This window comes from Scyliorhinus canicula, chromosome 19 (assembly GCF_902713615.1).
Source record: "Scyliorhinus canicula chromosome 19, sScyCan1.1, whole genome shotgun sequence".
Taxonomy (NCBI): Eukaryota; Metazoa; Chordata; class Chondrichthyes; order Carcharhiniformes; family Scyliorhinidae; genus Scyliorhinus; species Scyliorhinus canicula.
This window is the reverse complement of record NC_052164.1, coordinates 24,876,436-24,992,283: the sequence shown is the minus strand read 5'-3', so window position 1 is coordinate 24,992,283 and position 115,848 is coordinate 24,876,436. Positions and strand designations below refer to the sequence as shown.

The 115,848-nt window shown below is 44.7% G+C and overlaps 1 protein-coding gene across 1 annotated transcript; it reads left to right on the top strand.

Annotated features, from left to right (window-relative positions):
* Positions 1–26,964: 26,964 nt before the first annotated feature.
* Positions 26,965–92,110, top strand: LOC119953922 (protein LSM12 homolog). Its single transcript, XM_038778593.1, has 5 exons — positions 26,965–27,160; positions 37,363–37,496; positions 67,778–67,887; positions 70,368–70,494; positions 91,034–92,110. Exons 1-5 carry the CDS (start codon positions 27,040–27,042, stop codon positions 91,127–91,129), a joined length of 588 nt encoding a protein of 195 aa, XP_038634521.1. The 5' UTR covers positions 26,965–27,039; the 3' UTR covers positions 91,130–92,110.
* The last annotated feature ends 23,738 nt before the right edge of the window (positions 92,111–115,848 follow it).

Sequence of the window (115,848 nt, the reverse complement as noted above, 5' to 3'; positions counted from 1 at the left end):
ATAGCATGGCGAGAAACCAAAAAACATGAAACTGGTGGAAGGGCTTCTGTGGGGAGCCGAGGAAGGGAGTAGCCATCTTTGCTCACAGGCAAGGAGCCCAGGGGCGGTAGGCTTGCCACCCCATTGCCCAGTGGGGGGGGGGGGGGGGGGGGGTAAGGGACCCTCCGCAGGGGTGGGTCATCATGGGAGGGCGGGGTCGCGTTGGGGGGAGCAACTCATCCCAAGTGGATCCCTATTGGCGAGCGGGCCATGTAGCATGTGGGAGTCATTATCTAGCATCCCAATCACACTGTGATGCCTGGACACTGCGTTTGAACACTGCAGGACGCAAGGCCACAGACGCAGCAGCCAACATCCGAACACCTAGGGGATGGGACACAGCTCTGGTGACATGTCCATGGGCGGAGGGGTGGTGAATGCCTGCCTGGTGAGATGGGGAAAGGGTTCGGAGGTCAGCCACGTTGTGGATGAAAATAACAGAGGCATCATACTGGTTGTGCACAAAGATGTTTAATGTGTTTTACAATTCCCTATTCCCGATGGTGCGAGCCCTCAAATCCCCACCAGCCCTCCCTGCCCCCTACCTACCCTCCCAACCAACTCCCCCTCCCCCTCAGTGATCCTCAACATGCTTTGCCTTCCTAGCTGTAACGCTACGTCTAGGTGTGTCCCCAGGATGCACATCAGAGGTGGAGGCAGCCAGCTGCTTACCTTGTCCCTTGGCCTTCGATGCCTCTGGCAGGCGTCCTTTGGGAGCTCTGAGGCCGGAGGGCCCTGGTTCACTTGTCGGCGGCACATGTGGAGCCGTGCCGCCCTGTCCCATGTGCTGACCCCGAGATGCAGCCTCATCCGAAAGGTGGAACTCAGGGGAGCTGGTGGCCACCTTCGCCACACCATGGTTCGGGTCCGGGTTGGCACTCAGTGCCCCCCTCCTCCAGCTCGGTCCCCATAGGGCCATGGGGTTCACCTTGGGCTGGAGTGGCAGCTGGTTTGAGCCCTGGCTGCCCCTACACCATCTGGCTCATCTATCCATGGCAGTTCCCCATGGTCTGCACCATCGTGTCGATGCCCTCGGCGATGCTCCTCGGTGGTTGAGACATGCTCCTCAGCACCTCGGCAATGCCCACCTGCAACTGGGATAAGCTCTGCAGCGCCTCGGCCAGTCTCATCTGAGAGCAGGACATGTCCCGTAGAACCTCATCAAGGTTGGTCTGGTACTGGGCGACACTCCCCAGTGAGTCAGACATTCTGCCAAGACCTTCAGCCATGGCCGTCACCGACTGCGTGACGCCTTGGAAACCTTCACTCGTGGTGCTGATGTCATGAATCAGGCTGTCCATTGCGGTCGCCACCCTAGTGGTGTTGGTCTCGGTGGCACGCTTTGCCACTATATGTCTCCATCAGCTCTGGGTACCTCTGTACTACAGGCTCAGCATCAGGCTGGGACCCAGCAGCCCTCCGACTGCGGTCTCACCTGGGGTTTCCTGCCTCCGCCTGATGTGCATCACCAGCTGTTTGGTGCTCACCAGATTGTGGCCAGTAAGCCTGTCCACTAACATGTCCTACCGAGCTGTGTGTATCTGCGCTGGTGGAGAGTGGGGATGACGACTGTGCCACAACTATAACACTTGCACTCCTCCGAGGTGTTCTCCTCAGAGTCAGGAGAGGGTGCTGCCTGAGATGGGCCAGCAGCTGGAGGAACTGTGGGAGAATGGACATGAGGTCAGTGGGAGGGATGGGTTAGTCAGTAAGACAACAAGAACTCAGGTTTGACAGGTCCTCCAGTGGGGCCTGGTGATCCCCCACCTCTGCAGTGCCCGATCTGTCCTTGGCCACCCCAGTCACCTCCAGGGCCCGCCCCTTGAAGGAGGTTAGGATTCTTGGCTGGGATTCTCCAAAAACGTGGCTAAGTGTTGATGCTGGAGTCAACGGTCCTCTTGGCCCAGCGATTCCGTGGCCCACAGGGGGCCAACACGGCGCCGGAGTGCTCTGCGCTGCTCCAGCTGCCGTACGCGGCCCTGCACTGCTGGCTGTGGGTCCGCGCATGCACGCAGCGGCTGCTTCACACCGGCGGTGCACAACATGGCGGAGTCACACAGCGGGCCAGTGCGGAAGAAGGAAAGCCCCCCCCCCCCCAGATCACGCGCGCCTGCTGATTGGTTGCCCCCGATCACGGGCCTGGCCGTCTTGGAGGCCCCCCCCCCAACCAGGACGGCCACCACAGCCGCAACGCCGAATTCCCGCTGGGTGGAACCATATGTAAACCACGCCGGCGGGTACTTGGCTGGTCGACCGCGGAGAATCGCCGCTGGGTCCTCTTTCAATGGCCCCAACCGGCACCACATCGACCGCGCGCGCCCGACTGGCGGCAATTCTCCGGTCGCCAGGGTATCCCATCCCGGCGTCGGACCCAATTTGCGGGTCTGAGGTCCCATTCTCCGCCCACGCGTCGAGCACCATTTTGGTGCGGAAGCTCCATAAATCCAGGCCCTTAATTCCGTCACCCCTCCACCAGTCTGGGCCCTCCTGACGATTATAGGAGAGCTTTTTCTGAGGAGACACAGAGGGGGCGTCGTTAGCCACTTGTATGGTTCACAGTGGTTGGGGTGGGGTGAAGGGAGCGTGGGGTGTTGAAGGGGGAGGGGTTGGAGGATGGGTTGGGGGTCATATGGGAAGTTGGGGGGGTGGATGCTCCCTTGGGGAGGAGGGGGGCATTGGTGTCTACTCACTCATACTGCCCGGTCTAGGTCTTCTTAATGCACTGAAGGCCAGTCCCCCTGGTCACACTTCCCAAGCTCACAGCTGCAGTCACCTCATCCTAGGCAGCACTGCCTTGCATTGTGGCTGACTCTCCGGCACCCTCGCTGGGTTGAGCGCCGGGAAGCTCGTGGCAATTCCTGCTCGCTACCACACTTCGAAATTCTTCCGGAGAATCGCGCCCTGAGTATTGATGCTGCCGCAGAATTCATGGACTTTCATGTCAGCAAAACAGCCGCCGAACCTGGAGCGATTCAGCATCTGTGGAGGGGCTAGCACCAGCACCACAGGGAACACAATCGATTCCAATGAAAAATGGTGCAGGATTCGCCAGGTTTGTGATTGACACTCGGGAGGCTGACAAGCTGTAGCCTCATATCCACATTACAATCCCCAGATGCACTCATCCTTGTCAACAAGATGGCATTTTTTTTGCTGGAGCGCACCCATACAGCTGATGGGTCGGCTGGGGGCAGCGGGCACCTAGGGGATGGCCTAGGGGGACAATTATACGCCCTAAGTTCACAGTGGGCTGTCAGCGGCATGCGCAGCTGCATGTCTGCCTTGTTGGCGATGGTGCTCCATGCCTGTCCACCCCAACCCCACAGCCCACTTCCTGGCCAACCCCTGCTACTCCCTCGGCCCTGGCAGAAGCCCTCGCCCAGTGGCACAACTGTCAGCAAACTATGGGGATGTTGGACGCTTTCCGTACACCCTCGCTCCCTCAGCAGACACGACGCCGGGTTAACGATTTTAAAAGCGCAAGTGAACCGCGTCGTCAGGAACTCAGTCCATTGGAGGTGGAGCATCGCGGAGGCCCCGGAGAATACCGGGCCGCGCCCACTAATGACATGCAAACGGTGTTTACTGTACGTGCATTCTGGACCGCATTGACGCCGCAGTCGAGGTGACGGAGAATTACGATTTGGTGTCAAATCGACCCGCTACGTTTTTAGCGTCGGAACCTATTCTCCGCCCAATCACGTTTCTCCTGTTCTTCTATATAAAGTTTAAAGTTGGAAAAAAAAACAATTGGAGGTGAACAGGAAAGATATTAAGGACATATTTTAAAACATGATGACCATACTGGCTCACGGTGTGAATAATAAAACCAATTTAACAGATAAATAACAATAATGACACATCTAAGGGAAGAGTTAATCAAAGAGGTAATGCCCATTGCTGATGTAATTTGGGAGGATTAAGAAGAACAAAGAAAACCACAGCACAAGGTAAGGCCCTTCGGCCCTCCAAGCCTCCATGCTGCCCGTCTAACCTAAAACTTTCCATACACTTCCAAAGTCCGTATACCTTTATTCGTATCCTATTCATGTATCTGTCAAGACACTCCTTAAATGTCACTATTGTACCGGCTTCCACTACCTCCTCTGGCAGATAGTTCCAGGCACCCACTACCCTCTGTGTAAGCCATGGGGCTCAAGGAATACGAGCACCACTGCTGATGGGCAGAGGCCTATAAGCTGGGGCTCATGGAATCAACCCTGAAAAACCGGCCTAGATTGGGACCGGCATTAGTCCCATTGGAACCTATATGCTGTATGCTGCGTTGTGGCCTTTTCCTTTTGGTTGGAAACAACCCTCCATTTTGAATCACCTCAGATCGCCTGAGCTTTTATAGGTAGTCTGTACTTGGGCTAGAGTTATAATCCACTTCACATCACTCTGATGAATGTTAAATGTTTAGGGAGATATTGAAAAGCAGGCTGTAAACTCTGTCTCTTCACAGATGGCCAAGAATAGGGAGCATGGTGATGGGGTGGGCAAAAAGTTAAGGGCGCCCCCAAGGTTTCACAGTGATTCCCCATGAGCCCTCCTCCAGGCTGTAAGTGACAGGCAGAGGTCTTCATATGTGCTCTTCAGATGAGGGGTCCTCCGAGCCTGACGAAAGCAGCCTTGGCTGCAGCAGAGATGGGTCATCCAGTGAACCTGGCTTCTGTGCTGCAAATGCCTCAATGACCTTCTGAAATCCACAAGGGTGAATGTGTCACTATTCTGGAGATGTACGGAACTGGAAGGTTACATGAAGGCTCTGTTGGGGATTTTCTTGTGCGTTGGCCAAATGTGTAAGGCATCATGATGCACACATGGCACCAGGGGCCATGAAGAGGTTAGGCATGAGGGGTGGGGAAGTTGTAAGTGGCACACTGGTTAGGTGAGCCAAATAATTATGAAAATTGCGCTGGGATAGAGCTTATGTTGGCCATACATGTGAAGGAATCATTGCGTAGTAAAAATCAAAATTATCATAATGTTGCACTTTAATTGCAGGAAGAGGGCGCACAATGTCAGGGAGGGGCAGAGCACCAAACCTGGCCATTCTAATTCCCGTTGAGGAGGAGGTGCTGCAATTGGCTGGCAATGAATGGAGCTGGGCCATCGATCGAAGTGAGCTAGGAGGAAGACCCTGGGCTGGTGAGATTGCAAGGGAACATCATCACAACTGAAACAGACATGTGTTAAGAGGGTTGGGGAGGCGAAGAGGATATAATGGTTGGTATGATCTCAGGAATGAGGCATTGATGGCTTGTGAATTTGAAAGCTCTCATACGTTAGGTGACTATGTTGAAAATTGCAAATTGCAAACATTGAGTGATATCTCGCAATGGTACCACTGCTAGCAACAAGGAAGCTTGTCTCAGCACCCTCACCTCGAAGGTAGAACATTACCCTATTCATCTCTATTTTTCTTTCCTACAGAGGTGCAATATTGGCTGCTGTAGTGCTGCCGTAGTGCTACCGGAGACTGAGATGGCAATTGGAGGAGTGCTGGAGGTGACCAACGTTCTGAGCCCCAGCCTAATGTGGAGCCACTGCAGTCGTCCATAAGGTGGCAGATGCTGAGCGTCCAAATGAGGAAATGTGGCAGAGATACCAAAGGGGTTGCACGTCCTGGCATGGACTTTGGAGGAGTCCATCCAGGCCATCAGTGCTGCGATGACCTACTCAACAGAACATACGGCTTTCTCCATTGATAGACCGACAACTGTTATGAAGGACCAAAGCCAGCAGATAACTAACGTCATTGTGAGTTTGCATTCGGACCTGTACTCCAGCAGAGTGAGCGGGATTCTCGCAGCCCGGGTCCGGGCCGGACAATTGCGGCGCGAATCGTGCCACGCTGCTCCGACGCCGTGACGCGATTCTCCACAGAGCGGAGAATCGGCACCATTGGCGCCGGAGTAGTCGGCGCGGCGCCGGTCAGGGGCCGTTCTACGTGCCCCCCCCCCCCCGCCGATTCTCGGCTTGGGATGGGCTGAGCGGCCGTGACAAAAAGCCCCAGTCCCACCGGCACCGTTCTAATCTGCTCTCAGCCGGCGAGACCTCGGCGTGGAAGGCTCCGGGGGCGGTCTGTGTGGGGATGGGGGGGTGGGAGTGGGGGGCGACCCTGGGGGGGGGGGGGGGGGGGGGGTTGTGGCCTGGCTCGCCTTCGGGACCCACTAATCGGCGGGCTGGCCTCTCGGGCTGGGGGCCTCCTTTCTTCTGCGCCGGCCCCTTTAGCCCTACGCCATGTTGGGTCGAGGACGGTGCGGAGAAGGGAGCCACTGTGCATGCGCGCGTTGGCGCCGTTTCCACTGCGCATGCGCGGACCCCACGGTGCCCCGTTGATGCCAGGATCAGCAGCTGGAGCCCCGTGGGTCGCTCCAGTGCCGTGCAGGCCCCCTGTAGGGGGCAGAATTGCTGTTCCTGAGGCCGTGTTGACGCCGTCGAGAAACGCGACGGCTTTTCAACAGCGTCATCTCTTAGCCTCAGGATAAGAGAATCCCGCCCCTTGTCTCTGAGCTCAGAGGCCCAGAGCTAGAGTGAGCGAGCGATGAGGAGGCCGGAGTAACCTACAGCTGCTGGTGCCTCTCAGGAAAGTAGGGAGGGCCGCGTGGAACTCATGGCAGAGGGTGAGCAGCAGAAGGTGCGTTTGGGGTTGGGGGGAGGGCATTTCTCAGGCTGCACAGATAGAGTCAGCTTCTCCTCTGCCCTCTGTAATTGGCACAGATACCTTTTGACTGGCACGCCGGCAGACAGGCCTCCTGCCACCATGCAGGAAGCTCCCAACATGCCAGGGCCCTCCGGCTTTAGACGACCAGAGGATGGTGGCCAAAATAGTTACAGACTTGGTGGTATAAGACTCAACATCTTGTCTCCATGGCAGCTGGCAGCTGGAGCAACACACTGCGGTATCCGGAAGAAAACCCCACAGTCATCACACCTGGGTGCGCAGTGGTATATTTCTAATGTATATTATTTGCATATGTCGCAGTGTATATAAATAATTTATTTTTTCAACATCTTGCGAAATATCACCAGTTTATTCACTATGTGTGTGTGTGTGTGCGCAAGAGGGTTTGAGTGATGGTCTTATGTGATTATCTGCATCAAAATGATTGATATGTTTTCAATGTCTGAAATTATCCCAAGATAACAAACTGCTTTTCATGTAAAGTAAGAAAACAAAGAGAGGGGGAGACTGAGATAGTGGTGGCGCTGGACGCGGAGAAGGCCTTCGATAAAGTGGAGTGGGGGCACTTATGGGAGATGTTGGGGAGATTTGGATTTGGTGAAGGGTTTATTAGATGGGTGAGGCTGCTATATGAGGCCCCGATGGCGTGTGTGGCCACGAATGGGAGGAGGTCGGAGTACTTCCGGCTTTACCGAGGGACCAGGCAGGGTTGCCCCCTGTCCCCCTTGTTTGCATTGGCAATCGAGCCGTTGCCGATGGCGTTGAGGGATTCAGGGAGGTGGAGGGGTTTGGTGCGAGGTGGGGAGGAACATAGGGTGTCGTTGTATGCCGATGACCTACTACTGTATGTGGCGGACCCGGTGGGAGGGATGCTGGGGATGATGGAGCTGCTAGCTGAGTTTGGGACCTTTTCAGGCTATAAACTAAATCTAGGCAAGAGTGAGGTGTTTGTGGTGCACCCTGGGGACCAGGAGGAAGGAATTGGTAGGCTCCTGCTTAGGAGGGCAGGGGAGAGTTTTAGGTACCTGGGGGTGCAGGTGGCCAGGGACTGGGGGACTCTTCACACGCATAATTTCACCAGGCTTGTGGATCAGATGGAGGAGGAGTTCAAGAGGTGGGACATGCTGCCATTGTCGTTGGCGGGGAGGGTGCAGTCCGTCAAAACGACGGTGCTTCCGAGGTTCTTGTTCCTCTTTCAGTGCCTGCCCATCTTCATCCCCAGGGCCTTAGGAGGGTGACTAGCAGTATTTTGAGCTTTGTGTGGGCGCATGGGACTCCGAGAGTGAAGAGGGTTTTTCTGGAGCGAGGGAGGGATAGAGGCGGGCTGGCGCTACCCAACCTTTTGGGGTACTATTGGGCGGCCAATATGTCAATGGTGCGTAAATGGGTGATGGGGGGGGGGGGGGGGGGGGGGGGCGCGGCGTGGAAAAGAATGGAGATGGCATTTTGCAGAGTACGAGCCCGGGTGCCTTGGTAACGGCGCCGTTGCCGCTCTCTCCTAAGAGGTATACCACGAGCCCAGTGGTGGCGGCGACCCTAAGAATCTGGGGACAGTGAAGACGGCATCGGGGGGAAACAGGGGGCTTGATGGAGGCTCCATTAGGTGGAAATCATCGGTCCATCCTGGGGAACACTGATGGGGGATTTAGGGGGTGGCATAGGGTAGGCATCAGTAAACTGAGGGATCTGTTTATTGGCGGGAGGTTTGCGGGCCTGGGGAAACTGGAAGATAAATTTGGGCTCCCCCAAGGGAACATGTTCAGTTACTTGCAGGTAAAGGCGTTTGCTAGGCAACAGGTGGAGGAATTTCCTTTGCTGCCCTCGCGGGGGACGATGGACAGAGTGCTTTCGGGGGTGTGGGTCGGAGAGGGGAAGGTGTCTGACATTTATAAGGTAATGCAGGAGGTGGAGGGGTCGTCAGTGGAGGAGCTGAAGGCTAAATGGGAGGGGGAACCTGGGGAGCAGATAGAGGACGGGACTTGGGCGGATGCCTTGGAGAGAGTTCATGTGCGAGGCTTAGTCTCATCCAATTCAAGGTGCTGCACCGGGCCCACATGTTCGGGACTAGGATGAGTAGGTTCTTTGGGGGTGAGGGCAGGTGCACCAGGTGTTCGGGGAGTCCGGCGAATCAAGCCCATATGTTCTGGGCATGCCCGGCACTGGAAGAATTCTGGAAGGGGGTGGCAGGGACGGTGTCGAGGGTGGTTGGATCCAGGGTCAAACCAGGGTGGGGACTCGCGATTTTTGGAGTTGCGGTGGAGCCGGGAGTGCAGGAGGCGAAAGAGGCCGGTGTCCTGGCCTTCGCGTCCCTAGTAGCCCGACGAAGGATCTTGCTGCAGTGGAAAGATGCGAAGGGGGGGGGGGGGGGGGGGGGGGGGGTGGAGAGGGTGGAGGGGGGGTGGAAAGGGGGGGGGGTGTTCCTTATTATTGTTTCTATTTTTTCTATGGTTATGTAACTTAACATTGTGTTAATTTAAGTTGTTGTAAATATATTTTGTCGTTCATTGAGGATGGGCGAATGTTTATGATTGCTATCATTATTGTTATTGTTGGTATTTTATTACGGTTCGTTGTTATATAAATACAAAATTTTTCAATAAAAAATTAAAAAAAAAAAAAAACAAGAAAACAAAGAAGAAAATATTGGCCGTGAAGCTGATACATTTGGGGATACTGATTTATTGGAATCTTCTCAGTATTCTTAAGCATTCCTGTGTTTTCAAGCCTTCAAGGCAATTCCGAGGAGGTCATAAGACATAGGAGCAGAAGTTGACCGTTTGGCCTACTGACTCTCCATAGAATCTCTACAGTACCGAAGAAGGCCATTCGGTCCTTCGGGTCTGCTCTGGCCCTTGGGAAGAGCACCTTACCTCAGCCCATGCCCCCACCCTATCCCAGTAACTCCACCTAACCTATTGGACACTAAGGGGCAATTATAGCATGGCCAATCCACCTAACCTGCATATCTTCGGACTATAGAAAGAAACCAGAGTACCTGGAGGAAACCCACGCAGATACAGGGGGAAAGTGCAAACTCCACACAGTCACCTAAGGCTGGAATTGAACTTGGTCCCTGGTGCTGTGAGGCAGCAGTGTCATCGTGCCACCTGCCCCTCTGCTCTGCCATTCAATAAGATCATGTCTGATCTGATGTGATAATCCGCAACTCCACTTTCCTGCCGTACCCCCATAACCCTTCATTCCCTTATTGATTAAAAATATGTCTATCTCAGCCTTGAAGCTACTTAATGTCCCAGCCTCTATAGCCCTCGGAGGTAAAGAATTCCACAGATTCACTACCCTCCGAGAAAAGAAATTCGTCCTCATCCCGGTCTTAAATGGGTGACCCCTTACTCTGAGATTATGAGCTCTGGTTCCAGACTCTCCCACAAGGGGAAACATCCTGTCAGCATCTAGCCTGTCAAGCCCCTGAAATTCCTATGGGCGGGATTCTCCGTCCCGCAGCACCAGTTTTCTGGTGCAGCAAGCCCCCAGCGGCAACAGGATTCTCCGTCCCACCAGCCAGCCAATGGGATTTCCTATTATGGGCAGCCCACGCCAACGGGAAATCCCCGGGCGTGGCTGTGCTGCAGGCGCAACGGAGAAACCTGACAGTGGAGAATCCAGCCCTATGTGTCTTACTAAGTAAGGTTGCCTCTCATTCTTCTAAACTCCAGGACCAAGTGACTCATCCTCTCCTCACACGACAAACGCTCCATGCCCGGGATCAATCGAATGAAACTTCTCTGGACTGCCTCCAATACCAGTATATCTTTCCTTTCACATCTGACTGCTGCAGATTATCCGTCGCAGAGGAATATTTTGTCCTCCATGAATACTCCTTCAAAAGGACACTCTCCATCTGCAGCGCCGGGTTGTGCAGAGCACAGCAGACCATAACCATCAGAGACATCGTTGATGGTGGATTCAGCAGATAGAGTGGTACCCTATTCGGTTTATAAATGCCTCCAGCTACCCTGTTGGTGCCCTGATGGTGACATGGGTGCAGTCAATGATCTTTTGCACCCTTGGGAAACCAGCGCTGGCCCCAACGCCTCTGGCTCTTTCCCGTTGACTACCATCGTCTGTTGTGAGGTTAATGAATTAATTGGCGTGGCAAAACATGGTACCTGTGAAAATCGTTATGCAGTTATGCTCTGCAGGCTGGATGACCAAGCTCCGCCCTCTATAGGTGGCCTGAAATGATCCACCGGCATAATGATGCCAAATTCACGACCCGAGGTCACACTCCGGATATTACGCTTCCCTGGGACTATAGGAATTCCTTGAGTGTAATCCAGGAATTCCATTTTTTCCCCATAAATTTAGAGTGACCAATTCATTTTTTCCGATGAAGGGGCAATTTAGCGTGGCCAATCCACCTAGCCTGCACATCTTTGGGTTGTGGGGGCGAAACCCACGCAAACATGGGGAGATTGTGCAAACTCCACACAGACAGTGACCCAGAGCCGGGATCGAACCTGGGACCTCGGTGCCGTGAGGCAGCAGTCTAAACACTGCGCCGCCGTGCTGCCCTAGGAATTCCATTTTAAGAGCATATAATTCAGCCCATCATTTTGTGTCAGAAGATGCTTGCGTAGTTTGTCGGTACACCAGCTACCTGTGTTCACATTGCGATATTCATCACTCTTAAATCCATAATCACAGACTTGTGTAAAGGTTTCACTTGCTAACGACAACCTCGTTTATTGCTTCACAAACCTTCTCAACTTCAAATTGTCATTATGCAGTGCGGCAGCCTGTCCAACCATAAGTTACGAATGAGCTTCTCCTAACAAGTCTGAAGCCTTCCTGTGCCACTTCCATTATACATTCTAAGATTAATTCCATCCCCCTTCCTAACGTGGCTGGTCAGCATGCAACTTGGTGTGCTTTTGATTCTGAACTGAAATTTGAATCTTATTCAATAGCAAGACGACTATTTTCACCACTGTGATATTACACCTTCAGAAAACAATTTTGTAAGAGAGATATGGAATGGAGCAATAAAATCAAATAGACTAATTATAAGCGGGGTGGGGGAGAACTAAAGTGAAGTTGGGGGTAGCTCAGTCACAAATATCATGGGAAAGGGATTTGCATTTTATTTTCAAGTTAAAATGCTTGTAGTGCAATGTATGGAATGTGGAAATACACTGGGGAACTGGAAGTATCAATTTCATTGGAACATCTAGTCAGAGTTCCATGAACAGAGACCTGTTTTCAACTTCATAGGAAAATAAACATATTGCAATACATTTAAGGGAGATGGAGAAGATGGAGATATGATAATATTGGCAAAAGAAGGAATATATTCTATAGAGGGGTGGGAGGAGTTTAGCCAGAGCCCCATATTTGGACTTTAAAGCTTAAAGGGACTTGTTCCATTAATAAGGACGTATTACAAAACTCAAAACTGGAGAGGTAGGAATAGAAGTTGAAGCCTGAAGTCCAATTAGAAAGATGAATAAAATAACAAGATTTTTCTGGATGAATCAATGATCAAGATACAGAATACACCGTCCTCAATTAAATAAAGAAAATGACTATTAGTTTCAGGATGTTATGCATCCTGTAAAATCAGTAAAAAGAGAATCCTATCAAAAAAGAAGAATTTGCGAAAACAAGGTGGGACTCCTGGAGAAACGTATTGTCAAGTTGTAATTGATAATGAAGAGGGGTGTCGGTTATCTCAGTTAGCTGGATGGCTGTTTCGTGATGCAGAGCAACGCTAACAGCGTGGATTCATTTCCTGTAACGGCTAAGGTTTTTAATTAAGGCCCCGCCTTCTCAACCTTGACCCAAGCCTGAGGTGTGGAAACAAATCACCACCAGTCAGCTCTCAAAGGGGAGAGCAGCTTCTGGGGCTGTGACAACATTTTACGATAATGAAGATATGGCAGAGGGAAATACTTCATATTGGTCTTATTGAAAGGCAACCCTGAAAGTTCAGAGAGCAAGGTTGATGATGAATAAAAGAAAATTGAGATTTTAGGGACCCTAATAGAAGACAAGGTGTCAAGGCCCAGTGAGATGCATCCCAATAGGTAAGGCCTTAGAAATGTTATTTCAGGGCTATACTGAATGTGGATCAATACAGCTAAAATGTGGCAGATGGAATTGTCATGATAGAGAGATATTAGGAACTTGGGTCAAGAAATTGGGTCCAAGATGTAGCAGCAATATAGGGGTTAAAAGGACTACTAGCAGCAGAGTTAGAGGGATATGCCTACAGACTGAGTTATCTTGTCCCATTCAAACATAACCTGGTTATTTGGAATACACAGAATGCGTTCAGCCAGGATTAATTATCATTTGGGACAACCTTCTTCGACCAGCCATCAGCCCATCACAGAGTCTGATGACCTGTTTGTCCATCAATGGAGGGTTAGTTGCATATAAATGGCATGGCTCTGTACTTTTGTATAAATGGGAGTGGGCAATCAACCAGAATAACGAGGATAGATTCAAGTCGAACCACCTCAGGGAAGAATCTTTGTTTGAGGAGCTGGGCAAAACTTAGAGAGAGAGAGAGAAGAAATGCTGTTTTGGACAGTCACAAGCAGAAGACTGTGGAGGTCACCCAGAGAGGTCATGAAAGAAGCTGCTCTCAATACAGACTTTTGAAAAGGGTTCTAAAGGAACTTGACTTACAGCAGCGAATTGCTTCATAAATACAAGTATCATCTTTGCTTGTCTATATAAATGGAGTGAGAGCTGTATGTTTATTGGACATGTTGTCTTATGGCAACTTGTGTGTTAAGGTTAAGAAACTGCATGTAAAGGGCAGCATAGTGGTGCAGTGGGTAGCACTCCTGCTTCATGGCGCCGAGATCCCACATTCGATCCTGGCTCTGGGTCACTGTCTGTGTGGAGTTTGCGCATTCTCCCCGTGTTTGTGTGGGTTTCGCCCCTACAACCCAAAAAGGGTAGGTGGATTGGCCATGCTAAATTACCCCTTAATTGGAAAAATGAATTGGGTACTCTAAATTTATTTTAAAAAAGAAACTGCATGTAATCTGTTAGTGTTAGAATTGAAGTAAAAGTTTAAATATTGTTTACTTTTCTTTTGTTTTAATATAATTTGTTTATAAAATAACCAAGCCCTATTTTTTATTTTATCACTCCCAGAACGATTTGATCTTTATGCACAGTCTTAAAACTTAAAAACGTTATGCATCTCGTTCAGTATCTTCGCCTTTGTTGATAGCTAACCAGGCGTCCATCGCTATTTGGGGGCTTGTGGTCGGGATTCTTACATGTAATTCCTTGTTTGGCTTGGGGTTATTGAACTAAAAGACAGTGAGTGTGTATGGATCGACTGCATTATTTCCAGGTTTGAAATATTGAATAGGAAATGGGCCTTACAGTTGAATAAGATGTCCTGGGAGTGGAGGAAATCACTCGGGAGGATTTACAAAGGGAATCAAAAGCAAAGCTGTTGCATTTGGCAGAGAAACTGCAGTTTGCCCTGCCAAAAGGGTCAAAGAAGGCAGAGATAATACAGACCATAGCTCAATATTTAAATTTACCAGTAACACAGTACAAACCATGAGAATTATCTCAAATTCAATAAAAAAATAAAATAATTAGAAATGCAGCAAACTTTTGTGAGAAATGGAGATGGAGAAAGAAGCCAAAGAAAAATAAAGGGTTTTTCGAAGGGAAATGTAAGGGGAAAAATTAGGAGGAGGAGAGAAAGAGAGATTAGCATTGGCAGAAGCGAGGGAAAGAGAATGAGAATTTGAATTTCGGAAACGGGCCCTGCAAGGAGAGCAACAACTTAAAATGTTGGGAGGCAAAGACAGGAGCTGAGGAAGTTTCAGGGGAAGAAGAAATATCCCCATGTCAAAGGTTTAGTAGCACATATTTAAATATATGCAAGCCTTGCCAAATATTGATGAGAGCGGTGTCAAAGTGTACTTCATATCCTTTGAGAATGTCACAAAACAATTGAATTGGCCAAAGGCCATGTGGGTGGTGTTGGTTCAAACAATATTGGTCGGTAGAGCGAGTGTTGTGTTTGCCTCACTATCAGAGGAGGTATCTGGGGATTATGATGTGCTGAAGAAAGTGATATTAAGTGTCTATGAATTAGTGTCAGACGCTTACAGACAGAAGTTTAGAAATCTATGAAAAGAACCAGGTCACACCTGTGCAGAATTCAAAAGAATGAAACAAGCTAACTTTAATAGGTGGACTAGGGCACTAAAAATAAACCAAATGTATGAACGCGTCTGGTTCAGTATCTTAGCCATTGTTGAGGGCTGACCAGGCATCTGTAACAGAATTCAATGCCAAAATGCGTGAGGCAACAATGCATGTTATAAGGTGATATGCAATTGTGAAATGATGGGACGGGGGAATAGAAGAAATCTAATGAGTGGTCTAAAATGAAGAGCCATACATGCAAGATCAAATGTAAGAAATTCAGGACAGATGTTAAGGGAAACCTCTTTTTACAGAGAGTTGAGGCTGCAGAATTTAAACAGGTGGATGATGTAGGGATATGGAAATAAGATCATTAAATGTGATTTGGACTGTTTGTGTGCATGGAGGGTAAATTCTACAATGGACTGGTTGGCTTATTAGCCTGTTTTTATGTTTATAAATGTACTTTGCTGTATCATTTGTCCCCATTCCATACCTTACCCATGCCATCACTGATATTCTCAGTCATTTATGCTTTTCTGTTAGGCTCAACTTCTGCAAGTTTCCTTGCCAACATTCTTTGCCCCGTCTTGCATAAAATCCATCTCATTTAAACCTTTTCCACCTACATTCTATTCCATAATAAGTCCTGTTTGTAAATCTTGGTGTCATTGAGCCTCCACTTCTTTCCTCCAATGTAGTGTTTTTAAATAACTTTATCATTTATAATTCCCTCCATGTCCTTGACCGACGCTACCTATGCTGCATATGGACTGAGGCCATATCAGTCAGATCCTCAGCCCCTGCACTCTACTATTCTCTCTCCATCATCGAAACCTGTCTTTTTAACTATAGCTTTGGCCACGTCTTCCAATTCTTCTCCTAACTCCTACTTGATGTTCATTCCCACTTTTTCACCCCAGCACAGATCAAAATTTCCACCATAAGGTGTGCTTAGTAGAATCTGTGAGTTTTTGCTATTTGGGTTATTTTATTATGACACATTTCTGCCAAATGGCTTTAGCAATATTTTAAAGTTCACTTTTCATGTAAATACTTCCCTTGATTTTGAAATTATTCATTTTCTTTCAACTGTCATAGGAGAGGAGGAGGCTTGTGCAGAGTTAAGTAATGCTTCGACCAGTTGGGTTGAATGGCTTGTATTCATGCTGTACTTTTTTTTGTAATTCCCCCATACCACATAACTGCTCAGCAACTACCTTCCAAGCTTTAGTTGTGGTACGCTCAAGGAATTCCTACAAAAAGTCTCAAACCAGAGGTAGTACCTCCCGCTGGTAACTGTGCTGGGGCTGTAATGTGTCAGATGTATTAAGATTTGTTTTTACCTGGAATACCTTTTCCGCAAAAGTGCTGTTCCTCCAACTGTGGCTCAATGTGTGGACTCTAGCTTTCCTGTCTCGCTTGTGGCTAATGTGAGGTCCATGGAAAGTGAGAGCTGCACATCTCTGCTCTTTCCTGGGAGTGCGGTCTCTTCCACCTACTTCAGGCCATCTTCAAGTCACTCACAGTCACCTGGTTCTACTTAGCCAGATACCAGAACAAGCACACCCCATCAGGTGAGCAGGCAGCCAAATGCCAGATGAATACTCAAGTGCCAGAATCCAGTTTCAGAGAATGGGAGACTGCGAGGATCCGCCCCCTATTCCAAGAGATCCGAGAGACTGATAAGTTAGTGGAATGTGACTTAATGGCTGCATGCCTGACAAGATGCCTCTTGGTGGAGCATCAGATGGATGAGGTATCATGAGATTCTTGAAAATAATTGCTCAAATTTCTTTTTTTTAAAAATAATTTTGATTGAAATTTTTACAAAATATAAACAGCTCAACTCTATTAACAAAACAACCGCGGTAACACCCCAAGAACAATTCCCACCCAACTTCAAAAGCAACTACAAACAAGAGAAAAAAAAACCCAAAAGAACACCCAATGACAAAAGGGAAAGAGATAACACCCGCCACATCCCACAGACCCATGGACACAGTTCTCCCTCCCCCCGATCCAAACCCCCCCTCCCCTCTCTCACCCACCCCCCTCTCACCCACCCCCCCTCTCACCCACCCCCCCTCTCACCCACCCCCCCTCTCTCACCCCCCTCTCACCCACCCCCCCCTCACCCACCCACCCCTCTCTCACCCCCCTCTCTCACCCCCCCTCCTCACCCACCCCCCCCTCACCCACCCCCCCTCTCTCACCCACCCCCCCTCACCCACCCCCCCTCTCTCACCCACCCCCCCCCTCACACCCACCCCCCCTCTCTCACACCCCCCTCCACCCACCCTCCCCTCTCTCACCCACCCCCCCCTCTCTCACCCACCCCCCCTCTCTCACCCACCCCCCTCTCTCACCCACCCCCCTCTCTCACCCACCCCCCCCTCTCTCACCCACCCCCCTCTCTCACCCACCCCCCCTCTCTCACCCACCCCCCCTCTCTCACCCACCCCCCCCTTCCCTCTCTCACCCACCCCCCCTTCCCTCTCTCACCCACCCCCCCTCTCACCCACCCCCCCCCCCTCACCCCCCCTCCCCCCCCCCCTCCCCCCTCCTCCCCCCCCCCCCCCCGGCCTATTTCCCTACCGTTCTGCCAGGAAGTCCAGGAAAGGCTGCCACCGCCTAAAGAACCCTTGTACTGATCCCCTCAGGGCAAATTTCACCTTCTCCAATTTAATGAACCCCGCCATATCATTGATCCAGGCCTCCACGCTTGGGGGCCTCGCATCCTTCCACTGAAGAAGAATCCTCCGCCGGGCTACTAGGGACGCAAAGGCCAGAACATGGGCCTCTTTCGCCTCCTGCATTCCCGGCTCCACTGCAACCCCAAAAATTGCGAGTCCCCAGCCTGGCTTGACCCTGGATCCCACCACCCTCGACACCGTCCTTGCTACCCCCTTCCAAAACTCCCCCAGCGCTGGGCACGTCCAAAACATATGGGCGTGGTTCGCTGGGCTCCCCGAGCATCTAGCACACCTGTCCTCGCCCCCGAAAAACCTACTCATCCTCGTCCCAGTCATGTGGGCCCTATGCAGCACCTTGAACTGTATGAGGCTGAACCTCGCACAGGAAGTGGAGGAATTCACTCTCTCCAGGCCATCTCCTCACCCAGCTCCTCTTCCCATTTACCCTTCAGTTCCTCTACCGAGGCCTCGTCTACCTCCTGCATCACCCGGAATATGTCCGAAATCCTCCCTCCTCCAACCCACACCCCCGAGAGCAACCAATCCTGCACCCCACATGGGGAACCACTCCACCTGCTGCCTGGCAAACGCCCTCACCTGCATGTACCTAAATATGTTCCCCGGGGGGAGCCCAAACTTCCCCTCTAACTCCCCCAAGCTCGCGAACCTCCCCTCCACAAACAGGTCCCTCAGCCTCCTAACCCCTGCCCTGTGCCAGCCCAGGAATCCGCCATCAATGCTCCCTGGGACAAACCGATGGTTCCCCCGTATCGGGACCTCCATCGAGCCCCCCACTTCTCCCCTATGCCGTCTCCATTGCCCCCAAATTTCGAGGGTAGCCGCCACCACCGGGCTCGTGGTATACCTCGTTGGAGGGAGCGGCAACGGCACCGTTACAAGCGCCTCCAGGCTAATTGCTCAAATTTCTAATCGGAGTTTAACATTGCAATAAACTCTTGTAATTGAAATGTTTCTCCCATTAAGCAAAACTAAGTGTAGTTTAATATTTTCAATCAACATTTGTATTTATTTGTCACAACTTGCACTTGAAAGTTTTGAAAAATGTTTGCAATAAAACACTCTTTGATAGTAAGGGAGCTGTGTCGGAGTCTGTTGGTTGTGATATCCATGTGGCACTCGTTGGATGAAAGCCGCGCCCTGGAAACAGCAGCTCTCTTGTTTCCCACTCCGACAGGGTCTGCTTCCATTATCTTCTTTACTAGTCTGTTAAGATTCAGAGATTCTGTCATGGATTATGTTTGCAGGACACACCAGTCAATGACAAATCTCAAAATCCACTAAGGAGAATGTTGGAGGATATTCCCAGACTGGTCTAACTAAGCATCTTAAGTGGCTTCTCAGCATCTCAACAGCATTCTGTCAATTGCACCCAGCAGTCCAGGGAAAGCAGCCATTCTAGAGACACTTGGTGCCCCTCTGCCTTTGCTCGAATGAGAACATTACAAATTTATTGAAACTAGGATCCATGCCCTATGGAACAGGATGTCGGTTACTTGCTAAATGTAAGCGCTTTGTGCCTGTTGACTAATCCTGTGAGGATCTCTCAGGGAATCTTTGAAAGATCCTAACTCCAAATCCTTGAGGGCTGTACTTATGTTTATTTCCACAGTTAGGGCTCTGCTGCATATGGACTGGGGCCATATTAGTCAGTTCCTCAGACATCTCCTGAAACATCAGTCCAAGGCCATATACTTACACATTGGATACTGCCTCTGCTTCTGTTGCTTCAAGTCATCAGGTTTCTTGTTTCTGGTTTTTTCTTTCTGTTCCTCCTCCTCCATTATAGTAAGGTAGGATGAGGCTCATGGGCAAAGTCCATATAAGATAGGAAAGTGCCAGCAAAGAGCCATTTTTATTTCTAGATTTCAAATATAGAATGGCTTTCTGGAGATTAAAAATATATTCAAATACTTTCAATGTTTCTTGGATCAGCTGATTTGAATCATAGAATCCCTACAGTGCAGAAGGAGGCCATTCAGCCCATCAGGTTAGCACCACCCCTCCGAAAGAGCATTAAACCTAGGTCCATTGCCCTGCCCTATCCCCGTAACCCCACATAACCTTTGGATATTAAGGGGCAATTTAGCATGGCCAATCCACCTAACCTGCACATTTCCCAGGGTGGAAGATTCAGTTACTAGGGGACATACGTTGAAGGTGTGAGGGGCAAAGTCCGATGAGTGAGGGAGGTTTTTTTTTACACAGAGAGTAGTGGGTGCGTGGAACTCGCTGCCGGAGGAGGTATTGGAAGCAGGTACAATAGTGATGTTGAAGGGGCGTCTTGACAAATATGTGAATAGGACGGGAATAGAGGGATACGGACCCAGGAAGTTAGAAGGCTTTAGGTTAGATGGGCAGCATGGTCAGCACAGACTTGGAGGGCTGAAGGGACTGTTCCTGTGCTGTACTTTTCTTTGTTCTTTGTTTTGTTCTTTTTGGACTGTAGAAGGAAACCGGAGCAAACCCATGAGGACACGGGGAGAATGTGCAAACTCCACACAGTCACCCAAGGTCAGAATCGAACCCGGGTCCCAAGCGCTGTGAGGCAACAATGCTAACTGTGCCAATGTGCTACCCATTCTGCAAGTTTTTTTTCTGTTTTTGAAATTTGGTTAGAATTTTTTGTTTTCTGAATGTATGTATTTTACATTGTTCATGAAAAATATTTACTCTGTCATTGAATTATGTTTTAAATGAATATTGCAAATTAATAGATCTCCCATGGGGAGTCAGAACCATATAACATTTGGGTCAAACATAGGATCAGGCACTGGGGCAAGATTAAAGTGATGGGTGCTCGTCAATAGACAAAGTAAGAGATGGAAGTCATTTGTGCATATTGTATTAACACACATAACTTAGTTAAGATCACGATTCCACAATTGTTAAGGCTGCATATTTGATTTGCACCCTGATTGTGCATATCTTTGCATGCGTATGGAGGAAATTGTCTCAACACCTTTACAATAATGCACATAGGAAATCTTTCGGAGTATGCATACTTTTTCATTCCATTTCTTTACTATGTGTAGTAATGTGTTTTAATAATATATGTTAGACCCACAAAGAGAATTGGTCAGCTAAAAAAACATGTTAGAGATGGATTAACATGATTTCTCTGAGTCAGTAACTGAAAGAATTTAACATCCCATGATATAAACAAGATTAACAGGCATTTCTTTGGCTTAATTTTCTCGGAAATAGAAGACCTTTTGTTCTTGTTACTGAATAAAAATGTATACTGGTGTGGTGAACCTCCAGCTAAAGTAACTGTTTTTGCAATAAATGTAAAGGAGTCTGCCTGGTTCAGTCACAAGGGGATGTTACAGTGTCTGTTAATTCATGTGCTGACATAAGGAAAAATTCTTTTAAAAAAACCTACATTTTCTCCTCCCTCCAGCTTTCATTTCGTTCATACTTAGACCAAGCTCTTGTTCATATTACCTGAACTATACAGTGTACAACTTAAACTGAACTTTTTAAAATCATATTTGTTGGTTGGATTTCCCACTGTTCACAAAACCTATTCATCCAGAGTTGCTCTAGAATGCATAAGATTAATTATGGTGCCTCAGATTGTTAGTCAAACATAATATATGTGCACTATGTATCGCATAATTGTTAAGGTTTGCAAACAACAGGATATTAATTTTGTTAATTTAAAGTACCCAATTCTTTTTTTTCAATTAAGGGGCAATTTAGCATGGCCCTGCACATCTTTGGCTTGTGGGTTTGAGACACACGCAAACATGGGGAGAATGTGCAAACTCTACAGAGCAGTGACCTGGGGCCGGGATCGAAACTGGGTCCCCAGAGCTGCTCTAAACAACAGATATTCAACCGAGAAATTACAATATATGATAAATAAATAGTTCTGTTTTTGTTGTACAATATTTAGGTACCATAAAAGTGTTTGGATTAAATAACAGCACAATGAAAACTGGAGGGAGGGATCAGCCATGGCTCACTTGGTAACACTCACCTGTGTCTCAAGAGTTCTTCAAATCCATTTGAGATTTGAGCACATATTTTAACTGACACTACAATGCAACACTGTGTACTGCTCTGTCAGCTTGCTGTCTTTAGGAAGCTGTTAAACCAAAGCCCTGTCAGTTGGTAGTTGACGATCCTTTGGCACTATTTTGAAGAAGGGCAGCATGATAGCACAGTGGTCAGCACAGTTGCTTCACAGCTCCAGGGTCCCAGGTTCGATTCCGTGCTTGGGTCACTGTCTGCAGAGTCTGCACGTTCTCCCCATGTCTGCGTGGCTTTCCTCCCATAGTCCAAAGATTTGCAGGGTAGGTGGATTGACCAGCTAAATTGCCCTTAGTGTCCAAAAAGGTTAGGTGGGGTTACGTGGATAAGGTGGAGGTGTGGGGATAAGATGGAGGTATGTGCTTAGGGAGGGTGCTCTTTCCAAGGGCCGGTGCAGGCTCAATGGACCGAATGGCCTCCTTCTGCACTGTAGATTCTGTGAATGGAGTTCTGCCGGGCGTCCTGGCCAAAATTTATCTTACAACCAACATGACTAAAAATAGATAGAACATAGAACACTAGAACATAGAACACTACAGCGCAGTACAGGCCCTTCGGCCCTCGATGTTGCGCCGACCTGTGAAACCATCTGAAGCCTATCTGACCTACACTATTCCATTTTCATCCATATGTCTATCCAGTGACCACTTAAATGTCCTTAAAGTTGGCGAGTCTACTACTGTTGCAGGCAGGGCGTTCCACACCCCTACTACACTCAGAGTAAAGAAACTGCCTCTGACATCTGTCCTATATCTATCACCCCTCAATTTAAAGCTATGTCCCCTCGTGTTGGTCATCGCCATCCGAGGAAAGAGACTCTCACTGTCCACCCTATCTAACCCTCTGACTATCTTATATGTCTCTATTAAGTCACCTCTCAGCCTTCTCCTCTCTAACGAAAACAACCTCAATTCCCTGAGCCTTTCCTCGTAAGACCTTCCCTCCATACCAGGCAACATCCTAGTAAATCTCCTCTGAACCCTTTCCAAAGCTTCCACATCCTTCCTATAATGTGGTGACCAGAACTGCACGCAGTACTCCAGGTGCGGCCGCACCAGAGTTATGTACAGCTGCAGCATGACCTTGTGGTTCCGAAACTCAATCCCCCTGCTTATAAAGGCTAGCACACCATATGCCTTCTTAACAGCCCTATTAACCTGGGTGGCAACTTTCAGGGATTTATGTACCTGGGTGCCGAGATCTCTCTGTTCATCTACACTACCAAGAATCTTGCCATTAGCCCAGTACTCTGCATTCCTGTTACTCCTTCCAAAGTGAACCACCTCACACTTTTCCGCATTAAACTCCATCTGCCACCTCTCAGCCCAGCTCTGCAGCTTATCTATGTCCCTCTGTATCCTATAACATCCTTCAGCACTATCCACAACTCCACCGACCTTCGTGTCATCTGTAAATTTACTAACCCATCCTTCTACACCCTCTTCCAGGTCATTTATAAAAATGACAAACAGCAGTGGCCCCAAAACAGATTCTTGCGGTACACCACTAGTAACTAAACTCCAGGATGAACATTTGCCATCAACCACCACCCTCTGTCTTCTTTCAGCTAGCCAATTACTGATCCAAACCGCTAAATCACCTTCAATTCCATACTTCCTTGTTTTCTGCAATAGCCTACCGTGGGGAACCTTATCAAACGCCTTACTGAAATCCATATACACCACATCAACAGCTTTACCCTGATTCACCTGTTTGGTCACCTTCTCAAAAAACTCAATCAGGTTTGTGAGGCATGACCTACCCTTCACAAAACGGTGTTGACTATCGCTAATCAACTTGTTCTTTTCAAGATGATTATAAACCCTATCTCTTATAACCTTTTCCAACATTTTACCCACAACCGAAGTAAGGCTCACAGGTCTATAATTACCAGGGTTGTCTCTACTCCCCTTCTTGAACAAGGGGACAACATTTGCTATCCTCCAGTCTTCCGGCACTATTCCTGTCGACAAAGACGACATAAAGATCAAGGACAAAGGCTCTGCAATCTCCTCCCTGGCTTCCCAGAGAATCCTAGGATAAATCCCATCTGGCCCAGGGGACTTATCTATTTTGACATTTTCCAAAATTGCTAACACCTCCTCCTTTTGAACCTCAATTCCATCTAGCCTGGTCGACTGAACCTGAGTGTTCTCCTCGACAACATTGTCTTTCTCCAGTGTAAACACTGATGAAAAATATCCATTTAACGCTTCCCCTATCTCCTCTGATTCCACACACAACTTTCCACTACTATCCTTGATTGGCCCTAATCTTACTCTAGTCATTCTTTTGTTCCTGATATACCTATAGAAAGCCTTAGGGTTTTCCTTGATCCTATCCGCCAACGACTTTTCGTGTCCTCTCCTCGCTCTTCTTAACTCTCCCTTTAGGTCCTTCCTGGCTAACTTGTAACTCTCAAGTGCCCTAACTGAGCCTTCATGTCTCATCCTAACATAAGCCTTCTTCTTCCTCTTGACAAGTGCTTCAACTTCCTTAGTAAACTACGGTTCCCTTGCTCGACAACTTCCTCCCTGCCTGACAGGTACATACTTATCAAGGACACGCAGTAGCTGTTCCTTGAAAAAGCTCCACATTTAGATTGTACCCATCCCCTGCAGTTTCCTTCCCCATCCTATACATCCTAAATCTTGCCGAAAAGCATCATAATTGCCTTTCCCCCAGCTATAATTCTTGCCTTGCGGTATATACCTATCCCTGCCCATTGCTAAAGTAAACATAACCAAGTTGTGATCACTATCACCAAAGTGCTCATCTACATCTAAATCTAACACCTGGCCGGGTTCATTACCCAGTACCAAATCCAATGTGGCCTCGCCCCTTGTTGGCCTGTCTACATACTGTGTCAGAAAACCCTCCTGCACACACTGCACAAAAACTGACCCATCTATAGTACTCGAACTATAGTATTTCCAGTCAATATTTGGAAAGTTAAAGTCCCCCATAACAACTACCCTGTTACTCTCGCTCCTGTCGAGAATCATCTTTGCAATCCTTTCCTCTACATCTCTGGAACTATTCGGAGGTCTGTAGACAACTCCCAACAGGGTGACCTCTCCTCTACTGTTCCTAACCTCGGCCCATACTACCTCAGTAGACGAGTCCTCAAGCGTCCTTTCTACCGCCGTAATACTTTCCTTGATTAACAATGCCACACCCCCCCCCTCTTTTACCATCTTCTCTGTTCTTACAGAAACATCTAAATCCTGGAACCTGCAACAACCATTCCTGACCCTGCTCTACCCATGTCTCCGAAATCGCCACAACATCGAGATCCCAGGTACCAACCCATGCTGCAAGCTCACCCACCTTATTCCGGATGCTCCTGGCGTTGAAGTAGACACACTTCAAACCAGCGTCCTGCTTGCCGGTGCCCTCTTTCGAACTTTTAACCCTATCCCTGACCTCACTACTCTCAACATCCTGTACACTGGGACTACAATTTAGGTTCCCATCCCCCTGCTGAATTAGTTTAAACCCCCCCGAAGAGCACTAGCAAATCTCCCCCCCCAGGATATTGGTACCCCTCTGGTTCAGGTGAAGACCATCCTGTTTGTAGAGGTCCCACCTACCCCAGAATGAGCCCCAATTATCCAGGAAACCAAAACCCTCCCTCCTGCACCATCCCTGTAGCCACGTGTTCAACTCCTCTCTCTCCTTATTTCTCACTTCGCTAGCACGTGGCATGGGTAACAACCCAGAGATAACAACTCTGTTTGTTCTAGCTCTCAGCTTCCACCCTAGCTCCCTGAATTTCTGTCTCAAATCCCCAACTCTCTTCCTACCTATGTCGTTGGTACCTATGTGGACCACGACTTGGGACTGCTCCCCCTTCCCCTTAAGGATCCCAAAAACACGATCAGAGACATCACGAACCCTGGCACCTGGGAGGCAACACACCAACCGTGAGTCTCTTTCGTTCCCACAGAACCTCCTGTCTGTTCCTCTAACTATGGAGTCCCCAATGACAAGTGCTCTGTTCCTCTTCTCCCTTCCCTTCTGAGCAACAGGGACAGACTCTGTGCCAGAGACCTGTGCCCTATTGCTTACCCCTGGTAAGTCGTCCCCCGCAACAGTATCCAAAACGGTATACTTGTTATCGAGGGGAACGACCACAGGGGATCCCTGCACTGCCTGCCGGTTCCCTCTCCCTCCCCTGACGGTAACCCATCTACCTTCTTCTTTTACCTGAGGTGTGACTACCTCCCTATAACTCCTCTCAATAACCTCCTCCGCCTCCCGAATGATCCGAAGTTCATCCAGCTCCAGGTCCCTAACGTGGCTCTCGAGGAGCTGGAGTTGGGTGCACTTCCCGCAGATGTAGTCAGAAGGGACACTAGAGGTGACCCTTTCCTCCCACATTCTGCAGGAGGAACATTCAACTGCCCTAGCCTCCATTCCCACTGAACTAACTTCCCAACTACTGAAAAATAAAAATTAAAAAACTTGTTAGTTTAGCAATCCAACGGACAGAACTTTTTGTTGGTTAGAGGAGGAGGATGGGTGGGAGACACTATGTAAGTAGTGTTTCGGGTAAAGCTGTCACTCGAGAACAGCCCCTTCACAAACCACCTTCAACTTACGCTGACCGCACTGCACGTATGCAAATCTCCCCGGAACAGCCAATCAGAAGCTCTGCTCTGCTGGATGCTTGCCTTCCGTCGAACTCCTCGGGTCACTGATGCAGGTGCACCTTCAACTTACGCTGACCGCACTGCACGTATACAAATCTCCCCGGAACAGCCAATCAGAAGCTCTGCTCTGCTGGATGCTTGCCTTCCGTCAAACTCCTCGGGTCACTGATGCAGGTGCACCTTCAACTTACGCTGACCGCACTGCACGTATGCAAATCTCCCCGGAACAGCCAATCAGAAGCTCTGCTCTGCTGCCCTCTGCTGGATGGTCTGGCCCTTTGTACAGTGCTGAGTGGGAGCTTGCTGTGTGCAAATACAAACAGAAATGCGCAGAAGCAGGCTGGCCTGAAAGAGAGCGATCCAACTAAATTGCAACAGTGCCGACGTGCAGAAGCACTTCGATACCTGTGGGACATGCTGACGAAAAGTGCTACATGAATGCTTGCAAGCCTTTCACTCCAGCAATGCAGTTGCCATTGTGGAGTTTCAGGCTTAATTCAACTTCGGGTGTTAGAGGAGTGCGCGTGTGGAAGACATTCCCACTGTGTGCGCCTGGCCAAGCATGCTTTCCGACACAGAAATTGCTCTGGGACTTATTCTCGCGGTGTTTTTTCTTTCTCTCTCCCTTTCCCTTGCAACCCTTCAGCTCCTGGCTGGCCACGCCCCCTTTTGATTGACAGCTGTGGCCCGCGCATGCCCAGCTCCGCTCCGAGGCTGCTGGGTAAAGTGCTGCTGGCCCGGCAGTAACAAGATGGCTGCTCCGGGAGAATACTTCACTGTCGGCAGCCAGATATCCTGCCTGACGTGCCTGGGCCAGCGGCTGCACGGAGAGGTGGTCGCCTTCGATTACCAATCCAAGATGTTAACTTTAAGTATCCTTTGCGGGGCGGGCGCTGCGCTGGTGGCGACGCGCGCCGGCGGGTGTGTGAAGAAGTCGGTCAAGGCCTAGCTGGGGTCGGGATCAGACAGCCTTTCGCCGGTGTCCTGCCAGATAGTGGATGCGCGCACACCGCGCCGGTGCCCCTTTTTGTCAAAAAGTGGCTAAGTGTAGAAACTGGGAATAAATTGCTCGGCAGCGCGTCCGTGCAATTCATCCGGTCAACATAAACTTGCAGTTGCGGGTTACGGTTGATCAGCAGCCGAATCCGGATGCCGGCTTTTATTTTCCAGTCCTTAGTTATATCATTTGGCACAAGGTGAGGCTGAATGAACACTATTTGGCAGTCCGCTGGTTGCATCATGGCCTTGCTGGATGCTCATTGTATGGAGAAAAAAAAATCCTTTATGTGAAACTGAATTCTAACAACCGATTCTTAACGACCGGGCTGCGTCAATGGTAACCCTCAAGTTATTAAATATTCCGGTAATTGAGGCGCCTTTAGACAGTGAGGCTGCATCTGAACAAGTGTGGCTCCTAGCTGCTTATGCAGTTACCATGGGTAGGGCGAAAGCTTGAGTCTTCCGTTTGGGCTTCAGTTGGCTATTAAGTTCTGCCAACTGGGGAACACACCCTATTGGAGATGCAGCAGCATAAACCTTGCTCCCCTGAAGAAAATTGAAACTTGTTGAAGATGGACTGACTTACACTTAATTTGCTTTTTTGGTTGGGCGGTGGAGATTTTTCAGCACAATTTACTTTGAAAGTTTTGCTTTCAGCAAAACTGATTTCTGTTAATGTGTGCTTCAATTTACTGTCATTGAAAAGGCAGATTTGAAAAATATTAAGATTTAATTAAATTAGATACTTTGCTCCACTGAGTTTGTCTTTATATGTATTACTATGCTTGGAATGTAGATATTGAAGTAAGGGGTTTTAAATAGGCCTTTTTGATTTCTCTAACATTACTGGTATTAACATTTTCAAAATATTTGTATTAATAGAGCATCTTTAACATCGCAAAATGTCCCAAGGAACTTGTGCTGACCAAAAAATACATCGCGCTCAAGGTGGAGATATTAAGAATGAATGACTAAAATCTTAGTCAAAAAGGTAGATTTTTAAAGAGTACCTTAAAAGTGGAGAGAGAGACAGAGAAGTTATGGAGGGAATTCCAGAGTTTGGCTCCTAGATGGTTGAAAGTATCAAGTGCTGTTGTTGGGATGAAGGAAATGAGGAGCGCACGAGTGGTCAGAGTTTTCGGAGTACACATTTCTCAGATGGCTGAAGGGCCGTAGATGGACAAGGCAATGGAGGTATTTGAGATGCGGATGAGAATTTTAAATCTGATGAGTTGCCAGACCCAGTGCAGGTCAGCAAGCACTGGGGTGATGGGTGTTGGTTTTGATATAAGGTTTTAGATGTATAAGTTTATGGAAGGCAAGGCAAGGAGAATTTCAGAATGATCAAGTCTAGAGGTATCAAATGAGTGGGTGAGTACTTCTGCACACAATAGACTGAAGTGAGGTTGTGTACAGGAAATCTTTAGCAGGTGGATGTGATATAGATGAATGGGGGGGGGGGGGTTGGAAGTGTAGCTCAGGGTCTCATAGGATGTTGAGGTTGTGAATGGTCTGGTTCAGCTTGAGACAGTGACTGGGCAGCGGCTAGAATCAGTAATTAGGAAATGCAGTTTGTGACCGATCTTGTCAGATTGGAGGAAGTGACTGTATTCACTTATTCAACTTGCCAGTTAAGTTTTAATACTTTGATTGCCATTAAAGGTGAAGCTGATTGCAGCTATCCAAAGGACTATCCTTGGGCTTGCATTTTCAACTGGGACTTTGAGCCATTACAACTGACCCCACCTTGAATGCTGCATCCAATCTTGAGCACCTTAGGAAGGATATATTGGCCAATGAAAAGATGCAGCACAGATTCATCAGAATGATACCAGGGCTTAATGGATTATCTGCATTTGAGCAAGGAAGCACTTTTTGGGAAGTTTTGATGTAAAAAGGGCTATGTAAATCCTTATTTCTTTATAAATATAATTGTGCTCGCTGGATTTTAAGAACTTGTGGGGTTATCTCATTGTGGTTTTTAAAGCGATAATAGGATTCAATAAGATATTTTCAGAGAATCTATTTCATGTGGTGGGAACACCAGAATAGGGTGCATGTGTTTAAAATTGGAGCTAAACGCTTCAGGCATTAAATCAGAAAGTTTTTCTTATGGATGCATAGTGGAAGCCTGGAACTCTTCCCCTAAACCAATTGCATGTGAGGTCAATTCAAATTTTAATAACTAAGGATGTCAGGTATATGGAGAAAAGGCTGCAAAATAGAATTGAGGTACAGATCAACCGTAGGCGAAGAATAGGGGTCGAATGACCAACTACTGTTCTTATGGCTTGGTTAGCTTTTTCAAAAATTGTATTCCCTTAAACATCTGTGGAAAAAGTTATTTTCCTGTTTATATATACTTAGGCATTGATTGGGCTGTGAGCATATGTTATAGTATGGTCAATCAGATTGTAATAGCATTTAATTTTGTTCAAAGAAACGTAAATACATGTTGGAGTAATTATTGCTATAAAGAAATTATTATCTTAGTGATATGAATAACCTTTCAGTCCTAAGTAAGATAATTTGGAAATTACATATGGTTGCCTTTGGTAAATTGAGTGATTGTATTCTATACAATATTAGTCCAGTATCAACTCCCAACGTGTGTGCTGTAATTAAATATAGTTGTATGAAGTGTTGGTACTGCAATAGGAGCTTTTTTTAATTTGAGGGATGGCAGAAATGCTTTTTGAATTACTTGGTCAGGCTAAGTCCACAAATTAGAATTCACCTCTATTCATTCACAGTGCTGTATGACTTGCAAGGTTAGATTTAATTTTTAAAGTAGTTTGCCTTTTTGTATACTAATTTTCAGGTTAAAGAACCAGTTAGTTGCAAAGAGAAATAGGGGGCTGGCTACATTGCTGAAGTCCTGTACGCTTGACCAGAGAATTGGGTTTGAATGCCACTTCTGATTAACTGTGAGCTTCTCGTCCAGGTTGTGCTTTAACTGCCCTTGAGTGACTAGGTGCTGGGAATGCTAGCTATATCTACTTCAAGACTGGCTGATATAACAACATAGTTTACCAACTTGTAGGCTGAACACATGCAACTGTGCATTCCATAGGCTTTTCCAGGGCATGCAATGGGTGTTTAAAGGGTTTCTTGGAGCCTCAGGTTTTTTTTAAACAAATAATGTTGGGAACATATGGAAAATGTTGTCTGGACTAATTTTTAGTTGTCGATTTGGAATTTAACTATCAGAATTGTGATAATGCCTTTAATATAAGATATCTGCTGCTGGTTTAGCACAGTGGGCTAAACAGTGGCTTGTAATGCAGAACAAGGCCAGCAGCGCGGGTTCAATTCCTGTACTGGCCTCCCCGAACAGGTGCCGGAATGTGGCGACTAGGGGCTATTCGCAGTAACTTCGGTAAAGCCTACTTGTGACAAGAAGCGATTATTATATCCCAAGGTGTTTCAAAGGGACATTGTGAAGCAAATTTGACATTGAGCTGCATAAGGAGATATTTGGGTAAATGACCGGAAGCTTGACCAAAGTGAAGGATTAAAGAAGTGACTTCGAGGGGTAGTGAGACAAGGCGATTTAGGGATGGTATTCCAGAGTTTGATACCTTGGTAGATGATGCCTGGCACCACCAATAGTGGAGCAATTAATATCCGGTATGCAAAAGAGGTAAGAATTAGACAGATGCAGATACCTTGTGTGTACGTGTCACACTATTGTCCATCTTTTTATGGATCAGTGGACTCCATGCAACTTCAATTATTTACAACTTAAGCAACCTAAGAGGCTATAGCTTTAGCAAACTTAAAAAATGAATATCTACTCCCTAGTTTTCTGGTTTTGTGCTTGGTTAATAGTCTGATGTTCTTGGTGTATTTATCGTTTGGTCTGTAAAATATTTTATGGCATACTTTCATGTGCCGCAGCATAGTGTCACAGTGCCAAGCCTCCAGCTGGATGGAAACAGCCCATTTATCGAGGTGATGGGAGGTTGAGTATGTACAAGAGAAATTGCCCTCTCTCTACCATATCCAGTGAATCAAAATGATTTTGCCTTGAAAAAGAGGTAGGAAATGTCAAGAGTTGGGACAGAGTGAGCTAGTTGTAGTGTACAAAACTGTGCTTGTAAGAGTAATACTGGTGTTGGTGCTCTCATGCCTTTAGCATTTTACCATCTAGACATTGGCTAGGATATGAATTTGGGCATCCACCTGTGTGTAGACAAATATAAAGGATTTGCAATTTGAGCAGCTTTTGTAGCTAAGCTTGTGGCCAAGCTGATCAGTTGAATCCTGCAGTGTTATGCCAAGAAATACATTGCCCTGAATGCTCACATTTAAAGACACTGGCTAGGAATTCTCTTCACTCTTGCACTCCTCCGTTGTAACTGTGTTGAAAGATCTATTTGCATGTGGCTGGGCAATATAATTTCAGAAATTGCAATTTTAAATATTTACAGTGCTTGGATAATTTACATTTCATATATTAAGTATAAAAGATTACAGGATGTTCTGCGCCCCACCACATCATTTACCTTGGTCATAGGAAGGCATTAAGTAGATTCCAGGAACTTCTTGGCAACAATAGCATCATAAAGTACAGATTGGTCTAGTCGAGCTGTGCTGTCAGAGTCAAATAGATATTGACTTCTGCATTCCGTGGGTGACTCACTGAAAATTCTGGTGAGTAAGGTGAGGAACCTTTTAGCCAGTAAGCAGAAAATCCAACAAGTGGTGGGGCGGTTAGGGACTTCATTTTAGGGAATGAGGCTACAAGTGGAAGGTAATAAAATTTTGGTGATAGTGATCATAATTAGTTAGATTTAGCATAGCTGGGGAAAGGACAAAGATAGATCAAGAGCAAAAATTTTAAATTGGGGAATGGCCAGCTCCACTAAGTTGGGACTTGATTTAGCAAAAATGGACTGGAAACAGGTCCATGAAGCTAAACCAACATCAGAGCAGTGGGAGGCATTTAAGGAGGCGCTAGAAAGGATTCCGAATAAATATTTCCAACTAAACAAAGGCGTGAAAGTCCCAATCTGGACCCCCTCCACCCAACCCCCAGCCTCTGGATATTAAAGAAGTTACAGGATAGGTTAAAGCAGAAGGAGCAGTTTACGTCCAATAGTGGAGAAAGCCCAGAGAACTTTGAAGTGCAGGGGTGAAATTAAAAACCAAATTTGAAAAGCAAAGTGTAAGCATGAAGAAATATTGGCAACAGGGCAGCATGGTGGTACAGTGGTTAGCACTGCCGCCTCACGCCACCGAGGTCCCAGGTTCGGTTCTGGCTCTGGGTCACTGTCCATGTGGAGTTTGCACATTTTCCCTGTGTTTGCATGAGTTTCGCCCCCACAACCCAAAGATGTGCAGGGTAGGTGGATTGGCCACACTAAATTGCCCCTTAATTGGGAAAAATGAATTGGGTACTCTAAATTTATTTTTATAGAAAAGAAAAAATATTGGCAAGTAAAATCAAGGAAATCCAGAAATGTTTTATGAAGAGCAAGTGATAACTAATGAAAGTAGGGCCTACTAGAAAGGAAAATAGGAACTTGTGTTTGGAAGTGAGTTGAGCATGTGCTGATTGAATGCCTTGCACCTGTCTCCTCAAAAGACAAAATGATGCACTCATTGTAGTTGATCAGGAATATGCAACAGTGGATGGAATAAGCATGGTGAGTGAGGAAATATTAAGGGGTTTGTTTAGCCTCTTTAAAGTAGGTAAATCATCATGTACAGATACAATATATCCCAGATAGCTAAGAGATGTAAGGAAGAAATCAGCAGAGGTTCTGACCATCATTTTCCAATTAAAGCTGACTGCCGGTTACTGGAGGACTGTGTGCCGTTGTTTAAAAAGAGATAGACAAGTCAGCCAGACAGGCCAGTCAGCCTAACCTTGGTGCTGGGACAAATAATTGGGAAAAATATCTAAGGGACGGTATTAATCGCCATTTAGAAGGGCACCGATTAATCAAAGGCAGTCAACGTGGATTTAAGGGAATTGTCTGACAAATTTGTTTTTAACTTTTTGAGCTAACAAGGATAGTCGATGAGGGTAGCATGTTTGATCTAGTAGTCTACGTTGAATTTAGTGAGGTTCTTGATAAGGTATCACATGGCAGATTGGTCTGAAAAGTAAGAGCCTTTTCGGATCCAAGGGAAAGTGGCAAGTTGGATCCAATAATGGTTAAGTGGCAGAAAGCAATGAGTACTTTGATTTGTATGCCATTTCAGTGAGGTAATCAGTGCCAGCTCTCTTGCTTTTCCAGTATGTATTAATGTTTTATTTAGAAAATATTTATTGAGGTATTTATTATTTTTATTGACGTCGATGCAGCATCACCCTTACCGTTAAAACTTCTGACATGACGTCAGCAAACCCCTGCCAGAAACCCCTCTGCCTTGGACATGCCCAAAACATATGGACATGGTTAGCAGGACCCCCGCACAGCGCCCATACCTATCCTCCACCCTCTCGAAGAACCTGCTCATCCGGGCCACAGTCATGTGTGCCCTGTGGACCACCTTAAATTGTATCAGGCTGAACCTGGCACACGTCAAGGATACATTGACTCGCCTCAGCCTCCAGCTCCCCACCCTGCTCTTCTTCCCACTTTCTCTTCATCTCTCCTATCGGGTCACCCTCCTACTCCCATGAGTTCCCTGTAGATCTCTGAAACCTTCCCCTCTTGTACTCCTGTTCACGACACCATCTTATCCTGTAGCCCCTGGTGCGGCAGGTACGCGAAGGTCGAAACCTGTCTCCGCACAAAATTTCTCGCTTGCAGATACTGGAACCCATTCCCACCAGGCAACTCGAGCTCCTCCTCCAACTCCTCCTAGCTCTGGAAATTCTCATCAATTAAACCTCTCCGAATCTCTTGATCCCTGCCCGCTGCCACCTCCGAAACCCCCCCCAATCCAGCCCCTGACGAGCGAACTGGTGGTTATTACATAAATCAGTGCCCACACCGATACCTCCTCCAACCCCATATGCTGCCTCCACTGTCCTCACACCCTCAGGCCCCCCACTACTACTGGGCTTGTGGAGTACCTGGCCGTCGAGAATGGCAGAGGTGCCATTAACAGTGCCCCCAAACTCGTGTCCTTACACCTGGCCGCCGCCAGCCGCTCCCACACCGACCCCTCTCCCACTACCCACTTTCTGATCACCACAATATTTGCCGCCCAATAATAATTGATAAAATTTGGAAGAGCCAGTCTGCCTCCCCCGCTCTAGCAGCTCCTTCTTCACCCACGGGGTTTTACCCGGCCAGACAAATTCCGTGATCACCACTTTAAAGAACGCCTTGTGGATATAAATTGGAAGGCTCTGAACAACAAACAAAAACCTTGGGAGGACCGTCATTTTCACTGTCTGTACCCGCCCTGCCAATGACAACGGGAGCACATCCCACCTCCGAAAGACCCCCTCATCTGTTCTATCAGCTGACCCAGCTTCAGCTTATGCAGCTGCACCCACTCCCGCGCCACCTGGATACCCAAATACCAAAAGCTCCCTCCCACCAGCTTGAGCGGCCTCTCACCCAATCTCGTCTCCTGCCCCCTCACTTGAATCACAAAGACCTCACTGTTACCCATATTGAGTTTATACCCTGGAAACGCACCAAATTCCTCTAATATCCCCATAATCCCTACAATCCCCCCCCCCCCCCCCCCCCCCGCAAGCGGGTCTGAAATGTATAACAGTAAATTGTCCGCGTAAAGCGAGACCCTGTGCTCCTGTACTATCCCCTCCCAGACCTTCGACATTCTCAGTGTTATTGCCAACGCCTCTATCGCCGGTGCAAATAGCAGTGGGGACAGTGGGCACCCCTGCCTTGTCCCCTATTGTAACCTAAAATAATTTGATCTTATCCGGTTCGTCCGCACACTCGCCACCGGTGCAGATATAACAACTGGAACCAGTCCACAAAACCTTCCCAACCCGCCCCACGACATCCCATAAGTATTCCCACTCTCCACTCGATCAAATCCTTCTCTGCGGTGGTCCATGGCCACCATCACCTCTACTTGGACGCCACCACCCCCCACCCCCCCTTTGTTCTCTCGTAGATCCAACCAGTGCGGGGCATGGTCTGACACCACTATTGGCGAATACTCAATATCCACCACCCCTGCCAACAACGTCTTGTCAAACACAAAAATCTATTCGGGAGTACACCTTCATATGGGAGCAAAATGAAAAGTCTTTAGTCCTCAACCTCCAAAATCTCCACGGATCCACCCTGTATCAATGGTTTTGACACAAATGTAGGGTGCACATTTAAGTTTGCAGGTGATACAAAAATTGGGCTTATGGTTGATGGTGAGGAAGAAATCTTCCTGCAACCTACAGCAATAAATGGGACTGCTTAAATGGACAGAAGAGTGCCAAATAATAATCTACAAGTAGGGTTACATTAACACTGCAATTAAGTTACTGTGAAAATCCCGAAGGCACCAAATGGAATCAATTCCAGTGAAGAGTGAGGCAATGCATTTGGAGAAGCCAAACAGGGCAAGGCATAGACTAAATACTAGTGTGTTGAGAAGTATAGAGAAGCAGGAACCTTGAAATACATGTCCACTGATCCTTGAAGGTGGCAGGCCAAAGTTGATAAGGTGGCATACGGGATACTTTATCAGCTGAAGTGTTGAATTAAAAAAATACTGCTGACTCGGAACTTTGAGTGACCATCTCCTAGTGCTTTTCTCAATTTTTGGGAGTGTCTTAAATGCACCACCAGCAACACAGTCTCTTTGCCAAAGCCTCTTCCTGTGTCCTTTCTCCTCCCTGGCTGTGCCAAGACGAATCTGGAATTGTTAGAAGGCTGCATGTTATGTCTCTTTGTCTAACAACCATCTTCCTGTGTTTGTTTGTGATGGCTCGCAAAGCCAAGCAACCTTTTGGCTGATCAAACAAACCGTTGTGGGTTTGCGATTTATAGGGAAGCCTGTAACCTGATCGCAAAAATAACTGCTCTCTTTTCAGTGGCAACCTGGAACACATCAACCCCATTCATCCAGGTTGCTGACTAGGTATTCTTAACTCCGACTCATTTTTAATCTTAGAAGTAACAGCTGAATTGTTTCTGACCATATACCTGCAAAACCGTTGAAACTTTGTGAGCCTTATAGTCTACATTATAAACTCAGCAACTACTACCATTGTCTCCAAAAGTCCCCCCCCCCCCCCGCATCTCAGTAAAATAATCTAAACCTTCTTTTCATCTCTAACAATCAAATTCAGGCTTACTGTCAAGCTGACTGCAGAACAGGTCACATGATCCTTCAGTTACCCTAAGTTTAAAACTACAATCCCAAAGCATAATCTTTTAAAACTCACAATTCTAACAGCATTTAAGAAAATACTTAGATGTGTACGTGAAGTGCTGTAACATGCAGGTCTATGGACCAAGAACTGGAATGTGAGATTCAGCTGGATAGTTCTTTCATGCCAGCGCAGCTGCGATTGGACAGATTTTCTATCCATGAACCTTTGACTCCTGACATCAATTTATATACCTAACATGTTTGTATCTTATTGAGAGATATTCCAGTGCCACTAATCTACTAAAAATGCATTAAATATTTAAATTTATTCAGAAATGTTAAGTAATACTACTTTAAAATTGTGTTTATTTGAAGATTTAGCAGTTATGAATGATGTATCTGTACATAATGGGTGCATCTCATACCATAGATTTGGTGATTAATGCTTAAGGGATGATGCTACAAAAGCAAATCATGAAAATCTTGAATGCAAAGTTGATCACTGGTGTTTGCAATATGAAATTAACTTGTCTAACTGGCAAATCATAAAAATATGTATTGATTTTTTTTTGTACTGTAACCATGCTTTAAGTAGTAGTGAGGCACTAGGTGTGAATTGCAGTTGAAAGATTAATGAATGGGTTTGAAGAATATATGTCTTGTATTACAATGTTGACTATTGCCTCATTGAACTAATAAATTTGAATTAGTGCCTCTTTTTAAAGGCGTTTCAATATTGAAATCTGGCAAGGGAAATGCAATTCATATAATCAGAGGATTTACCTTTCATTCGGTATGTTCCTTAATCATTTTCTTAAAGAATGTCCCTCATCCAGTGGGAAGCCCAGCCACAATGATGTTCTACTGATTAATTTAGCTTATGTTTCGGATGTTAAAACAATTAACGATCGGACAGAAACTCCACCACCCTTAGCTTCACTGAATGTTAACAAGGTAAGAATCTTAACCTGAGAGAAAATATTTGAATAAATGTCATTTTTCTTTTGAGGGGAAAAATGGGTGGCAGGGGAGAAGTTGCTAAATGGAAGAATTAAGACTTTGTTCATGCTGCACATTTAAAAACAAAATGTAATTCAAACCCATGACCGTGTTTTTTTCATATTATATCCTGTCTCTATGTGGATGGGCTTCAAATTTGACTGAGCAATTCTCTTTAAAGTTGATTGTGTAATTTACATTGCTTTTATTACCTGCAATTACAGAACATTATAAGCTGACATTTTTTCGATTATACCCTTTAATTTATCTGCATTTCAGTCTTGCTTAGAACTTTATTATCACTTATTTGATAGATTTTCTTAGAAACTATCTGTATGACAACTAAATTTTTATCTGTGTTCCATTTGTAAAGATGATTCAAATATTTGCAGTACTTTTTAGGAGTAAATGTGTACCTGCAGCAGTGATATTTGCTAAATGGTGATCAGGATAGGGACCCTAGCTAGCTGATTTTCATAATTTCAATGTAGAGCCCCAACTCACATTTTGCTGAATTAGCAGTTTTCTATCTCCGATCCTGAACTGAACTGGAGCCATCCTGGTTTAACTACTTGCTGGATATTAAGATAATTTTCAAAAATTGTACTTCTGTAGCTTTGGCCGCAATTTATGCTGATGGAAATTTAAGTAAATCAGGCCTTCATGCTGAAAAATATTTTGGAATATAATTTAATGTGCATGAAAGCTGTCGTAGAATGTCACATTGAGGGGAAAAAATCTGCCTGCTGGATGATTATTAAAAATGAGCATCTGTTTCGCAATATTATTTTAGTTTAAATGATTGCCTTATGGCATGGGTGACATCATGGTTTACACCCCAAATAGTGGTACTGATGTTGACATTCAGCTGCGTTTTGTTCTGTGATGTATGCTATTCATTTTCTATCAAGCAAGGAAGATGGCGGTTTTACTGGATGCTAGCAGAGCAAATACATTTAGTATATTTCCTGTGAATTTCTATCATTATCGATTGCAAGGACAATACAATTCTTAAATTTCAGTAATGCAGCCTGGCTTTCTGTGTTGAATCCAATTATTTTGCTTGAATTTGATGATACCATCCTTCTGTAGATTACTCTTGCCAAATTTATTATGTACTACGGCCCTGAGAGTACAGATCAGGAAGATTTTGTAGAAAATTGAGCATTGACGTTCATTTAGCCCATTCTGCCAGCTCCAGGTCCTGCTCTCGAGGGGTGGGATAGGGTAGGGTAGAGAACCCCAAAGCTTTACGTGAAACAATTTCTCTTTGCCTCAGTCGTGACTAGCTAATCCCTTATTCTGAGCCTGCGAACCCAATTCTACACTCCCCAGTTGGGAGAAATGGCATCAATCCATCAAGCCCCCTAAAAACTTTGTCGGGGAAAGTGGTGCTGTGCGGATTCACATGGATTACTTGGGGGCAGAAGCGGCCTATGCTCATTCCTCATTGATGCCATTGAAGAGCACCAGTTGGCTATTAGCAGTGTGTTGCAAGCAATTTTCGCAATCGATATGTTTCAATGAGATCACCTCATTCTTATAAATCCGAGGAAGTGTAGACCTTCTTTACTTTATCTCTCCTCGACAGTCCCATCGTCCAAGATATCAGTCTAGTGAGCTGTCGCTGCACTCTCTCCAAGACAATAATTTTTTTCTTTGGGGAAGGAACCTATAACAGAACACCGTTCTCCAGGTGTGATCTTAACAAAGCTCTGTACAATTGCACTAAGACCTCTTCACTCTTCTGCTCAAATCCCTTTGTAATAAATGCAAATGTGCCATTCATTTTCTTAATTGCTTGCTGTACCTGTATGTTAACATGCTGACAATGACATCAAGGTCCTTCTGAATACAAACATTTCCCAGTCTCTCATTTTTAAAAAATTGTCTTTTCTATTTTCCCTTCCAAGTTGGATAACGTATTTATTTCTATATTATATTTCACCTGCCGTGTTCCTGGCCACTCACCTAAAGTGTCCATATCTCTTTGCTGCCTTTTTGTGTCCTTCTTGCAACTTGCCTAACTTTATATCATCAGCAAACTTGGAAACATTATACTTGGTCCCCTCACCTAAGTCATTGATATCAACTTTAACTAGCTGAGGCCCAAGCTCTGATCCATGTGGTACCCTGTTACCCTGAACATGGCCTGTTTATTCCTACTTTTTATTTCTGTCTGTTAACCAATCCTGAAACCGTGCTAATATATATGCCGTCTCTACTTGACCTCTCCTCATAGGCCAGTCCCATCATCTCGTATAAAAAAAAATCAACTTGGGAAACAAAGTGAAAGAAGTCAGTGGAAATACAATGCCAGTTATGTATTGAAGAGGGGAGAACATTGGACAAAGGGGCCAATCTTCAAATTCTTGCCACTCTGTATGGCAGATGAGCCATTCATTCGATTTGTGACATTTTAATTAAAAACTGAAAGGGAACCAAATTGTTTTTATTTCATATATATTTTCTCCTCTGCCTTCAAGTGTATAAATGTTAGATACATGACTAGTGTTTAAGGTGATATTCCAACAACATTGAATTAACATTAAAAATATTTTTGATAACAGTAAGCATAAGAATTCCTGAGATTGTTTCATTTGTATAGTGGTGTAACAAACCATTAACTGATTTAAGCTTGCGGTGGTTCTATAAACACTTTTCGTTTGTAATTTTTAAAATAAGCTGTATTGTTTCCTGTGAATCAATGTTTTTGTGGTGGAATGGCCCTTGCTGTGGTTTGAATGTACCTACCATTTTAGGTGTAAAAGAGTATGTTGTCATAGGCATTTCTCATTGTTTCATCCTCCAGTTCTTGAGTAGGAAGTGCAAGAAGTCTGGTTGGATTCCCCTAAGTTAGCTATTCTATTTCTCTGCAAATGTCCTAGTAAATGACAAGTCCTAGTAACAGATTCAATGTTTCTAAATACAGACATTGTTTTTTAAAATAAATTTGGAGTATCCAATTTTTTTTTTCCCAATTAAGGGGCAATTTAGTGTGACCAATCTACTTAACCTGCACATCTTTGGGTTGTGGGGGTGAAACCCACGCAGACATGGGGAGAATGTGCAAACTCCAAAATAGAGACTTTGTTTGGTTGAAGTTGTATAATTGGTTTGCCAGCATAATGTACATGATTTGAGGCTTGTATACTTGAGTGGTGGCTATAATAACACATTTGTGTTCAGAGTTATATTCATTTTTTTGTACTGCAGGAATATTGGTAGCATGTAAAAAGGCTGGTTAACAAATTTGAAACTCCTGGAATATATGGGTCAGTATGAACTTGGATAAAACTTGGCTTAAGTGCAAAAAGTGAATTGTGGTATAGGTAATCCTCGGCTTTATGGTGCCCCAGTTACGATGAACTGGTCTTGTGACGTTTGTAAATTGACACCCCATTTTTGACTTTAAAACGTCAGTGATGCCATACCAGCATGTTCATACGCGCACATTGACGTTCTGCGCCGCCTGTCTGGATAACTGAACAGGCTGAACTGTTTTTATTAAGTTGGAAACCCGTGTTAAATGTTTTTGGCTCAAACATCACAATTTTAACGCAAATATACACTTATGTTCTATTTAATGTTTCTAGAATCTTGGAATTTAAGGTGAAACAGGCAGCTGACAGTGATTGATGGCTTCCTTCTGTCCCCCACATTATTGAGGAACTTGTGCTAAGGCGTGCATGTATCAAAAATCTCCTCAGTCGCAAGAGTTGAGATCATTTAATATCGCTGGGCACCCCATGAGTGATCTCCGGCCTTGGTTTAGGAATAATTCCCCATTTATAACATTGTTACTACGTTCTGCCTTATGGATATAGAGTAAAAATTTAAAATTTGCTATGGCAAATGGTGAGCCCAATACACATTAACTGCAATTGGACACAGGCAGCAGAATTGGCAGATGGAATTTATATAGAAAAATGTGAGATATTGCATTTTGGTATAAGGGATAGGAACTATCGACCTAATGGCACAGTTCTAAAGATTGTGTAGGAACATAAGGACCTGGGTGTTCATGTGCATACAACTTTAAGGTGGGAGGACATATTGTGAGTTGTTAGCAAAACATGTAGGATTTTGGCTTCATAAATTGAGACGTTGAGTACAACAACAAGGAAGTTAAGCTGAAATTTATAAATCTCTGGTTAGGCCACAACTAGAGTATTGCATCCAGTTCTGGTCACCACATTTTAGGAAGCGTGAGAGGGACACCAAAAGCAATAAGAATACATTTTATAGTTGTATAAACGGAAAGTGATGACGGTGCAGTGGTTAGTACTGCTATCCCAGGGCACCGAGGACCCAGGTTCGGCCTGGCCCAGGTTACTGTTCGTGTGGAGTTTGCACATTCTCCCCGTGTCTGCATGGGTATCACCCCCGCAACCCAAACAAAAAAGATGTACAGTGTAGATGAATTAACCATGCGAAATTGCCCCTTAATTGGAAAAAAAGAAATGGATACTCTAAATGTATTTAAAAAGCGGGAAAGTGGACTGTTAAGAGCACTAAAAGCTAAAAACTGAGACATTGTCAATGATGGGAAAATGGCAGACATGTTGAACAGTTACTTTGTCTCAGTATTTACAGTAGGAAAGGAGGATAACTTGCCGGAAGTCCCAAAGCAATTATAGCCGATAGAAGACAGGGACTTAATTGACATAAGTACAGCAATACTTTTTTAAAACAATCTAGAGTACCCAATTATTTTTTTCAATTTAGTGTGGTCAATCCACCTACCCTGCAAATATTTTGGGTTGTGGGGGTGAGACCTGTGCAGACACGGGGAGAATGTTCGTGTGAAGTTTGCACAATGACCTGGGGCCACGATCAAACCTGGGTCCTCGGTGCTGTGAGGCAGCAGTGCTAACCACTGCACCGCCATTCCGACCCAGTACAACATTGTTAACTAGGAAATTAATTTGGATTAAAAAATTAATTTGGATTAAAGAATGACAAATCCCCAGGACCTGTCGGTTTCCATTCAAGTGTATTAAAGGAAGTAGGGGAGCACATTGTAAATGCCGTAACTCTAACCTTCCAGAGTTCCTTGGATTCAGGAGTAGTCCCTCTAAAATTGCACATGTCACTCCACTGTTTAAGAAGGGGGAAAGCAGGGAATTACAGACAGTTAGCCTAACATCTCTGATGGGAAAATTGCTGAAGTCTATAATCGGGGATGGGGTAACTAAACAGCTTGAATAATTTTGGTCGATCAGGGAGAACCAGCATAGATTTGTGAAGGGAAGGTCATACCTGACTAATCCTATTGAATTTTTTGATGAGGTGACTAAGGTAGTGGACAGGGAAATGTCTGATGTCATTTATATGGACTTTTGGAAGGCATTTGATAAAGTCCCACAAAAGAGACTGTTAACTACATTAACTGAGTTGAGGAGAAAATATTGACAGAGTTAGGAAATTGGTTGAGTGGAAGGTGACAGAATGGGGATAATGGGTAATTACTAATTGGTGGGAGGTGACTAGTGTACTACAGGGATCTGTGTTGGGGCCTCAATTATTCACACTATCCATTAATGACTTTGATGATATAAAAAATCATAACATCCAAATTTGCGGATGATACAAAGTTAGATGGCATTATAGACGGCCCAGATGACAGCAGAAATTTACTAGGAGATATTGACAGACTAGTTGAATGGGCAAAAATGTGACAGATGGAATTTAATGTATACAAGTGTGAGGTTATCCATTTTGGACCAAAAGGGATAGAGCAGTGTACTTTCTAAATGGAAGAGTTTGGGTGCAGTGGACGTCCAAAGAGGCTTGGAGGTTCTGGTGCATTGGTCCTTAAAATGCCAGGAACAAGGGGCTGAATGGCTTACTCCTTTCCAATGTGGATTGCCAAAGGGATGGAGGACCCAACGGCAACGGAGTACTTCTTGGGCATGTTTGGCAAGATGGTGGGTGAGGGTGGATTCACATCCCCTCCTGAATTGGACCGAGTTCATTGTACACTTCGACCCGATGCCTCGTCCTGAAGATCCACTGTGTGCGGTGATAGTGAGGTTCTGTGACTTCAAGGAAAAGGAGAGGGCTTTGTGATGAGCAAAGAAGCACCATGATTTCAAGTTGAACGGCCACTCCCATCAGGTTGAGGACATAGGTGTGGAGTTAGCAAAGAAGAGGGCCATTTTCAATGGAGTCAAGGCTACCCTGTGTAAGAGTGGAGTCCTGTTTGGTTTTGGCGACCCAGCTCGGTTAGTTATGTTTGAGGAAAAAGACGATTTTTTTGGGACCGCAGGCGCCGACCCTTTTGTTAAATGACGCCAGTTGGGCACCTTATTGGGTTTTCGGTTCTGTCGACTGGCATGTTAAATTGTTACATTGTTGGGGTTTCTTGTTTTAAAAAAAAATGTATTCTCCTTTTTCACATTCTCTTCAAAATTTACACTCGCAGGGCAGCACGGTGGCCTAGTGGTTAGCAGAACCGCCTCACGGCGCTGAGGTCCCAGGTTCGATCCCGGCTCTGGGTCACTGTCCGTGTGGAGTTTGCACATTCTCCCTGTGTCTGCGTGGGTTGCGCCCCCACAACCCAAAAATGTGCAGAGTAGGTGGATTGGCCACACTAAATTGCCCCTTAATTGGAAAAAATAATTGGGTAATCTAAATTTATAAAAAAAAAAAATTTACACTCTCCAACAATCAACGGTAACAAATACAATGTCAACCCCCTTATCAACATCAACAATCCCATCCTCCTACCAACCCCCAAACAACAACCCACATGTCAACACAAACATCAAGTAAAGAAGGAATCAGGAATCACCCATAGTTACCATCAACATACACAGTTCCACTCCCCTTCCCTAATGATCGATGTCATCCAATTGTTGAACGTGCATAATGAATAACGAAGATGAATTGTAGAACTCCTCTCTCCTTCCCCTCCGCTCAATGGTCACCTTCTCAAGAGTTAACAATTCCAACAGGTCCCCCCGCCACCCCCTCCCAACTTTTCCTCCCACTTTGCATTGATTCCTTCTAGTGTGTAGATTTAGGGTTTTACACTTGTACTTTTGTTATGATAATATATAATTTCCTTTCAGTATGCAAGGTATATGGGGTTTTGGTATTTTGCTGTTTACATATCTAACTTTATCTCCAGTCGGGGGCCTCTCTGCCAATTAAAGAGTTGGTTAACAGAGCAGTTTTGAAGGGTTTGCTGCAGCTCATTGGTTTTCATATAATAAACTTTGAGTTTTAGTTTTGTTTGGGTTTGTTAGGTGTAGACTTTAGTAGTTTTTGTTTTCCTTGCTTCTATTTGTACTTGGGTGTAGTTGTAGTCAAGGGGGAGATGGGGTAGGGGTTGTTTGATGGTGTCTGTAGATTTTTCTTTATCCAGTTTTTTGACTTGGTTTGGTGGCCATCTTGGGTGAATTTGCTTGCTGTACCTTTTAAATATTCCTTGGGTAATCTCTCGGTGGAAATGGGTGACTCCGGATTGAGGATGGGTAGGAAGCCTCCAATTTGTATGGTCAATTGGAACGAGCCAGGTTAGAAATAGGAAGATAGCACAGCTCAACACGTAGCTAAACAGCTGGTGTAGGAGGGAGGGTTTCAGATATCTAGACCATTGGGATCTCTTCCGGGGCAGGTGGGACCTGTACAAGAAGGATGGGTTGCATCTAAACTGGGGAGGGCTAAATATTTTGGCCAGGAGGTTTGCTAGTGTCACACGGGAGGATTTAAACTAGTTTGGCAGGGGGAACCAAAGCAAAGGTAAATTAACTGAAGTTTCTTTCTACTTTCCTTGCATTCCACGCTTGCTTTGTGTTCCGAGCCTCCTAGCCTTGACAAATGCAAATGATGGGGAACTAGAGAGTAGGGCTAGTAAGATTTAGAGAAAGAGCAAGCAGTGTGTGGTTGCTGATCAAAGACGATCTAGTGGACTGAAGTGAATTTGTTGCAATGCAAGAAGTGTAACTGATGAGGCAGATGAACTAAAGAGCTTGGATTAGTACTTGGAACTATGATGTTGTTACCATTGCAGAGACTTGGTTACGGGACGGACAGATTGACAGCTTAACATTCCAGGATACAGATGTTTCAGGCGGGATAGAGGGGGATGTAAAAGGGGTGGGGGAGAATATCACAGCTATACTATGGAAGGACACTTCGGAGGGCTCATACAGTGAGGCAATATGGGTAGAGCTGAGGAATAGGAAGGGTGTAGTCACAATGTTGGGGATTTACTACAGGCCTCCCAACTGCCAGCGGGAGATAGAGGAACAGATGGGGAGGCAGATTTTGGCACGGTGTAAAAGTAACAGGGTTGTTGTCGTGGGTGATTTTAACTTCCCCCTATATTGACTGGGATTCACTCGGTACTAGGGGTGGAGCTGGAGCAGAGTTTGTAAGGAGCATCCAGGAGGGCATCTTGAAATAGTGTGTAGATAATCCAACTAGGGAAGGGGCTGTACTGGACCAGGTATTGGGGAATAAGCCCCGTCAGGTGGTTGACATTTCACTTGGGGAGCAGTTCGGGAACAGTGACCACAATTCAGTAAACAGTAAGGTATTCATGTGCAAAGATAAGTATAGTCAGGTGAAGGCGCTAAATTGGGGGAAGGCTAATTACAACAACATTAAGCAGGAACTGAAGAAAGTAGATTGGGGGCAGATGCTTGAGGGAAAATCAACGTCTGGCATGTGGGAGGCCTTCCAAGTGTAAGTTTGATTTAGGACTGGCACGTTCCTGTAAGGGTGAAGGATAAGTATGGGAAGTTTCGGGAACCTTGGATAACGAGAGATGATGTGAGCATTGTCAAGGCTAGGAGGCTCAGAACACACGAAGCAAGTGTGGAATACAAGGAAAGTAGAAATAAACTTAAACAAGGAGTCAGGAGGGCTAAAAGGGGTCACAAAAAGTAATCAAAAGCAGGATTAAGGAAAATTCCAAGCTTTTTATAGTATAAAGGGCAAGAAGGTAGCCAGGGGAGGGTTGGCCCACTTGAGGACAGGGAAGGAAATCTATGCGTGGAGCCAGAGGAAATGGGCGAGGAATTAATGTGTACTTTATGTCAGTATTCATTAAAGAGAAGGACTTGGTGATTGAGTCTGGGGAAGGGAGTATAGATTGTTTGGGTCACGTTGAGATAAAAAAGGAGGATGTATTTGGGGTCTTGAAAAACATTAAGGTACACCAGGGCCTGCTGGAGGATATACCCCAGAATACTGAGGCAAGGGAGGAAATTGCTGGGCCTTGAGAGAAATTTTTGTATCCTCACTGGCTACAGGAGAGGTCCCAGAGGTTTGGAGAATAGCCAATGTTGTTCCTTTTGTTTAGGTAATCCAGGTAATTACAGGCTAGTGAGCCTTATGTCAGTGGTAGGGAAATTATTGGAGAGGATCCTTCGTGACAGGATTTACTCCCACTTGGAACATAAATGGACGTATTAGTGAGAGGCAACATTGTTTTGTGAAGGGGAAGTTGTGTCTCACTAACTTGATCGAGTATTTTGAGCAAATGACGAAGATGATTGACATGGGTAGCGCAGGGGATGTTGTCTACATGGACTTCGGTAAAGCCTTTGACAAGGTCCCTCATGGCAGACTGGTACAGAAGGTGAAGTCGCATGGGATCAGAGGTGAGCTGGCAAGATGGATACAGAACTGGCTTGGACATAGAAGACAGAGGGCAACAGGGGAAGGGAGCGTTTCTGAATAGAGGGCTGTGACTAGTGGTGTTCCTCGGGGATCACTGCTGGGACCTTTGCTGTTTGTAATATATATAAATGATTTGGAGGAAAATGTAACTGGTTTGATTAGTAAGTTTACGGACGACACAAAAAGATTGGTGGAATTGCGGATTGCGATGAGGACCGTCAGAGGATATAGATCAGTTGGAGACTTGGGCGGAGAGATGGTAGATGGAGATTAATCTGGACAAATGTGAGGTAATGCATTTTGGAAGGTCTAATGCAGATGGGACATATACAGTAAATGGCAGAACCCTTAAGGGTATTGATGGGCAGAGAGATCTGGGTGTACAGGTACACAGGTCACAAAGTAGTAACGCAGGTGAAGAAGGTAGCTAAGAAGGCATACGGCATGCTTGCCTTCATCGTCCGGGGTATTCAGTTCAAAAATTGGCACGTCGTGTTGCAGCTTTATAGAACCTTAGTTAGGCCGCACTTGGAATATAGTGTTCAATTCTGGTCGCCACGCTACCAGACGGATATGGAGACTTTGGAGAGGGTACAGAAAAGATTTACCAGGATGTTGCTTGGTATGGAGGGCATTAGCTAGGAGGAGAGGTTGGAGAAACCTGGTTTCTTCTCACTGGAACAACCTGATAGAAGTCTCCCAAGATCATGAGGGGCACAGACAGAGTGGGCAGTCAGAAGCTTTTTCCCAGAGTAGAGGGGTCAATTACTCGGGGGGCATAGGTTGAAGGTGTGAGGGGCAAGGCTTAAAGGAGATGTACGAGGGAAGCTTTTTACACCAAGGGTGGTGGGAGCATGGAACTCGCTGCCAGGGGCGGTAGTGGAAGCAAATATGGTAGTGTCTTTTAAGGGGTGTCTTGACAAATACATGAATTGGATGGGAACAGAGGGATATGGTCCCCGGAAGGGTAGCGGGTTTTAGCTCAAATGGGCAGCATGGTCGGTGAAGGCATGGAGGGCCGAAGGGCCTGTTCCTGTGCTGTAATTTTCTTTGTTCTTTGTTAGGGATTTGAATGGCCCAGTGAAAAACTCCAATGTGGTGTTTTTGCAAGAGACCCATTTGCGGGTCTGTGACCAACTAGGTTGTGCACGGGTGGGTAGGGCAGGTCTTTCATTCTGGCTTTGATGATGGGGCCAGGGGTCCAGCGATTTTAATTAATAAAATAGTTCAGTTTTTGGCCTCTTAAGATTATAGCCGACCTCAGTGGTCGATACATTATTTTCTGTGGACTCCTGGTGAGCACCCCGGTGGTCATGATTATCATTTATGGACCCAGTACGCCTCCGCTGCACCACTCTGCTCCCTTATGATTATCATTTAGGCCCGCAACTGTGATGAAGCTAAATTTATTCCCCTGCTGCCCTCACTCCCCAACTTAGATTTGCATCAACCTATTTTAGATGGGGACCTGCAGTGTGTCTTGGACTTTAGATTGGACCTTCCCAAGCTTGAATATTTTGCTCCATGGAGGGTGGCCAGGATTTTGCCATCTCATATGGGCAGGGAGCAGAGGGATACAGATCCTTAGAAAATAGGTGACAGTTTTAGATAGAGGATCTGGATCGGCGCAGGCTTGGAGGGCCGAAGGGCCTGTTCCTGTGTTGTAATTTTTCTTTGTTCTTTGAACACAGATTGGGCAGGTAGATCCTTGGTGCTTCTTGAAATCAAGCAATAAAGATTTTTTTCTTTTTTTTGCATGTCGATCAAGTATATTTGCAGATTGAATATTTTTTGTTCTAGCTAGATGTCTCTCCCTTCAGTGGTGATGTCTGAGTATTCAGCAATTGTTATTTTGGACCATGCCCCTCAGATTTGTCTCTAGAGTCTGGTCCCACCCAATGTCCACCATGGAGGTTCAACACACAAATAGGGGATCAAAAAAATTGTAAGTGTATGTCCACTGCTATAGAGAACTACATAAGATTTAACAAAACCGAATCAGTCTCACCTTCCACGCTGTGGGAAGCCCGTAACATGGTCCACAGGGGTAGGTTATCTCCGACGGGGTGCATTTGGTGAGAACAGTGAGGGTGAAGGAGCAGAGGCTGGTGGACTCCATTCTTGAGGTGGACAACCAGTACTCGCGTGATCCTACACTGGCGTTGCTGGCGAGTAGAAAAAACTACAAACACAGTTTGAACTATTGTCGACTTACAGGCTAACAGGGCGGTAAGCCAAATGCGACATTCAAAAGGTACGTTTTCTGAGTATGGAGGGGAAAGCCAGTTGTTTTTTGGCTCACCAGCTTAAACGGCAGCCTCCCTAGAGATCACAGATAAGCAACTTGAACTGTAACCTAGTTTCTGCCTATCCTTGTGTTAATATGACTTTTGAATCTTTTCACCGCAATCTATAGATCGGAGCCTCCTGTGGATGGATCGCTCATGTCTGACTTTGTGCCTCATGGCGCCGAGGACACGGGTTCGATCCCGGTCCTGGGTCACTGTCCGTTTGGAGTTGCACATTCTCCCCGTGTGTGCGTACATCTCACTCCCACAACCCAAAGATGTGCAGGATAGGGCAATTCGCCACTCTAAATTACCCCTTAATTGGGGAAAAAAAAAGAGTTGAGTACTCTAAAAAAAATTTTTTTAAATGCCTGACTTTTTGGACGGCCTACCCGTCGTAACTTGAGGTGAAGAGGAGCGGTGAGTCGGAATTTCCGTTACAACCTGATGAAATTTTAAAATGTATTGGATTGATGCAATCTGGCACAGCCCCTGGTCCGGATTGCTTTCCGATTGAATTCTACAAAAGGTTCTCTGAGCAGCTTGTGCCTTTAATTTGTTACCTGGTGGTCTTGGCCTGCAGTTGGACCTCACTTCATAAATTTAATTATTCCAGTCCGATTAGTGGTATTGAGGTAGACTTGCAGAGATGGAACAATCTCTCCCTGTCCTTGAACATGCTCCCGGGATTTTTATTTCTCTTTCAGTGTCTCTCCATTTTTCTCCCTAAATCCTTTTTTTAAAAAAAAATTAAGTTTGGACAGGGTGCATAGGAAGCAGCTGTTCCCCTTGGTTGAGCGGTCAGTCACCTAGGGGGCATAATTTCAGGGTGAGGGGCAGGAGATTGAGAGGATTTGAGAAAAAAAACAGAATGGTGAGATTCTGGAATGCAATGTCCTGGGAAGGTAGTGGAGGCTGGAAACCTTATAACCTTTAAAAAGCACTTGAAATACTATCACGTTCAAGGATATGGGACAAGTTCCGGTAAGTGGGATTAGCGGGAGATTTGGGGTAATTCTTGTCGGCGTAGACTTGATGGACCAAGGGGCCTTTTCTGCACGGTAAGATTCTATGACTCAACAAATTGATATCATTGCTTATTTGGCCGGATAGGACTCCCAGAATCTGTAGGGTTCTGCTCCAAAGGGACAGATTGAGGGGCCTGCCCCTTTACAATTTTTTGTTTTATTATTGGCAGTCAATATCTAGAAAATATTTTTGTGGTTTAGCGATCCCGGATTCATATGGGGTCAAATCTGGCACTACCTCTATTTTTTGTGTAGTTACTGCACCGTTGCCTTTTTCTCCTGTTAGATTTTCCTTGAATCCAGTGGTGGTTTCCTCCCTGAGAATTTGGAAGCAGTTTTGGCAGCATTTCAAGCTCCTTTCCCTGTCTTTGCTAGCCCCTTATTTAATATCGCCTTTTCCTACCAGCTCAAGTTACTTTTCTGTGATGGTTTTTCAAGTGCTTTTTAAAGATTGAGGTTTCCAGCCTCCACTACCTTCCCAGGCAGTGCATCTCTAAGGAGGCTGCCTATTCAGCTGGTGAGCCAAAAAACAACTGGCTTTCCCCCCATATTCATGAAATGCAGGTTTAGACTTGACACTTCAATTTTGGGATGGGAAGTGTCTGGAGTGGTTTAAAACAACTGGCTTTCCCCCCATATTCATGAAACGCAGGTTTAGACTTGACACTTAAATTTTGGGAAGGGAAGTGTCTGGAGTGGTTTGGAGGGGTGGAGTTCAGCTCCATTGAGCAGTGTGAGGGTGAATTGTATGAGGTGTGGAGTGAGGCCCTTCACAGGGGCAACTCCACATCTTCATGCTCCGCTGAGTCTGAATCCATTTAAGGTTTTGCATAGAACGTACTTGGCTTGGGCTAGGATGAGCGGATTCTTCCCTGAGGTTGAGGATAAGTGTGGGGGATGTTCCGTGGGCCAGCTAACCATACACTTGTTCTGGTTCTGTCCCAAATTGATGGGGCTTTTTGTAACATTGTTGGAGATACTGTGTATAGATTTGGACCCGTGTCCGCTGGTGGCCATATTTGGGGTGTTGGATTCGCCGGTAATGCAGTTTGGGGTGAAGACGGATTCCTTTGCCTCATTGATAGTCCGGAGGTGAATTTTGCTTGCGTTGAGATCTCCCACTCTGCCTCATGCCTCTGCTTGGCTGGGTGACTTAATGTCTTTTCTGCATTTGGAGAAGGTCAAGTTCACCATTGGGATGGGGGTGGTGGGGTTGAGTCGTTGGAGAGGTTCTACCTAAGATGGCAACCGTTTATTTCCTTTTTTAAGGAGTTAGTCACCATCAGCTGTTAGGGGGTTTAGGTTAGCTTTATATTTAAATTGATTAAGGTTTTTTTGCCTTTTAAAAAATAATTATCTGTTCTATTATATTTTTCTGTTTTTTATAAAATAAATTTAGAGTACCCAATTATGTTTTCCTATTAAGGGGCAATTTAGCATGGCCAATCCACCTATCCTGCACATCTTTTGGGTTGTGGGGGTGAAACCCACACAAACACGAGGAGAATGTGCAAACTCCACACAGACAGTGACCCAGGGCCGGGATTCGAACCCGGGTCCTCAGCGCCGTAGGCAGCAATGCTTACCACTGTGCCACCGTGCTGCCCTATATTTTTCTGTTTTGATTGTTTGGGGTTGTTCTGATTACATAGAACAAGAACATAGAACATACAGAGCAGAAGGAGGCCATTCGGCCCATCGAGACCGACCCACTTAAGCCCTCACTTCCACCCTATCCCCGTAACCCAAAAACCCCTCCTAACCTTTTTGGACACTAAGGGCAGTTTAGCATGGCCAAACGACCTAACCTGCACGTCTTTGGACTGTGGGAGAAACAGGAGCACCAGAGGAAACCCACACAGACACCGGGAGAACGTGCAGACCCCGCACAGACCGTGACCCAACGAGGAATCAAACCTGGGACCCTGGAGCTGTGAAGCCACAGTGCTCGCCACTTGTGGTGCCTGATTATTATGAAAAAATCTTCACTAAACATATTTTTAAAAACAAACCAAAATGCTAGAAACACTCAGGCCATGCAGAACACATGAAAATCTGACATTCAGCGACGTCTCCAGCATCTTCTGTTTTTAGTTTAGTTTCTGAGCACTCACAGTACTTTAATTTGCTTTTCTAACCGTGATCATGTTTGTTTCTGGGCAGTCAAAATTGATAGCAGACTAACCGTAGTAACAATTATGAAGTGGTGATAACTGCAATTCGAAAACAATCCCACATTGGTGACATTAACTTGAAATTTGATTGTCATTGGCTGCCGTTTAAGCTGGTGAGCCAAAAAACGACTGGCTTTCCCCCTATATTCATAGGCTGGCCGGTTCAACACACATCCCTGGAAAGTTCCAATGGACTCCTCTGTTGCATACAAATTACTTTTTGAAAGTCTGTTTTCTTTTATTCAAACACTGTTGCAAACTGTGTATGACAAGGTCTCAAACTTCAGTGACTTGAATATTTAATCTGTATTTGGTAGCATTGGTTGGTCAAGACGGAGAAAGATTTATCCTGTTTTTCCATGAATGGCCTGAGATTGTTATCTCCAGCCAAGTCTAAGTGTGCAAACAGGGCCTCACTAATGTCTAAATTATTGGAGAGGATTCTTCGAGACAGGATTTATTCCCACTTGGAAATCCTTGGACGTATTAGCGAGAGGCAACATGGTTTTGTGAAGGGGAGATCGTGACTCACTAACTTGATCGAGTTTTTTGAGGAAATGACAAAGATGATTTGAGTGTAGGGCACTGGATTTTGTCTACATGTACTTCAGTAAGGCCTTTGACAAGGTCCCTCATGGCAGACTAGTACAGAAGGTGAAGTCGCATGGGATCAGAGATGAACTGGCAATATTGGATTCAGAACTGGCTCAGACATAGAAAACAGGGTAGCAGTGGAAGTGTGCATTTCTGGATGGAGGACTGCGATCTGTGCTGGGACTTTGCTGATTGTAAAATATATATATATATGTATATGTAAATGATTTGGAGGAAAATGTAACTGGTTTGATTAGTATGTTTACGGACGCCACAAAGGTTGGTAGAATTGCGGATAGCGATGAGGATCGTCAGTAGGTACAGCGGGGTAAGATCGGGTGGAGACTTGGGTGGAGAGATGGCAGATGGAGTTTAATGCAGGCAAATGTGAGGTAATGCATTTTGGAAGGTGTAATACGGATGGGAAATATACAGTAAATGGCAGAACCTATTATGAGTATTTATAGGCAGCGAGATCTGGCTGTACAGGTACACAGATCACAAAGTCACAACACAGGTGGAGAAGGTAGTCAAGAAGACATATGGCATGCTTGCCTTCATCAGCCGCGGCATTGAGTTCAAAAAATTGGCAAGTCATTTTGCAGCTTTATAGAACCTTAGTTAGGCTGTACTTGGAATATAGTGTTCAGTTCTGGTCGCCACACTACCAGAAGGATGTGGAGGCTTTGGAGAGGGTGCAGAAAAGATTTACCAGGATGTTGCCTGGTATGGAGGGCATTAGCTATGAGGAGAGGTAGGAGAAACCTGGTTTGATCTCATTGGAACAACCTGATAGAAGTCTATAAGATTATGAGGGGCACAGACAGAGTGGACAGTCCAAAGCTTTTTCCCAGGGTGGAAGAGTCAATTACGCGAGGGAGTAAGGTTTAAAGGAAATGTACGAGATACTTTTTTTTTTACATAGAGGGTGGTGGGAGCCTGGAACTCTACCGAGGGAGGGAGTGGAAGCAGATACGATAATATCTTTAAGGGATGTCTTGACAAATACATGAATACGATAGGAATAGAAGGATATGGTCCCTGGAAGGGTAAGGGGTTTTAGTTCAGCCGGGCAACATGGTCAGTGCAGGCTTGGAGGGCTGAAGGGCCTGTTCCTGTGCTGTAATTTTCTGTCTCACCTGGAAAGCAGCACCTTTGACATTACAGCACCCCCACTATTCCATTGAAGTGTTAACATAGGTCATGCAATGACTCCTAGAACAGCGGCTTGAACCAACAATCTACTGACCTGAGACCAGAACTGTCCCACCTCAGCAGAAGCTGTCACTGAAATAAAATATGGCCCCTATTACCTTCTGTGTTTGAGTTGCTTTGTGCCCTGGCATGTAACCTGTTCCCGATCTCTTAAATCCAGCAATATCGGGTGCTCAGCATTATGGGAGGTAGTAAAACAGGGACAGAAGCAAAAGGAAGTAAGGGGAAAAGTGCAAGGCAGAGAAGACATAGTCAAAAATCTAAAAGGGCGACAGTACAAGGTACAGTGACTGAGGGGAGCTCAGTGAATAGGCCCAGTAATAACAAAAGGAATAAAACTGGATATGTTAAGATTCAAACCAGAGGTAAAAAAAAACAACATAAGTGTACTTTACCTGAATGCTCGTAGTATTCGGAATAAAGTTAATGAGTTGACGTCACAAATCATCGTAAATGACTATGATTTAGTGGCCATTACTGAAACATGGTTAAAGGATGGTCACAACTGGGAGTTAAATATCCGAGGGTATCAAACTATTCGGGAAGGACAGTGGATGGTAAGGGAGGTGGTGTTGCTCTGTTATTTAAGGATGACATCCGGGCAATAGTAAGGGATGACATTGATGCTATGGAGGATAAGGTTGATTCCATTTGGGTGGAAATCGGGAATAGTAAGGTGAAAAAGTCACTGATAGGAGTAGTCTATCGGCCACCAAATAGTAACGATATGGTGGGGCAGGCAATAAACAAAGAAATAACTGATGCATGTAGAAATGGTACAGCAGATATCATGGGGGATTTTAATATACATGTTGATTGGTTTAACCAGGTCGGTCAAGGCAACCTTGAGGAGGAGTTTATAGAATGTATCTGCGATAGTTTCCTAGAACAGTATGTGATGGAACCTACGAGGGAACAAGCGGTCCTAGATCTTGTCCTGTGTAATGAGGCAGGATTGATTCATGATCTCATAGTTAGGGATCCTCTCGGAAGGAGCGATCACAATATAGTGGAATTTAAAATACAGATGGAGGGTGAGAAAGTAAAATCAAATACTAGTGATTACAAGGGGATGAGAGAAGAACTAGCTAAGGTAGACTGGGAGCTAAGACTTTATGGTGGAACAGTTGAGGAACAGTGGAGAACCTTCCAAGTGATTTTTCAGTGCTCAGCAAAGGTTTATACCAACAAAAAGGAAGGACGGTAGAAAGAGGGAAAATAGACCGTAGATATCTAAGGAAATAAGGGAGAGTATCAAATTGAAGGAAAAAGCATATAAAGTGGCAAAGATTGCTGGGAGATTAGAGGACTGGGAAATCTTTAGGGGGCAACAGAAAGCTACTAAAAAAGCTATAAAGAAGAGTAAGATAGAGTATGAGAGTAAACTTGCTCAGAATATAAAAACAGACAGTAAACGTTTTTACAAATATATAAAACAAAAAAGAGTGGCTAAGGTAAATATTGGTCCTTTAGAGGATGAGAAGGGAGTTTTAATAATGGGAAATGAGGAAATGGCTGAGGAACTGAACAGGTTTTTTGGGTCGGTCTTCACAGTGGAAGACACAAATAACATGCCAGCGACTGATAGAAATGAGGCTATGACAGGTGAGGACCTTGAGAGGATTGTTATCACTAAGGAGGTAGTGATGGGCAAGCTAATGGGGCTAAAGGTAGACAAGTCTCCTGGCCCTGATGGAATGCATGCCAGAGTGCTAAAAGAGATGGCTAGGGAAATTGCAGATGCACTAGTGATAATTTACCGAAATTCACTAGACTCTGGGGTGGTCCCGGTGGATTGGAAATTAGCAAACGTGACACCACTGTTTAAAAAAGGAGGTAGGCAGAGAGCAGGAAATTATAGGCCAGTGAGCTTAACTTCGGTAGTAGGGAAGATGCTGGAATCTATCATCAAGGAAGAAATAGCGAGGCATCTGGATAGAAATTGTCCCATTGGGCAGACGAAGCATGGGTTCATAAAGGGCAGGTCATGCCTAACTAATTTAGTGGAATTTTTTGAGGACATTACCAGTGCAGTAGATAACGGGGAGCCAATGGATGTGGTATATCTGGATTTCCAGAAAGTCGTTGACAAGGTGCCACACAAAAGGTTGCTGCATAAGATAAAGATGCATGGCATTAAGGGTAAAGTAGTAGCATGGATAGAGGATTGGTTAATTAATAGAAGGCAAAGAGTGGGGATTAATGGGTGTTTCTCTGGTTGGCAATCAGTAACTAGTGGTGTCCCTCAGGGATCCGTGTTGGGCCCACAATTGTTCACAAATTACATAGATGATTTGGAGTTGGAGACCAAGGGCAATGTGTCCAAGTTTGCAGATGACACTAAGATGAGTGGTAAAGCGAAAAGTGCAGAGGATACTGGAAGTCTGCAGAGGAATTTGGATAGGTTAAGTGAATGGGCTAGGGTCTGGCAGATGGAATACAATGTTGACAAATGTGAGGTTATCCATTTTGGTAGGAATAACAGCAAACGGGATTATTATTTAAACGATAAAATATTAAAGCATGCCGCTGTGCAGAGAGACTTGAGTGTGCTAGTGCATGAGTCACAGAAGGTTGGTTTACAGGTGCAACAGGTGATTAAGCAGGCAAATGGAATTTTGTCCTTCATTGCTAGAGGGATGGAGTTTAAGACTAGGGAGGTTATGTTGCAATTGTATAAGGTGTTAGTGAGGCCACACCTGGAGTATTGTGTTCAGTTTTGGTCTCCTTACTTGAGAAAGGACGTACTGGCGCTGGAGGGTGTGCAAAGGAGATTCACTAGGTTAATCCCAGAGCTGAAGGGGTTGGATTATGAGGAGAGGTTGAGTAGACTGGGACTGTACTCGTTGGAATTTAGACGGATGAGGGGGGATCTTATCGAAACATTTAAAATTATGAAGGGAATAGATAGGATAGATGCGGGCAGGTTGTTTCCACTGGTGGGTGAAAACAGAACTAGGGGACATAGCCTCAAAATAAGGGGAAGTAGATTTAGGACTGAGTTTAGGAGGAACTTCTTCACCCAAAGGTGTGAATCGATGGAATTCCTTGCCCAGTGAAGCAGTTGAGGCTCCTTCATTACATGTTTTTAAGGTAAAGATAGATAGTTTTTTGAAGAATAAAGGGATTAAGGGTTATGGTGTTCGGGCCGGAAAGTGGAGCCGAGTCCACAAAAGATCAGCCATGATCTCATTGAATGGCGGAGCAGGCTCGAGGGGCCAGATGGCCTAGTCCTGCTCCTAGTTCTTATGTTCTTATGGGGAAAATAACCATTGGATTTTTGGTTTCCTCTGTTTGGGAGGATTTTGATGCTCTAGTTCCCATAACAAGGCAAACTTCACAAGTAATCAAATGATAACAATGGGTGTGACCTGTATCTGATGTTTTAGTAGGATGTCTATATAAAGTTCAAGTTTAAAATGTCAGAACTATTGAAATGAAATGAAAATCGCTTATTGTCACAAGTAGACTTCAAATGAAGTTACTTTGAAAAGCCCCTAGTCGCCACATTCCGGCGCCTGTTCGGGGAGGCTGATACGGTAATTGATCCCGTGCTGCTGGCCTGCCTTCAAAGTCAGCAATTTAGCCCTGTGCTAAACAGCCTATTGGTGTCCAAACAGAGAGAATTGATGCACAGTTTCCTGCAACGGAAAAATGATGTTTCCCCACTCCCCTGACGTTAGTCTCATTCTGTAATACAATTCCAAGGGTACACTGGTACATACTTCGCAGCACCAGTGGGCCATTTGGCCCTGCCATGGCTGATCTGATTGTGGTCTCAACTCCACCTTCATATTTAGCCCCCAATAACCCTTCAGTGTCTTGTCTATCAATAATCTATTTAACTCCGTATGTTGGGACGGGTCCCGGATCTGAAGGCGGGAGGTCTGATCATGGGGGGGGGGACTTTAATACGGTGTTGGATCCTTCACTGGATCGGTCCAGCTCTAGGACGGGTAGGAGGCCGGCGGCGGCCAAGGTACTGAGAGGGTTTATGGATCAGATGGGTGGGGTGGATCCATGGAGGTTTGTGAGGCCGAGGGCACGCAAGTACTCTTTCTTCTCCCACGTACATAGGGTCTACTCTCGGATAGATTTCTTCGTGGTGAGTAGGGGACTGATTCCGAGAGTGGAGGAGGCCGAGTATTCGGCCATTGCAATCTCTGACCACGCTCCGCATTGGATAGAGTTGGAGATGGGGGAGGTGCGGGACCAACGTCCGTTGTGGCGGTTGGATGTGGGGTTGTTGGCCGAGGAGGAGGTGTGTAGGAGGGTCCGGGCAAGTATTGAGGGGTACCTCGAGGTGAATGATACGGGGGAGGTTCAGGTGGGGATGGTCTGGGAAGCGCTGAAGGCAGTGATTCGTGGGGAGCTGATATCCATCCGGGCACACATGGAGAGGAGTGAGAGGGATAGACTGGTGGGAAAGATGCTGGAGGTGGACAGGAGGTATGCAGAGGCACCAGAGGAGGGACTGTTGGGGGAGATGCGCAGCCTGCAGGCTATATTTGATTTGCTGACCACTAGAAAGGTGGAGGCACAGTGGAGGACGGCACAAGGGGCAGTGTACGAACATGGTGAAAAGGCGAGTAGGATGCTGGCTCATCAGCTCCGCAAGCGGGATGCGGCTAAGGAAATTGCTGGAGTGAGAGACAAGAGTGGGAATGTGGTGCGGAAGGGGGTAGAGGTGAATGAGGTCTTCCAAGGACTTTTACGGGGAACTGTACCGGTCGGAGCCAACGGGGGAGAGGAGGGGAATGGAGAGGTTCCTTGACGGGCTTTCTTTCCCGAAGGTGCAGGAGGAGAAGGTGGAGGGGTTGGGTGCGCCGATTGAGCTGGAGGAGCTAGTTTTTTTTTTTTAAATTTAGATTACCCAATTATTTTTTCCAATTAAGGGGCAATTTAGCGTGGCCAATCCACCTACTCTGCACATTTTTGGGTTGTGGGGGCGAAACCCACGCAGACACGGGGAGAATGTGCAAACTCCACACGGACAGTGACCCAGAGCCGGGATCGAACCTGGGACCTCAGCGCCGTGAGGCGGTTATGCTAACCACTTGGCCACCGTGCTGCCCTTGGAGGAGCTAGTTAAGGGGATCGGGCAGATGCAGTCAGGGAAGGCACCGGGGCCGGATGGGTTCCCAGTGGAATTTTATAAAAAGTTTGTGGACCTAGTGGGCCCTTTGCTGGTGCGGACACTCAATGAAGCGTGGGAAGGGGGGACTTTGCCCCCGACGATGTCGCGGGCGCTGATCACGTTAATTTTAAAGAGGGACAAGGACCCCCAGCAGTGTGGTTCATACAGGCCCATATCTCTCAACGTGGATGCTAAGGTCCTGGCAAAAATCCTGGCCACCAGGATAGAGGACTGTGCGCCAGGGGTTGTGCACGAGGACCAGACAGGTTTCGTGAAGGGAAGGCAGCGGAACACGATTGTGCGGAGATTGTTGAATGTCATTATGATGCCGGCGATTGAGGGGGAGGCAGAGATAGTGGTGGCGCTGGATGCGGAGAAGGCCTTTGATAGAGTGGAGTGGGGGTATCTATGGGAGGTGTTGGGGAGGTTTGGATTTGGTGAAGGGTTCATTAGATGGGAAAGGCTGCTATATGAGGCCCCAATGGCGTGCGTGGCCACGAATAGGAGGAGGTCGGAGTACTTACGGCTTTACCGAGGGGCCAGGCAGGGTTGCCCCCTGTCCCCCTTGTTGTTTGCACTGGCAATCGAGCCGCTGGCGATGGCGTTGAGGGATTCAGAGAGGTGGAGAGGCTTGGTGCGAGGTGGAGAGGAACATAGGGTGTCGTTGTATGCCGATGACCTGTTACTGTATGTGGCGGACCCGGTGGGAGGGATGCCGGGAGTGATGGAGTTGCTAGCTGAGTTTGGGACCTTTTCAGGTTATAAATTAAATTTAGGCAAGAGCGAGGTGTTTGTGGTGCACCCTGGAGACCAGGAGGAAGGAATTGGTAGGCTCCCGCTTAGGCGGGCAGGGGAGAGCTTTAGGTACCTGGGTTGCAGGTGGCCAGGGACTGGGCGACTCTTCACAAGCGTAACTTCACCAGACTTGTAGATCAGATGGAGGAGGAGTTCAAGAGGTGGGACATGCTGCCATTATCGTTGGCGGGGAGGGTACAGTCCGTCAAAATGACGGTGCTTCTGAGGTTCTTGTTCCTCTTTCAGTGCCTGCCCATCTTTATCCCCAGGGCCTTCTTTAGGAGGGTGACTAGCAGTATTTTGAGCTTTGTGTGGGCACGTGGGACTCCGAGAGTGAAGAGGGTGTTCCTGGAGTGAGGGAGGGATAGAGGCGGGCTGGCGCTGCCCAACCTTCTGGGGCACTATTGGGCAGCCAATGTGTCAATGGTGCGTAAATGGGTGATGGAGGGGGGAGGGGCGGCGTGGAAAAGAATGGAGACGGCGTCATGTAGAGGTACGAGCCTGGGTGCCATGGTAACGGCATCGTTGCCGCTCTCCCCTAAGAGGTTTACCACGAGCCCGGTGGTGGCGGCGCCCCTAAGAATCTGGGGACGGTGGAGACGGCATCGGGGGGAAACAGGGGGCTCGATGGAGGCTCCACTGGGTGGCAACCATCGGTTCATCCCGGGGAACATGGATGGGGGATTTAGGGGGTGGCAAAGGGCGGGCATCAGCAAATTGAGGTACCTGTTTATTGGCGGGAGGTTTGCGGGCCTGGGGGAACTGGAAGATAAATTTGGCCTTCCCCAAGGGAACATGTTCAGATACTTGCAGGTAAAGGCGTTTGCTAGGCGACAGGTAGAGGGATTCCCTCTGCTGCTGTCGCGGGGGACGATGGACAGAGTGCTTTCAGGGGTGTGGGTCGGAGAGGGGAAGGTGTCTGACATCTATAAGGTAATGCAGGAGGTGGAGGAGTCGTCAGTGGAGGAGCTGAAGGCTAAATGGGAGGAGGAACTTGGGGAGCGGATAGAGGACGGGACTTGGGCGGATGCCTTGGAGAGAGTCAACTCTTCCTCCTCATTCAAGTGGCTTAGTCTCATCCAATTTAAGGTGCTGCACCGGGCCCACATAGAACATAGAACAGTACAGCACAGAACAGGCCCTTCGGCCCTCGATGTTGTGCCGAGCAATGATCACCCTACTCAAACCCACATATCCACCCTATACCCGTAACCCAACAACCCCCCCTTAACCTTACTTTTTAGGACACTACGGGCAATTTAGAACATAGAACAGTACAGCACAGAACAGGCCCTTCGGCCCTCGATGTTGTGCCGAGCAATGATCACCCTACTTAAACCCACGTAACCCGTAACCCAACAATCCCCCCATTAACCTTACACTACGGGCAATTTATCATGGCCAATCCACCTAACCCGCACATCTTTAGACTGTGGGAGGAAACCGGAGCACCCGGAGGAAACCCACGCACACACGGGGAGGACGTGCAGACTCCGCACAGACAGTGACCCAGCCGGGAATCGAACCTGGGACCCTGGAGCTGTGAAGCATTTATGCTAACCACCATGCTACCGTGCTGCCCATACATGTCCAGGACTAGGATGAGTAGGTTCTTTGGGGGTGAGGACAGGTGCACCAGATGTTTGGGGAGTCCAGCGAACCACGCCCATATGTTCTGGGCATGCCCAGCACTGGAAAAAGTCTGGAAGGGGGTGGTGGGGACGGTGTTGAGGGTGATTGGATCCAGGGTCAAACTAGGGTGGGGACTCGCGATTTTTGGAGTTGCGGTAGAGCTGGGGGTGCAGGAGGCGAAAGAGGCCGGTGTCCTGGCCTTTGCGTCCCTAGTAGCCCGACGAAGGATTCTGCTACAGTGGAAGGATACAAGGCCCCCAAGTGTGGAGACCTGGATTAGTGACATGGTGGGATTTATAAAATTGAAAAGGGTCAAATTTGCCCCGAGCAGATCAATACAAGGGTTCTATAAACGATGGCAGCCTTTTCTGGACTTCCTGGCTCAAAGATAGGTAGCTTGGTCAATAGCAGCAGCAACCCGGTGGGGGGGGGGGGGGGGGGGGGGGGGGTGTTCCTCACTGTAGTGTCTATTCTGTAACTTTATATTGTGTTAATTTGCGTTGTTGTTAAAATGCTGTGTTGTTCATGGAGGTGGGGCGAATGTTTATGATTGTTAATATTATTGTTATTTTTGGTATTTTACTATGGTGCGTTATTGTTGTATAAATTCAAAATTTTTCAATAAAAATTATTTCAAAAAAAAAAATCTATTTAACTCGACCTTGAATGAATTCAATGATTTATCCTAAACTATATGTTAGCAACCCTCAAATAATAAATATTTCCTAATCTCTGTCTTAAAAGTAAGATCTCATATTTTTAAACTGTGTGCCCTAATTCTTGTGACTCCCGTAAGCGGAAACATCCAGCCATTATCCACCCTATCGGGTCCCCTCAGGATCTTGCTTGTTTCAATAATATCGCCCCTCATTCGTCTAAATTTTGAATCCGGATAAGTGCAACCTGTTCACTTTTCTTCATAATGTATCAGGAATGAGTGCAATTATATCCTTTTTCAAATATGGGGACCAAAATTGTATCGGTATTCCAAATGTGGCCGCACCAAGGCCCTGTTCAGCTGCAGTAAAGTTTCCCTATTTTTCTCTTCCTTTCCCCTTGAAATAAATGGCAACATTCTACTTGCCTTTCTAATCGCTTGCTGTAACTGAATACTAACCTTTGTGATTCATGTACCAAGTCACCCAAATCTCTCCGTGGCCACTGAGTTCCGCAATTGGTCTCCATTTTCTATTCTTCCTGCCAAACAGTTTTGTATTTTCCCAAATTATACTTCATCTGCAAACTTTTACCCACTCACTTAACCTATCTATATCCCTTTGTGGAAACTTTACCTCCACTTGACAACTTACTGCCCTACCTATCTTTGTGTCATCGGCAAATTTAGTTACCATACGTTCGGTCCCTTTATCCAAATCACTGATCTAGATTGGATTGGATTTTGTTTATTGTCACATGTACCGAGATACAGGGAAAAGTATTTTTTTGTGAACAGCTCAACAGATCATAAGTACATGAAAAGAAAAGAAAATACATAATAGGGCAACAAAAGGTACATAACGGGGCAACATAAAGGTTGGGTGGATTGGCCATGATAAATTGCCCTTGGTGTTGGGTGGGGTTACTGGGTTATGGGGATAGGATGGAGGTGTTGACCTTGGGCAGCATGGTAGCACAAGTGATTAGCAATGTGGCTTCACAGCGCCAGGGTCCCAGCTTCGATTCGCGGCTTGGGTCATTGTCTGTGTGGAGTCTGCACGTTCTCCCCGTGTCTGCGTGGGTTTCCCCCGGGTGCTCCGGTTTCCTCCCACAGTCCAAAGACGTGCAGGTTAGGTGGATTGGCCATGCTAAATTGCCATGAGTGGTCAAAAAAGGTTAGGAGGGGTTATTGGATTACGGGATAGGGTGGAAGTGTGGGCTTAAGTGGGTCGGTGCAGACCCGATGGGCCGAATGGCCTCCTGCACTGTAAATTCTATGATAATCTATGATTAATCTAGGACAAAGGTTCGGCACAACATCGTGGGCTGAAGGGCCTGTTCTGTGCTGTATTTTTCTATGTTCTATAAGGTACACAATGTAACTACGTAAACACCGGCATCGGGTGAAGCATACAGGGGTGTAGTGTTAATGAGGTCAGTCCATAAGAGGGTCGTTTAGGAGTCTGGTAATGGCGGGGAAGAAGCTGCTTTTGATTGTAAATAGCTAAAGCCCCAACAATAATCCCTGTGGCACTCCTTTAGTGATAGCTTGTCAACCCAAAAAAGACCCATTTTTCCATACTTTCTGCTTCCTATTAGTTAACCAATCCTCCATACATGCTAATATGTTGCACCAACAGTGCTGATAGGGAGGGAGTTTTCCAGGATTTTGCACAGTGACATTGAAGGAACGGCAATATATTTCAAAAACCGTATTGTATCTGCTGTCCTTGTCCTAGATAATAGTGCTCCTGGGTTTGGAAGCTGCTGTCTAAGTCAACTTGGTGAGTTCCTGCAGTGCACCTTGTAGATGGTACACACTGCTGCTATGTGCATCGATGGTGGAGGGAGTGGATGTTTGTGAATGGGGTGCCAATTTGTTTGTGAATGGGGTGCCAATCAAATGGGCTGCTTCATCCTGGGTGGTGCGAAGTTTCTTGAATTGTTGGAGCTGCAATTACCCAGGCAGGTGGAGAGGATTCCAACATACTCCTGACTTGTATGTTGTAGGTGATGGACAGGTTTTGGGGAGTCAGAAGGTGAGGAATCCTAGCCTCTGACCTGCTCTTGTAGTCACAGTATATGGCTAGTCCAGTTCAAATTCTTGTCAACGGTCATGCCCAGGCTATTTATAGTGAGGGATTAAACAATGGTAATGCCATTAAATGTCATGAGGCAAGGTTTTTGTTTAATAAATTTAGAGTACCCAATTCATTTTTTCCAATTAAGGGGCAATTTAGCGTGGTCACTCCATCTGCCCTGCACATCTTTGGGTTGTGGGGGCGAAACCCATGCAAGCACGGGGAGAATGTGCAAATTCCACATGAACAGTGACCCAGAGCCGGGATCAAACCTGGGACCTCGGTGCTGTGAGGCAGCAGTGCTACTCGTTGCGCCACCGTGATGCCCTGCAAGGGTTTGATTCTCCCTTGTTGGAGATGGTCATTGTTATGCATTGTGTGTGGTGCAAATGTTACTTGCCACTTGTCAGCCCAAGCCTGAATATTGCCGCGGTCTCGCTGCATTTTGACATGAATTTACTGAGGTTACTGATTAATCCTGTCCCATTGCACATTACATTGTCTAGACGAGCCTTCTCTCTTGTTGATGCTAGAATGTACTGCCCAAAGAAAATGCCCTGAATATACTCTTATGAACTCATTTGCCGATCTGATTCTCACAATGTGTAGATTAAAGTCACCCATGACTATTGCAGTATTCTCACACTCCAGTTATTTCCATCTGTCTACTCTGTCTCTTACAGTATGGCTACTGTCAGGGAGCTTATAAACTATTCTTGCCTTTCCCATTTTAATCTCTCCTCAAAATCTTGCTTCTTGCTCCTTCGAGCTGCGGTCATCTCCCACTTCTGTACTAATGTCATCCTTAAGTAACACCACCATTTTTTCCTAGCTTTCTGGTTTATTTGAAATACCACATGCCTTGGTCACCTCGTTATGGGCCAGGGTTTAGAGAACCCCAAAGTGTGTCATGGAGTTCACCTGATCCACAACATTTAATAGATTGTGGTATGGGGAGCACACGGCCCACGCTACAGGTGTGGTAGAACAGAAATGGAAAAGTATTTTTTAAAACAAAACCGTGTTTATTCTATGAACTCAAGTTAACCTTTTTAAAACATAGTGAACATCTTAGCAACCATCAATTCAAATACAACCCCCAAAGAATACAACACTAAGTAATCCTTAATAATTTCCCAAACAACATCCAGAAGACAAAAGAAACACCGTTTAACAGAAGCACATTAGGTTTACAATCACTACTGAGAACATTTCTAATTCTGAATTCACTAAATGATCAAGAGATGGTCTTTTCATGGCAGAGATCAACAGTACACCTGCTCTGTCTGGCTTCAGCTCCAACACTGAAAACAAAACTAAAACACACCCTGCAGTAAACAGCCTAAACGAAAATGAAAAGCTGACACAGCCCAGCTCCACCAACACTCTGACATCACTGCAGTAATATGAGCAGCCAAACATTTCTTAAAGCGACATTCTCATGACAACCTGCAACCATGTCTCTCTAATAGCTTTCTAATGGCTGAATGCTGTGTGCATTCAGATATCCTGAACTCTTTTTACTGATTTTGCAATATGTTGCCTTATCCGCTGGTAAACCCCTAGGATTGTATGTTCTGTCCTTTCCTACTACACTGGTTATCATTACCCAAATCACTACCCTGCTCAATTACCTTGTTGTTTCCCTTAAATTTACTACATCTCCCCTCTCGAGACTATTTATTTTAAAGCCCTCTCCACTGTCCCAGCTGTATTATTTGCCAGAACATTGATTCCAACATAGTTCAAGTGAAGACTGACCCAATAGTACAGTTCCCACTTTCCCCAGTACTTGTGCCAGTGTTCCAAGAATCAAAACCCTTTTCTCCCTCACCAGCCTTTGAGCCACCTGCTCCTCCCCAGCCCCTTCCAACAACAAGAAACCCATCTCATTTCCAAAGCTCCAAAGAGTCTTATTCAACCAGAAACATCAACTCTGTTTCTCTCGCCACACGTGCTGCCAGATCTGCTGAATTTTTCCAGCAATTTGTTCTTATTTTAGGTTTCCAGCATCTGCAGGATTTTGCTTTTATTATAGTTAGCTGCCTGTTTTGCTGTGATCTGGCAACTGCATCTATCTTTATCTGGTTCGTTTAGTTGCCTTTCCCCAAAGCTCATTTACAATTGGAAATTCTCAAGACGAATGCTAATCTTTTGAGCTGAATCCCACAGTTAAATTAAGTTGGCAATGTGTTATGACTCCAGGATACATTGGTTGAGAACTGTCAAGTTTTGCCATCCAAAACCTCATCCTGTATCTGTATGACTTTATTAAAGTCGTGTTATTTAAATTTAGTACAAATGACTTCTCCTCTCTTCAAGTTGATACGTTTACATTCCACAGGGCCATTTGCCTGCTAATATTTGGTTAAACATGTCTGACCTTGACAGTGAGTTTGACAGTCTGTGGAAGATGTTGAAACCGAGTCTAGACGTTTTCTCACCTGGCAACCTTTTCTGAATTACATGAAGCTTGACTTCTTCCCACCAGGTCTCCTGACGTTCTTTGAGTCCAGGGACACTAGGGCTAATTGTGGCATGTCTACTGCCACTTTACTGGATGTTCAGATTTAGTGTAGGTAGGTTAAGCTACTGAGGGACATAAAATTCACTTTTATGTAAACTTCATGTTTATAAATCTCAAGCAACAGTCATATCTGGGGTTCCGTATTAAGAATGTGACGATACCTAAAATGTGGTGCCATTCTAGTTTCACAGACACCGTAAAATAGTAAAAGGAAAGACCCGAGTCAAAAACCGTTTAAAATCTTTTAATGAGCTGTATACTAATGCTGACTAGAAGAATGATTTAAATGTTCTTGATACACTTTACCTGCTTGAGATCTATACTGTTTACCAGCCTTAAATTGTAAAATGAAGTTGGTAGTAACATTTTAGGTTAGCATTGCAACAGTTGGACTGTTCCAGTCAATCATAGAAGCAGCTTTTGGTTGTGACACCAGAAGTGTCTGATACTAAATCTGTTACTTTATTACCAGCTTGCCAACCGAGCACGGACAGAGAAGGAAGAGAAATTAAGCCAAGCATATGCAATTAGTGCTGGAGTCTCTCCAGAAGGGCAGCAGCTTTTTCAGACTATCCATAAGACGTAAGTTAAGTATTTTCTTTCCAGTCTTTTTCAATGCCTTCTTTCATCAAACACTGATTTTCAAAAATAAATGGCAACTTTTATTAAAACAGAGAATAGAAAAGGTGGTGATACAAGATGACAATTGATTTAATTAAAAAACATGCAGCCTTCATAATCTGCATCATAATAACTCCAGCAATATTCTCCCTGTGAAGACCAGTATGAATACAAAACTATTTCAATAATTAAAATTGTGGTTACTATTCATTCTTTAGACCAGTTGTTAATACTTAGGAAAGATGTAAAGGTGTAGCCTGTTCAATTGCTTATATTAATTGACATGATACAGTTTGTATAAATATGTGGATAATTTTAATAAGAATTCCTTTTGTGTGATTCTGATCTTAATTAATAACAAAGCTCTTGAGTTTCATTAATATCAGTAGAAACTGCATTAAATTATATTGCTCGGCATCAACTGTTTGTGGTAAATATTCCCCTAAAAAATCATCATTTTTAACCCTACTCATGAGATGAATTGAAAATAATAAAGATATATGATTAATACCAATATTGTCATCTTGACTACTGCAGTAATACTAGCTCTCTCTCTCTCTCTCTTCCCCCTCTCTTCCCCCCCCCCCCCCCCCCCCCCCTCCCCCTCTCCTCCTCTTCTCCCTGGCCCTGGATATAGGATGTAAGTCGTGCCTTCGCCCAGAATAAATTCCAGTTTTCTTTTTCAGCAATATGTAGTCATTTGCCTTGGCCATTTTTTCTCCGCGTTCATTCTCCTTCCTCCCACCAGCCCCCCGAACCCAACCCTATCTCTGGTCTAAAAGGTGTCGACTGTTTATTGGTGTGCATTTTCACAGTTGCCCTTTGGGCACCTTGCCCAAGTGACTTTCATGTGAGAGACTCTACAGTGAGATCCATCACAGCTGAGTTTGAAGCTAATTTTGATGCTGCCCTTGGGTGGCAACCATGTGTTGTCAGGCAAGGCTTGCTGGATAGCAATTGTGACTGAAATTCTGTCCATCTTTTATTTTTACGTCCTCCTTCAACAAACCCTAGGGTATTGTTGCCAGTTGCAGCTTTGGAGTGACAATTATTTCTGGTCTGTCTTGAGTTACATGCTGCATAAACTGTTAATTAGAAAGCTTTGAACTCCAAATGTGGGTCAACATTTTCAAAAAGTAAGTTTGTGTGGTGATTGGTGTAATTAAAATTGCAATCACTTTACTGTTTATGAAGTTAGATACTGGAATGTATCCAATACCCTCTGTTCCCTTTCTATCTGGGCACAGTTAATGAAGAAGCTGGAATAATGAACACAAAACCATCTTTTGCTCCCACTACTTCGTCAATGTAAAACTGGCAACAACTACCACAACAAAACATCTTTTTACTTTGAATGTTATTAGTAGTCACTCCACTTATAGAATGTAAATTAAAAAGAAAACTATTTGAAACATATGTTCCTGGAAAAAAGCTTTGAGTTACTTGATTTTAAAAATGCTCTTCACTTGCTGAACCCTTCAATTCAGCAGTTTTAAGGTGGAGGGATTGTTTAGTGATTCATACTTCAGCCAATTTTATTTTTAAATGCTATTTAAAATTTTCGTTTTGACTTTAAGCAAGTGTTAAGATTTTAGATCTATCTACCAAAAAATTGAGTGACTTCTGCACTGATTTGCTTCCCCAGGCAACTGTTCAGCATTTGTCAAGAGACCAGAACTTTGGTCCTCATAGCAATGTATATCTGTTGTTTCAAGTTTGTAATTGTACCTCAATTTCTAAAATTAAAATGATAAAGATCACATTGTGTGGTATTGAACCTACAAACCAGGAAACTTGGATTTGAGCACAAATCTGTGTTAAGTTTGCTGTTGCATTAAGGCGTGGGCGTGAGCACCACAGTAATGACATAGTAACTGCATGTTAAAAAATGTGAAACCCTTCATAGATATTCGTTTGGACCTGGTACGTGGAACAGTACCCCTTAAAATAATAATGGATGACTTCCTGTCACGTTGATAATTTTCACTTGGATTAGATTGCACAGGGCTACTGTGAAATTCGGCTACTGTGAAATTCTCCTGCTGTGAGCAGAGAAGATTGGAGAGAGCAATGTTCCAATAAAACTGCTGGCTAATCTGTCAGTTTGTTTTTTTTCCTCCATTTTCTTTTTGTTGAAAGCTATTTTCTTTTACTTTCTTGGGTTAGTGTCTCTGCAACAGTGACGGTGTCTGGGCAAAAGTAACTTTCCTCCTAATTTGGGGAAATATTTTTCCCCCCAAATAGTACCTATGCATCATCAATCAGTTTATTTTATATGTGAATAAACAGGAATGCAAGTGCTATGTTGCAACAGTGTTCAATACTAAAACATCACAATGTTCATGATAAATAAAAGTTTGTTATAATTTCGATGTAGCGTAATGGATTGGAAATCTGTAATTGCCTCTTATCCAACAAACTCGCATCACACTTTTTTTTAGCATCAAGGACTGTAAATGGCAAGAGAAGAGCATAATCGTCATGGAAGAAGTTGTAATTGTACCACCTTACCAGGTTGAGAACTGTAAAGGCAAAGAGGGAAGCGCATTAAGTCACGTACGCAAAATAGTAAGTAAAATATGCACCTTTTGTAAAACCCATTTCGAACATTTACTCCCTCTCTTTAGGTTCTCCCCACTGACGCGTTGGGCTGAAGGGTCTTTTCTGTGCTGTAGACCTCTGTCATTCATTGTCGTACAGGATAGACCGATGACTTATTTTTATACCTCAAAGAGAATATCCCATATTTTGTGGCGTGGTACACCTGTAAAGCCTGCTTCCTGAGATCAGGAGCATGCAGTGTGGAGAATCGTATTGCCAAATAGAGTGGGTGACCTGTGCAGGAATACTGTTGGAACCTGAGCATACTCTCGCTTCTCAAAAAAATGGTTGAAGAAACCGTCTTTTTGGTTGAGCGCACGTTATTTCTTGTATTTCTCCTGTAAAGATTACTTTTGAGCAATTGGGTAGAATTTCAGGACACATGCTTTTTTTAACAGTTTGCAAGTTGAGTTTTACCACATGGTTTCATCACTCCAAGCAATTAATGGATTCTTAAGTCAATGGTTAGAATTAGTGAAGCTAAAAGAATGATGCCAAAAATAAATAGTTTGCAGTTCCTGATAGCTATGCAGCTTCATGATATGAAATTTCTGCACTGGTGGTCAGATACTTTCCCCACAGGAGAGGTAATTTGAACTATTTTTCGCCTTAGTTAAACTGCCCTATGGATGAGCTTGGTGAAAGATTGGGCAAACGGTAGCTGCCACCTACTTGGACAAAAAGGGCAGGTGGTTTGGTCAGTACAGATATTAAATTCATGTTGCAAATTATTAACCCTCCCTTAAATGTTATTTATGTGCCTTAATATATTCGGTGGTACAGATGGTTTCATTTTTTGGGGTTCTTCTTGAAGTCATGGTCTTCAGCTGTTGCTTCATTTATATCTAGGCAAAGGAGACTTTGGGCCTGAACTTCAAACAACTGCACTACTCGGTGATGGAATATAGAATATCTCAGTTCTTCCCTGCCTTCCAAACATAGTGAACTTCCAATTGTTCAACACCATGGCTTTGCAGTAGACTTTGTTTGGATGTGTAACTGCTTGAGTGGCATTAGTAGCTTGATGGTATTTATGAATCCATGAGGAAATCTGGGGATCCACCTTGTCCTCAGTCAGCATTGATGCATGCATGGTCAGGGAGATATTTGGGGAAAATGCACTTCACAAAATGATCCTACAAAAGGTATTCCGAATTTGCTTTTCCCCTCGATCTAGGTTTCCATGTAAATAAATGCAGTATTATTTACTGTGAATTCCATTTAGATTTTGTAAATCCAGGTGTCATGATGGTGCAGTGGTTAGCACTGTTTCCGTGGGCGCTCAGACCCGGGTTTGATCCCGGCCCTGGGTCACTATCTGTGTGGAGTTTGCACATTCTACCCGTGTTTGCGTGGGTCTCACCCCCACAGGGTGCAGGGTGGGCAGATTGGCCATGCTAAATTGCCCCTTAATTGGAATAAAAAATAATTGGGTACTCTAGATTTATTTAAAAATGTTGTAAATCCATATTTTGGAGATATGCTAAAATAAATTTGTAGAAATTATGCATTTTTAACATCTATTCTATACGTGTAATTATTTGAATTGTTTTGCATGTGGTGGATGGCTGACAAAATCTTGGAATGGTTACAGCACATAAGGAGACTCTCATGACATGCAAACATGCAATCAATGAACATTCAGAATAGGACACAACCAATAGGCAGTCAGGACACTCAGGTGGCATCACCACAAGGCGGCATGACATAAACACTATAAAAGGGATGAGGCACTCACACCCTGCCTCTTTCCACAGACAGACATCTAGAGAGTTAGACAGGGTTGATCAGCAGCAGGTGGCTTAGAGCAAGCTGGTGCAGTTAGACAGAGTTACTACAATTAGATTAGCAGAGAATTATACTCATTTGAGAACTGTATTAATAGTTCAACAAACACGTTGAACTCATTCAGAGTCTGGAGCATCCTTTAGTTAAGACTGCATCAAGTAGCAGCCTGTGTTATCCGAAGCAGCATAACACAACATGATACCAGGAGTGACTGTTCAATCTATGTAGTTCACCTCAGCAAGATTCATGACAACCAGCTACTGAATACAGGCACAGAGGACAAAATTCAGGCTCCTCATGAGCTCAGGACCACTGGCAGTCTTAGTGCCAACTGGCGATCACTCGAGCAGAAATTTCAACTATACATGGAAGCATCCGACCTCAGTGGCGTGACCGATGCTCGGAAGATAGCTCTTCTACTCACCACTGCTGGTGACCATGTGATAGATATCTTCAACTCTTTTCACTTTTCCGAAGGGCAGGACAAAACAAAGTACCAAACCATCCTGGACAAATTTGACACCCACTGCGAGGTGGACACCAACGAAATCTTTGAGCGACACATCTTCAAGCAGAGCATGCAAGGTAAAGACGAATCCTTCAACTCCTATCTAACCATCCTTAGACTGCTAGTGCAATCCTGCAACTTCGGTGATATCGCTGACTCCATGATCAGAGACCAAATCGTTTTGGAGTCCACTCTGATCCTCTGTGAGAGCAATTGTTCAAAATCAAGCACATGACCCTGCCAGTCGCGATTGAAACGTGTACTGTGCATGAACACTCTAAAAATCGCTATTCACAGTACAAAATGGCAGAAAGTGGGAAAACAAGCCCCCACGAGGTGGAGTGTGTTCAGGCCATCTCCCGGATGCAGCGTCTCCAAGTTGATGAAGCGGCCATTTTGCGTGCTCTTCCTGGGGCCCAACGTATGCGCAATGCTATCGGGAACACGAAGCGGCTGAAAACCGCACTGTGCAGGTGCAGATATCCGAGAACCGCACCGCACATGCGCAACGACGCACTGAGTGTCATGATGCCACGTCATGACGTGTGAACTACGGCACTGCCCATTTTTTAAAAAAAACTGCCTTGCAAGAGGCAAACGCTGTTTAAACTGGAAAACCAAACCACTATGCAGCCTGTGCAGATCTGCACCAGCAGTCCGGAGCCAGGACTCCCAATTCTGACTGCGGTGCATCAGAAGTTTGCAACACCGAATGCTGGACTCTGATCCAGGCAGTGCGACGGATCCAGATGATGAATACCTGGACAACACTTACCGAGTGGGTATTATTACGAAGTGTGAATATGCCACACCGGACACACCACAAGGCCAATCAATCCTCGCTGTGGATTCCGAGGACAAATGGTATGCAGTGATGAAGGTCTACCACTGCCCCATCCAGTTCAAACTGGACACGGGTGCCTCTACCAAACTGATTTCGCAGGTGGACTTCCAAGACAATCAAGAAGTCCCCCACAATCCTTCCAGCTGCCTGCAAATTCCTGGACTACAATGGAAACGCAATCAAGGCACTGGGATCCTGCCATCTGCAGGTGTCCAGCCGACACACACAAGCAGGCTTACGCTTCGAGATTGTTAAACCAGACAGGGCATCGCTGCTAGGTGCGCACACCTGCAAGCAACTGAACCTCATTCAAAGGGTCTACACTACGACGCCGTCCCATTTGGATCTTCAGGCCAGCATTGACGACATCCTAACCCAGTACCCAGATGTATTTAGCGGGATGGGCACACTGCCGTACGTGTACAAGATTCTACTGTGGCTGATGCCAAGCCAGTGGTCCACGCACCACGACATGTCTCTGCCCCACTGAGAGAGCACCTGAAGGCAGAGCTCACGAGTCTACAACAAAAAGGCATCATCACCAAGGTTACTGAACCAACTGACTGGGTCAGCTCGATGGTGTGCATAAAGAAGCCTTCGGGGAACCTATGCATCTGCATTGACCCCACGATATAAAAAAAAACATTATGCGGGAACATTACCCCATCCCGAAGAGGGAAGTGATCACGGGTGAGATGGCACACGCGAGCTTCTTCACAAAATTTGACACCTCCCAAAGATTTTGGCAAATCCAACTTGAAGAATCCAGCAGAAGGCTCTGCACCGTCAACAGATTCTGGCCTTTTGGCAGATTCTGCTACAACCGAATGCCATTTGGCATCATCTCTGCATCAGAGATTTTCCATCGCATCATGGAACAGATGATGGAGGGAATAGAAGGGGTTCGTGTCTACGTTGACGATATCATAACCTGGTCCACAACCCCAGAGGAACATGTGTCGCGACTCAAAGTATTCCGCCGCATACATGGACCTGTGGTCCAAGTGCTGTTTTGGGACATACATGCTGAAGTTCCTGGGCGATCAGATTTTGCAACACGGTGTGCGCCCGGACACAGACAGAATTAAAGCCATCAAGGCAATGAAAGTCCCCGAGGACAAGAAGGCACTACTGCGCTTCCTGGAATGGTCAATTTCCTTGGCAAGTTCATCCCGGATTTGGCCACATACACACGGCCCTACACAACCTGATGAAAAAATCAGCCGCCTTTGAGTGGAAGGCGGAGCACCGAACAGAGTGGCTGGAGCTGAAAGCCAAGCTCACCACTGAAATGAAATGAATGAAAATCGCTTATTGTCACAAGTAGGCTTCAAATGAAGTTACTGTGAAAAGCCACTAGCTTTCACATTCTGGCGCCTGTTCGGGGAGGCTGGTACGGGAACCTGTCCTTGCATTCGTTGACCCAGACCGAGACCAAGATATCCACAGATGCAAGTCAGGATGGCATGGGGCGGTGTTGCTTCAAAGAGATGACACGTCATCCTGGGTACCAGTAGCATATGCGTCACGCGCAATGACACCCACTGAGACCAGATATGCGCAGACTGCGAAGGAGTGTTTAGGTCTTCTCACCGGCATCCTAAAATTTCACAATTATGTCTACGGCTTGCCAACATTTACTGTTAAGATGGATCATAGGCCTCTGGTCCACATCATCCAAAAGGACCTGAACGACATGACTCCTCGTTTGCAGAGAATTCTGCTCAAACTCCAGAAGTATGATTTCAATTTGGTGTGTACACCTGGCAAGGAGCTCATCATCGCCGATGCATTGTCCCACTCCGTCAACTCACCCAGTGAACCACTGGAGATCATCCAGCACATTGAATTGCAGGTACAACTGTGTGCAAGCACTCGCCTGGCAACAGATAAGAAGATCGTTCTCATCCAAGAAGAGACGGCCAAAGACCCCCTGTTGCAGCGAGTCATCCACATCCTCAGCAATGGCTGGCAGAAAGGGCAATGCCCTCAATTCTACAATGTCAAGGATAACCTGTCGCTGATCGGCATCCTGCTCGAGTGGACAGGATAGTCATCCTGCTACATCTCCGGAGCATGGTACTGCGGCAGATTCATGAGGGACACCTGGGCGTAGAAAAGTGCAGACGCAGGGCTTAGCAAGCTGTCTACTGCCCGGCATCAACCAGGGCATTGCGGACATGGTCCTGAACTGCGAAACCTGTCAGAGGTTCCAACCAGCGTAGAGCAAGGAGTCGCTCCAACCACATGACCTAGAGACCTCTCCGTGGTCCAAGATTGCCATTGACCTATTCTATGCGAATGGTCGTGACTATATCTTAATCATCGATGACTTTTCGAACTATCCTGAGGTGCTGAAGCTGCCAGCCCTCACCTCACGGACCGTCATCAAAGTGTGTAAAGAGACATTCTCATGGCATGGCATCCCGAACACTGTCATGAGCGACAATGGCCCGTGCTTCCACAGTCGAATTGTGCACGTTTGGCAAGAGCTACAATTTCAGACATGTTACCTCCAGTCCGCACTACCGCAGTCCAATGGCAAAGTCGAAAAAGGGGTGCACATCGTTAAGCAGCTCATCCGCAAGGCCTCGGACTCTGCTTCCAACATAAATCTTGCACTACTTGCGTACCGGGCGACTCCCTTGTCCACTGGCACGTCATCAGCACAACTGCTGATTAACAGGGACCTGCGAACGACGCTTCCAGCCAGACACCTGTCCAACCTTGATCACCTCCCAGTGCTGCAGAAGATGCAGCAGCTTTCTGACAGCCAGAAGCAGGGCTATGACGCACATGCCACCGATCTGGACCTGCTATCCCCGGCAGACACAGTCAGGGTATCGGGGCCAAGATACCGGATGGTGGGTGGTCTGCTCCAGCTGTCGTTGTTCGACAGGCCATGTCCAGATCCTATGTCATACGCATGGCAGATGGCTCCATTGTGTGAACGAATCGAAGGGCACTGCGAAAAGTTGCTTGCCCACAACCACTTTCCCTCCATTTCCACATGTCAAATTGCCACCTCCAGACACCTCGAGCCACGAGGCCACCAGTCGTGCCTCCCACTCGCCTGTCAAGACACCATCATCCCTTCCACCACCTCTCCGGCGGTCGGCAAGCCTCAGGGACTGGACTTGTGAGCATTTGTTTTGTTTTTTTCTGTTATGTATTCCTCAGTCAGTCACATTGGACAGACACATTCACATGTGTATATACATCTTAAAAAAAAATAAAATAAAAAAATAAAAATAGGGGGCGATGTCATGATATGCAAACATGCAACCGATGAGCACTCAGAATAGGACACAACCAATAGGCAGTCAGGACACTCAGGTGGCATCACCACAAGGGGGCATGACATAAACACTATAAAAGGGATGAGGCACTCGCTGCCTGCCTCTTTCCACATACAGACATCTAGAGAGTTAGACAAAGTTGATCAGCAGTATCACACCCCAGCACGTGGCTTAGAGCAAGCTGGTACAGAGCTCCTACAGTTAGATTAGCAGAGTCGAACTCATTTGAGAACTGTGTTAATAGTTCAGTAAACACGTTTAATTCATTTCAGAGTCTGGAGCATCCTTTAGTTAAGACTGCATCAAGTAGCAGCCTGTGTAATCTGAAGCAGCATAACACAACAGAGGCCATTCGCCACTTTGTGTCAATGTTGCCTCACCGCAGGAACAACTCGGCGAGTCCCACATCTTATCCTTTCCCCATAGCCCTGAAATTCTTTTCTTCAAATAATTATCCAAATATCATTTTGAAAGCTATAGTTGGATGTGCCTCCACCACATTCTCAGCCAGTGTTTTACAGATCATAACCACAAGATGCGGTTTTTAAAAAGTGTTTTCCTCATGTTGACTATGGCTCATCTACTATTTGTCTTTAAAAATCAGTGTCCTCTGGTCTCGTCCTTTTCACCAATGGATAGAGTTTCTCCCTGTATACTCTGCCGAAACCCCTCATGATTTTGGATACCTCAATCAAATCTCCTCTAAACTTTTTCTTCCCTCACTTGTCACCGGTCTATCCATTGCCATTGATCTGTGAATGTAGCCAGTGAAATTTGGCTAATGTTACTTTGTTTTAATGTAGCATTTCCAGCTTGTCACAGGGATTGTTGCTATACCTGTTTTTAAGCAAGGTAGGCACATTATAGCGCCAAGTATGTACTGTTCAGCCTGACCGATATGGGTAAAAGCAAATTACTGGAGATGCTGGAATCCGAAACAAAAAAGAAAATACCGGACAATCTGTGTTTTACTTTATGATGAGCGCCTTCTGTTCGTAAATCTTGACCTCCATACTGTTAGAAGTATGGGCAAACAAAATATTTGATGGCCAGATTTTGCTCTTTAACACTCCCTATTGCCATGGCTGATTATATTGGCTGCATTCTGCAATACTTTCATCGCCCGTTAAATATTTGGACTGGTAATTTTCACAGCTAATTAAGTATGGTGTGTACTCTATTTATTTTAATTGTTTGTCATCTGAGGGCAGCTTTTTATGGAAACTTATTCTTGAAGACAGTTCATAAAGATATTGTTCCATTAAAATCTAAAAGCGGTCAATCTCCATGCACTCTTTACTTTGGTCTATATAGTCAGCCTGCTCCGTGCTTACTGGGGTCAATAATTTTTCTGACAAAAGTGATAATTTTAAGACCTCCCTTGTGGAGGATTTAAATTTGCATGGTGAATTTTATGAACCTTTTCCTGGTGTATATTAATTTGTTATTTTTTAAAATTTTAGAGTACCCAGTTATCTTTCTTTTCCAATTAAGGGACAATTTAGCATGGCCAATCCACCTAACTAGCACATCTTTGGGTTGTGGGAGTGAAACCTACGCAGGCATGGGAAGAATGTGCAAACTCCACATGGACCGTGACCTAGGGCCGGGATTCGAACCCGAGTCCTCAGCGCCACAGTCCCATTGCTAACAGCTGTGACACGTGCCTCCTCTGTGTACATTTATTAACGTTGCCCATGCTTCTAACAGTATGGAGGTCCAGATTTACGAACAGAAGGCTACTCATCATAAAATAAAACACTGACATTATCCAGTCAGCAATTAATACATTCACTCAATTAATACATTTACTATGTTGGATGACTTCTAATTAAAGTCATAAAACTTAGAAAACTGCTAAACTGGGTACATTAGTTTCTTGAAATTGTATGAAATCAAACTTTCCTTGTTCTAAGCAATTTCATGTTTTTATTGCAACCAATAGTTAATGCCACGTAAGTAAAACTGATTGAAAAATTTTAATAATCTGTAAGTGGCAGGACATTGTATTTCTGGCTTCGAGCCATTCAGTTAAACCTTTTAATTGTTCAAATTACTAATTATTTTCTATCATTTTAGCTGATAGCTATAAATTGCTCAGACTGTTAATACCCTTTTATCAGGTAATGTCAGTGGGCTACATGCTGTTGATTTAAGATGCATTGGCGAGAAATGGAACTGCTGTTTCTTAAATTTTGTGATTAAAGTTTTTTGGGCACTGAACACTTTGCTTTAATAAATAAAAGAAAGTAAAGCAGTAAGTTTCTTGTTTTGCATTCTCATGGGACCACCCCCTAATGAGGCAGTTTGACTCTCCATACAAATAATGGCTGCTGTTAAAAAACTATACTTGTTTTCTCCATGTAGGTGAAAAGACTAGATATTGCGGTGTTGATACTTCACCAGAAAGTTTCCTTCAATATAGCCATTTGTCTTTATTTTTATTGCAAAATGCATATACCTAAATCAAGTTCGCCACAAATTATACTTCTCCCTTTTCTCATGCTGAAGCTTACAAATAATCACTGTTTTCATTGAAAAATACTTTGGATATACCTTTAAAGCCATATCACTTCCATTAAAGCCATATCACGTCCATTACGGTAGAGTAACGAATGGAGATTTTGACATTTTGTGTTTTCAAACACTTTGAGCCATTTTTCAAATACAATTTTGTGTGTAGATTACAATACATACTTGGAATACTAATGTTTTTGTTATAGCGTGATAAATTCTGGTTTGATTTTCTAAACTGTGATGAAGCTCAAAGCTATTTTTATAGATATCCTCCAAATCTAAAATTGCTACTTTAAATCAGGTGTTCAAATTATTTACAACGCACAAAATAAGTGTAGAAGGAAAAGGAGCCGGATCAGAAACTAATACCATACAGCCCGAATAAATTGATATCCTTAATAACATTGATGAAAATGATACTGCAATATTTGACTAAGCACTAGAAAATATCATGCTGCTTTTCTGTTATAAGTGAATCTTTGTGTGCATTGAGGCATTCCCGTACCAGTCTCCCCGGACAGGCGCCGGAATGTGGCGACTAGGGGCTTTTCACAGTAACTTCATTGAAGCCTACTCGTGACAAGCGATTTTCATTTCATTTTTCATTTCATTCATTTTTTTCATTTTCAAGTGTTTTGCTTTCACATGTGCCAGCCAGATAGATTAAATTTAACTTGTGCAAATATGCAAGAATCCAATTTGAGTTAAGGTAATTTGCAAATCGTAGCCATCCTCCATTAGCTTGATTAATTTCTTGGCATCAAAGAACAGTCTTGCAGTGCCTCAGCAATTCATTATTTCATCTGCACAGGAAAAAATAAACTTTAAAGTGAATATTTTCCACTTGATTACAGAAGGAAAAAGAGGATTTCAGTAAGCAAGGGTGATGAGGCAGTGGAAACACCATGGGTAGAATTAAGGAACAACAACAGATGCAAGACTTTGGACCTGCCTTCAGACCTCCTGACAGTTATGTTGTGGGAGGATGTATAAATATGCAGATCAGGGAAGCATGTAGCAGGAATAATGTAGTTTTAATGGGATATTTTAATTATTGCAGATTGGGAGAAGCAGAGCAGTTCCAGCAGTAAAGGCAATAAATTACTAGAATGTATTTGTAAAATTTTCTGGAACAATGTGTTATGGAACTGAAGTGAACAAATAGGACACAGTTTATTGACGAATAAAGAATTAATTAACCATCTAATGGGAAGGAAACATCTTCCAAATGGAGACCACAATATGAATGAATTTGACATTAGTTTTGAAAAGGAGAAAGAAGAATCAAAGAAACAAGCTTTTAAAATTAGACGAGGCAAACTTTAAAGGGGTAAGAAAAATTGACAACGTAAACTGAGTTTAACCTACTGTTGAACCTTGAATTATTCACAAATGTTTTGTGTGCAATTTGAAAAAACACTACGTGCCTAAAGTGGTAAAATCTCCACTTGAGCTGTTAAGCAACCAAAGTCAACAAATGAGGTAAGGGACAGTATCCGTGTAAAAGAAAAGATTAATAAATGCGGGAAAATTAGAAACCCAGTGAATAGCAATGATATAAATAAAAAGGATGCAAAGAAAACGGATAACAAGAGGGCAAAATACCAACAATACAAGGGAACCTTTTTATTTAAAAAAAAAATTAAAAACTTGACTTTCCTGCGCCCTTGAAGACTGCCCACCAAGCCTTGTCGGGCTTGCCAATGGCTTCCTGGGGTGGGTTGCATCAGAAACTGTGTCTGATTGGGTCCTGGCATTGGGAAGGGTGGACCACTGAAAGATAGCACTGTCCTTGTTTCCCCCCACCGTGCGTGACTCCCATCCCGCTGTAACTCGCCTTTAGTCTGGGGTTCCATGACTTTACTGGGCCCCTGGCTGCAGTGCTGCCACAAAGCTTGTATTTGGGAATGAAGTCAGGAAGCTGTTTCTTTTTTGTACACACTGGAGTGGATATCTGAACTTTTCTTCTGAAAGACTGACTGCTGGATCTGTTAAAACTTTCCAAGATTGAGATCAATAGATTTTAGTTGGCCAAGGGTAATAATTATAACAATCACTTATTGTCACAAGCAGGCTTCAATGAAGTTACTGTGAAAAGCCCCGAGTCGCCACATTCCGGCGCCTGTTCTGGGAGGCCAGTACAGGAATTGAACCCGCGCTGCTGGCATTGTTGTGCATTGCAATGCAGCTATTTAGCCCACTGTGCTAAACCAGCCCCATGGGTATTGAGGGGTATATATTTCATTGTGGCATAGAACACTGGTGGGTGTATTTAGTTAAATTAAAGACCAATCATGAACTAATTGAAAGATTGAGTAGTTGACTAGCCACAAAATTACAAATATAATTTTGCTAGGCACGGGTGTAAAGGGATATGGACCAGGGGTGGCTTGAGGCCATGATCTGACTGACTGGCTGAATACGCTCGGGAGGCTGAATGGCCTATTTCTGATATTATGATAACAGCTGTTAGCTACATTTGAGAAATTATTGCCAACTGTTTTCATCCGTCATTGACTGAAATTTCTAAAAAATATGATAGCTTTTTTAGTACCCTTTTTTTTCTTTTGGGTAATGTAGAAAGATTTGCATAATGAATACTGTTCCATTTGGGCATTACTGTTACCAAAACCATCTGACGCGACCCATCCCAGGAAGGTACTGGAAAGCCCAACAAGGTTTGTTGGGCAGTCTTCAAGGGCGCAGGAAAGTCATGTTTTTGACTTTTTGTATGTTGGCATATCCAGTTGTTCCATTTGGCTTCATCAATAATAAAACATCTGGTTATGCAAAACTAACAGCTGCTCCAAAACATTTACTTGGCGACTAGATCTTTAATCCTTTTATTGCTTATAATACAGAACGCAGTAGTTTTTGCATGGAACTAAGCATTTTATTTTTTAGGTTAAAAACTGAAAGTTCATTTTGGCTGAAATCTACCACCTAATTTGAGAGTGAAATTGAAAACCCATGATTTATTTCAAATCATTTTGTCTTTGTGCAAAACTGACTTCAGGCTCCAAAAGGAAATGATTGCCTGAAGTGCATCTATCGGTTTTTCAGAATTTTCTTTCCAGGATCTATTAAAGGCGAGCTTAATCTGTCTTGCAGTTATATTTTATAGTGGTGTTAGTTAGTGGGGCAAAGGGCCTTGGAGGTAAGGGAATCTGTTTCTTTATCGAACTTCAGAAGCATGACTTTGTGCCATGGGTTGTTCCAAATTTGATTTTACATTTAACATATTTTAATGCATTCAAGACACTGTGACTGTCTCTCAAATGTTGACTGAGAAGCATGCAGCAGGTTCAATCTCTTTGGGTTCTTTCCTTTTTTAAAAATTTAGAGTACTCAATTCTTTTCCAATTAAGGGGCAATTTAGCGTGGCCAGTCTACCTACCCTGCACATCTTTGGGTTGTGGGGATGAGACCCATGCAGACACAGGGAGAATGTGCAAATTCTACACTGACAGTGGCCTGGAGCCAAGATTGAACCTGGTCCTTGGCACTGAGGCAACAGTGCTAACCACTGCGCCACCGTGCCGCCTGTAATCTGTGGGTTTTTCCCTGTCATAGCGCCTATTTTGCTTTTGTACAAGCGTAGTCTGTTGTAGACTTGCGTCTTGCTTTGTTAATGCAAAATATTTAAGACGTTATTGAGGTGATAGTTACTCATGTTGCCTGCACCTTTATTTCAGTTATCTGTTATTGAATGGAATTTGAAACCAGGTCTCCATTGTTTATTTTGTAGTAAATATACAAAGTAAGTATACAAGACTAAATTTTAAATTGAGATTACTTTATTTTGGGTAACTATTAATGCACATTATGCACAAGACTTTTCAAAATTGCTGAACTTGGCAGGTACACATTTTCAGTTATGAACTGATTTTATCTTATGATTGTGTATGAACATTCCCTTTCTTCCCCTTCAGCTTCTTCTGTCACTTACTTGGGTTATATCTGACTTGCAACTTTTTTTACCCACTGTAGCTCCATATCCTTGATATCCTTGCATAACCAAAATGTGTCACTTAGTCTTGAACATTTCAATTGACTCAATACCATTTCTTGTTGGCAAGAATATCGGAGTTACGCAATACCCTGATTTCGCTCCGAAATGGCTAAACTCTAATTTTGAGATTATGGTCTCTCTGGAATCTTTCTTAAAATTTTCAGGAAAGATGGGAAAGGAAGAGGAATAGTCGTGTTATTAAAGAAAGCCGTGCAGGAGAGAGAGGATGTCCCAGAGGGGTTAAGGAAAGAATCTATTTGGGTAGGGCTAAGGGGGGGAAATGTGCAGTTACATTGCTTGACTTAGTTTATAGGCAGCCAACTAGTGGGAAAGACATAGAATAACTATGTTACAAAATTTCTGGTGTAACAATTTTATACAAAGAACAAAGAAAATTACAGCACAAGAACAGGTCCTTCGGCCCTCCCAGCCTGCGCCGATCCAGATCCTTTATCTAAACCTGTCTCCTATTTTCCAAGGTCTCCTTCCCTCTGTTGCCGCCCGTTCATATACCTGTCTAGATGCCTCTTAAGTGATGGTATCGTGCCCGCCTCTACCACCTCCGCTGGCAAAGCGTTCCAGGCACCCACCACCCTCTGCGTAAAAAACTTTCCACGCACATCTCCCTTAAACTTTCCCCCTCTCACCTTGAAATCGTGACCCCTTGTAACTGGCACCCCCACTCTTGGAAAAAGCTTGTTGCTATCCACCCTGTCCATACCTCTCATAATTTTGTATACCTCAATTGGGTCCCCCCTCAACCTCCATCTTTCCAACGAAAACAATCCTAATCTACTCAACCTTTCTTCATAGCTAGCACCCTCCATACCAGGCAACATCCTGGTGAACCTCTGCACCCTCTCCAAAGCATCCACATCCTTCTGGTTATGTGGCGACCAGAACTGCACGCAGTATTCCAAATGTGGCCTAACCAAAGTCCTATACAACTGTAACATGACCTGCCTACTCTTGTACTCAATACCCCGTCCGATGAAGGCAAGCATGCTGTATGCCTTCTTGACCACTCTCGACCTGCGTTGCCACCTTCAGGGTACAATGGACCGGAACTCCCAGATCTCTCTGTACGTCAATTTTCCCCAGGACCCTTCCATTGACCCTATAGTCCGCTCTTGAATTTGATCTTCCAAAATGCATCACCTCACATTTGCCTGGATTGAACTCCATCTGCCATTTCTCTGCCCAACTCTCCAATCTATCTATATTTTGTTGTATTCTCTGACAGTCCTCCTCACTATCTGCAACTCCACCAATCTTAGTATCATCTGCAAACTTGCTAATCAGACCACCTATACCTTCCTCCAGGTCATTTATGTAGATCACAAACAACAGTGGTCTGAGCACGGATCCCTGTGGAACACCACTCGTCACCCGTCTCCATTTTGATACACTCCCTTCCACCACTACTCTCTCTCTCCTGTTGCCCAGCCAGTTCTTTAATCCATCTAGCTAGTACACCCTGAACCCCATACGACTTCACTTTTTCCATCAACCTGCCACGGGAAACTTTATCAAATGCTTTAGTGAAGTCCATGTATATGACATCTACAGCCCTTCCCTCATCAATTAACTTTGTCACTTCCTCAAAGAATTCTATTAGGTTTGTAAGACATGATCTTCCTTGCACAAAACCATGCTGCCTATCACTGATAAGTCTATTTTCTTCCAGCTGTGAATAGATCCTATCCCTCAGTATCTTCTCCAACAGTTTACCTACCACTGACGTCAAGCTCACAGGTTTGTAATTCCCTGGATTTTCCCTGCTACCCTTCTTAAACAAAGGGACAACATTAGCAATTCTCCAGTCCTCCGGGACCTCACCCGTTCTCAAGGATGCTGCAAAGATATCTGTTAAGGCCCCAGCTATTTCGACCCTCGCTTCCCTCAGTAACCTGGGATAGATCCCATCCTGTCCTGGGGACTTGTCCACCTTAATGTCTTTTAGAATACCCAAAACTTCCCCTTTCCGTATGACAACTTGACCTAGAGTATTTAAACATCCATCCCTAGCCTCAACATCCGTCTTGTCCCTCTCCTTTGTGAATACCGATGCAAAGTACTCATTTAAGAATCTCACCCATTTCCTCTGAGTCCACGCATAAGTTCCCTCTCTTGTCTGAGTGGGCCAATCCTTTCCCTAGTTACCCTCTTGCTCCTTACATACGAATAAAAGGCTTTGGGATTTTCCTTAACCCTGTTAGCCAAAGATATTTCATGACCCCTTTTTATTGCGCGTTTGAGATTCGTCCTACTTTCCCGATATTCCTCCAAAGCTTCATCAGTTTTGAGTCGCCTCGATCTTACATATGCTTCCTTTTTCATCTTAGCTAGTCTCACAATTTCACCCGTCATCCATGGTTCCCTAATCTTGCCATTTCTATCTCTCATTTTCACAGGAACATGTCTGTCCTGCACTCTAATCAACCTTTCATTAAAAGACTCCCACATTTCAAATGTGGATTTACCCTTAAACAGCTGCTCCCAATCCACATTCCCTAGCTCCTGCCGAATTTTGTTATACTCTGCCTTTCCCCAATTTAGCACTCTTCCTTTCGGACCACTCTTGTCCTTGTCCATGAGTATTCTAAAACTTACGGAATTGTGATCGCTATTCCCAAAGTAATCACCGACTGAAACATCAACCACCTGGCCGGGATCATTCCCCAATACAGTAGTTACAACAGGGGGCTTTAATTATCTGAATACAGATTGTGATAGCAGTAGGGGTAAAGACCAGAGGGGGGAAAAGTGTTCCTCTGGTGTGTTCAGGAGAATTTATTACAGCAGTATGTTTCTGGTTCGAATGAGAAAGGAGGCATTGCTGGACCTGGTTCTTGGGAATGAGTTAGCCAAGTGGATAAAATTTCAGGGAAACATTTAGGGGGCAATGATCTTTATTGTTACAAGTAGGCTTACATTAACACTGCAATGATGTTACTGTGTAACGCCCCTATTCGCCACATTCCGGCGCCTGTCTGGGTACACAGGAGAATTCAGAATGTCCAAATTACCTAACAGTACGTCTTTCGGGACTTATGGGAGGAAACTGGAGCACCCAGAGGAAACCCATGCAGGCACAGGGAGAACGTGCAGACTCCACACAGGCAGTGACCCAAGCGGGAATCGATCCTGGGACCCTGAGCTGTGAGGCAACAGTGCTAACCACTGTGCTACCATGCCGCCCAATTGTATCATTAGGTTTAGGTTGGCTATGGGAAAAACATAAGGAACAACACAAGATGAGAATAACTAATTGGGGGAAAGGCAACTGAGTGAGGTAAGAGTGGATTTGGACCCCCCAGTAGGCAGAAAAACTGCAACTGGACAATGGGCTGCCTCGAAGAGAGTTTAAGCACAGTTGAGGTATATTCCCATGGACCAAATAGGGGATTTATACACTGAAGCAAGGGGCATGGCTGAGGCAAAAATGAACTATTTGCATGTGTCTTTATTAAGGAAAATGCTGCTGCTCAAGTCCTGGTGAAACGGAGGTAGTTCAGAGACACGCAAGGGTTTAAAATTGGTAAGGCTCCAGAACCGGATGATTTACATCAAAGGATACTGAGGAAGTGAGTGGAAACTGTGGAGGCACTAACCATAATTTTTTAGTCTTACTTAGATTTAGGGATGGCGTCACAGGATTGAAGCATTGTGAATTTTCCACTCTTGTGGTGTGGAAGCTTTCAGAATCAATAACCCAGGCAAAATAAAAAATCTCCGGGACAAACGCAGGTTAATTCAGGAAAGCCGGCACGGAATTGTGAAGGGTAAATCTCGTTCCACTAACTTGCTGTAGTTTTTTCTTTGAAAAGCTAACTGAGACGGTTGATCAGGGGAATGCTGTTGACATGGTGTATATAAAATTCCTAAAGGTATTTGATAAGGTGTCACAAAATAGACTTGTGAGCAGTTAGAGCCCATGGAGTAATAGGGACAGGAGCAACATGATGCAAAATTGGCAGGAAGTGGAGTAATGGTGAATAGGTTGTGTTTTGGACGGGAGGAAGAATTATAGTGGAGATACCCAAGGATTGCTATTAGGACCCGCTCTCTTCCTGATATATTGATGACCTAGGCTTTGGTGCACAGGGCACAGTTTCAAAGTTTTCTGATCATGTGTGATTTGAGAGTATTGTGAACTTTTGAGGATAGTGTGAACTTCAAAAGGACATTGACAGGTTGGTGGAACGGGTGGACAAATGGCAGACTAAATTTAATGCAGAGAAGTATGAATTGATTCATTTTGTTAGGAAGAAAGCAGAGAGACGATATAAAATATAGGGCATAGTTCTAAAGGGTTTGCAGGAGCACAGCAACCTGAGTGTACATGTGTATATTGAAGGTGCCAGGACGGGTTGAAAACATGGTCAATAAAGCATGCTGTATCCTGGGCTTTATGAATAGGAGCATAGAGCACAATAGCAAGGAAGTAATGGTAAACATGTATAAAACACTTTCGGCTTCAACTAGAGTGAGTCGTATGCAGTTCTCGACACCACGCTTTATTGGATTGGATTTGTTTATTGCCACGTGTACTGAGGTTCAGTGAAAAGTATTTTTCTGTGAGCAGCTCAATAGATCATTAAGTACATGGGAAGAAAAGGGAATAAAAGAAAATACATAATAGGGCAACACAAGATATACAATGTAACTACATAAGCACTGGCTTTGGATGAAGCATACAGGGTGTAGTGTTAATGAGGTCAGTCAATAAGAAGATCATTTAGGAGTCTGGTGACAGTGGGGAAGAAGCTGTTTTTGAGTCTGTTCGTACGTGTTCTCAGACTTCTGTATCTCCTGCCCAATGGAAGAAGTTGGAAGAGTGAGTAAGCTGAGTGGGAGGGATCTTTCCGCTTTCCCCAGGCAGTGGGAGGTGTAGATGCAGTCAATGGATCGGAGGCAGGTTCGTGTGATGGACTTTGCTCTGTAGTTTCTTGCGGTCCTGGGCCGAGCAGTTGCCATACCAGGCTGTGATGCAGCCCGATAGGATGCTTTCTATGGTGCATCTGTAAGTTGGTACGGGTTAATGTCGACATGCCAAATTTCCTTAGTTTCCTGAGGAAATATAGGCGCTGTTGTGCTTTCTTGGTGATAGCACGACGTGAGTGGACCAGGACAGATTTTTGGAGATGTGCATCCCTAGGAATTTGAAACTGCCAACCATCTGTACCTCGGCCCCATTGATCCTGACAGGTGTATGTACAGTACTTTGCTTCCTGAAGTCAATGACCAGCTCTTTAGTTTTGCCGGCATTGAGGGAGAGATTGTCGTCGTTACACCACTCCACTAGGTTCTCTACCTCCCTCCTGTATTCTGACTCGTCATTATTCAAGATTCGGCCCACTATGGTCGTATCGTCAGCAAACTTGTAGATTGAGTTGGAACCAAGTTTTGCCATGCAGTCGTGTGTGTACAGGGAGTAGAGTAGGGGGCTAAGTACGCAGCCTTGCGAGGCCCCGGTATTGAGGACTATTGTGGAGGAGGTGTTGGTGTTCATTCTTACTGATTGTGGTCTGTTGGTCAGAAAATCGAGGTTCCAGTTGCAGAGTGAAGAGCCAAGTCCTAGGTTCTGGAACTTTGATATGAGCTTGGCTGGGATTATAGTGTTGAAGGCGGAGCTGTTTTCAATAAATAGGAGTCTGATGTAGGAGTCTTTGTTTTCGAGATGCTTTAGAAGGGATTTGAAGACCTTCAAAATGGTGCAGAAAAGATTCACAAAAATGGTTTCAGGGATAAAGAACTTCAGTTATGTGGCATGATTGAAGAAGTTAAGACTATTCGCCTTGGAAAAGAGAAGGTTGAGAAGTGATTTGATAGAGGTATTCGAGAGACCTGGACGAGTGAATAGAGCAAAACTGTTTCCATTTGCGGAAGCATCACAAACCAGAGGACAGAGATTTAACCTAATTGGTTAATGAAGCAATTGTGACACGAGGTAAAACTTTTTCGTACAGCATGTGGTTAGGATTTGGGGTGCAATGCCTGAGTGTCTGGTGGAGCACACAATCAGGTAAGGCTTTTGAAAGGGAATTTGATCTATACCTGGGAAGGAAAACTTTTCAGGTCTACGGGGTAAAGGCAGAGGTGTGGCATTATGTGAATTGCTTCTTCAAAGGGCCAGCACAAACAAGAGAGGTTAAATGACCTCCTGTGCTGTAACCATTCTATGATTTTAAACACTTGTGTTAAATCACTGCTTTACTTCTACATTTAAAGAAATATAATCCTATTCTATGCAACCTGCCCTCATGATTTAAATCCTGATATTCTGATGAATACCCCTTTCGAGGTGGACTTTTAACCTTAAGTGTTGTGCCCAAAGTTGAACCTAGGATCGCAGATGGGGTCTCTTGTAGGCTTTGTGCAACCGGACATGTCATTCTTTCCTTTTTAATTCCTGTCCCTTTGGGGTGAAGAACAATGTTTGGTTAACCTTTATGATTACTTTTTGTAGCAGTCTACTAGCTTTTCATTGATTTACCTTTATACTCAAATCCCCTTTTCTCCTCCACAGTTCCTAGTCTTGCATTTCAAATTTCTTGTTGGATTCAAAGTGGCTCCAAGCTTTTCCACTTCCATCTGCCACGATTTTTATTAGTCTGTCTTCTATATGCCATTGTAACTTCTCTACACGTTGGTAGTGCCAGTTGCAAACTTGATTAAAGAAATAGAGGGCTGCATATTTAAATCATGATGCATGTGTTGGCAAGCTGAGGCCCAGGACAGCTCCCTGGGAAATGTCATTTCTCATTTACTACCAATCTGAGTACATTCTCTTTATCTCAACTCTGGCTCCCATCTATCATCCAATTACCAACTTGTGACATGAGTATTTCCATTTCTGTGCCTTTTTATTTTCTTTGCCAATAATCTCTTGTCCAGAAATTTGTCAAATACTTTCAGAAGTCTAGGTAGCATCCACAGACGCTCTCTGGTGCACCATGCTATTTACTTCCTGCAAAAGAAAATTGCAAAGATTAGTCAAACGTGATCTGCCCATCACAAATCATCTAATACTTGTTTAAATGATCGTTACTGTTTTTACTTTACTGTTACAATTTACCGTGCTTATCAATCCTCCTGAAGGCTAGTGGGTTATTTGCTCATTGTGCCCAAGTCCATCCTCTCGGTGCACTTTCAAAGACTTTTAATTGGAAGCAAAAAAAAATGGACTCCCACAGCTCCCTTGGGATTGCTAGGATGCCTCTAGTAAGATTGAATCTGAGACCATCTCCTCTGAAAAGCCTGGTACAGTACCACATGATATGTTTATTGACTTGCCCAGTAGGAAGCATGCAATTTTATATTTTGTCGTTCGGTTTACCGGAGTATTTGTTCAAAGGTTGATGATTGTTTCTGGGATAATGTCTGACTCATAAAATAGCTCTGGGATAATGTTTGACTCATAAAATGGCTATCGGTCTTTTCCCTGCTCTGTAAATGCCTTTAATAATCAACTTTTTATTTGAATGGAAAAATGTCTTGTTTTACATTTTATTTCTCTCTTTCTTTTCTGACAGGTCGAGAAACATTTTAGAGATTTGGAAAATCAGAAGTTAATGCAACAACGTTCACAAGCACAGCAAACACAGAAGGAAACTGCCTTGTCGTCCTGAGTGGCTTGGATAGATCCTTTGCAGAGCTTGATTGGGGGAAGGGGGGATTTTTTTTCCTGGGAGGGGGTAGTCCACATGTTTTCCAGGGAGAATCTACAGTGAGCTGACATTTCCACTTCCAGAAGACAATAGACTTTACGGGGAAAAAAACATAAAAGACAACACTTATTGTAACTTGACTAACTATAAATTACCTTGTTCCTTTGTTTACTTTTTTAAACGAAGTCTAAAAAAAAAAGTGAGATATTTTGTTAATTTTATTTTTTACATGTTCATTTGCTTTTTCATTTTGTCCATTACACTTTTTAGGTAGATCCTAAACTGCTGTTTGTGACCTCACAACACACAACTTTCCAAACATTTGGTAGAGTAACAAACCAGCTGATTGTAGTTATAGCTTTCAAAGGAGGAGAAAGTAAAAGCAAAGCAAGAAGGTAATTTAACATTGTTAAGTGGTTGTCCCATTTAGGAGAGATTTCCTTTTTTTGAGTCCTTTTTTCCAGATACTTATTCCCAGAAGGAATGAGTCCAATTTTTTTTAAAAACGTCACAGAAAAGTCTTCCGGTGAAGAATTGAGTATATGATGATGGAAGATTTGGCTCATTAGCTTATATCCTCTGACTGTGTACAGAATCGGTTTGTCTTGCTAAGACAGTGCTTACGGAGAGTGTGGCCGTTTTAAAGGATATAACTGTTCATGCAGTTTTGCATGTGTCATGTACTGTACACTTCATTAAATTGGAAGAAAAAGGTTGTCGCCTGGTCTTTGCATAATAAAATTAGACAGTAACAGTCATTTAAAAAGTCCTTTTTATAGGCTGGTGAAGAATCTATGATAATGTATATTTTTATTCGCAGTCCCTGTCAGCACAACACTATAATATAAATTGGAGGAATTTAAAAAAAAAAACATTTTAAAGCTGAATCTGTTATTGTCTTATTTTGATTGAGAAAATGAAATTAAAGAGAGTAAGAAGAAATTTGTAACCGGCGTTCTTTATTCTTTACTTCTAATTTCACTTCATGATGTTTTAACACGGGGCAACTGTTTTCCATTGTGCCAAGGAATCTAATTTTGAATGTTCAAAACATTTTGAGACTAGCAAATATTAAGTACGGTATTGAAATTTAGCTAGCGTGGAAATGTATAAAATCAATATCCTCCCCCAAATTGCACCTTAGCCAGTATTGTGTCTTACTCTTTTCTTACTCAACTATTTTAAAACCATGGCCAATGTTCCCTTTAAGCGTGGCCGCACAGTAAACCAAAGGTTGCCATGCAGAAGCCCTTTGAGTTACTGCATGTGGGCAGCTGCAGGAAAAATTTAAAGGGCCATCGCACTTAAAAAATAATAATATATATCTCTCAGCATTCCAAAACACAAATGGAGGGTATGTTGATCACGGGCCTGAAAATTCTGGTAGATTCAAATCCATTCAAGCTGATAAGAGCTTGGTATTGAACACAAAAAATAATTTTCTATGTGTACAGTTAATAATGCAATAGTTTTTATTTTCTTGTACTTCAATAGCAATATTATTTCCTACACCTCTCTCTCTTTTGCTCCCTACATGCATAAGTGCCATTTGGTGTTAGTTAAAATAAAAACATTGTCTGCTGAGTGTTACTGCAGTGCTTATTTTACTAAAAGTGAATTTAGTTATTATCCAGCTATTAGTGAATCATTGTGATTATTCATAACCCTGAAATTTTCAGTAAAGTTTGTTCGAAAGATCAGGAGGTGTTTTATTGCAGTATGGAAAATGCTTAATTCCTTTCATTCCTTCATAATTTGGAGGGCTTTCCCACAAGGAGTTGAAGTTCAACAGAGTTTTAATTTATGTGAATCTCGTCCTTTTGCTTCCTAATGATTGCAAAATAGTTTCTTCATGATGCTCTATATTTGGTACAGAATCTGCTTGCTAATTTTTGCACAAAAACACTTTTAAAATGGATGATTTGTTTATGGTATTAATTTTCTAGTAATTCTGTACTCTTGGAAATTTTCATCAGGGAAATTTTGGCTTGATAAATATTGCAACCAGTGAGTAAATGCAAGAATTCATTTTGCTTCCCTCCCCGTTAGTTTTTCGAAAAGGCCTACATTGTGAAGTATGCAACCATCTGGATGTTCCATTTTGTATAGTGTCACAAAGTGGTAAGTTGTTTCATTGAGCTGATTTCATCCTGTTAGACAGTTTGCTGAATGTAGATCATAAGTGTCTCCTTTGAGGGAGGGGTGAAATAAATGGATTTGAAAAGAAGTCTGTCTTTGGTAATCTCATGCACCCAGATGCCATCCAAGAACATTGGTGATGTGGCCAGTGACAGAAGATTTGGAAAGGGAGTGACTGATGTTTACTTCCTTGTCTACGATAACCAAGTGGGTAGTTTCCGCTGTCGAAGGTATCCAGTGAGCAGCCCAGCGCTAATTGTTCCCTTGAGTGTTTCAGCCCAGCATTGTGGCTGCAATACGGAACTTTTCTGTTTATTCGTTCATGAAAAACCACAATCTGACCGTTTGGAGAGAAGATCGTTTAGTCGCTGAGGGTGGTGAGGTCCAGGACAGTACGCTGAGGAACTCGCGTGATCTCCCAGGACTGATGATTGATCTTCAACTACTGTAATCATCTCCCTTTTGTGCCTGTAAGCCTCTAACCAGTGGTGAGTTTTCCTGAGCTAAGCAAAATGAAGGGTAGCACATGTGTCATTACTTTGGGGTCCAGTTCTACATCTGACACGTGTCACAGTCCCATGTAGAACCCTGTTTCATGTGAATGTTGGAATTTAGTAGCAGTTTTGTTTTAAATCTCACTGGAAATCTACAAAATAAATACTTGCTGTTTAGATTTTGAGGTAATGACATTGACAAGCAGGTGATTCAGACTCTTCCTTATAAGTTACTTATTACAGGTTCTGTACAAATAAAATGACTGGAACTGTTTTAAAATTGTTGCTCGTATCTATTCGTGCTGAGAGTTAGGGGATGTGCATGTTGAACCGACGGTAAGGGAAACCTTTGGCTGGGAATGGACGTGAAAACTAAAATTTATTTTGTACCGGTCAGGGTTTGTTGACTTCGTTAAAGATTGCTTTGTGTGCACTGAACAGCATTCAGTCTTTTTTCAATTTAGAGTACCCAATTATTTATTTTTTCCAATGAAGGGGCAATTTAGCGTGGCCAGTTCACCTAACCTGCACATCTTTAGGTTGTGGGGGGTGAAACCCACGCAGACATGGTAAGAATGTGCAACTCCACACGGACAGTAACCCAGGGCCAGTATTAGAACCCATGTCCTCAGCGCCGCATTGGTAACCACTGTGCCACGTGCTGCCCAATTCAGTCTATCTTTTGCCAATTGCAGGATTATGGGGATTAAGTGGGAGTATTAGGATAGCTTTTCAAAGAGCTGTCACAGTTATGGGTTGAATATGCTGAACGATTGTATTATACAAATTTTACCAGGTGGGGGGAGTTTTGTGCAATACTCACGGGTGCCCACTAGATGGATGTATTGACAAGGCGATGAGTTATCCAGTTGCAATACTTTATTCATATACTAGCTGGTTGTATGTTTTCATTGTGTTTGTTCCTGGTCTGGTAAACTAATTCTTCAGTTAAATTATGCACATAATTTTATAAACATATTTTAATTTTTTATGAGAATAAAGACAAACAAGTATCATTTGCTGATTGGATCAAAGAGATTTTGTATAAGGGCAAGAATACTTTTAAAAACTTGGTCTATTGGTCATCTTGCAATCAAAACGACCCAGTCACCTCTAAATCTATGTTGCTGGAATTGTGGCAGTACACTAAGTACAGATAGAAAAGTTTGCATCTTGTTTCCTTTTAATTGTTTAAATTGAATTTCTCTTTTTTGATCTTTAATCAGAGTGATTCCTAATTTCAGGCCTGTTTGATTATTGGGATCGGAACAGGAGTAAGTTATTCAGCCTCCACCGAATCTACTTTGTTAGTCAATTAGCTCATGGTTGATCTGCATTTCAGTTCTATTTATTTGCTTTTGCTCCATTATCCTTGATATTTACACCTTTTTCTGAGGGCAGCAACAGTTCCAAAATCTACATTCCTTTGTATAACAAATGCTTCCCAATGGAAGTTCCAGCTTTAATTTTATATGTCTGCTTGTTGCTTAACAACCTCGCCCCCCGCTGTCAGGAAATAATTTGTATCTATCCTAGCAAATCCTTTAAATATTTTAAAACAAATTTAGAGTACCCAATTATTTTTTTTCCCAATTAAGCGGCAATTTAGCACGGTCAATCCACCTAATCTGCGCATCTTTGCGTTGTGGGGACGAAACCCACACAGACATGGGGAGAATGTGCAAACTCCACACGGACAGTGACCCAGGGCCGGGATTCGAACCCGGGTCCTCAGTGCTGCAGTCCCAGTGCTAACCACTGTGCCACATGCCACCCCTGAATCCTTTAAACATTTTAAACATCTGGATCCAACCACCTTTCAATCTATTAAACTCAAAATATTGCAGGCCAAGTTTACGCAACTTGACCGTGTAATTTAACAGTCTTAAACCTTGATAACGTTCTGGTGAATCTATTGCATCCAAGATTAATGGGATGCGGTGCTAAAATTGCATGAAGTACACTAAATGGAGTCTGACCAAAGAATTTAACAACTGAAACAAAACCTGCGCTTTGTACTCCAGCTCTTCAAGATATAGGCAAACATTCCATTAGCCCTTTTGATTGCTTATAGTGATGTAGGTACATGGACAGTCCAATCTCTTTGCCCCTCTACAACCCCATACCATTTAGAAAATGATCTAACTTGCATTTTTTTGCATCCAACACGCATCCTACATTGAACTTTATTTGTCATACTTTTGCCCATGTACTCCTGCAATGCTTGTTCCTGGAGTTAGTTTAGAAGCTACCTGTTTCCCTATTACAGAAGCATAAATTTTGTTGTGCTGTTTGAAATAATGAAGGCAATCGATTCCATTTGGGTGCAATAGGTTACTTGAGCAGGGAGAGAAGGTTTAGGGCACGTCAATGTACAATGTTTTTTAAATATAAATTTAGAGTACCCAATTCTCCAATTAAGCGGTAATTTTAGCATGGCTAATCTACCTACCCTGCACGTTTTTGGGTTTGTGGGGGTGAGACCCACGTAGGTACGGGGAGAATGCGCAAACTCCACATGGACAGTGATTTGGGACCAGAATCAAACTCTGGTCGGCATCATGAGGCAGCAGTGCTAACCACCTTTTATGTACAATGTTGAACTATATGTTCCCTATTTTCTTTTGCTCCTTCATGGGCATCCCTGGCAAGGTCAACACTTATTCTTCTCTAATTGCCCTTGGCAAAGTGATACTGAATAGAATGTAAGTGAGTAACTTGCTAGGCCATTTCGGAGGGCAGAAATGGGTAATTGAAGCAATTAGGAGACAATAGTGTGTCGAGTCGCATAATGGCCAGACTGATTGTGGGTTTTGGGTTTGTGGGGGTGAGACCCACGTAGACATGGGGAGAATGCACAAACACCACCCAGAGAGTGACGCAGGGCCGGGATCGAACCCGGGTCCTCGGTGCCGTGGGACTGCAGTGCTAACCACTGCGCCACCGTGCCGTCCCCTGAATCTATTATGTTATTTGAATTTAAAATTTCCAGTAACAATGGCAGGATTTGACCTTGCTCCAGATCATTAATCCAGACCTCTAGGTTGAACAAAACACTCGAAATATTCAGCAGGTCTGGCAGCATCTTTGGAGAGAGAAACTAGTTAATATTTCAAGCACAAGAACTGCAGTGCTGCCAGTCTTGCTGAGTACTTTCAGCACTTTGTTTTTACTTGGTGGATTACTGATCTGCCATAATTTTTTAACATAAATAGTGCCCAATTACTTTTTTTCCAATTTAGGGGCAATTTTAGTGTGGCCAATCCATCTAACCTGCACATCTTTGGGGGGTGAAATCCACGCAGACACTAGGAGAATGTGCAATCTCCACACAGTGGTCTATAAAATTATGAGGGGTATGGACAGAGTGGATAGTCAGAGACTTTTTCCCAGGGTAGAGGGGTCAATTACTCAGGGGCATAGGTTTAAGGTGCGAGGGGCAAGGTTTAGAGGAGATGTACGAGGCAAGTTTATTTTTACACAGAGGGTAGTGGGTGCTAGAACTCACTGCCAGAGGAGGTAGTGGAAGCAGGGACAATAGTGACGTTTAAGGGGCATCTTGACAAATACATGAATAGGATGGGAATAGAGGGATACAGACCCCGGAAGTGTAGAGGATTTTAGTTTAGACGGGCAGCATGGTCGGCGCAAGCTTGGAGGGCAGAAGGGCCTGTTCCTGTGCTGTACTTTTCTTTGTTCTTTGTGATCTGCCGTAACTACTATGTCACAATACACCAAAACTTTAAGCGACTGCTGAACTCTTGAAGAGCCAGCTACAAGACCAACAGGTGGAGGCTCCTATTTGCAGTTTCTGCCCTTGAAGCTCAATGGGAACCTGGCATAATGCTGGTACTGAGAAAGCCAGGCATGCCAGTGCCACAGTGGTGATGAAAAAGATTCCTGGATCTGCACCCATGCTTGGGTTGGCCTATTTCTGGGGATACTGAGCTTGCTAAATGTTTACAAAGAGAGAGGCAGGGCAGGTGGGCTCTTGAAATGCACCCAAAGTAGTGATTGCTACAATCCAATGTCCTCCCACTGATTCCACACACTGTCTGGATTCAGCACTGTCATTGGTAAATCAGATTCTCACACAACCAGTGGGATTGCAGCATATGGAATTCCATGGTTTAGCTTGGATGCCGTGGAGTATTTCTTATTGCGGAGTATCATCACCTCTGGAATAAAGTGCTTACAGGTCTTCAAAAGAAGTTGGTGAGTAACTGAGAGTGGGCAAGTTAGCAGAGTTCTGGATTAGCCTCCATCAGTCAGAAACTGCTCTCTTGGGAATGTTTTTTTTCCCCCCTTCAAGAATTGATTATGAATTCAAATCCCCACCCTCCACCCCATGGACTCTTAGGAAATCATGTGACTGGAGTTGGGAAAGGCTGGGTGTATTTGATGTTGAGTACATCATATCTTTGTCTTTTCTCATATCTTTCTATTCTGTAATTTCAAATTCCGAAATAATTTTTCCCCTTTATAAATCTGTTTTTGAAAGTCGATGTGTTTATAAAGTGCTTTTCCAGATCATTGGACGTCTCAAAGTGCTTTAGTAATTACTGTTTTAAAGCAGATGACGTCAATTTTGACCAAAGCAAATTTCCACAAACAAAAATGAGACGACTAAATAGTCTAAATAAATGTATTTGAAACACGGATCTTGTTAATTATGAGCTGCTCTTTCCTTAAGTGCCAAGAGCAAGCTCGAAGCCTAAAAACGTGAATGATTTTAACGTTTAAAAATGCTTTGGCCTGAATCTATCATAGATGTGAGACTATTTACAATCGCAGCTAATTCAAATTTATGTTGTATTAAATGTCTAAAAAGTTGTCTTTGCAGGATGATTTATCAAAGCTGTTGAGAAATGAGCAGTGAAATGTGGCAAATGCTCTTGAGCATTCATTATAAAGTCCGTCCTAGAAATTTTAAAGACACAGCAATCTACTGCAAGGGGGAAAATCAATTGTAATGCAACTATTGTGACATTTTGCCACGTGATTATTTTCAAATCCAATTGCTGTAGGATTAGGCCAACTCCGCCTCCAATTTCTTTGAAAAGGATTTGACTTGTAATCTTTAATATGAAGATTCCTATTATCCAAATTGTTTCTTTGTTTGAGGGGAACCAAGATGGGTTTTAATTCCGTTGAAGGAAGACAATTTCATTCAAAAGTCTTTGTGAAATGTTCTACTCGTTTTATTTTCTCTGACTGTTCATTTTAAATGATTCTTAAAACCATTTATCGCCTTTTACCAAGAGGTGAGAAAAGCATCACCCAGCTCAGGACAGCAGAAACTTGGTATTTGTGACCTGTTTAAGAAACGTGTCTATCATAAAAGTGAAATACGATGAATACTGAATAAAACAGAAAATGTTGGAAATGAAAACCGGTCTGACAGCATCCGCGGAGCGAGAAACTGGGCTAATGTTTCGAGGGCTCTCCCTCAGAGCTGTCATTTTTCAAAGTTGTAGCCAGTGTCAGCATCTGCACATGCCTGGCATTGGTTTGATGCTTTGAGGAAACTTTTTTTTGTAGCCCGTGTACTTCCATCCCAGCCTCTGGGTATGCCCTCTCCCTTCAGTGTGAGATTTCCATTTACCATTTGTTATCTTTGTTGCTTTTCTGTCAGTAAGGTGAGTTATTTGGTGCCAATTAATGGTCAGTTCTGAATAAGTTTCCACGATAGATCTGCATCCATAGATTGGAGTGAATGTTTCAACACTTGCATCGCTACATGACCACTGCTAAAAGAGCAAATACTTTCTGGACTAGTTTCAAACTGAAGTGGCATGCATACATGGACAGTGCAGGAGCATACTGTCACTAGGTGCCCTTTTAATCATTTAAAAAAAAAATTGCCATGGGTGCACATTATGTTTCTCCGTATTGAACATCTGCTCAATTGCTAAGCCTTTATAGATTATCTTATGAGTATTATCCTCTGCATATCCTGCTTTTCTGCTGCAGCATTTGACATTCTGCTAACCATTTAACCAAGGTTATTTGCAAATAAATATTTTTTTAAAAAAAAGCTCCAACACTACCTTTGCACCTCCCTTTCCTCCTTAAAGGTCGGAAAATTGTTCCCCCAGTTGAGCTTTATATCACCTTCCTATTTCCTTCATTGGCTTGGTGCCTGATTGCGTACCTCTCCTGAAGCTTGGGACATTTATCTTCATTGAAGGTGTTATATAAATCTTTTACAAATCTGTGGTTGATGAATAAATTAATTTATCTATCATTTCCTTAATATGAAATACAGTATACAGGTACTTGAGGGTGCTTGCAAAAAGCAAATTCACTTCCAAGGGCATTGATCATTTTTAAAAGTAAGTAAAATATACCTTTAAAAAAATTTATTGAGGTTTTTCATCCATGATGGACAAATCTAATAAACATATTCAACAGCATATTTGCCTCAATCTTAACAGACATTGTAAATAAATAACGCCATACATATCCGAGATGCGGTTGAAGTTTACACTTGTGTTACAAAAGAAGTTTACAAAAAAAAATCAAGTGGTCTATTTACATTGTTGTGACTATTTCACCCTCTCCTTGCTGTCGTGTGTTTCTCTCTCTACTGACTACTGAATTGACTACTACTGTACCTTTCATCTTGAAAGGATCGCTCAAAGTACTTCACAACCAATAAATTTAGTGAAATTGGTAATTGTATGCTATATTTCTATATAAAATCATTTGCCTACACTAATGCCCTTATGAGTACCAATGGGGGCGGGGTGGGGGGAGAAAGAGAGGGGAGGTTGCAGGATTGTCCATTTTGGGGAATTAATTGGGACAGCAGAACTTGTACTCTGAAGTATCTCCAGATTATTTACATCCATATGATTAGGCACAAAATAAACTCTGGTTTGTTGAGGCCCTATCTGGGTAGCTTACCTCAACATGCCTTGACATGGAAACTTGGTGATTCCCTACCCTCTTGTAATTGGGATGCTCATTTTTTGCCAATAGCTGTTTTTAAATTGTACCCAATTAATTTTTTCCAATTAAGAGGCAATTTAGCGTGGCCAATTCACCTACCCTGCAAATCTTTGGGTTGTGGGGGCGAAACCCATGCAAACATGGGGGGGGGGGAAATGTGCAAACTTCACACAGGCAGTGACCCAGAGCCGGGATAGAACCTGGGACCTCGGTACCATGAGGCACTGTGCCACCGTGCTGAATCATTTTGTGCCAACAGTTGATTGGTGGCAATCAAATACCAGCAAGCTAAGATGTCCCTTAATTTTTTCAACTGCAGTTGATGTTCTGGCGTAGGGTTTGGATCTATAATCTGATGCCGATGAGAAAAGCTGAATAGTATGGGCAACTTTATTATCAAATGCTGAGCCAGCACACACATCCGAATTATTTAATATATTCCTAGTTCTGAAATATTTTTTTCTTATCCAGTCATTGTTGCTTAGAATGCTTAGCATCCCCACAGTGCAGAAGGAGGCCATTCACCCCATCGAGTCTGCACCGACCTTCCAAAAGAGCACCCAACCTAGGCCCAGTGTTCAGCCCAATCACCATAACCCCACCTAACCTGCAGATCTTTGGACGCTAAGGGGCAATTTAACATGACCAATCCACCTAACTTGCACATCTTTGGACTGGTAGGAAACCCAAGTGGCCAAAGGAAACCCGCGCAGACATGGGGAGAAAGTGCAAACTCCACACAGACAGTCAGTCACCCAAGGTTGGAATTGAGTCCGGGTTCCTAGTGCTGTGAACAAAGAAAATTACAGCACAGGAACAGGCCCAGCCTTTGCCGATCCAGAATCTTTATTTAAACCTGTCACCTATTTTTCAAGGATCTACTTCCCTCTGTTCCCCGCCCGTTCATATATCTGTCTAGATGCATATTAAATGATGCTATCGTGCCCAGCTCTACCTCCTCCGCTGGCAAAGTGTTCCAGGCACTCACCACCCTCTGCGTGTAAAAACTTTCCGCGCACATCTCCCTTAAACTTTCTCCCCCCCCCCCCCCCCCCCCCTCACCTTGAAATCGTGACCCCTTGTAATTGACATCCCCGCTCTTGGAAAAAGCTTGTTGCTATCCACCCTGTCCATACCTCACAATTTTGTAGATCTCAATCAGGTCCCCCCTCCACCTCCGTCTTTCCAACGAAAACAATCCTAATCTACTCGACCTTTCTTCATAGCTAGCACCCTCCATACCAGGCAACATCCTGGTGAACCTCCTCTGCACCCTCTCTAAGGCATCCACATCCTTCTGGTAATGTGGCGACAGAACTGCACGCAGTATTCCAAATGTGGCCTAACCAAAGTCATATACAACTGTAACATGACCTGCCGACTCTTGTACTCAATACCCCGTCCGATGAAGGCAAGCATGCTGTATGCCGCCTTGACCACTCTCGACCTGCGTTGCCACCTTCAGGGTACCATGGACCTGAACTCCCAGATCTATCAATTTTCCCCAGGACTCTTCCATTGACCATATAGTCTGCTCTTGAATTGGATCTTCCAAAATGCATCACCTCGCATTTGCCTGGATTGAACTCCATCTGCCATTTCTCTGCCCAACTCTCCAATCTATCTATATTTTGCTGTATTCTCTGACAGTCCTCCTCGCTATCTGCAACTCCACCAATCTTAGTATAATCTGCAAACTTGCGAATCAGACCACCTATACCTTTGTCCAGATCATTTATGTATATCACAAACAACAGTGGTCCGAGCACTGATCCCTGTGGAACACAACTAGTCACCTTTCTCCATTTTAAGACGCTCCCTTCCACCACTACTCTGTCTCCTGTTACCCAGCCAGTTCTTTATCCATCTAGCTAGTACACCCTGAACCCCATACGACTTCACTTTTTCCTTCAACCTGCCATGAGAAACTTTATCAAACGCCTTACTGAAGTCTATGTATATGACATTTACAGCCCTTCCCTCATCAATTAACTTTGTCACTTCCTCAAGGAATTCTATTAGGTTTGTAAGACATAGGGGAGCACGGTGGCCTAGTGGTTAGCACAGCTGCCTCACGGCACTGAGGTCCCAGGTTCGATCCCGGCTCTGGGTCACTGTCCGTGTGGAGTTTGCACAATCTCCGTGTGTCTGCGTGGGTTTCGCCCCTACAACCCAAAAATGTGCAGAGTAGGTGGATTGGCCATGCTAAATTGCCCCTTAATTGGAAAAAATAATTGGGTAATCTAAAAAAAAAATTTTTTTAAGTTTGTAAGACATGATCTTCCCTGCACAAAACCATGCTGCCTATCACTGATAACTCTATTTTCTTCCAAATGTAAATAAATCCTATCCCTCAGTATCTTCTCTCAACAGTTTGCCTACCACTGACGTCAAGCTCACAGGTCTATCATTCCCTGGATTATCCCTGCTACCCTTCGTAAACAAAGGGACAACATTAGCAATTCTCCAGTCCTCTGGGACCTCACCAGTGCTCAACGATGCTGCAACGATATCTGTTAAGGCCCCAGCTATTTCGTCCCTTGCTTCCCTCAGTAACCTGGGATAGATCCCATCCAGACCTGGGGACTTGTCCACCTTAATGCCTTTTAGAATACCCAAAACTTCCCCCTTCCTTATGCCGACTTGACCTAGAGTATTTAAACATCCATCCCTAACCACATCATCTGTCATGTCCCTCTCCTTGGTGACTACCGATGCAAAGTACTCATTAAGAACCTCACCCATTTCCTCTGACTCCACGCATAAATTCCCTCTTTTGTCTTTGAGTGGGCCAATCCTTTCTCTAGTTACCCTCTTGCTCCTTGTATACGAATGAAAGGCTTTGGGATTTTCCTTAGCCCTGTTAGCCAAAGATATTTCATGACTCGGGGCAGCAGGGTAGCATGGTGGTTAGCATAAATGCTTCACAGCTCCAGGGTCCCAGGTTCGATTCCCGGCTGGGTCACTGTCTGTGTGGAGTCTGCACGTCCTCCCCCTGTGTGCGTGGGTTTCCTCCGGGTGCTCCGGTTTCCTCCCACAGTCCAAAGATGTGCGGGTTAGGTGGATTGGCCATGCTAAATTGCCCGTAGTGTCCTAATAAAAGTAAGGTTAAGGGGGGGGTTGTTGGGTTACGGGTATAGGGTGGATACGTGGGTTTGAGTAGGGTGATCATGGCTCGGCACAACATTGAGGGCCGAAGGGCCTGTTCTGTGCTGTACTGTTCTATGTTCTATGACTCCTTTTAGCCTTTATTGCGCGTTTCCCGATATTCCTCCAAAGCTTCATCAGTTTTAAGTCGCCTAGATCTTGTGTATGCTTCCTTTTTCATCTTAGCTAGTCTCACAATTCCACCCGTCATCCATGGCTCCCAAATCTTGCCATTTCTATCCCTCATTTTCACAGGGACATGTCTGTCCTTCACTCTAATCACCTTTTCCTTAAAAGACTGCCACATTTCAAATGTGGATTTACCCTTAAACAGCTGCTCCCACATTCCCTAGCTCCTGCCGAATGTTTTTATACTTGGCCTTTCCCCAATTTAGCACTCTTCCTTTAGGATCACTCTCGTCTTTGCCCATGAGTATTCTAAAACTTACAGAATTGTGATCGCTATTCCCAAAGTAATCACTGACTGAAACTTCAACCACCTGGCCGGGATCATTCCCCAATACCAGGTCCAGTATGGCCCCTTCCCGAGTTGGACTATTTACATACTGCTCTTAAAAAAAACCTCTCCTGGACGCTCCTTACAAATTCTGCTCCATCTATGCCTCCAATACTACATGAGCCCCATTCAATGTTGGAAGTTAAAATCTCCGATCACGACCACCCTATTGCTCCTACATTTTTCTATAATCTATCTACATATTTGTACCTCTACTTCACGTTTGCTTTTGGGAGGCCTGTACTGTAGTAAAGTCTCAACAATGTTACTGAATCCTTCCTATTTCTTAGCTCTACCCATAACCACTGTGCCACCCATTCTGCAAGTTTTGTTTTCTATTTCTGAAATTTGATTAGAATTTTTTGTTTTCTGAATATGCATTTTACATTGTTCATGAAAAATATTTACACATTGAACTGTGCAAATTAATAGATCTTCCATGGCAATGCATGTCGTAGGGAGCTGGAACCATATAATATTTGCGTCAGACATAGAATCCCTAAAGGACAGAAGGAGACTTGGCCCATTGAGTCTGCACCCACCCACCGAAAGAGCACTCTACCCAGGTCCACTCTGTCACCCACCCTGCCCTGTCCCCCTAACCTAATCTGCACATCCCTGGACATTGAGGCAATTTAGGATGGCCAATACACCTAACCTGCACATATTTGGGCTGTGGGAGGAAACCAGAGCACCCGGAGAAACCCTACACAGTCATGGGGAGAAAGTGCAAACTCCATACGGTCGCCCAAGGCCAGAATCGAATCGGGATCCCTGATGCTGTGTGGCAGCAATGCTAACCACTGTGCCACCGTACCGTGTCAGAGAGTTACTCGCCGCAGTATTGTGGTTGGTCTAGGTACGTTTCAGGTCACTGGTAACATTCTCCCCCCCCCCCCCCCCCCCCCCCAAACGCCTCCTTCCCCTCCCAGTTTGTTGATGTTGGGGAATTAAAAAACTGATGTCAAAGGGGGCTAGCTCTCCCTCACTGAAGATGACCATGCTGCACGTCACTCATTAGCCCAAGCATAATTCTTGTCCAGGTCCTGCTGCAAGCAGGCGTGGACTGTTTCTCAGTATCTGAGGAATTGTGAATGCAACTGAACAACTGCAATCATCAGTGGGATGAGGACTGGGGAAAGATTAAATCAGTGCATGCAGAAATAAGTTCATCCATTTTAAAGTCAAATATTCTGTCTTTTTTAATATTTCTTTTTATAATCTCCTAATAGACATTTATTGTGCAAATTTCTTATGCTGTAGTTACACATTCCTGCCAATAGTAGTGCTGTTATTCCTTCCAGTAGGGCAGTGTAATTACAATGTGCTTTATTTTGGTTATCTGCGTGAATATACAAATGTACAAAAGAAAACACTGATGAGAAGTGCACCAGGGGTGCATTTTAATAACAATCTTTGAGTGTCAGTAGGCTTACATTAACACTGCAATGAAGTTACTGTGAAAATCCCCTAGTTTCCACACTCCGGCGTTTGTTTGGGTACACAGAGAGAGAATTCAGAATGTCCAATTCACCTAACCAGCACATCTTTCGGGACTTGTGGGAGGAAACTGGAGCACCTGGAGGAAACCCAAGCAGACATGGGAGAACGTGCAGACTCCGCAGTGAGCCAAACCAGAAATCTAACCCGGGTCTCTGGCGCTGTGAAGTAACAGTGCTAACCACTGTGCTACTATGTTGATTGATGCCTCATTAGCATTAATTTATTCTTTTGTAATGCTGAAGATCCAGTTTGGTTCACAGAGGAATTTACAGACTTGTTACTGTGCAGGAGGAGGTCATTCAGCCCATCGTATTCGGACCAGCTCTCCAAATGAGCTTTATGACTTATGGATTCAGCCATGTGTTTGAAGTAATGAGGTTTAGCACTGTTGGACATTGCTAATTCTATTCTATTGTGTGTGGCTATGGTTTTGAAGGTTTTGGCCATAGGCATGTAGTCAGTGGCTGTGACAGGCTCCTCTTAATGAACTACCACTGAACACCACTTGTGCGAAGTGATATAGAGTTTCTGCTTTCAAGTACCTTCAGCCTGTTCCTTTCCAACCTCTCTGGTTACAGTTTCCACAGTGCCATTTAACCTTATCACTTTCAAAGTCTTGGCTTGAAATCAACCACTTCTAGCCTCTTTGAGCGATGGTTTAACGGCTCCTTACGTAGAGATGCTTTATGATAAAACTGCTGCTTTATAAGGCTGGATGGAAATGTATGTTCCTTCATTAGTATTTATTTACTGGGTTGTGCATTCTATCTTGGGAGTCATGTTCCCCAACTGTACTGTCTAATAATTTAAACGTACACGTTTTATATTAAAATAGATTGAACAAGGTAGTATTTGTTTTGATTGCTGTTCATCGAGGTTCGCAGCACAGAAAATGCCCTTGGGCCCTTTGTGTCTGTGCTGGCCAAAAGCAATCACCTGACTATTTTCCAGCATTTGGCCCATAACCTTGTATTAGGATACCAGGCCAGACCCCAATTTTTGTTAGGATACCGGATGAGAAACCCCAAGCAATTTGTGAGGAAAGGAAACTTCACCTCAGCAGTGATGACTCTGACCAATCGGAATGTTAAAACTAATTTTAAACACTGGATTAACCATATTAACATGCCTGCCTCGTTCCCCTGTGGAGCCAAAAGTATTTGGTGCTGGTGGTGTTCGTTCGCACGCTCGCCATGGGAGCGTTATACAGAAGTTTCACCCACTTTGCAAATTTTTTGTAACGGTCTACCAGGAACCCATCTGGTCCCGGTGCCTTCCCTGACTGCATGGAATTAATGCACTCCATTGTCTCATCAGGCCCTAGTGCTGCTTTCAGCCCCTGTTCTTCTCTTCCCCCACCACTGGTATATCCAGTCCATCTCGGAACTGTTTCATCCCCGACTCCCCTTTTGGGGGTGCGCAGGCCTCGGCAAAAGTTTGCCATGGCCTCGTTAACCTCGTTCGGTTCCGCAACCATCCCACTGTTTCTGTCCCTGACTTGTACTATTTTGTTCGTGGCAGCCTGCTTCCTTAGTTCGTCTGCCAGCGTGGAGCTGGCTTTGGCTCCATGTACATAAAATGCCCCCAGTGAGTGGTGGAGCTGGTGCACTGTTTTTTCCGTGGAGACCAGATCAAATTTACGTGTCGCGTCTTTTCGTCCGACGTCACTTCGTCCAACGACACTTCGTCCACGTCTTTTGGTCCATCGTCTTTTTGTCCGCACGTCTTTTGGTCCAACGTCTTTTTGTCCAATTATCCAATTACAAATAAACTCCGTATAAAACCATTTAATTGCTAAAATGCAAGTAATTGATAAAATGCAAGTTGAAAAATGCAGTTAAAAAATCTAAAAATGCAGTTAAAAAATCTAAAAGTTTACTAATTACTTAAAATTCCCGAAAGATATCACATCACTTAGAGAATACAGTTGGAAAATGCAAATTCTTCAAGTTACTTAAAATTGATGTAAATTGTAAGCAACATTCCTCAAGAAATCAATTTTTGTTGTAGAATCATATTCAACGACCAATCTTTTGAGGCGTTCAGTTATTTTCTTATAATTAGTAAACTTTTAGATTTTTTAACTGCATTTTTAGATTTTTTAACTGCATTTTTCAACTTGCATTTTACTTGCATTTTATCAATTACTTGCATTTTAGCAATTAAATTCACTTGCTGTATTGTACTTGCATTTTATCAATTAAATGGTTTTATACGGAGTTTATTTGTAATTGGATAATTGGACAAAAGACGTTGGACCAAAAGACGTGCGGACAAAAAGACGTTGGACCAAAAGACGTGGACAAAGTGTCGTTGGACGAAGTGACGTTGGACGAAAGACATAGAACCCAAATTTAATCTGCAGCTTTTCCCTCTCCGTCAGCAGTTCCACGGTTGGGGCCTTAGAGTACCACTAATCCATCTCCAGTATGGAGTTGATCAGCTATTACATAGCTGCCCTTTCCTTCTTGTCCTTAAAGGCCCTATAAGCTATTATTTGCCCTCTGATCACCACCTTCAGTGCCTCCCAGAACGTAGGGGATAAAACCTCCCCATTCTGGTTACAGGTTACATAACCATTGATATCTCGGGATTTTGTTTTTTACAGAATTCCTTGTCGGCAAGGCGGGCCGTGTCCAACCTCCATGGAGGCATTCCTCGGATCTAAACCCCATCATGTTAGTGCGGCACGGTAGCGCAGTGGTCAGCACTGCTCCTCACGGCGCTGAGGACCTGGGTTCGATCCTGGCCCCAGGTCACTCTCCGTGTGGAGTTCGCGCATTCTCCCTGTGTCTGCGTGGGTCTCGCAACCCAAAGATGTACAGGGCAGGTAAATGGCCACGCTAAATTGCCACTTAATTGTAAATTGGGTGCTCTTAATTTATAAAGAAAGGATAAATCACCCCCCCCCCCCCCCCCAAATGGGAGGGTGATAAAGCTGTAAATGGTATCCTTGGATCAGAAGCAATTTTTATTGTTCTATGAAAATAATCGGAGTAATGAAACCTAGCAAATGTTTTTCAGGATTCTCATTTAGCTATTTTAAAATATGTTAAAGAATAAATTTTGGTATGATTTCATAATAAATTGTTGATTTAGCCCTAATCCTCCGAGAAGGCAATGACAATAACACAGTAGCAGCCCCATAGCATTCTGAAGTAACCCTTTATTACTCATTTACCAGAGTCAATTGACCTCTACCAAGTAACTGAGCTCTGTGTACACACGGACCCTCAATAAATCATTCCATGTATTACACAGGAAAACAAATAGCTGGCAATGTGCTTAGGGCAGTAGTCCAATCTCGTGCTCTCTGACAGAAAAAAACTGTTAAAAGTTTCATCTGTGTTTATAAAGTTGCTCGAACAATGTGATCTGAATTCATGCCAATGGTGTTGGCTATTTACTATTCTATAATGGATGTTCCTTCGGTTCCTTTTGGATGCTGCTACTATTTTGAGGAAACTGCAGATCTCCCTTTCTTCTCTGGTACGCCGTGCACTTGATAGTGACTCGATCAGACAAAAATATGGCTTTGTGAAAACATTTTGATTGAACAGCTTCCCTGAGTCCCTTGATGGCACGTCAGATGGACTGGATTCTCTTTGTTGCTTTGATGGATGAGTGTTCAGTGAGGAAACCAGTTGTTCACTGTCTGTGTTCGTGTTGTCTCCTGATGTTAAACCAAATCCTAATTTGCAGATCTGATTGTAAATATTATATAAATCACTTGGAGTAATAGATGAAAACATTGACTTTGTGGCATACCTGCTTGACTTGTAGGCACCTGACTCCGTTCTCCTCAAATGTTGAGATTGCTGATGAGAGAGACCTTTGTTTCGATCAGGATTACCCTCTTTATCCTTTTTTAAATTTCATGGGTCCTTCCTTGACTTTTAATTCTAGTGGTCGGGTTTCCTTTAACTCCCTTGTGTTTATTTCTAAAGAGGTTCAGAAATGAAGGATGACCTGCGATACATTCAGAATTTCTATTGCACTCTTCAACAGCTCCCAGGAGACCTCTGCTACTTGACAAGGATGGCTTCCTGTCTTCAAGAACCCGTTAATATACTTTGGGCTATGTCCCCACACCGCCTTGGGAACGGCCAGAGGAAATGTCGCAAAATGGCCACCGATTCCCCGTGTTGCTAGGGGCTAGCAGCAGGGCAGCACATGGCGCAGTGGCTAGCAATGGGATTACGGTGCTGAGTAACTGGGTTCGAATCCTGGCCCTGGGTCACTGTCCGTGTGGAGTTTGCAAATTCTCCCCGTGCCTGTGTGGGTCTCGCCCCCACAACCCAAAGATGTGATGGTTAGGTGGATTGGCCACACAGAATAAATTGGAAAACAAAATAATTGGATACTCCAAATGTATTGTTAAAAAGGCAGTGCAGAGCACCCGACTCTAGCTGCCAATATGCCCCAGAGAATTGCCGGGTCCGTGGCCGCACATGCGCACAGCGGCGGCCTGCAGCTGCCACGTCGTGCTACATGGTGGAGGCCGCTTGCGGACCTGACCCCCCCCTTTGGCTCACCCCTGTGCCCTGGACCACACCCCCCCCCCCCACAGTGCCCCCAGCCCCTAATAAAGTCCCCCCTGCCCGCGGATCGGCCCTCCCCCAACTGTGGCGGCGCTGGACTGAGTCTTCAGTCGCCATGCCGAGTTCCTGACGGATGAGATGATGAAAGACCCACACCGTCAGGAACTCGGCTGGTCAGGGGCGGAGCATCGTGGGGACGGGCCTCAGGCAATGGCCTGAGGCCATCGATATGTGGCATGGCATACTCTCAGAGTACGGAGGCGGAGCATCACAAAATTGGCACCACCCTGATTTGGTCAGGAACTCGGATTCTCCGGCTGGTCACCAAACACTATTTTGGTGTCGGTGACTGGAGAAACCAACCCTTTAAGTCGAGGAGATGGCGGTTTACTGTGTCATTCATCCCTTCCAGCCCTACTGACCAACTGGATGCAGGACAGTTACTCAAGATGTCAGGGTGGTCAATGCTCCAACCCCCAAACATCCTCTCCACCCCGTCCATCACCTTGGCTTGAGGTTACCTTTTTATTTTGCTCATGCTGGAGGTAATTTGCTCGATGAAGAGGTATGCAGGGATCTTTGTAGAGCTTAGTAACCTCAATGTGGGGAGCGCAATCTCTACCTTGTCTTGATCCCTCACTTCTCAGTATTACTTTATTCCCAGAGCGATGGTTAATGCTATGCCAGCTGATTCCATAAGAGTTTGATAAATTTTTGAAGGTCCTTATTTCTGACATTAAGGTTGTGAAGTTTAGAATTTAGAACAGTACAGCACAGAACAGGCCCTTCAGCCCTCGATGTTGTGCCAAGCAATGATCACCCTACTCAAACTCACGTATCTACCCTATACCCGTAACCCAACAACTCCCCCTTAACCTTACTTTTTAGGACACTACGGGCAATTTAGCATGGCCAATCCACCTAACCCCGCACATCTTTGGACTGTGGGAGGAAACCGGAGCACCCGGAGGAAACCCACGCACACACGGGGAGGACGTGCAGACTCTGCACAGACAGTGACCCAGCCGGGAACCGAACCTGGGACCCTGGAGCTGTGAAGCATTGATGCTAACCACCATGCTACCGTGCTGCCCAGTGGTGGCATAGTGGTACTGTCGCTGGACGAGAAATCCAGAGACCGAGGATAATTATCTGGGGACCCGGGTTTGAATCCAGCATGACAGGTGATGGAATTTTTTTTTTTTTTTATAAATTTAGAGTAGCCAATTATTTTTTTCCAATTAAGGGACAATTTAGCGTGGCCAATCCACCTACCCTGCACATCTTTGGGTTGTGGGGGCGAAACCCACGCGGATACGGGGAGAATGTGTAAACTCCACACGGACAGTGACCCAGGGCCGGGATTGAACCTGGGACCTTGGCGCCGTGAGGCAGCAATGCTAACCACTGCACCACCGTGCTGCCCGTGGTGATGGAATTTAAACTCAATCAAATATCTGGAATTAAAAGGCTTATGATGACCATTGTCTATTGTCGTAAAAACCCATCTGGTTCCCTGTAGGGAAGGAAATCTGTCATCCTTACCTGGTCTGGCCTACATGTGACCCCAGACCCACAGCAATGTGGTTGACTCTTAAATGGCCGAGCGAGTCACTCAGTTGTATTCAACCGCTACGAAAACACCAGAAAAGGAATTAAGCCACCTTTGGCCACCCAGCATTGAGCCAGGCACCAGAAACGACATTGGCACACCGAGCCCTGGCGACCCTGTAAAATCCTCCTTACTAACACCTGAAGTCTTGTGCTGAAGTTGGGAGAGTTGTCTCACAGACTATTTAAGCAACAGTCTGACATGGTCATACTCACCGAATCATACTTTACAAACAGTGTCCCAGGCACAATTATCACCATTCTTGGGTATGTCCTGTCTCACCAGCAGGAATGACCCAGTAAAGGCGGCGGCACAGTGGTATGCAGTCAGGAGGGAGTTGCCCTGGGAGTCCTCAACATTGACTCTAGACCCCATGAAGTCTCGGGGCTTCAGGTTAAAAATGGGCAAGGAAACCTCCTGCTGGTTACCATGTACTGGCTACCATCAGCCGATGAATCAGTACTCCCCTGTGTTGAACACTACTTGGAGGAAGCACTGAGGGTGGCAAGGGCACGGAATGTACTCTGGGTGGGGGACCTCAATGTCCATCATCATGAATGGCTCGGTAGCACCACCACAGACCTAGCTGGCTGGTCCTAAAGGACATAGCTGCTAGACTGGGACTGCAGCAAGTGGTGAGGGAGCCAACAAGAGGGAAAAACATACTTGACCTCATCTTCGCCACCCTGCCTGCTGCAGATGCATCTGTCCATGACAGTATTGGTAGAAGGACCGCATGGTCATTGTGGAGACAAAGTCCTGTCTTCACATTGAGGATTACCCCCCATCATGTTGTGTGGCACTACCACTGCGTTAAATGGGATAGACTTCAAACAGATCTAGCAACTCTAAGACTGGGCATCCAGGAGGCACTGTGGGCCATCAATAGCAGCAGAATTGTATTCAGCCACAATCTGCAACCTCTTGGCCCGGCATATCCCCCACTCTCCAATTACCACCAACCAAGGATCAATACTGGTTCAATGAAGAAGATCAGGGTGGATGCCAGGAGCAACATCAGGTATACCAAAAAATGAGGTGCCAATCTGGTGAAGATACAACACAGGACTACTTGTGTGCCAAACAGCACAAGCAGCAAGTAATAAACAGAGCTAAGCGATTCCACAACAAGCACATCGGATGTAAGCTCTGCACATCCAGCTGTGAATGGTGGTGGACAATTAAACAACTCACTGGAGGAGAAGGCGCCTCAAATATCACCATTCTCAATGATCGAGGGGCCTAGCACATATGTGCAAAAGACAAGGCTGAAGCATTCACAAGAATCTTCAGCCAGAAGTGCCGAGTGGATGATACATTTCAGTCTCCTCCGGAGGTCCCCAGCATCACAGATGTCAGCCTTCAGCCAATACGATTCACTCCATGTGTTATCAAGAAATGGCTGAAGGCACAGGATACTGCAAAGCCTATGGGCCCTGACATATCCCGGCAATAGTACTGAAGCCTTGAGCTCCAGAATTTGCCGCACCCCTAGCCAAGCTTTCCAAGCCAGCTACAACACTGGCATCTACCCGTGATAAATTGGTAAATAGCCCAGGTGTGTCCTGTTCAAAAGAAACAGGACAAATACAATCCAGCCAATTACCGCTCTATCAGTTTACTCTCCATCAATAAAGTGATGGAAGGAGTCATCAACAGTGCTATCAAGCTGCACTTACTCAGCAATAACCTGCTCACGGACACTCAGTTTGGATTCTGCCAGAGTCACGCTGACATCATTACAGCCTTGGTTCAAACATAGACAACGGAGCTGAATGCCAGAAGTGAGGTGAGAGTGACTGCCCTTGACATCAAGGCAGCATTTAACCGACTATGGCATCAAGGAGCCCTAGCTAAACTAGAATCAATGGGAATCAGGGGGAAACCTCCGCTGGTTAGAGTCATACCTGGCACAAAGGAAGATGGTTGTGGTGGTTGGAGGTCAATCATCTCAGCTCCAGGACATCACTGCAGGTGTTCCTCAGGGTAGTATCCTAGGCCCAAACATTCTCAGCTACTTCACTAATTATCTCCCATCATAAGGTCAGAAGTGGGGATGTTTGCAGATGACTGCGCAGTGTTCAGCACCATTTGCGACTCGTCAGATAATGAAGCAGTCCATGTCCAAATGCAGCAGGACTTGAACAATATCTAGACTTGGGCTGACAAGTGGCAAATTACATTTGCGCCACACAAGTGCCAGGCAATGACCATTTCCTACAAAAGAGGATGTAACCAAGGCCCCTTACGTTCAATGGCATTACCATCACTGAATCCCCCTCAAATCCTGCACCAAGCTCATGGTCTACAGAGCTGCCGTAGTCCCCGCCATCCTGTATGCATCAGGAATATGGACAATGTACAGCACACACCTCAAGTCCTTGGAGAGATTTCACCAACGTCGCCTCCGCAAAATTCTGCAAATCCAATGGCAGGATAGGCGTACCAATGTGAGCATCCTCTCTCAGGCCAATTCCCAGTATCGAGGCACGTAATCATGTTCGACCAGCTGCAATGGGTGGGTCACATTGCCCGCATGCCCGACACAAGACTCCCAAAACAAAGGCTCTACTTCGATCTCCGTAGTGGCAAGCGATCACTAGGAGGGTAGAGGAAACATTTCAAGGACACACAAAGCCTTCCTAAATAAATCAACATACCCATTGACATGTGGGAAACACTTGCCTTAGAACGCACAAACTGGAGAGGAAGCATCTGCGAAGGTGCCAATCACCTTGAGCGTCATAGGGTGGAGCACGCCGAGGCCAGGCTAAACAGTGGAAAGAGAGCGAAGGATCCAGAGCGTCCCACCCACCCACCTCATCACACCTTCCAAACCTGTGGCAGAGTCTGTGGATCCAGGATTGGACTATTCAGCTACCACAGAACCCACCACCTCGGAGTGGAAGTGAGTCATCCTCGACCCCGAGAGACTGCCCAAGAAGAAAAAAACATTTGTTCAACTCATTTTATTCTCCAGCTGTAGAGAGCAATAAAATGTCAGGTGTAGATTTAAAATTTGCACACTGGATTTTTATTAAGGGTCTCCTTTGCTGTCAGAATGCTGAAGTATGCAGCTAACTCAGTGAGTTACTTCAGTGTTGTAGGACTGAATATCCTACCTTTACATAACATCTGTTGGACTCATTTTCTTTCTTCTGTTTCTGACTATTTAGCCCATTCTGAGATAAATGTTCAGCTATATTCGTAATAAACAAGGGTGTCATTACTCGGCTGTATCTCCGGCAATGGGTAGTCAATCCTTTAAATTAATGTTGCATAGTTTTTGATGGATCATGTGTCCTGAATGAATGAAATAGATACCAATAGATACTTAGACAACATGAAGTAACATAAATAATGGATAATTCTCTCTTGTTCAAGTTTCCTCATAATTGAAAATCTCTCAATCTATTGTTGGTATCAAGAGCATTAAGGTTTGCTCGTCTTTACAGGTGTATGTGGTGATGGAGTACAGGATATTCCTGCAGGCTTCAAGACTTGAAGTCAGGACCAAATGGAGGTCCTGGTCCCTCGCTTGCTGGGATCCAGACAAGGGAAAGCTACTGAGACAGGTTGGCACAGGAAGGTGTCTGAGAATGGAGGGACCCTTGACAGGTGAAAACTATGAAAACATTTTTAGTAGAGCCAAGCCAAGCAGGTTCAATAGGTTTGTGTCAAACAGCAATATTCACTGGATGTAAAGCTGTGTTGATTGACATTCAGCAATGCAACATATTTTCTTTCAGAAAATAGTTTTCGACATGGTATAT

Excerpts from the sequence above, each read along its gene's own strand:
- LOC119953922 (XM_038778593.1), top strand. The coding sequence starts at position 27,040 with ATGGCTGCTCCGGGAGAATACTTCACTGTCGGCAGCCAGATATCCTGC. Across the intron at positions 37,497-67,777 it reads CTTCACTGAATGTTAACAAG|CTTGCCAACCGAGCACGGAC; the intron begins GTAAGAATCTTA and ends CTTTATTACCAG. Across the intron at positions 67,888-70,367 it reads TTTCAGACTATCCATAAGAC|CATCAAGGACTGTAAATGGC; the intron begins GTAAGTTAAGTA and ends ACTTTTTTTTAG.